The sequence below is a fragment of the Lampris incognitus genome, chromosome 8, assembly GCF_029633865.1.
Source record: "Lampris incognitus isolate fLamInc1 chromosome 8, fLamInc1.hap2, whole genome shotgun sequence".
Taxonomy (NCBI): Eukaryota; Metazoa; Chordata; class Actinopteri; order Lampriformes; family Lampridae; genus Lampris; species Lampris incognitus.
In genome coordinates this window covers 8,320,678-8,464,856 of record NC_079218.1, presented here as the reverse complement: position 1 = coordinate 8,464,856, position 144,179 = coordinate 8,320,678, and the positions used below count along the sequence as shown (strand labels likewise).

At 45.2% G+C, this 144,179-nt stretch overlaps 4 protein-coding genes across 11 annotated transcripts; 3 read left to right on the top strand and 1 right to left on the bottom strand.

Annotated features, from left to right (window-relative positions):
- Nucleotides 1-11,841: 11,841 nt before the first annotated feature.
- On the top strand, nucleotides 11,842-42,524 carry slc8a2a (solute carrier family 8 member 2a). Of its 8 annotated transcripts, XM_056284484.1 has the most exons (14): nucleotides 12,043-12,192; nucleotides 15,790-15,927; nucleotides 17,791-18,018; nucleotides 18,192-18,470; nucleotides 20,381-20,824; nucleotides 26,916-27,280; nucleotides 30,987-31,090; nucleotides 32,044-32,061; nucleotides 32,336-32,348; nucleotides 32,393-32,495; nucleotides 38,346-38,445; nucleotides 40,771-40,776; nucleotides 41,041-41,310; nucleotides 42,148-42,524. In XM_056284484.1, the coding sequence occupies exons 1-14, from the start codon at nucleotides 12,058-12,060 to the stop codon at nucleotides 42,522-42,524; spliced, it is 2,580 nt and encodes an 859-aa protein (XP_056140459.1). In that variant the 5' UTR covers nucleotides 12,043-12,057. The 8 variants fall into 8 exon arrangements, with proteins under 8 accessions (XP_056140452.1, XP_056140459.1, XP_056140458.1 ...); XM_056284483.1 differs by lacking the exon at nucleotides 32,044-32,061 and having other exon boundaries at nucleotides 30,987-31,094; nucleotides 32,331-32,348; XM_056284477.1 differs by lacking the exons at nucleotides 32,336-32,348; nucleotides 40,771-40,776 and having other exon boundaries at nucleotides 11,842-12,192; nucleotides 32,383-32,495.
- Nucleotides 42,525-48,353: 5,829 nt separating this feature from the next.
- Nucleotides 48,354-62,326, top strand: hnrnpl (heterogeneous nuclear ribonucleoprotein L). The gene is made up of 14 exons (XM_056284630.1): nucleotides 48,354-48,476; nucleotides 51,283-51,401; nucleotides 52,031-52,268; nucleotides 53,878-53,963; nucleotides 54,180-54,276; nucleotides 54,400-54,472; nucleotides 58,990-59,025; nucleotides 59,305-59,373; nucleotides 59,465-59,715; nucleotides 59,841-59,962; nucleotides 60,055-60,256; nucleotides 60,357-60,414; nucleotides 61,623-61,718; nucleotides 62,067-62,326. The coding sequence occupies exons 1-14, from the start codon at nucleotides 48,393-48,395 to the stop codon at nucleotides 62,123-62,125; spliced, it is 1,590 nt and encodes a 529-aa protein (XP_056140605.1). The 5' UTR covers nucleotides 48,354-48,392; the 3' UTR covers nucleotides 62,126-62,326.
- An 11,799-nt stretch (nucleotides 62,327-74,125) lies between these two features.
- Nucleotides 74,126-79,333, top strand: LOC130116826 (interferon regulatory factor 2-binding protein 1-like). The gene is made up of 2 exons (XM_056284892.1): nucleotides 74,126-76,177; nucleotides 78,318-79,333. Exon 1 carries the CDS (start codon nucleotides 74,371-74,373, stop codon nucleotides 76,153-76,155), a length of 1,785 nt encoding a protein of 594 aa, XP_056140867.1. The 5' UTR covers nucleotides 74,126-74,370; the 3' UTR covers nucleotides 76,156-76,177; nucleotides 78,318-79,333.
- A 163-nt stretch (nucleotides 79,334-79,496) lies between these two features.
- On the bottom strand, nucleotides 79,497-88,654 carry micu2 (mitochondrial calcium uptake 2). The gene is made up of 12 exons (XM_056284893.1): nucleotides 88,411-88,654; nucleotides 86,699-86,828; nucleotides 85,907-85,938; nucleotides 85,717-85,792; nucleotides 85,242-85,289; nucleotides 84,735-84,817; nucleotides 82,728-82,781; nucleotides 82,412-82,509; nucleotides 81,498-81,669; nucleotides 80,773-80,881; nucleotides 80,496-80,653; nucleotides 79,497-80,047 (listed from the first exon to the last, which is right to left on the bottom strand). The coding sequence occupies exons 1-12, from the start codon at nucleotides 88,600-88,602 to the stop codon at nucleotides 79,946-79,948; spliced, it is 1,254 nt and encodes a 417-aa protein (XP_056140868.1). The 5' UTR covers nucleotides 88,603-88,654; the 3' UTR covers nucleotides 79,497-79,945.
- Between the last annotated feature and the right edge of the window lie 55,525 nt (nucleotides 88,655-144,179).

Genomic DNA, 144,179 nt, shown 5'->3' with positions numbered 1-144,179 from the left:
CCACCAAATCCAAACAAAGTCTAACTAATTATGAACCCACTGTGTCCTCTGATCGTGCTTACTTGCCAGTAAGCTTATTTTTCTTGGGCAATCATTCGCTCATTCTACACATGCTTGTTATCTGCTTGAGAGCTGGAAAATCCCTCAGCCGATGAGTTCACACAACTGCCTCTCAGTGTGAGCCCGGGAAAGTGAATCCTTGCGTCCATTCTTACTGTTTTACTGTTTTCGTATCTGATAGTTTGGCCCAGCGTCATATTATTTGTATATTTATTTGACCCCCCCCCTCTCTTTCTCCCCAATTGTATCTGGCCAATTACCCCACTCTTCCGATCCATCCCGGTCGCTGCTCCACCCCCTCTGCCAATTCGGGGAGGGCTGCAGACCTACCACCTGCCTCCTCCGATACATGTGGAGTTGCCAGCCGCTTCTTTTCCCCTGACAGTGAGGAGTTTCGCCAGGGGCACATAGGGCATGGGAGGATCATGCTATTCCCCCCAGTTCCCCCGACCAACCAGAGGAGGCGTTAGTGCAGCGACCAGGACACATACCCATATCTGGCTTCCCACCTGCAGACACAGCCAATTATGTCTCTAGGGACGCCCGACTAAGTCGGAGGTAACACGGGGATTCAAACCAGTGATCCCCGTGTTCGTAGGCAACGGAATAGACCGCTATGCTACCCGGGTGCCCCGGCCCAACGTCATATTAGGATGGGCTTGAATCAAATGGTGTTTAGTAACGATGACATTGCCATTATTGAGCAAGGCAATGAAAGACCTAGTAACTTGCTGTAAATCACTTCAACTCAAACTGAATAACTCTGTATACCCAGAGAGCTACTGGAACCAGGTTTTTACATGTGAATTTGGGGTTTTGTCAGATGATTAAGATTAATTTCAAGAGATGGGCAGCAGTAAAAAAAAAAGAATAAATTAAAGACGTGTAATTTTTTAAGAGCTGGTAATTCTTCTGCATCGTTGTGCAGAATTGACTTTAAAAAGACAGAAATCTGAGAATTAGATTTATGCACACCCTGTCAGTGGCTCTACAACACCTTACAATCACAGCACTTTATATATTAGGCGAGAGAACTTTTTATGCATGTGACAAAAGTAAATAGATATATAAAATGATTGCAAATGAGTACAAATGTAGGTAAACTCTAGTTATATCTTGGCTACAGTGTAGGGTCTGTCTAAAAATGCACCCTAAAATCAGCCCAAGGAGTCTAAATAGTGGCCAATAACAGACAAGACAAGACAAGACAAGACAAGAATTGATGCATGCATAGCAGGTTATAACCCTCACACACATGGATGCACGTTAAAGTCATCATGAAATTTGCTGTAAGTGGAAAAAAAATTGTTTTATATACGTATATTCTCATAGAGCTCCAGCATATTTCCAAACATTCATACCACAAATACTATGGAGTAATTATTATTTTTCTGTGGCTATTCCATACATTCTGTAAACAAGTGTGCAGTATCTACATGCAACCAAATATCATATCATGATAATGGCTTTTTTGCAAACTGTAAATTAAGTCGTAGTTAAGATGAATCGGTTTATAGTTCCAAATACCCTTCACTGTCCTCATCTCTGTTTCGGACTCTCACCTGAATGTTTTGATCATCACAACGATGTCTCTCACCTGAAGTTACCCCGCCGTCACAGCATGGGCAGGAAATATTAAACGGTAAAAGGTGCTAACTCCCATTTTACTATCGCTGCTATCGGTGTAAGTTAATCCCAGGCAATCACTTATCACTGGCGCTGACAGACAGGGGCCGTGTTGGAGGCGGTAAGGGGAGATGCTCAGTGTTCCTGGAGAGCGAAAGGCAACAGAGACCACAATCGTCTTAACACCCCACGACCCCCCCCCGCTGTTTTACAATGTCACTGTTAAGCATCCAGTCAGGACATGATTTAAGTGATATATAGTGTTGGCTAGTCAGTTGAAAATATGCAGTCAATACCAACCCTACTTCCAGTTGCAAACTTTAACGATCCTGCATCATTTTGAGCACAACAGTCATACAACAGTTGTGTTCTTGTTTCTCTCGCTTGATATTCACTGTCTGTTTCCCAAGGAAGGGGATTCCTGGAGTATGGTCAAAATGTTCCAGCAGATACACAGGGTCCATACAGGGTTAGTGGTTGTGTCGGGAAGGGCATCCGACGTAAAATTGTGCCAAATCAGTATGCGGATTGAGAAGACCATACTGGATCGGTCGAGGCTCCATACCGGATCGGTCAAGGCCCAGGTTAATATCGGCCGCCATTGGTGCTGTGCCCTCACAGGGTACCAATGGAAACTGTAAAATCCACTGTGGCGACCCCTGACAAACAGGGAATAAGCTGAAAGAAGAAAAGGTCAGCATATTTCAGCAGATATTATTTGTAAAGGGAAGAAGTGACGGGGATGGGAATTGACCAGGTGATCAAAATGTCTCCCAGTGTGAATTTATAGAAGCTTCTGGATTTCTCAACAGGAAGAAAATAATCTGTGCCGTGATCCCTTTATCAACTTAATCTACTAAATGATGTTTACACAGTTGCTTGTAGTGGACATGGAGGGAAGAGATGACCTACTATATTTAGAAGTGCACATTAATGAATAATGCATCCAGCTCTTCCAGCACTGGGCTGTCTCTTGATTAGCTGATGCTCCAATATTGCTGTGTGTTGCTTTACTGCAGAGCACAGGCCACAGGCCATCTTAGAGGAGTATGGACCACTTAACAAAGAGAGCAGAGCGTCTCCATTTGGGGCTTAGCCCTGTAATACCAAGCCACTTAGACTCCATAAAACAACCTTCCAGGAATGCTAATACAGGCAAATGGATTGGGTTTTTTTTCTTACAGCTTACTGCAGATACTATTTAAGCGCCTGTGTAGAAATGCTTTTTGTATTTGGTTATTCCCTTCGTTTCATGCATGGGAGTAGTTTGTTTCTCTGTGTGTTATTTTAACCTGTTGTTTGTCTGCACGTTTCACTCAATTACCAGGGCAGAGTTCTCATCCAAATCCGAATAGTGAAATAGTTATTTTTGGTATGCCCCCACACCCCATCCCCTCAACCCCCCACTGGTGTAAGGTGGCCCTCTGTCTGAGATCGAGGTAACCATAGCAGGCCTTGGAAAGTGAAATGTGATGCAGTGGCCCTCTGGGCTGTGTTTCTGAATCGCAACCCCATAATGAGCTAGCGGAGAACAGGCAGCATCAAAGATGCAGCACCCCAGTATCTGTTACAATTCACAATGCGCAATAATGTGGTCTCACCTGAGCAAGGGGGACTGGAAGGGGTAGGCTGGCTGACGACTCGGACAGAGAATGCACTGCCGCTCTCTGCTATACACACACACATTTACAGACACGCTCGTAAACCCCGAAACGAACCTGCGACATCTGCTTATTGCAACTCCCATTTATTGCACTTCAAATGACCGACTAACTAGCTAACTCAGAACAAACCCTGGCTTGAATATATGCATGCAAACTGACCTTTCTTGTCTGCTATAAATATTTTTGTGCTGTTTTAGTCCATACTATTTATAACGTTTAAAACAAAAAAATGAACATATGTTTTTGCACAGATCACTCTTCCTTTCATTTATGATAGTCATTTTGGACTGGAGAAATATTCGTTTGAGGTGACTTGAGAAATATAATCATTTTAGATGATTCCGGAGAAAGCTACCGTTTAACATCAAATCAGTTCAGAAATGTGACCTTTGGACAGATGAGGGTTGTTGAGTAAAGAGCAGTGACAGGTGTAATAACATCATGACTAAATTATTACTTATAAGACTTAAATAGTCAATAAATAAGTTATGGAGTCACACTCAACACTTACCTGGTAACAGGTAGACAGGAACAGAGACGTAACAGGTAGGCAGGAGCAGAGCCGTAACAGAGTCGACTCTGTGCATAGCTTTAGGTTGCAATTAGACAGTCATAGGGCAGATTTTGATCTGCCCCATGTAAAAACAAACCTGCCTGAGCCGATACATAGCAAATCAATACTTAAAAGTATTTGAATACTGAATCTCTTAAAACCTTTGTTTTGGTCATTCAGGATCATCTCCTCCCTTTAATTCTATTAAGGGACACAGTTTATTTACAGATCATATGTGGCATTGTGCAGTCCATATTAGATGCCAGGAAACACCTGACAACAAAGACGGTTTGGCTTTTGAGTTGCGGGAAGTTGTGTCCTAATCAATAGAAAGCAACAAACTTTGCTTCTGTAATCTACCTCATTACAAAACTTTTCTTTTGGGCATCCGGGAAGCGTAGCGGTCTATTCCGCTGCCTACCAACACGGGGATCGCCAGTTCGAATCCCCATGTTACCTCCGGCGTGGTTGGGTGTCCCTACAGACACAATTGGCCATGTCTGTAGGTGGGGAGCCGGATGTGGGTATGTGTGAGAAAACATTAATTATGACTCTACAGGCATCCGGGTAACATAGCGATCTATTCCATTAACCTACCAACACGGGGCTCGCTGGTTCAAATCCCCGTGTTCCCTCTGGCTTGGTTGGGCGTCCCTACCGACACAATTGGCCGTGTCTGCGGGTGGGAAGCCGGATGTGGGTATCTGTCCTGGTCGCTGCACTAGCGCCTCCTCTGGTCGGTCATGGCACCTGTTCGGGGGGGAGGGGGACCTGGGGGGAATAGCGTGATCCTCCCATGCGCTACGTCCCCTGCGGTGAAACTCTTCACTGTCAGGTAAAAAGAGGTGACTGGTGACTGGTGACTCCACATTTATCGAAGGAGACGTGGTAGTCTGCAGCCCTCCCCGGATCAGCAAAGGGGGTGAAGCAGTGACCAGGATGGCTCGGAAGAGTGGAATAATTGGACGGGTACAATTGGGGAGAGAAAAGGGGGGTGTGAATAACTAAAACCTTTCTTTTATAATGTGAGAAGTTTTTCTTTTGCTCTTTTTAACTCGGTTTTCTTACAGCCATCATTTATTGTTTTACTTTGTCTGTTCTCTTCACCATCTTTCACCCTCTTATTTTGTTTGTTATCTTGTTTGGTCCTATGTTGGCCCAGTGCTGACCTACTATTTGCTATGTTAACGGTCTAGACAGATGAGACAGACTGGGCTAATGCACACTCATGTATATTACTCTGACCCATTTACATTTAACCAGGTCAATGAGGCATATGGTGGAATGCAATTTAATTTTCTTAATTCCCAGCAGTCAGGAGACACATTAATGGATTTCATGCAAGATAATACTCACCAGTGCCTTCCGTGTTTTATACCCTTTTGCCACTATACCAACTTCTAACCACTATAATTAGCACCAATGAATGACTACCACAGGGGCTCCATGACTAAACACTCGCTTAAGTTTCCCTTGGGGTCATTTTGACATGTAATTAAGATCAGTTTACCAATAAAAACCTTTTGTGTCTGGCAATGGCAAGGGGAAAACACAAAGACACAGTGTTATTGGATGCGAAGCACAATTATTGTGTGACTTTGTTTTGTTTTGTCGCAATAACGGGCTATCGGCCAAATGGGCGTTCGGTCCAATAGGAAAATTTTCCGGACTATCAGGGTTTCGGAATGATGGGCCTTCCCCTTTTCAATTGAGCAGCTACCGTCACGTATTATTTACATCATATCCTGATCATGTCCCAATTGCACGTTACAATGCGTTATTCGATATTCAAATAAATGTTTAGCATATTGCACATAATTTGACAAGACAACGTCTAGATCAGTCCCAACAAGCTTCAAGGTAAAAGTGTCCACAAAGGCTTGCATAGCACATGATCACAGCTCATCCATTGGTTCATCCACTTCAGTATGTGCTCTGTACTGACCATTGCGGAAGGATATTTGGCTCTTATGCGATGTATGACATGGGAAGGCAAGAAGATGCAGTTCCCTTTGCCAAGTTTCTCCCCTTGCAGCATCCTCTTCTTTCAGCTTGTTCCCTGTTTCTCAGGGGTCGCCACAGTGGATTTTTGCCCTCCATAGCTTTCTGTCTGACACATCCCTCTCCCGCAGTCCAACCCTCCTCGTGTCCTCTGGGCTCTCCATCTTTTCCTTGGTCTTGCTCTTTTTCTTTTGCCAGGTTTTTCCATGTCCAGTACCTTCTCTCCCATATAGTCTATCTATGCCTCCTCTCTGTACATGTCCAATCCAAACCATCTCACTCTTGCCTCTCTCAATTTCCCATCCATCCCTCAGCTCTTAAAGGTAGCTCTCAATTCATTTCTCTTGCAGTCTTTTCTAGTCACTCCCAAGGGCCAACACAGCATGTTCATCTGCTACCTGTGATGGCGATTCTAGCCATCACATCTGTTGTTGTTACTGCTGCCATCCCATAGAGCATGGCAGACATGACCATTGATTTGTATACAATTATTATGTAGCACCTATGAGGGACTGATTGTTAATACTACAATATGAGATGGACCAGTGAGGTTCGGCTACTGGAGCACAGTGGAATGCTTAAATGAGACTCGGAGATGTACAGTTAAATATAACGTTTTGTAGCAGAGTTCATTCTGCGTTGTGTATTGTTAAATTAAGACGCTACGATGACCGGGTAGCTGACAGCATATTTATTGTCGCCAGCCTGTAGTAGAATAGTAAAAAGATGGAAGATGGTGGCGCGAATTCATGTTTGCAGCGGCCTCACCCTGTACCAGTGTGTGGAAAATGGCGGTGCGAATTCACGTTTGCGGCGGCCTCACCCACTACTGTCCATGCAGTGTCTTTGTCCACATCTGCATCTAAGTTTTGTCTTTGTTTGATGGCTGGCAGAGCTGGCGCTGGATTGGCTGGGAGAGCTTGATCTGCTGCATCGCGTGGGCCCAGGGACCATGGCCCTGCCTGGAGCTGCGTCCGTGAAGGTAACACTGAGGGCGGTATGACAGGATGCTGAAGTGGGGCAGGCTAAGCTAACTGCTAGCCCATGCAAACCGGCAGTTCTCATAACTCCCAGGGCGGCCTCACCTGGTGTTGACCGTGGTGTTTTTGGTGTCATCGTGTGATGTGCGGGGAGGTGTGTTGAGGGTGTCTGGCTGGGAGAGCTGGTGTTTGATCCAACTGGGGGAGCCTGGTCTGTTGCGTCCAGTGGGCCCAGGGACTGCGGCCCCTGTCCGGGGCTGCACACGAGGAGGAAACATCGAGGGCAGTCTGGCAGGGCGTGGGGGCGGGGCATGCTAAGCTAACTGCTAGCCCATGCAGACCAGCAGTTCCAACAGTCATCCTGGCTGGTGTTCATTCCCTTGGACGGTGATTTGTTTTTTTTTGTTTGACTATATGTGTTAATTTAGATATATGTGTTAGTTTGGTATGTGTGTTCTTGTAGTTCTTGGATATGTTTTACCTGCTCAGGGAGCTAATGGCCATTACCATCGCTGCTTTATACATCCCCCCACATGCTGATGCCAAGGTAGCACTTAAGCAGCTTCAATGTGCCATCAGCAGACAACAGACCAAACACCCGGACAATGCCTTCATCATAGGTGGTGATTTTAACCAGGCTAGCCTCAGGGCTGTATTGCCCAAGTTCCATCAGCATGTTTCCTGCCCCACTAGGGGACAAAACACCCTGGACCATCTCTATACAAACATTAAGGACTCATACAAAGCTACTCCCTGCCCCCACATGGGGCATTCTGACCACCTCTGCCTGTTCGTGGTCCCAGCTTACAAACCCCTAATAATACGGGTCAAGCCAGCAGTAAAGACAATCACTGTCTGGTCAGAAGGCACAGTCTCTGAACTCCAGGGCTGTTCTGACAACACAAACTGGAGTATTTTTGCACATTCAGCTACCCATGGCTCCCATATAGACATTAATGAACGGGCATCTGCCATACTAGCCTACATTAACTTTTGCACTGAGAGTGTCGCAACAAAAAAATCAATCTGCGCCTTTCAAACCAGAAACCCTGGATGACCAGTGAGGTCCAGCAGCTGCTGAAAGTCTGGGATGCAGCATTCAACTCAGGTAACTGTGAGGCCTACAGCGCAGCCAGATCCAACCTCAGAAAGGCCATCGGAACAGCCAAACATAAATATTCTCTACAAATAGAGGACCACTTTTCACAATAACTCCGATCCCCGGCGAATGTGGCAAGGCATTCAGTCTATCACTGACTACAAAAGCTCCAATAGCGGCCCCACTGTCCATGATGCTTCCCTGCCAGACGAGCTAAATCATTTCTATGCCCGCTTCAACGAGGACAATATTGACCCAGCCACAAAAATCCCCAGCCACCCGGAAAACCAGGTGCTCACTCTATCGATCACAGAGGTCAGAGAATCACTGCGCAGAGTAAACACATGGAAGGCTGCCGGACCGGACGGCATACAAGGTTGGATCCTCCGGGAATGTGCCAACCAGCTGGCTGAGGTCTTCACAACTATATTTAACCTCTCTCTGTCCTAATCCATAGTCCCGGCATGCTTTTAAGACCACCTCTATCATTCCTATCTCCAAGAAACCAACATCCACATGTCTGAATGACTACCGACCTGTAGCACTCACCCCCATTGCCATGAATTGCTTTGAGAGACTGGTTCTGGCTCACATCAAAAACATTATCCCCCCACATTCGACCCACATCAGTTCGCCTACCATCCCAAAAGGTCTACTGAGGATGTCATTGCCACTGCCCTGCACTTTGCTCTGACCCACCTTGAACTTAACAACACATACATCCAGATGCTGTTTATAGATTATAGCTCTGCCTTCAACACTATCATCCCCGCCAAACTAACCACCAAACTCCTCTCCCTTGGCCTCAACCCCTCCCTCTGTAACTGGACCTTGGACTTACTGACCAACAGACCTCAGTCTGTTAGGTTAGGTGACCACACCTCCTCCACCCTGACCCTCAGCACAGGTGCCCCTCAAGACTGTGTTCTGAGCCCCCTCCTTTTCTCCCTCTTCACCCACGACTGCCTGCCAACTCACCCTTCAAATGTTATAGTTAAGTTTGCAGATGACACCATAGTCATTGGCCGTATCACCGACAGTGATGAGATGGCCTACAGGGACGAGATTCAGCACCTCACATCATGGTGTACTACCAACAACCTTGTCCTCAATGTGCAGAAGACGAAGGAGCTGATTGTGGACTTCAGGAGGTCTAGAAGCTGCAGCCACTCCCCCATACACATAAATGGGGTAGAAGTTGAGCATGTTTCCAGCTTTAAATTCCTTGGAGTCCACATCAGCGAGGAACTTTCCTGGACATCAAACACCCAGGCCCTTGTGAAAAAGGCCCAACAATGCCTGAATTTCATGAGGAGGCTGAGGAGCGCCCATCTGTCCCCCAAAATTTTCACCAACTTCTACCACTGCACCATAGAGAGCATCCTGACCAGCTGCATCTCAGTGTGGTACGGCAACTGCACCTAAGTAGACCAGAAAGCTCTGCAGCAGGTCACCAAGGCGGCCCAGCATATCACTGGTACCCAGCTCCCAGCCATAAAAGACATTTATCACAAATGCTGCCTTCGAACGGGTCTCAGCATCAGCAGAGATCCCACCCACCCCAACCATGAACTGTTTTCCCCCCGCGCTCTGGGAGGGGCTACAGGAGCCTCAGAGCCTGTACTACCAGGCTCAAAAACAGCTTCTTTCCACAAGCTGTTGCCCACCTGAACCTGGCCACCCACTGAATGTCTGTAGATATTTTTGAATATTTTGTACTCTTGCTCTTTTTTAACTTATTTTTAGCTTTTGGTCTTCATGTTTGTATATCTTATATTGTGTTTGCTGTGTTTGTCTGTGTCTGTCTTGCACTGTTTGGTGAAGCCACAGCCCTCATTTCACTTTTAGCATGTGCCTGCACAATGTTTTTAATGACAATAAATTAAATTGAATTGAATTGAATTGAATATCCAAACTAAAAAAAAATCACTGTCCAAGGGAACAAACGCCAGCCAGGATGACTGTCGGAACTGCCGGTCTGCATGGGCTACCAGTTAGCTAAGCCTTCCCCACTTCCGCGTCCTGTCAGGCTGCCCTCAGTGTTTCCTCTTCGGGCGCAGCTCCAGGCCGGGGCTGCGGTCCTTGGGCCCACTGGACGCAACAGACCATGCTCCCCCAGCCGATCCAACGCCAGCTCTCCCAGTCAGACACCGTCGACACACGTCCTCGCACTCCACACGATGACACCAAAAATATCACAGTCAACACCAGGTGAGGCCACCGCCAGACCGCCCTCGGTGTTATCGGAACTGCCAGTCTGCATGGGCTAGCAGTTAGCTTAGCCTGCCCTGCTTCCGCGTCCTGTCAGACTGCCCTCAGTGTTTCCTCCTCGGTCGCAACTCCAGGCAGGGCCGTGGTCCCTTGGCCCACAAGACACAGCAGACCAAGCTCTCCCAGCCGATCCAGCGCCACCTCTCCCAGCCATCAAACGAAGAATATATCAGAGATGCTGAAATAGATGTTAGCAGGTTGCTTACATACATCCCCGAGGTAGATGGACATGACATCGTACCAGTATATGTACAATGTACATTACAGTATAGTATATACAAAATGGTTGGATTTATTTAACAGTGTTAAGTGTTCATTTGAATGACAGCCCATGGAAAGAAACGTTTTATATCTGATTGTTTTGGGGGTGCAGTGCTCTGTAGCACCTGCCAGAGGGGAGGAATTGGAACTGTTTGTGACCAGGGTGTGATGGGTCTGCAGTGATGTTGCCTACGCCTTTCCTGAGTCTGGAGATGTGTAAGTCCTGAATGGAGGGCAGGTTGGCACCAATGATTTTCTGTGTAGACTTAACTGTCCATTGTAGTCTGTCCCTGTCCTGTCTGGTGGCCGAACCAAACCAGACAGTGATGGATGTGCAGAGGACAGACTGGATTATTGCAGTGTAGAACTGAATCAGCAGTTCCTGAGGCAGGTTGAATTTCTCTACATGAACATCATCGCAGAGGGAATAATTTACAGACGCCTCAGCACACATCCTGCAACCATAAAGGTTTCTGTGTGCTTGAGTAAGATGGTTTTAAGTACTGTAGGTCTTCCTCAAATGAAGATGCAAACACACACACACATGCACACACACATTTTGAGCCGCCCCTCTTTAGACTGCCTGTTTCATGTTCGCAGTAGGGATTTTGAGTCTTTCCTTCACTTTGACACGAGCTAATTGAAAGCCTGGACTTCCTCCTCTTCCCATGTGTTCGTTGCTCTAATGAGACCATGGGCTCTGAATGTTTATGCCTCTCAACCATTGCGCGTAAATACTGTGAAAGTGACGTTTTTCGGGACAACTACTCTGATATTGACATTTCACCCATGGATGAAAACAAAACAAATAATACTTCAAAAAATGTTGAAACGATGTCTGCCTGTTTTGCACTTTTTGCTTGTAAGAGATAACTTAACATCTTAGAAAGCATTCATAATGTGGTCACCTTCATCACAGGCTCTTGATCCTCCAAGGCCTTTACTTGAAAAGAAAAGTTATCACGATATCATCATCAGTTAAACCAAAAGTAATAAGAGTATTACATGAAGAATGTTGGAAAATGATGACGCAGAATAAAGGAGGACACATGTACCCATTCCATCCAATCCAACCCCAAACCTCCGTCCATCCTATCTCAATCCAATTTACACTGTACAGTACTCAAAGACAGATAGGGGCAAGAATTTTATTATCAATAGTCATTGAAACTTTGACTGCATCATCATCCTTCCCTCACCCCCTCCCCCTTCTTCCACTTGCCCTTATTGCTTTCTCTGTTACCCCAGGAGAGTCCTCTGACCCAGCTGCTCCCCGCCCCCCTCCCCTACCTGGTGACCCCAGGCACCACTTGACTCAGGGATAACATGGGACCCATCCCCTGTTACTACTCCCCCGTCCTCTTCCTCCTCCTCTCCCTCCTCTTCCTCTCCCAGCCCTGCAATTCTTCATCAAGGCCCCAGGTTGTGCAGCGGGCGTCGGGGACTCAGCAGCCCCAGGCATCGGGTAATACCACGGGGTCCAGCAAGCGGGCATGCACGAGCCCGGTGGTGTGCAAACCGGGTATCCTGCTGCCAGTGTGGATGCCAATCAACCCTCCCATTGGGGAGCAGACGGGGAGGGCAGTGGTGTACTTCATTTGCCTCATGTACATGTTCCTGGGGGTGTCCATCATCGCAGATCGCTTCATGGCCTCCATAGAGGTCATCACCTCTCAGGTATCATTAAGTTGTTTCTATTTCCAGCTAAAAGTAATACGTTTTATTTGTATTGCACATGGCATTCAACCAGCTCAAGGCAACCTTTTGGGTTTCAGCAATGTCTTTTATGTCAGCAGTCACAGAGACAACCTTGGGGCTTCTTTTTTTTAAATCTTCGAGTAGCACATTTATTTAAAAACCGTAGTTCACGAGGGTCCGCAGTGGTGTAGCGGTCTAAGCATCGGCTTTGTGTCGATGCAGTTGCCCACTGGGGACTGGGGTTCGCGCCTCGGTCTCATCAGATCCGACTATGGCCGGACTCGACGAAGCAGCGATCATTGGCAACGCTGTCTTCAGGAGGGGGGTGGAGTCGGCTTGTGTTCGTCACATGAATGTGTCTCTGTGTGTGTTGGAAAAAGCAGTGGTTCGGCCTGGATTCGCCTTGTCACGGAAGTGGGGAGGCGTCTCCTTCGAGACTGCCGACCGGAGAGATGCGGTTGGCGAACGCATGCAGTACAAGGGTGGGTGTTTGAATTAAAATAGGGAGCGATTGGCCACTAAATTGGGAGAAAATCAGAAATAAATTAAAAAAAAAAAACGCAGTTCAGAAAACTATCCCAGAAGTCCACAGACAAGGTAAAGTAAAATTACTATACTTACATGTGTGTTATAAAGCAAGGCCTATACACAAATGAGCCAAAACATTATGACCACCTGTCTAATATATTGTTGGTCCTCCAAGTGCTGCCATAATAGTGCCGACCTGCCGAGGCATGGACTCTACAAGACCCCTATCTGGCACCAAAACATTAGCAGCTGATCCTTCAAGTCCTTTAAGTAAAGTAAGTGAGGTGGAGCTGCAGTGAATCAGATTTGTCCAGCACATCCCACAGATGCTCAATCAGATTGAGATCTGGAGAATTTGGAGGCCAAGACAACACCTTGAACTCTTCATCATGTTCCTCAACCCATTCCTGAACAATGTGTGAGTGTGGCAGGGCCATTATCCTGCTGAAAGAGGCCGCTGCCATCAGGGAATACCATTGCCATGAAGGGGTGTACCTGGTCTGCAACAATGTTTAGGTAGGTGGCATGTGTCAAATTGAAATCCACATGAATGGCCAGACCCAGGGTTTCCCAGCTGAAAATTTCCTTCTTCCCACAGTGGATCCTGGTGCCATCACTTCCCCAGGTAAACAGCACACACGTACACAGCCATCCACGTGATCTAAAAGAGAATGGGACTCATCAGACCAGGATACCTTCTTCCACTACTCCAAGGTCCAGTTCTGACACTCGCATGCCCATTGTAGGCGCTTTTGACAGTGGACAGGAGTCATCATGGGTACTCTGACTAGTCTGCAGCTATGCAGACCCATATGCAGCAGGGTGCGATACACTGTGTGTTGTCACACATTCCTCCTGTAACCATCATTAAAATGTTCTGTGACTTGTGCCACAGTTGACCTTCTGTCGGGTCGAACCGGACAGGATAGCCCTTGTTGTCCTCACATATTGATGAGCCTTGGGCGCCCAACACCCTGTCGCTGGTTTGTTGCTTGTCCCTCCTCGGACCACTGTCGGTAGCTGCTCACCACTGCTGACTAGGAGCACCCCACAAGCCTTGCCGTTTCAGAGATGCTCTGACCTAGTTGTCTGGCCATAATAATTTAGCCCTTGTCAAAGTCGCGCGGGTCTTTACTATTGTCCATTTCTCCTGCATCCAACATGTTGACTACAAGAGCTGATTGTTCACTTACCATCTGATCTACCCAGACCTTGACATGTGCCCTTGTTTGGAGATTATCAACATGATTCGGTTCACCTGTGAGTGGTCATAATATTTTGGCTCATCGGTATATATTTCCCAGGAGGTTTTGTGCTGTGGCAGACTAAGTGTAAAGTGAAAACAAGTCAAGTCAGGTCAGAGTTCATTTAAAGTGCATTATCACACCGAGATGTCCCAACACACTGCAACAAAAACAGCATCAATACGAGAATCAACATACTTTACAGTAAAAACGTAAACAGGCTTCAGTGGAAAGGATCTGGACGCTGACTGTGTCATTCTCTCATAGCCTTCATACTATATGACCGGAGATGAATTTGATAATGATATGTTAAAGTTAAAAAGTTACCTGATGTAACTTAGAAACAAATCTCAAAGTGCTAACCTTTCCTTTTCAACAAGTTGTGTTTTTTTTTTTTTTCATCTTGCTGGCCAAAATAATGTAATTTTCTCCTATCGCCCTTAGACGTATACTACTGCACTGGATGTATACATAGCCCTTACCTACCAGTTCTTGGCTAAGGGATGTAATGGGTTTTCTCCAACTACCAAAAAATTAGATATAATCTTTGAGGCTCTTCTGGTAACTTCTGTTATAAACTATGAACTCGATTCTTTCCTATGTTAACTCTCTCCCCTCTGTGGATGTGGACTGGATTGTTTTTGGTTTTTTTCTGTCACGGACCAAATCACAGGAATATCTCCATGTCATGTCTCTCTTGTTTATAGCCCCCAGTTTTGGGTGTGGGAGGGCGGGCTTGCGATATGGGGTAGTTTGATAGTATTTGTTCTCGGGGCCCTGTTTACCTTTTATAATGTAAATACAGGATTTGTACTGTCTTATTCACCGTTATTTTAATTTTGTATGCTTTGCATGAAGGGCGGCACGGTGGCGCAGTGGTTAGCGCGGTCGCCTCACATTAAGAAGGTCCTGGGTTCGAGCCCCGGGGTAGTCCAACCTTGGGGGTCGTCCCGGGTCATCCTCTGTGTGGAGTTTGCATGTTCTCCCCGTGTCTGCGTGGGTTTCCTCCCATAGTCCAAAAACATGTAAGTCAGGTGAATTGGCCACACCGAATTGTCGCTAGGTGTGTGTTGGCCCTGTGATGGACTGGCGGCCTGTCCAGGGTGTCTCCTGACCTGCCGCTCAATGACTGCTGGGATAGGCTCCAGCCTCCCATGATCCCGGTTGAGATAAGGGGCTTGGATAATGGATGGATGGATAGATACAGTGCTACTTGTTTTTCTAACCGTTTTGTAAGGTGTCCTTGAGTGCTCTGAAAGGTGCCCATAAATAAAATGCATTATTATTATTATTATTATTATTATTATTATTATTATCATTTTGACATTGACTGATTTGTTAACTCCAGTAAATGATGCATCGGATTGAATGAAAATTCTTCCGATAGTTGATTTGATGTAAGCATTTTTTATATAATAGATTATATTTTCAAGATAAATATGATCGCCATTATTTATGAAATTATTTATATCAAAAGTAATACAACCTGGGCATCTGGGTAGCGTGGCGGTCTATTCCGTTGCCTACCAACACAGGGATCGCCGGATCGAATCTCCGTGTTACCTCCGACTTGGTCAGGCGTCCCTACAGACACAATTGGCCGTGTCTGCAGGTGGGAAGCCGGATGTGGGTATGTGTCCTGGTCACTACACTAGTGCCTCCTCTGGTCGGTCAGGGTGCCTGTTCAGGGGGGAGGGGGAACTGGGGGGAATAGCGGGATCCTCCCATGCGCTACGTACTCCTGGTGAAACTCTTCACTAGTACAACCTATAAAAAGTGTGTCCTAACCTTTCTGTCTGCCTAGGAAAAAGAAGTTACCATCTCCAACCCAAACGGAGAGACAACAGTAACTACTGTGCGAATCTGGAATGAGACCGTGTCCAACCTGACTTTAATGGCCCTGGGCTCTTCAGCACCGGAGATCCTGCTCTCCGTCATCGAGGTACGCCCAAGCCTTCAAATCCTCTTTCACACAAAGGAGGGAAGTGGAGAGCGTTGTTTTAACGTCAATAACGCGTCTTATACAAAGTCGTCTAATAATTCCCTTGTTGGTTCCTGTCTTATTTAAAGCGTGTCACCTTTATAGCATCCCAGAATGACCAAGTCTGTAATGAAAATGTGTGTTGAATTAGTTATGCTAAGATAGGCTATAATCCATTGAATTGAATTTCTGCTACCAAATTACAGTGAATTAATTAACCGGGGGGGAAACCTGGTAGTAGACTCATGCTCCAGTCCAGCTGGCTAGACTGGTTTCTACTGGAAGTTGATTTTAGCAGTCAAGTTGTATTTCACTTAGAATTCAAAATGAATGATGAGTTTAGTTCAGAAATATAACTTTTAGTGCCTACTTTAACTAGTGTCTTTATTCATGCTCAATAATCCAAGTAAGAAAATCAAAGACAGTTGAATCAGTTCATCTGGACACAACCTCTCCCCCCATCCCTTTTCTCCCCAATTGTACTTGGCCAATTACCCCACTCTTCCGAGCCATCCTGGTCGCTGCTCCACCCCCTCTGCCGGTCCAGGGAGGGCTGCAGGCTACCACATGCCTCCTCTGATACATGTGGAGTCACCAGCTGCTTCTTTTCACCTGACAGTGAGGAGTTTCACCAGTGGGATGTAGCGTGTGGGAGGATCACGCTGGCTGGACATAATTGGGGAGAAAAAAAGGGGGGTGGGAAATCCCCCAAAAAAGAAAGAGAGCTTTTAGTTCCCATGTGGCGGCTTTGTTGATTAATTAAATTCACTTATTTATATAGGTCAGCTCATAGGTCAACTGTGATTGACCTATTGTTCACATTTACTTTCTTTTGTTACGTTTTATCTTGCCAACAGCTTGCTCATACTTTATTGTTATATAAATAATAAGTGATATTTGTAAATGTTGATTATTTCTGTATTTTTCACATGACTGTAATGCAGTGTTTTAAATTTTGTGTATTTTGCCTGAAGCAGTGGTTAGCGCTGTTGACTCACAGCAAGAAGGTCCTGGGTTTGTACCCAAGTTGTCCAACCTTGGGGGTCGTCCCAGGTCGTCCTCTGTGTGGAGTTTGCATGTTCTCCCCGTGTCTGCGTGGGCTTCCTCCGGGTGCTCCGGTTTCCTCCCACAGCCCAAAGACATGTAGGTCAGGTAAATTGGCCCTAAGTGTGAAAGTGTGTGTGTGTGTGAAAGTGTGTGTGTGTGTGTGTGTGTGTGTGTGTCTGTGTGTCAGCCCTGTGATGGCCTGGCAGCCTGCCGCCCAGTGACTGCTGGGATAGGCTCCAGCATCCCGCAACCCTGATTAGGATAAGTGGCTTGGAAAATATCCATCCATTTTTCATCCATTTTCCAAGCCACCCATCCAAATCGGGGTCGTGGGATGCTGGAGCCTATCCCAGCAGTCATTTGGCGGCAGGCGGGGAGACACCCTGGACAGGCCGCCAGGCCATCACAGCGCCAACACATACGCACACTTTCACACCTAGGGACAATTTAGTACGGCCGATTCACCTGACCTACATGTCTTAGGACTGTGAGAGGAAACCCACGCAGACACGGGGAGAACATGCAAACTCCACACAGAGGATGGCCCCCAAGGTTGGGCAACCCCGGGGTTTGAACCCAGGACCTTCTTGCTGTGAGGCGACCACGCTAACTCTGGCGCCACTGTGCCGCCTATCATAATTTCATGCTTTTTTTTAAGTATGTTATGTGTGTATGCATGTGAACAGGTCTCCCTTGCAAAAGAGGTTCTGATCTCAGCAGGACTTGGTACTCAATGGGGATAAAAAAAAAACTTTCCCTTTGGTGTCTCCATGTCAGGTGTGTGGGCATAACTTTGATGCCGGGGAGCTCGGTCCGGGCACCATCGTGGGCAGCGCGGCCTTCAACATGTTCGTGATCATCGGCGTGTGCGTTTGGGTGATCCCTGTCGGAGAGTCTCGCAAGATCAAACACCTGCGGGTGTTCTTCATCACGGCTTTCTGGAGCATCTTCGCCTACATCTGGCTCTACCTCATACTGGCTGTCATCTCACCTGGAATTGTAGAAGTGTGTGTGCGTGTGTGTGGTGTGTGAGTGTTCTTATGTCAGCGTCATTGTCTGTGTGTGAGTTCAGACCACTTTGTTGTGTAATGTGATGTGTTTCATCTGACGCACATTTTCATCCGAGCAGGTGTGTGTCACAATTGCCTGCTTACACATGCCTTGGTGTTTATTACCAGGTGTGGGAAGCCTTGGTGACCCTGCTCTACTTCCCTGTGTGTGTTGTCCTGGCTTGGATCGCCGACCGCCGTCTGCTCTTCTATAAATACATGCACAAGCGGTACCGTGCGGACAAGAGGCACGGCATCGTGGTGGAAATGGAAGGTGACCTGGCCCCCAAGGGAATTGATGTGATCCTGGACGGAAAGCACTCCGACGCCAACGCGTGTCCTGGAAACTCGTCCACCGTGACCGTCTCTGTGCAGACAGGCAACGAGCTCGACCAGAACAGAGACGAGGTGAAGTGTGGCGGTGTAGCCTCTTGTCGCTAAAGATCTGCCTGCGTGATATCATGGATCATAACACTGATTTTTTTTTTTTCCCCATGTCACTCGGTGTTTCTCTTTTCAGTTTTTGCTCATTCAGAATTCTTTTTTTTTTTGTGGCCAATTTTATTTTTTATTGAGACGTTTGCAAAAATGAAAGAGAGCTATGCCAAGCACACACCAAATGATGTTCAAAATCTGAGCAACAGAGAGCATCACACAAGTTTTTGTCCATCCTTGTGCCCAAAATATATGATGGGGAAGGACTACATGTGTCACAGCCGTGCAGTCTATGGTCATTGCATACCACACTATAAAAGCCAAGAAAGGGTCGGGCCGAAAATAGTAATCACATTTAACCTTTCATGTCTAAAATTGCGCTGACACTATATATTAAACCATTCAGCAGCACTTTGTGATTTTTATACCTTTGTCCATAACTATTTCTAATTGTCTCAAGAACTGTGAGGGAGTGGTCTAGTCCTCGTTTATGTTCATGACATTAATATGATATTAATATTCATATTCTTTGAGTGGCAGCACGGTGGCGCAGTGGTTAGCGCAGTCGCCTCACAGCAAGAAGGTCCTGGGTTCGAACCCCGGGGTTGTCCAACCTTGGGGGTCATCCCAGGTCGTCCTCTGTGTGGAGTTTGTATGTTCTCCCCGTGTCTGTGGGTTTCCTCCTACAGTCCAAAGACATGTAGGTCAGGTGAATCGGCCATGCTAAATTGTCCCTAGGCGTGAATGTGTCGGCCCTGTGTGATGGCCTGGTAGCCTGTCCAGGGTGTCTCCCTGCCTGCCAGCCAATGAGTGCTGGGGTAGGCTCCAGCATCCCGTGGCTGATTTGACTGGCTGCATATAAATGACTTTGTCTGTCGACATGATCAAAATAAAGATCAGCTGAGATGAGCTGAACAGGGGGAGCTCTTAAAAAGAGAAAAGTAGGGGCGTCCAGGTAGCGTAGCGGTCTATTCCGTTGCCTACCAACACGGGGATCGCCGATTCGAATCCCCATGTTACCTCCGGCTTGGTCGGGCGTCCCTACAGAGACAATTGGTCGTGTTTGCGGGTGGGAAGCCGGATGTGGGTATGTGTCCTGGTCGGTGCACTAGTGCTTCCTCTGGTTGCTGGGGGGAATAGTGTGATCCTCCTATGTGCTACGTCCCCCTGGTGAAGCTCCTCACTGTCAGGTGAAAAGAAGCGGCTGGCAACTCCACATGTATCGGAGGAGGCATGTGGTAGTCTGCAGCCCTCCCCGGATTGGCAGAGGGGGTGGAGCAGCAACCGGGACAGCTCGGGAAGAGTGGGGTAATTGGACGGGTACAACTGGGGAGAAAAGGGGGGGGGAATCCCCTCCCCCCAAAAAAAGAAAACTAGGAAAGCTAAATTCTACCTTTTACATTTTTTTTCAGTTGAAAGAGACGGTACAAAATACATGACAAAATAATTATTACTGTTTATTTAATGTACTGCAGTTTTGGTCAGACATTAAGATAAAACCAATCTGATACTCTTGCTGTAGTCCCATACTAGTTTGAGTGGATTGTCGGTGATGGGTGCATGCAGATTTCCTTATGACCTGGAAAATTCATCTTGGACTTGGAAAAAACTAGCTGAAATGCTTGATGTGTGTGCCTGGCATTAGGGCTGAGGAGACAAGCTCGTGCAGGACTCAAACATGCCATTCAAGGGCAACTGTGCCTAACTAATGCCAAGTACACAATAAAAGATTTGCAAAATCCTAGAAATGGAGAGCATCACATATTTTACCGCTTCTTTTGTTAAAAAAAAAAAGAGTCAGGGATTGAACTGCTACACCATCTCTAGGCAAGTGGTATCAACTCAAAACCGATGGGTTTCCATTGTTTTTGTTTCTCGGTCAGGTGGTTCGCATCCTGAAAGACCTGAAGGAGAAGCACCCTGACAAAGACCTGGAGCAGCTGATTGAGATGGCCAACTACTCGGCGCTAGTTCAGCAGAGGAAGAGCCGCGCCTTCTACCGCATCCAGGCAACGCGCTTGATGATCGGCGCCGGCAACGTGTTGAAGAAACACGCCGCTGAGCACGCACGGCGCTCTACCACCAACGGGGCCCAAGAGGATGACAGCGCCACCTGTTCCCACATTTCCTTTGAATGTGCCCAGTACCAGTGCACAGAGAACTGTGGCACTCTGAGTCTGGGGGTGATCTGTGAGGGGGGCACGGGCCAGAACACATTCTACGTGGACTACCAAACAGAAAACGGGTCTGCTAATGCTGGCGCTGACTATGAATTTGCTGAGGGAACCCTGGTGTTTAAACCTGGGGAGAACCGCAAGGAGATAAAGGTGAGAGGAGGAAGAGGGAAAGGGAAATCCTGGAGTCGTTTTTAAATTCACTGCAAAAATGCCATGTCAAAACTGAGCATATTCAGTAAGAAAATCCACAAAACAGGCAAAATAATCTTCCAGTCAAGTAAAATATTCAAATTAGGTCAATATTCTCAAATCATGATTAAAAAAAGAAAGAAGCATCTTACATAGTTCTATGAGTAAAAATAATCTTGAAACAAGATGTTTGATCTTTAAATTGTAAGATTTGTTCAGATTTACCATTTTTACAGTTTTTAGCATCATTTAAGGACTATGATAATAATAATGATGTTATTTGTATATCACCTTTCACTGTCGGAGACAATGTCAAAGTGCTTCACTGCAGTAAAACACAACCAGACAGGGAAAACACTACATGGTTAAATGAAAAGCTTCTGAATAAAAGCGTCTTAAGGCCTTGAAGATGAGAGATCCTGCACTGTTGTTTTCAAAGCATTTTCTCTGCAAACTTTAAATAAGGACAGTCTGAATCAGATTTACCAGAATGATGTCTACAAATAATTTGAATAAAGTCATTAAGGAAATAGAAGTTAAAAAGAACCTCAGATAAAAGGGGCTGAATTAAGTAGGGGAAAAAAGCAATTGATGCGAATGAGTAGGGATTTTTATTTTGTCATTTTGTGCATTTACACAAGTTCCGAGAATTAGCTGCATGCTAATGACATGCTTCATATAACATTTTATACATTGGTCTACAGATAAATGCTTTAACAGCAGTGTTGAATCACACTGGGCTTAAATTTAGGAAAGAAAATTACTGTGCCTGTAACTTAATGTTATTGCACTTATGGAGATTATGAATTAGCGTTAACAGACTGTAAACATGAGGTTGGGCTGTAACGACGGGTGCAAACACTGGCAAAAGAGACTCAATTGCACAACTTGGAGACAGAATCTTAATCAAAACAGTCTACTTGCAAAAAGGGTCAGTACATAGGTAGTCAATCAGAACAGTACAATAAATACCGGTGTAACAGCCCGGGGCGGGGGGGGGGGTAATCTGGACTAGAGGGGTATAGTCTGCCATAGCCCAAAATATAAACCAGCCTGGGGTATATTTTAGGCTAGGCCAGACTTATACCCTGGTAGAGTTTGGCGGGGGGTTAATCTGGCCTGCTACACCGGCAAGGAGAAGACAAAGGCACGGTCCATGTTAAACAAAGCAGAAAAAAATTTTCAAAAACAAACAAATAAGACACTAACAAAAAAAGGCTGGATCGCTTGACACTGGGTAAAAAGACAAACTGGCTCAGAGAGGAGAACATACTGACTAAATACACTAGAGAGTAAATGAGGGAATGGGGAACAGATGTGGAATATACTGGGTTGGCAGATGGCAAGAACTGAAATGACAAGACAGGCAAGTACTTCAAAATAAAACAAGAAACAATGAATGAATAACATGAAACAACAAGAAACACAACCTAGGGAGCAGGGCAGGGTGTTGCAGTACCTCCCCCTCTAGGGATGTACCTGATGTGCCAGGCTGGTCATTTGCGCTTCTGGTGTGGGTAGATGGCAGCGCGAATTCACGTTTGCAGCGGCCTCACCCAGTACCGTCCATGCTGTGTCTTTGTCCAGGTCTGCATCTAAGTTTGTGTCTTCGTTTGTTGGCTGGGAAGCTGGCACTGGATCGGCTGGGAGAGCTTGGTCTGCTGCATCCTGTGGGCCCAGGGACCATGGCCCTGCCTGGAGCTGCGCCCGAAGAGGCAACACCGAGGGCAGTCTGACAGGACGCGGAAGCAGGGCAGGCTAAGCTAACTGCTAGCCCATGCAGACCGGCAGTTCCGATAACACCGAGGGCGGTCTGGCAGCGGCCTTGCCTCGCTTTACTGTATTTTTAGTGTCGTCGTGTGGAGTGCGGGGAGGTGTGTTGAAGGTGTTTGGCTGGGAGAGCTAGTGTTGGATCGGTTGAGGTAGCCTGGTCTGCTGCGCCCGAAGAGGAAACACTAGGGCGGTCTGACAGGACACGGAAGCAGGGCAAGCTAAGCTAACTGCTAGCCCATGCAGACTGGTAGTTCTGACAGTTATCCTGGCTGATGTTTGTTTTCTTGGACAGTGATTTTTTTTATTTTATTTTTTTAGTTTTGATATATGTTAGTTTGGATATATGTGTTCTTGTAGTTTTTGGATATGTATTTTTGTCTTTGTGTTGCACTTCTGTGGGCTGGCGGAAACGATATTTCATAATGACAAAAAAAATGTTACTGATTCCTGGTCACGATGGCGGTGGTGGAAGTCCCGACTCCCAGATGAGGTTTGGATCCACAATATTGCTGGTGGACACCCATGATCTCTCCTCAGGACCATACCCCTCGCAATCCCAACAGGTACTGACGTCCAAGACAAGGAACCGCCAAGAGGTGCTTGATGGTATAGACTGGTCCTCCATTGATGAACCAGAGGGGATGGTGGGACCCTGGAGGTAGGGACCAAGGGATTCTCCTTCACAGGTTTGATTTGGGCCACATAGAATAGGGGGTGAATCCTCATGGATCTGGGGAGTCTTGAGTCACACAGCCACTGGATTGACCACTTTGGAAACAGGAAAGAGACCCACAAACTTGGGCGCCAGCTTGCGGTATTCCAGATTCAGGGGAAGGTCTCTCAGGCAGACAGCTATACTCTCTGCCCAAGCCGGGGCAGAGGTTTGCTGGTGGCCAGTCATCCTCTTGTAACGGGCCAAGTTTCTAAGAAGTACCTGGCAGGCCTGTCTGATGACCATATGGACATTGAAAGGGATGGAGACCAACAGCAGAGATAGGCAAAGTGTTGTGTGTGTAGTCTACCCAGATAAGGTGTTTGCGCCAGATGGCCACATTTTGGGAGAAGAGACAGTGCAGACCGGTCGGTGTCCAGCTCTTGGTTAAGCCACTTGGTCTGATCGTTAGACTGGGGGTGGTACGCGGAGGAGAGGCTGACGATGACAATGAAAAGAGAACAGAAAGCCCTCCAGAACTGAGAGATAAACTGTGGCCCCCAGTCTGACCCCACATCCCTAGGGAATCCATGCAAATGGAAAACATAGGGACAATACTACCTTTGCTGTCTCCTTGGCGGAAGGCAACTTAGGCAGAGGAATGAAGTGAACCATTTTGGAGAATCTGTCCACCACTTTTAGAATGGTGGTGTTACCTTCAGAGGGGTGTAACCCTGTGACAAAGTCCAAGGAGATGTCAGACCAGGGGCGATGGGGCACAGGCAGTGGGCACAGGAGACCAGGAGGTGAGCGTCGGGAGACCTTGTTCCGGGAGCAAATAGGACAGTTGGCTAAATATTCCTCAACCTCTCTCTCCATGGGCGGCCACCACACATGTTGTTTAATGAACAAGAGAGTCCGCTATACTCTGGGGTAACGGGAGAGAATGGAGGTGTGAGCCCAATGCATAACCTGGGAATGATGATAGGCAGGAACAAACAACAGGTTTGGGAGACAGCCATCTGGTACTTGGGCATTAGCATTTGCCGATCTGACCCTTTCCTCAATGCCCCAAGTGACTTCCCCGACCACACAGGGAGAGGGCAGGATGTTGGTGGAAGGCTTTAGAGCTGAGTTAGGGTCAAACTGGCGAGACAGGGCATTGGGTTTAGTGTTCTTTAGTGGTCTCCCTATTAAAGGTTTTTTTTTTTAGTTTTTTTTTTTTTAGGGAGTTGTTCCTTATCCGATGAGAGGGTTTAAGGACAGGATGTTGTGTTGCTGTTAAGCCCACTGAGGCTAATTTGTGATATTGGGCTATACAAATAAAATTGATTTGATTTGATTTTTGATTTCTTGGACCCGGGACGGTAAGACAGGGAGAAATTAAATCTATTAAAGAAAAGTGACCAGCTGGCTTGTCTGGCGTTAAGCCATTTGGTGGACCGGATGTACTTATGGTCAGCCCATACCAGGAAAAGATGCTCTGCTCCCTCCAATCAGTGGTAGCACCCTTCCAGTGCCACCTTGATGGCAAGCAGCTCCCTGTTCTCCATGTCATCATTTATTTTTGTGGGAGAGAGTTTCTGGGAAGGAATGCGCAAGGATGAATTTTATCCCCTTGTGACCGCTGGGAAAGAACTGCCCCGATGCCCACATCTGAGGCATCGACTCCCACAGTAAAGTGTTGATGGGAAGCTCTCCCTCAACCTTGGGAAAGCCTGTTCAAAAACACCAGGAAAACCAGACACTAGAAAAACAGGTTGGATCGCTTGGCACTGAGAAAGGGGAACACACAGACTAAATACACTATGGAGTAAATGAGGGAATGGGGAACAGGTGTGGACTATACAGGGTTGGTTGATGGCAAAACCAGGGGCAGGAACTGAAATGACAAGACAGGTGAGTACTTCAAAGTAAAACAGGAAACACAAATGCCAATGAGACAGGGGAGTACTTCATCATAAACGAGGAAACAGTGAATGAATAACATGAAACGATGAAAGACAATGTAGGGAGCAGGGTGGGATGTCACATAGGCTTAGATTATTATCCCCCCCTTTTCTCCCCAATTGTACCCAGCTAATTACTCCACTCTTCCAAGCCACCCTGGTTGCTGCTCCGGAGACCCCCTCTGCCGATCCGGGGAAGGCTGCAGACTACCCCGTCTCTTGCGATACATGTGGAATTGCCAGCTGCTTCTTTTCACCAGACAGTGAGCCGTTTCACCAGGGGACATAGCACGTGGGAAGACCATGCTATTCCCCCCAGTTCCCCCTCCCCCCCTGAACAGGTGCCCCGACCGACCAGAGGAGGCGCTAGTGCAGCGATCAGGACACATACCCAGGACACATTAACAACCATTAACACCTTGGTCATCATTAAAAAAGGCCCAACAGCGGCTCCATCCCCTCCGGAGACTTACAAGGGCAAGCCTCCCCATTCCAGCCCTTGCCACCTTCTACAGGGGCACCATTGAAGGCATTCTAACCTATGGTCTCACTTCCTGGTTCGGTAACTGCAAAGCGACCAAAAAACACCAGTTGAACAGGAAGTGAAGACAGCTAGCCAGATCATTTGTGCCCCTCTCCCCTTCCTGTTGGCGATTTACCATCACCGCTGTGTTCACAGAGCCTCCAGCATCATTAAGGATCTCCACCATCCTTCTCACAACCGGTTTTCCCTCCTGTCGTCCGGGAAGAGGTACAGGAGCATCTGTGCTAAATCCAGCAGAATGCTAAATAGCTTCTACCCACAGGCAGTCAGGATTATTAATGAACTTTGCCCCCCCCCCGGTCATGCCCATCCACCTACCCTCTAATCCCCCTCCCCTCCATCACTGCTGGTCACTCGTTAACAGACAATGGCTGTCAACATTTAAACTGAAATGGCACTTTAATGGACTGTATTGGACTTGAATGGACTGTGTTGTTAATTGTGCTTTTTTGTTTTGATCCCTCCATTTTTATGTTTTTAGTGGTATCATTTTTAGGGAACTTTTGGATGTGTATTTTTGTCTTCTCCGTTGCACTGCTGTGGGCTGGGAGAAACGGCATTTCGTTTTTATTTAATTGCGCAGGTACATAGTGAAAATTACAATAACTAAATCTTGAATCTTGAATACCCACATCCGGCTTCCCTCCCGCAGACACGGCCAATTGTGTCTGTAGAGATGCCTGACCAAGCTGGAGGTAACATGGGGATTCGAACCGGAGATCCCTGTGTTGGTAGGCAATGGAATAGACCGCTACACTACTCGGCCGCCTATAGGCTTGGATTATTGAAATAGTTTAATAATTTGCTGACAATGGCAGCTGAATCTGTCTAACTGTATAGCCACAAGCAATCAAACTATTAGCTTGCAAGGAAATGAAGCCACAAAACTGATTATTCTTGTTTATGAGGTGACTCAACCATCAATGAAGGTTCTCTCAAAACAATAAAGTAGCAGTACTGAACCAGCACGGGATGTTTTACAGTTGATTGTGTCAGGCATCAGTTCATCTCAGTTGCTCCTATACATCAGAAAATGTGGTCTGGCTTCAAGCATCAACCACTTTCAAGTGGGTTTAATTGCAGGTTTCTGCAATCCTGCAAAAACAAAATGACCTACTGCTCTTTGCTAACTAGGTGGGCATCTTGGACGATGACATCTTTGAGGAGGACGAGCACTTCTTTGTGCGCCTTCAGAACCTGAGGTTGGAGGAAGGCAGCGGTGAGATCGGGACAGGAACACCGCCCAAGGGCCGGCTGGTGGAGCCAGTGGTTGCCATGGTGACTATTTTTGACGATGACCATGCTGGCATCTTCACATTTGGCCAAAAGGTGCTCCGGGTGAGTGAGAGCTCCGGCACAGTGGTGGTGACGGTGGTGAGGAATTCAGGTTCCAGGGGAGTGGTCGCTGTGCCTTACCATACAGAAGATGGCAGTGCCCGTGCAGGGGTGGACTATGAGGAGACTAGAGGAGAGCTGGAATTCACCAACGAACAGACCAGGTGAGGCAACACCAAGGGAAAGATCAGAGAATTAGTCTTTTATCAGCTGCAAATTTAAAGCTGCTATGGAGAGTTTTTCACTGATTATTTATCAGTCTCAAGTTAACTTTTATGCCTCTATATGAAGGACAAAATCAAATCTGACCATCAGTGAGAACATTAGATATCGCTATGTAATGATTCCAAATACTTGTCTTTGGGTCGGATTGCCCTTGAAATCCTGATGAAACGATTTACGGCACAGATTGGACACATAGCCTCTATTAGAGTTATATCACCACATCTCTTAGTCTTCCGTTGAAAACAAATACCAGAGGGTGAATGTAGATCTTTATGGCACGAGTCAATGCTTTTGAAAAATGAAGTTCATCCACAAAACATTAAACTTGACAAGTTTATTTGTATAGGCCAAAATCACAAGGTGGTCCCAAAGGGTTTTACAGTCAGTACAATATACGACATACAACAACCTCTATCTATCCTTGGGCTCTAAACCTGGATGAGGAAAACCTCCACAAAAAAACATGGGAGGAACCTCAGGAAGAGCAATAGAGAACTATGATCATTGAAGCACCCAGAGAGGCAAGTTTTGAAAAACTACTAAAAAAAAACAATAACGATAACCCTAACATTTATCATCTTGACCCGGACATCCATGATGGGGATGTAATTTAGATTTTTAGATTTTTACTTGACTGTTACATGTCTTATATGTTTTGTTGTGTGTGGACCCCAGGAAGAGTAGCTGCTACCTTAGTGGAAGCTAGTGGGGATCCAAATAAAAGAATAAAGAGGTGGGATCTCTCTTCCAGTACGTACAGACATGCAATAGGTGTCAAATACATAAAATACACAAAAATAACAGAATTATAATATAACATCATAGATAACACAGAGCAAGGTAGTAAAATACATAAAATTAATACATAAAATTCAGCAAATTTAAATGTGCTGGGTAAGGAAATTGTAAAGAGAGTGCAAGGCAAAATTAGTGACTGTGACCATCCAAGACAATGACGGGAAGCCCACAGATGCAGTCAGGAGCCGGCAGCAGGACCCTGCACCACAAAACCAGCTCTGCTCAGTGGAACTCTGCAGAGAGACCAGACTTCACATGCACACAAGAGGCGAGGTAGACTTCACCACAGCATTCACGCACACAGAGAAAGAATAGAAGTGATGAGGGTGATGCAGAAGTTGTCACAGCTAACACAAATAGTATAAAAAAAATTTTTACAAGTACAACGCAAACAATAGCAGAAATCTCCAGAAGGGTGGGACTGTGACCAAGGGAAAACCGGAAGCATCAAAGACAGGCTCTGAAGTCATCAGGCAATCGAAAGAGAGAGAGAGAGAGAGAGAGACGATCCATAAAGTAAGAAAATTTGTCCTGGAAGCGAGAAGGAGAGAGGGGGACAGGCAGACAACATTGGGCACACATGCTCAGAGATACAAACAACATTAAGAAAGTATAGGAACATTCTCGTTGGCAAGACAAAACCAGGAGATTACTACTAAGACCTACACTTATGAATACATTGAGACCCTCCCAAAAGAGGATAGTTGTGACAAAGCTCAGAAGGAAGTCAAACCATCAAAGAAGTAGGCTGTCCGGGTGGCGTAGCGGTCTATTCCATTGCCTACCAACACGGGGATCACCAGTTCGACTCCCCGTGTTACCTCCGGCTTGGTCGGGTGTCCCTACAAACACAATTGGCCGTGTCTGTGGGTGGGAAGCCGGATGTGGGTATGTGTTCTGGTCGCTGCACTAGTGCCTCCTCTGGTCAGTCAGGGCCCCTTTTCGGGGGGAGGAGGGAGAACTGGGGGGGAATAGCGTGATCCTCCCATGTGCTACGTCCCCCTGGTGAAACTCCTCAGTCGGGTGAAAAGAAGTGGCTGGCGACTCCACGTGTATCGGAGGAGACGTAGTCTGCAGCCCTCCCCGGATCGGCAGAGGGGGTGGAGCAGCGACCGGGACAGCTCAGAACAGTGGGGTAATTGGCTAAGTACAACTGGGGGGGAAAAACTACCAAAGAAATAAAACAACTAGTTGAAAGCTAATTAGAAGAGATGGGTTTTCAGTTTAGAAATGAAGGAAAGAGTCTACAGGAGGGGCGAGGTAAATTGTCGCCCCTCCCTCAGAGTCTACACAGTCAGATTCTCTGATGGTGGCTGGGAGACTATTCCAGAGTCAACAAATACCCAGAACTCCTGTAGCAGCTTAATTCAAAGGAGACCATGTCTTGGTAGTGCTGGATGATATGGAAAACATTATCATGATAATCACAGGGAATTTTACTTTATCGACAAACATCACGATATTTGCTCACATATACGCAAAAACACCGTGTTTAAGGATTCAGCTGATGTTTAACACATTGAACTGTTTGGTAATGTTCAATATAATATCAACCCGAGACTAGTTTTCTAGTAATACTCTCAGATATTTCTGACCTCCTTTTGTGAGAAATTGTAAGGCAATGGATTCTTGTTACCATTAATTTAGACAGCAAAATTGTTTATCCTGATAAACTCCTGATGACGATATCTGAATTTCCTTCCAATACGAAACCATTGAAAGATGGTAAAGGATAACATTGACTTAATTCTCAGTCCTACCCTTACTGATCACCAGAGAAGAGACGGTGTCACCCATGGGTCCGTTTGTCCTTTAACGTACCTTAATTGGGAAAAGCAGACAAGTTTTCAAGATTGAATTCAGCATAATACAAATGATCATCATCAGTATATACCACAGAATAGAGATAGTAGGATCTCTATTCTGTGGTATATACACGTATGTATACCTTATTGTTTCTGGCAGGAACAGGGCATCTCCAACTCTTTGCAAGGTTTTTATGGGCTGTCAGCTTTCAGCTCTATGTAGAGGACCACTCATTAGACAGAATTACCTGACGAGTGACACGAAATGATAATCCTTTCCCTGATCAGGTTTGGGAACCTCCCGTCACCCCATATTAGCTGACGGATCCTTTTCCCATTAAACTTTCAGGCTGGATAAGTTGTGTTGGCGCATTGGGCTAATGGCACACTTAGTGGCCAACGTTGTTGCGTAAACCGTATCCTACGACATATATTGTACAGTGATGATTGTTCGGGACCATTAGAAGATATACCACGGGGGAGATAAAGGAAGTGAGGGGTAATGCTGGAGACTCATGGTGTCCCCCCGGGCGTGACTCTTATTTACTCCGTACTCATTGTTTCACAAAGCTTTCAACTATAACAGCAAGTAAACAACCAACCCAACACATCACCTCACAGTATGTTACTTTATAAGACACTTTGATTAAGTAGGAAAATTATTTTTCAAGGAATTTGGTTTGTAATTTGCATGTCGTTAATTCAAGGTGTGCAATTGTAGTGTGTGTGTGCGCGCACAGTATGTTTTAAGCCTGAATTATTTAGCTGTCCGATGTGATGAATTATTTAGGTCACTTCAGCTTGCGATGTGATTTAAATTGCAGCGAGTATGTAAATATTTAAGGGGTGGAGGCGGGTGGGGGATCCACTCCAAGCGGGACGGATGTGTGCATATTCATGTATGTGTTCTGGGTTTTCAGCACTTTTATCTCAGGTTATGCCCTATTTTATCCCCCATTTGTTTGACGAGGAATTTTTTTTTTTTTAATTTCCATGTTTGTGCGTGTTGGCGTGTTCACGAGTCTTTGCGTTATCTCCACAGTCAGACGTTGTCGATACGCATTATCAACGTGGAGGAGTACGAGAAGCAGGAAACCTTCTTCATAGTGCTGGAGGAGCCGAGGTGGCTCAAGAGAGGAATCTCAGGTGTGTTGCCAGCATTTACGATTTACAGTAAAAGCAAAAACACGGCATCATCGCAGGGTAGTGGAGCTGTCATCGCTGCACACCAAACGTACCCCTGATCACCTGGCAAGCATCGGGTTTCAAAACAATAACAACACCGCCAAGGTGGGCGGGGGGGGCCGAACACCCCGCACCTGCGTCAGAGGCGGTAACCGAAGATTAAACGCTGCCATTCGGGGCTGTCTCCCTTTCAATGTGGGGCAGGTGCCGCAACCTATTATGAATTTAGTGTCAATTGCTTGTCCCTTGCAACCGCTATGTGCCAGAAGAGAGGTGCAGAAATTGGATATGCCCTTGTTAGCGGGGGTTAAAAGGGAATCAATTACAATGCAATTGGTTTGATGAGAGGGTATTAAAAAGAAGCAGATTGAGCCCACAGAGCTGTGACATCTTTGACATGTCTCATTCATTTTTTTTAACTATATCTTTCTTCATCCCTCTCTCTCAATTATTTGTAGTGTTGGGCATCCAGGTAGCGTAGCGGTCTATTCCGTTGCCTACCAACACAGGGATCCCTGTTCGAATCCCTGTGTTACCTCGGGCTTGGTCAGGCGTCCCTACAGACGCAATTGGCCGTGTCTGCGGGTGGGAAGCCTAGCGCCGCCTGTTCAGGAGGGAGGGGGAACTGGGGGGAATAGCGTGATCCTCCCATGCGCTACGTCCCCCTGGCGAAACTCCTCACTGTCAGGTGAAAAGAAGCGGCTGGTGACTCCACATGTATCAGGGGGGGCATGTGGTAGTCTGCAGCGCTTCCTGGATCGGCAGAGGGGAGTAATTGGCCGAGTACAATTGGAAGAAAAAAAGGGGAAAATGCTAAAAAAAAAAAAAAAAAAGTATATATATATATATATATATAGTTAGTGTTGCAGTCAGAGTATTTATGTATGACTACATTTTTCTGTATTTCTTTACAGCACTGCTGCTAAACCAGGGTAAGATAGATTCTAGATTTGAGTGTTAATATGCATGTATTCCTTTAGAGCAAAGAGCAGAGTGGCAATTTTCTTCCTTACCTAATGCTGTTTTTATATATATATATATACTATGCCACGAAGGATTAAGGCAGTTCTGAAGGCAAAAGGGGGTCCAACCCGGTACTAGCAAGGTGTACCTAATAAAGTGGCCAGTGAGTGTATATCTGTTGTTGAGTACTTGCATGCATGCTTTTGGTGAAGTGCATGCCCTCTATGGTTGATTGCAGACAAGACAAAAAAAAAAAGTCACCTAGTGATGTAATCTGTTCACCTTGACAGGCAACCCCAGCCCTGAGGAGGAGGAGGCCAGGCGGGTTGCTGAGATGGGTAAACCCATACTGGGCGAGTACAGCAAGCTGGAGGTCATCATAGAAGAGTCCTGTGAGTTTAAGGTGAGAGTTGAAGGTGCTCTCTGATTGTTCTGTAATTTTAGGGTTAGCAGTTGGGTGTTTTGCCAGTGTGGCATTTGCATTAAAATAACTATTGTTGATGCACAGAGAAAAAAAACTACTATATAAATATTTGCGTAATCAGCAGTTATATGCAAAACATTGTCTTAGCTTTATGTAAATCACATAACACATTTTTGACCTAATCATACTGCAGATATGCATAACTCAAAATGTTGTCTTCATAAATAAATGAAGATGTGTTTTGTGTGAATGAGCTGGTGCTTCCTGTCATTTTAATTTGAGTGGTATGTGCACAGTTGTTATACAAAGTTTCCATTAGACAGATCCATGTGGAATCTGTTTTGAAATTAAATAAATGCAGAGAAACAACAATTATTGTATCATGTTCTCTGCATCTAATTATAATTAGATGCAGAGAACATGATTTATGCATGTCCCTTGTGTCTCACAAACAACCATGGTAAACGACAAATGTCTTTTCCCAGACAAACAAATATCAGTTTGAATCTGAAGAAATTAAATCCACAGATATTTTAAAAAAACTGAATTGGTGCAAAAAGTGGTACAAAGTGGAGCAAGGGAAGTGGTGCAAAAAGTGTCTTTACATTGTATTTAAATTTCTGAATCTGCATTTGCAAATAGCAGATCATCTCCAATCCACAAATGCATTTTTTTCAAGGAACATTGATTCCAACCAATCACATCACAGTTTGCACTGCATCATCAGTTACCCTATTGTTCACTAAGATTCAAATAAGGGTGAGATAGTAACGGTAACTAAGGGTGGGCGGACCTTAGGATCAGTCAATCACTGTCGAGTGACAGCTGGCAGAGCTATTGTGGACCTTATTGTAAGTTAACATTAGCTTGCTGATAGAATTGTTACTTATATTTTCCCTAATTGGCAGATATTTGTATTGGTAAAAATACTCACTGAACTGTCCTAGGATGAGAGAATGGCATGCAGTGTTTCCCACACAGAATTTACTTGGGCAGGCTGCCCAGGTATATTAACGGCTGCCAAAGTATATTTGGTGACCCATTTTAGCATTTTTATTTTTATTTCTCCAAGAGAACGACGCCATCCGCGATCGAGTAACTAGTGAATAATCTCCCCTCGCTCTGCCCCTCCTTTACGTGTTCGTTCCACTATCTCAAGAAGGGTCTACTGGCAATTGCACATGCTCTGCAGAGAAACGGAGAGAGAGAGAGATGTTCTCTCGTATTACATCGTTAGAGGAGGCGGACACGGATATTTTACAAGCACAGACAGGTAAAGCCTCTGGGGTTTCCTCCCACAGTCCAAAGACATGTAAGTCAGGTGAATCTGCCGTACTAAATTGTCCCTAGGTATGTATGTGTGTGTGTGTGTGTGTGTGTGTGTGTGTGTGTGTGTGTGTGTGTTGGCCCTGTGATGGCCTGGTGGCCTGTCCAGGGTGTCTCCCCGCCTGCCGCCCAATGACTGCTGGGATAGGCTCCAGCATCCCCGCGACCCTGAGAGCAGGATAAGCGGTTCGGATAATGGATGGATGGACAGGTAAAGCAACTCTTTTTCTCCTTTTTGTGTAATTGTTCTCTGACTTTGGTTGTAGCTTCGAATTCTATGAAAGAGAGCGGCAGCTATGCTGCGTTGTTAGCTAGCTACAAGACTCAAGCGTGTATTCAGCACACGTAACTTGACCATTGTGCAACATGCAGCAAAGTTGTCCTGGCTATGGTTATACCAGTGATCCGTGGTTTCAGTTACCCGCGGTCAACCACGGTCTGAAAATATTAATGGAAAATTCCAGAAATAAACTATTCTTAAGTTTTAAATTGCACGCTGTTCTGAGTAGCATGATGAAATCTCACGCCGTCCCGCCTGCGACGTGAATCATCCCTTTGTCCAGCGTATCCAAGCTGTATACACTACCCGCCCGTTAGTCACTTAGTACTATATACACTATATAGACAAAAGTATTGGGTCACCTGGCCATTACGCCTACAGGAGCTTTTATGACATCCCATTTTAAATCCATAAGCATTAATATGGAGTTGGTCCCCCCTTTGCAGCTATTACAGCTTCCACTCTTCTGGGAAGACTTTCCACAAGATTTTAGAGTGTGTCTGGGAATTTTTGCCCATTCATCCAGAAGAGCATTTGTGAGGTCAGGCACTGATGTTGGACGAGAAGACCTGGCTCGCAATCTCCGTTCTGGTTCATCCCAAAGGTGCACAATGGGGTTGAGGTCAGGGCTTTGTGTGGGCCAGTCAAGTTCTTCCACACCAAACTCACCCAACCATGTCTTAATGGACCTTGCTTTGTGCACTGGGGCACAGTCTTGCTAGAACAAACTGGTCCCACAAAATTAGAAGCATAGAATTGTCCAAAATGTCTTGGTATGCTGAAGCATTAAGGTTTCCCTTCACTAGAACTAAGGGGCCTAGCCCAACCCCTGAAAAACAACCCCATACCATTATCCCTCCTCCACCAAACTTTATAGCTGGCACAATGCAGTCAGGCAGGTAACGTTCTCCTGGCATCCGCCAAACCCAGACTCGTCCATCAGACTGCCAGACAGAGAAGCGTGATTCATCACTCCACAGAACATGTTTCCACTGCTCCAGAGTCCAGTGGCAGTGTGCTTTACACCACTCCATCCGACGCTTGGCATTTTGCTTGGTGATGTAAGGCTTGCATGCAGCTGCTCGGCCATGGAAACCCATTCCATGAAGCTCCTGGCACACAGTTTTTGTGCTGTTGTTAATGCCAGAGGAAGTTTGGAACTCTGCAGTTATTGAGTCAACAGAGCGTTGAGGCTTTTACGCACTATACGCCTCAGCCCTTGTTGACCCTGCTGTGTGACTTTACATGGTCTGCCACTTCGTGGCTGAGTTGCTGTTGTTCCTAAATGCTTCCACTTACAGTTGACCGTGGACTATCTAGCAGGGAAGAAATTTCACGAACTGACTTATTGCAAAGGTGGCATCCTATGACAGTACCACGCTTGAATTCACTGAGCTCTTCGGAACAACCCATTCTTTCACAAATGTTTGTAAATGCAGACTGCATGGCTAGCTGCTTGATTTTATACACCTGTGGTAACGGGTCTGAATGAAACACTTAATTCAATGATTAAGAGGTGTGTCCCAATACTTTTGTCTATATAGTGTATATAGGGTTCGGTACTATCCGCGGTTTCAGCCATGCGCTGGGGGTCTTGGAACATATCCCCCGCGGATAAGGGGGGACTACTGTTTTCTTTTCGGATTAACTTTAGCCAAGGTTAGACTACTAATTTTTCATGCATTTACTCGGCAGATGTGAGTATTGAGATAAATCAAAATATTGGGTTAAAGGTCACACGTATTTGTTGTTTATCACATTTAGTAGACCATTTTTGCCAGCCCTTTACGCCGGCTACCACCACAACTATATTTCAGACCTGTGGGAAACACTGAGCATGTGGGACTTCTTGAGTTGAAAGGTATTCCCCTTTAATCCACTAATTTTATGCTGTCATAAAAAGTTTGCAGGAACCATGGTGTTTGCACATACAGCAATATTGGTCAACAGTTTGGTTTGCCAAACATCTATATTATCTAATTCAAGGGAGTTTGTTGATTGCACAGAGATGTGATTTTAAGTGTTTAAGATGGGAGTATGAGTGTTTTTTATAGCTCATTAACAGCTTGGTACTTTGGCATCCCCTCACCCATCAGAATGGACAGGGATTGACTTCCAATGGAATACTAGACCCGGTATGGTTTCCACCAGCATGCTGCGTGCTGTGGGATTGATTAGATTTAGTCTCTTTACATCTCTTTAAGGCTTATGTCCAAATATAAACCCTTGTTTTCTATTTCTTGGCATCTTCATTCTCTCATTGTCAAGGCAGCGTTGTTTGTGGTTATTGTGACTCGTGTATTTCATGCACTTAATTTTGAGGTGCACTGAAAGACTGCATGCATTATGTTCTATGTTGTATATATTTTCTTTATTCAATCACCTTTTGAAAACGCAATGCAACGACCTGCTAGCTCATGCAAGAACTTTTGCACTAAGCAACGTTTACATCATACCCGGTCACATAACGGTTGTAAGCAGTTAGGTTCCTTGATCAAAACTCACGTACAGTAAACCTGTGTTCCACCTCCAAAGCTGAGCTGTGTCAGAACATGTAAACCGCCCCCCCAAGGCACCCGGGTAGCGTCGCGGTCTATTCCATTGCCTATCAACATGGAGATCTCCAGTTTGAATCCCCGCGTTACCTTTGGCTTGGTTGGGCGTCCCTACAGACACAATAGGCCATTTCTGCAGGTGGGAAGCTGGATGTGGGTGTGTGTCCTAGTCACTGCACTAGCGCCCCCTCTAGTCAATCGGGGCGCCTGTTCGGGGGGGATAGCGTCATCCTCCCACGTGCTACATCCCCCTGGTGAAACTCCTCACTGTCAGGTGAAAAGAAGTGGCAGGTGACTCCACAGGTATCAGAGGAGGCATGAGGTAGTCTGCAGCCCTCCCCGGATTGGCAGAGGGGGTGAGGCAGCGACCAGGACAGCTCAGAAGAGTGGGGTAATTGGCCCGATGCAATTGGGCACAAAAAAAGAGGGAAAACCCCATATCAGACGGGTGGCAGACCCAGGTCAGATGACCTGTGTTGACCCATTCACACCAACTTCAAACATGAGTTTTTCTCAGGTTGTTGTTTTGGTGTGAAAGGGGTCTAACGCACTTTTTTTATGTGTCATCATAATATTCAGTCCACAGGCTGTCTGCTGCACGGAGAAAGACATAAGTAAGATAGAGGTTCCCAAAGTTTTTCACGCCATGACTCTACTGTGGAGTTACTTTTTTTGGTCTGGGACCCACAAAATGTATTGTGCAGTAAAATAAGCAATAAATTTCTTATTTTCTGTCAAAAGCGAGATGTTTAACAATCCTATGTTTATCATTCATCAGTGTGGTATTCCACTTGTCAGTCTTCAGTCATGGCCTACGAACAGGCTAATCAAATGAAACAGACAAAAGCATGTCGACGGTAATCAATGAGTTTATTGTGGACATCCCATTACCCAACCTGGCCCCCTTCTGCAACCCACAGATTGAAAGTAACACTCAGCTCTCCCCACACTTATCACATATATATATTATATGAACCATTGCAAAGAAGAATTTTCTTATTACTACAACATCTGCAGTAATGTGGACATTGTACAGGGCCGTTGTGGTGAAGAGGGAGCTGAGTTGGAAGGCAAAATTCTCAATTTACCAGTCAATCTTCGCTCCAACCCTCACCTATGGTCATGAGCTTCGGGTAGTGACCGAAAGGGTGAGATCGTGGATACAAGCGGCTGAAATGAGTTTCCTCCATAGGGTGTCTGGGCTCAGCCTTAGAGACAGGGCGAGGAGCTCAGACATCCAGAGGGAGCTCAGAAAGGAGCCGCTGCTCCTTAGCATTGAAAGCAGCCAGTTGAGGTGGTTCGGGCATCTGATTAGGATGCCTCCTGGGCGCCTTCCTTTGGAGGTTTACCAGGCACGGCCAACTGGGTGGAGACCCCGGGGTAGACCCAGAACTCGCTGGAGGGACTACATGTCCAATCTGGCCTGGGAACACCTTGGGATCCCCCAGGAGGAGCTGGAGGTGTTGCTGGGGGGAGGGACGTCTGGAGTGCCTTACTTTAGCTTGCTGCCACCGCGACCCGACCCCGGAAAACCGGCTGATGGTGAATGAATATTAAGTTTTGAAGAAGATAACTAAGTGGGTTGAAGTGAGTTGACCCTAGCCCTGGACTATGTGCAAACAGTGTTTACCTTGTCTCTTCACTAACTTATTGTGTTTGCTTTAAAAGAGTACAGTGGACAAGCTGCTGAAGGACACTAATCTGGCTGCTGTGATTGGTACTCATTCCTGGAGGGAGCAGTTCATCGCAGCAGTGACAGTCAGCGCAGGTCATTATTTACATCTTTCCTCTTCGCAGATTATAGTTTTGGTGTGCTGGCTAGTTGTTTTTTCCAGTTTTTCATTACAAAGCATCATAAGAAATGAGGAAAACAGTGTTTTGCACCATAGCAGAATTCGTAGAATTTGAATATATATATATATAACTTTGTTAAATGAAACCTTCAATGGGTGGGAAAGTGCTCAACAAACATGGAGCAAAAAATAATCCAGTGATTCAAGTAATTCTTTGCTTATCTTTCCAATTTCCGGTTTGGTGGGGTTGACCTCGGACCTAAAGTTAGACAATCGCATTGATGTCACTGCCCAGAACCAAGCCTTTATCACCCTGAAGGACCACAAACTGAACTTTTTAAACAAGCCAACATGCAGACTGATCAACCCCACCAAGCCAGAAACTGGAAAGTAAAAAAAATCATTGAAAACATGAACGATCAAATCTTGAAAAAAGTCCCGTTATACCAATGAAAAAACACAGACCAAATATTAGAATGGTTTAGGGAACATAGATGACAAGAAGAACTGCACATTTCTGTTTTGATATCTGCGAGTTCTAGCCCTCCATAACCAAAGATTTACTATCCAAAGCCATCAATTTTGGTGCTAAACACAGTGATATCCGAGCAAGACAGAGACATTATATACCAGGCGAAGGAATCACTTTTGTACCACAATGGAAACCCATGGCAGAAAAAAGGTAGTAGCAAATATGATGTAACCATGGGCAGTTTCAACAGGGCGGAAACTTGTGAACTAATTGGAATATATTTATTATTTCAACTACAAGACCTAGACATCAATGTTGGACTCTATAGGGATGATGGGTTAGCAATGTGTAATAAAACACCAAGAGAGGTCGAGCAAATTAAGAAATCAATCTGCAAAATATTCTCAAACAATGGGCTAAAAAAGAAGCAGACAAAAAAACAAATTGACTTTCTGGACATCTCGATGGACCTTAGGAATGGCACATACAAGCCATACATTAAGCCCAACAACACACTGCAGTATGTCCATAGAGAAAGCAACAACCCACCCTCCATCTTGAAGAACTTCCCAGAAAGCATTAATAGAAGACTCTCAAAATGATCATCTAATGATTCCAGCTTCAATGAAGCTACACCCCCATACCAACAAGCATTACAACAGAGCAGCTACAATTTTCAGCTCAAGTACAACCCACCATTACATACTGACTACCAGCAAATCAACAAACGTAGCAGAAGACGAAACATCACCTGGTACAACCCACCGTACAGTGACACCTTGGCCGCAAACATCGGTAAGCAGGTTTTTTAACTTTTGGCTAAGATATTCAATAGGAACGCTGTCAAAATCAGTTACAGCTGCATGCCTAACATTCAACAAATAATATCCCACAACACAAGAATCATGAACAAACCAAAGACACCTTCATCACAACCGGACACCCCCAACTGCAACTGCCGTGTGAATGAGTCATGCCCCCTCGAAAGAAAATGCCAGACGAAAGGAGTTACATACCAAGCTACAGTGACAAGAAATGACAACAGCAAAATAGAGACAGGTTTTATGTACAGGTGTGTAGCTTCAGAAATAACCGTCTAAGGAATGTAACATCTTTAAGCCGTTATATGTGGTCACTGGCGGACAGAAACATTAATTATTCAACCACCTGGAAAATCCTCTCAAAAAACAAAGCATATTCAACCAGTAGCAAAACGTGCCACCTATGTCTAACTGAAAAATATGTAATCATTTGCAAACCAGAAATGGCCACATTGAATAACAGGAATGAATTGGCCGGCAGATGCAGACACAGATATAAGCACCTATTTTGTAATTATAAATAGATAATGCCAATAGACAAATGCCATTAACTTTGTATACAACCTCCCCCTCCTACTGGATGGTTAGCAGGCACATGTATTTAAATGTAGGCACCTCCCCCTTCCCCATTGGACGTTGTGCACGTGATGTGCATGGCACGACCGTTACACATGTTATGTTCTTTGCCGTTTAGCTCAGTGACGTTAGCTTAGTGACAGCGGATGACTGCATATAGCATGAAACAGGCTTTACTGTCTATTAAAGAATTACTTGAATCGCTGGATTATTTTGCTCCTTGTTTATGTGTGTGTGTGTATATATATATATACACTATACACACACACACACATACAATGTTAAATTTCCGACTTTTAGGGCGTCCCGGGTAGCGTAGCGGTCTATTCCGTTGCCTACGAACATGGGGATCCTGGTTCGAATCCCCATGTTACCTCCGGCTTGGTCGGGCGTCCCAAGAGACACAATTGGTCGTGTCTGCAGGTGGGAAGCCGGATGTAGGTATGTGTCCTGGTCGCTGCACTAGCGCCTCCTCAGGTTTGTTCGGGCACCTGTTTGGGAGGGGGGGGGGGGCAAACTGAGGGGAATAGCGTGATCCTCCCTCACGTGACGTCTCCCTGGGGAAATTCCTCACTGCCAGGTGAAAAGCAGCAGCTGGCGACTCCAAATACAAATGGGGAGAAAAAGGGGGGGGGGATCCAAAAAAAAAAATTTTTTTTTCAGACTTTTTATTTGCCTTCACTTTGTCTCATTTTTGACAGGCGATGAAGAAGAGGAGGGACAAGAGCAGCGGGTGCCGAATTGCTTTGACTATTTCATGCACATAGTGTCAGTATTCTGGAAGCTTCTGTTTGCCTTTGTCCCACCCACTGGCTACTGGAATGGCTGGGCTTGTTTCATCGTGTCGATCCTTGTGATTGGCTTTCTAACGGCTATCATTGGGGACCTAGCGTCCCACTTTGGCTGTACTGTAGGTCTGAGGGACACTGTCACTGCTGTGGTGTTTGTCGCTCTGGGAACTTCCATCCCAGGTAAGTGTGTGTGTGTGTGTGTGTGGAGGACGGAGAGTTTTGTATTTCCCCTTTCGTATACTTTTCTAAACAAACAGTTGTCCTTTAAAGCAACTACAACCCAACGCTACATCACCGGATTTCACTCCTCTCATGTCTTATCTGGATATGATTTACATCTGTTTAACACCCTGCACTAGCAACTCCCAAAACATATCTCCTTGGGCGTCGGTGGCGTAGCGATCTATTCCATTGCCTACCAACACGGGGCTCGCTGGTTCGAATCCCCGTGTTGCCTCCGGCTTGGTCGGGCGTCCCTACAGACACAATTGGCCATGTCTGCAGGTGGGAAACCGGATGTGGGTGTGTCCTGGTCGGTTGGGGCGCCTGTTCAGGGGGGAGGGGGAACTGGGGGGAATAGCGTGATCCTCCCACGCGCTACGTCCCCCTGGTGAAACTCCTCACTGTCAGGTGAAAAGAAGTGGCTGGTGACTCCACATGTATCAGAGGAGGCATGTGGTAGTCTGCAGCCCTCCCCGGATCGGCAGAGGGGGTGGAGCAGCGACAGGGATGGCTCAGAAGAGTGGGGTAATTGGCCGGGTATAACTGGGGAGAAAAGACCCCCCCCCTCCCCTAATCACAGCCTATGTGAAAAGTCTGCAGCCCTCCCCGGCTAGGCAGAGGAGGTGGAGCAGTGACCGGGACGGCTCGAAAAATAGGGTTATTGGGCAAGTACAATTGGGGAGAAAAGGGGGGCAAAATCTAAAAAAAATCCTGCGTTCCCATGGCTGACCTTGACCATGGCACATAATTGAGTACCACTGTTGTAACTTATTTCCCCCATTTATTTTCCAATAGACACCTTTGCTAGTAAGGTTGCTGCCCTGCAGGACCAGCATGCCGATGCATCTGTGGGCAACGTGACAGGAAGCAACGCAGTCAACGTTTTCCTGGGCATTGGGGTGGCCTGGTCCGTGGCAGCGATATATTGGAAGGTCAAAGGTCAAGAGTTCCACGTGGAGCCTGGCTCCTTGGCCTTCTCTGTCACACTCTTTACCATCTTCGCCTTCATCAGCATGGGGTTGCTGATGCTACGCCGGAGGCCATCCATAGGTGGCGAACTAGGAGGCCCGTGGATCACCAAACTGCTGACAACGCTCACTTTATTTGGTCTCTGGTTCCTCTACATCCTCTTCTCGAGCTTGGAAGCCTACTGCCATATACAGGGCTTCTGAAACCCCCCAACCCCCCACCTCGGGTGGCCACAGAAATGACTGAGGGACATATTCACCTGGACATTACTCATCATTACCACTGAGAAGACATATTGTTGTCAACTTCCAAACTGGAATGCTGTGATGGCAAACACCACTTTGGTTCATGAAGAACAGTTGACCCAATAGCACACACACACACATGTACATCACATCCACTTTGGAACAATTACTGTCAGCAGAGTCGATTGTGACAATACCAATCATGTCCTCTCAAGGAGCGGATGATGGACACTGGCAATCTTTGATAAAATGGATCACAATGGTCAGAAGTAATAATTTACTGGCTTATTGACACAGGTTTGATGTCTGATGGTCTTTAGCCTAAATTTAAAGTTTGGTTTTGATTCCTCGTCCCAAAAGAGGCTTTTATACCTCAGGTTGAAGGACCGGTCATGAGCGAAGGCTGTCTACACTCCACATAAAATACATACTTAAAGAAAACAATTGATAGCAGCTTTTAACAAATGAGTTACAGTCGCAGGTAAAGGAAATAAACTTCTGATGTAGTATTATGGCTCACAATGGAAAATTGTACACCTCGTTTTTTGACACAAAGCATTGTATATTCAAGTGTATCCCACCTACTTAACTGTTGAAATCACTATTAGTTTTGATAAAAGTATTTATGATCAAATGCACTAAGTGGGCCTGATGGTGAAAGCAACTGACAGAATAACACAGGTAAATAAGTCTTAATCAGCTGTGGCCTGTAAAAAGCAGCTACTACCTGCAAGGTCAAGTGACTGAAAAGAGATCCACTGCATAGGTCTTATTCATTTATTCATCAACTGTGTTAATTGTCTTTGTAATTCAATGTACGTGAGCTGATGTTGACCAAAAAAAAAAATGTGTTGTAATTTATATCACGGCGTCGTAATTGAAATTTTACCCAGGTAAACTTGCGCTTGATCGGTGATCCATGCAGGTCAGATATGGCAACACACAGCACTTTTCCTTTGTGACTGGTTGGTGCACGGTGGGATCTGGGAATGTTCCCTGTGAAGGAAATGCTTTCTAATTAGTATTTAAATGGCGGGAAGAGCCTTTTTACAGTTTTTTTTTCTTTTTAAACATGTCCTTTTTTAAAAGCCTTGCAAGATGCAATCAGCTTTCCAATCAGAGGGCCACAGAAATGTAAAAAAAAAAAATTAAAAGGTCCCAGAGATTGTGAATAATGAGCAGAAGTGTTTAACTTCAGTTTGTGTCTCTCTGCCTCATCGGACATTGAGTAGTGGGAATATTATCCGCGTGTACGGACACAGCAGGGCGGCAGCTGCCCACCGTTACTGGTGAATTTGTCTCGTTACATACGGCAGAGAAAGAAGGCAGCATAAGAAAGATAAACAGCAACTCAGGTCAACAGTAAAGTGGAGAGCAGGGGTGCTGCCTGGCGGGGTTTTTTTTAATCTTACACAGATAGCCGAGTGCAAAAAGTGCAGCAGCTGGATGATGGAGAACTACTCAGAGCAGTAACACTTAATGGATCTCCATCAGCATCATGGATGATATGTCAGGGGGTTGATGGGCGATTGTGACTACTGATAATGGTAAAACCTCACTCAAAACACAGTCTAAGGGGCGTCTGGGTAGCGTAGCGGTCTATTCCATTGCCTACCAACACGGGGCTCGCCAGTTCGAATCCCCCTGTTACCTCCGGCTTGGTTAGGCATCCCTACAAACACAATTGGCTGTGTCTGCGGGTGGGAAGCCGGATGTGGGTGTGTGTCCTGGTTGCTGCTCTAGCGTCTCCTGTGGTTGGTCAGGGCGCCTGTTCAGGGGGGGAACTGGGGGTAATAGTGTGAAACTCCTCACTGTCAGTAGAAAAGAAGTGGCTGGCGACTCCACGTGTATCGGAGGATGGCATGTGGTAGTCTGCAGCCCTCCCCAGATCAACAGAGGGGGTGGAGCAGCGACCGGGATGGCTCGGAAGAATGGGGGTAATTGGACGGGTACAATTGGGGAGAAAAAAAAAGGGGGGGGGTAAAAAAAAAAAAGTGCAATACATTCATAACTATTGAACAAGAACTTCGTAAGAATTGCACTGCATGTTAATGACTGCACAGCTGCTGTTATGTAATCATACAACAGGTTATGACCAACTGTACCTTTTCCCCTTGAAAACGTCATCCCTTTTTGTTTTTTTATCTATACCAACTTATACATACCATAATTGACATTTGACCCAGACTGTAGACAGGCTGAGTTTTCACACCATTGTCGAGTCATAAACCAGATCTGTGGCTCCGTGCATTACTACTCTATGCAGTGACTGTATACTGAATATCTGTTTGTCTAAGACCACACAGACGTCTTGACTGCAGGAGCATCACACAATATTTTTAACATTCACACAACCTCAAAATGGAACTTTATTCACGTGCTGCAACCCTGAGCAGTGACTCAATTCTTGCCTCAGCAATGGTAAAGGGCTCATGCAATACTTGTCATTGAGGAAAACACTACACTATCAATTGGTTCTTACTGCAACGTTTTGTCCGGGTTTACATGATGTTGAGACACGAGTACGATACTTCTCAGCCATAGGGATGTTACTGTAGACACTAATGACCACTTACAGCTTCAACCAGATTGTAAATCCCACTGCTTACACGCACACACACTACTGTGGACCATTGACTGTTGAATGTCTATGTTCAGCGCTATGTGAAGTGCAATGTCTTACATCGTCACTTTAAACTGAATATAATTTATTTTTTTTGCTGACAGTCCTTTGGGCAGCATGAATACCAGTGTTTTGTTTTGTTTTTTTAATCAAAACATGAACACAACGGCTTTAGAAAGTAGGAAAGTGATCATTTAATAAGCCTTATCTGCTTGATGAATATACAGTATACTGTATGCACATTTAGTTCATTCTGCATTTCACTGTATTCTCTACACAGTGTAAAAGCTTACTCTAGATCATTTATTTATTTCTTGAATAGCTGCAATGCAGATGAAAATAGGAATGTATCTCAGGGTTTGGATTAGATTTGAGTTAATTTTAAAAGTTTATTGGGACAATACAACCGACAAAAAAAAAATTATTCAAGCACGCTTGTAGTATGAACAAGCTCAGAAATGTTTGATGCATGCAAATTGGGCTTGCAGTAGAAAAGAAACGGCATGGTTTTACAACGACTCCTTCTGTGGTGTCTCCAGTAGTTCATTAGAAATAACATGAGAGACAGAGTAAACTGGTTTAACACAGTTTCTGTCATGTTGAAAGAGAATATTCAGATTATGCAAGATTAAAGAACGGAAGATCTGAGTGCTTTGCTCCACCGAATATTTTCAACTGTCTGACATATTTTCACAAATAATGTGTGTAAAGTGAAGATTTAACATGTTCAAGTTCATTTTCAGCTCAGTCGAGATATGCTGGGGTCAATATAGTATATGCTCAAAAGTATCGATGTCTTATTGGTGTTGGATTCAGATTGGTTTTATTTTATTGGTATTAGATTCAGATTGGTATGAATGTAAGGTTCATCTCAGTGCCTGCTAATGAGGGGGGTGGAGCTGCTTAAGGTGTAGCAATTCAGCAAAGTAAAACATACAGAAACGCAATATGGTGAATGAAGAAGCAGAAACGTCAAGACGGCACTTAGCCAGGCAGCGAGACATGTTATTATAACCGGGGTTATTTTGTTGCCCGGTGCGGGATTCGATACGAGGTGTACAGCACCACAAGGCGACGTCACTAACCGCTCGAAGGCGACGTCACTAACCGCTCGGCTAAAGGGTCAGACCCATTAGCTGGGGGCTAACGTGTCTTATTAGTCTACTACTACTACTTTCGGCTGCTCCCGTTAGGGGTCGCCACAGCGGATCATCCGTTTCCATTTCTTCCTGTCTTCTGCATCTTCCTCTGTCACACCAGCCACCTGCATGTCTTCCCTCACCACATCCATAAACCTCCTCTTTGGCCTTCCTCTTCTCCTCTGCCCTGGCAGCTCCATATTCAGCATCCTTCTCCCAATATACTCAGCATCTCTCCTCCACACATGTCCAAGCCATCTCAATCTTGCCTCTCTTGCTTTGTCTCCAAACCGTCCAACCTGAGCGGTCCCTCTAATATAATCGCTCCTAATCCTGTCCTTCTTCGTTACTCCCAGTGAAAATCTTAGCATCTTCAACTCTGCCACCTCCAGCTCCACCTCCTGTCTTTTCGTCAGTGCCACTGTCTCCAAACCATATAACATAGCTGGTCTCACAACCATCTTGTAAACTTTCCCTTTAACTCTTGCTGATACCCTTCTGTCGCAAATCACTCCTGACACACTTCTCCACCCACTCCAACGTGCCTGCACTCTCTTTTTCACCTCTCTACTGCACTCCCCGTTACTTTGGACAGTTGACCCCAAGTATTTAAACTCAAATGCCTTTGTCACCTCCACTCCTTGCATCCTGACCATTCCACTGTCCTCTCTCTCATTCACGCATAGGTATTCTGTCTTGCTCCTACTGACTTTCATTCCTCTTCTCTCCAGTGCATACCTCCACCTCTCCAGGCTCTCCTCAACCTGCACCCTACTCTCGCTACAGATCACGTCATCCGCGAACATCATCGTCCATGGAGACTCCTGCCTGATCTTGTCCGTCAACCTGTCCATCACCACTGCAAGCAAGAAAGGGCTCAGAGCCGATCCTTGATGTAATTCCACCTCCACCTTGAACCCATCTGTCATTCCAACCACACACCTCACCACCATCACACTTCCCTCATACATATCCTGCACCACTCCTACATACTTCTCTGCAACTCCTGACTTCCTCATACAATACCACACCTCCTCTCTCGGCACCCTGTCATATGCTTTCTCTAAATCTACAAAGACACAATGCAACTCCTTCTGACCTTCCCTATACTTCTCCATCAACACTCTCAAAGCAAACATCACATCTGTGGTGCTCTTTCCTGGCATGAAACCATACTGCTGCTGCTGATCATCACCTCACCTCTTAACCTAGCTTCTATTACTCTTTCCCATATCTTTATGCTGTGGCTGATCAACTTTATACCTCTGTAGTTGTTACAGTTCTGCACATCGCCCTTGTTCTTGAAAATCGGTACCAGTATGCTTCTTCTCCACTCCTCAGGCATCCTCTCACTTTCCAGGATTGTGTTAAACAATCTAGTTAAAAACTCCACTGCCATCTCTCCTAAACATCTCCATGCCTCCACAGGTATGTCATCAGGACCAACTGCCTTTCCACTCTTCATCCTCTTCATAGCTGCCCTCACTTCCTCCTTGCTAATCCGCTGAACTTCCTGATTCACTATCCCCACATCATCCAACCTTCTCTCTCTCTCATTTTCTTCATTCATCAGCCCCTCAAAGTACTCCTTCCACCTTCTTAGCACACTCTCCTCGCTTGTCAGCACATTTCCATCTCTATCCTTGATCGCCCTAACTTGCTGCACATCCTTTGTAACGTGTCTTATTAGTAGTTTACATTAAATATTACTTTACGACAAGATTTATGCTGGAGGTTCTAATTTGTTAATGAATCCAAGAAGTAAAATGACGCAAGACGCTGACGAAAGTAGATTCAAGTGGTTGCAAAGGAATTTACACCGACAGGATTTGATTATTTTGACTGTTTTGATTTCCCGACTGTCCGTGTACCTTTTCCCCTCCGCCGCTGCGGGGCGACAATGCGCCCCTTGTGGGATGCGGTCACACGCGTACATACAGGACGAAGAAGAAAACAAAACTGATTGACGGGTACGGGGACCAATAACAGCGTCCGCTCACACCCATTTGTCGCGCTCTTGCGGCATTTCAGGATTCTTCGGCCGTGCGTCGGGGACGGGACAACATGGCTGCTGCTGCAGGTCGGTATTACGGAGAAGGCGGCAGAGCGACGAAAAGACAGAAAACCGAGGACGGAGGGATGACGACGGTGAGTCCGGTCTTGCGGTCTTCGCTGAGCGCGTCACGGCCGTGAGCAAAGCGGTCTCTCGGCCCCTTAGGGGGGGGGGGGGGGAACTCGGCGAGCGTACAATGTGAAGGACCGTACGTCAAGCTAGCCAGTAGCGCCGCCATGACTAATTGATGCGCGCCTCCCGCCTTCGCGTCGGCGTTCTCGTGCCGCCTTGTCGATAAAACGCGGCCGTAACGCGACGCGGTGGCGGTCTGACCCCTGACCTCGCCAAACCGCTAAGCAGCGCCTTTCGATAGGCAGCGCACATCGGCAGAAAACCCGGGGAGATCATTCGTTAATTCAATCAGCCAATCATCCGTTCATCCATCATTCCTCCCACCATTATATACTCTCCCTCCCCCCCCTGTTCTTTATTGAGCACATTTTCATATACAACGGTGCAAGGAAAGACATAGACAATAGAAAACAAAAGTAAAGACAAAAATTACATTTTACAATGCCAGAGTTTGTGTTATATGCAGCATATTAAATTCGCCTGGTAACTTATAAATCTTAATAGCTCCCCCCCCCCCAACATTAAACAACATCGCACCATAAATTCATTAATGAAGTGCAGGAAATTAGGCTTGGTTCCTGGCCATTTTTCTTATGAATATGGAATTTTCCAAAAAAATATACAGCATGTTATTTCCAATATTATCTTTACTAAAATATAGCACTACATCAAACAAATCTAATTCAATGTTCATCTTTAAGTCTCTTTTTTAGAACGTTGGCTACATCAGTCCAGAACATTCCTGTATACACTGGAAGAATAGAGGGGTAATACTCTTTTTCTAGTCCACAAAAATCACACTTAGAAAGATTCAAACTAGATACTGATTATAACATAAGCTTTACCGGATAAATTCTATGCAATATCTCGAAAGACACACCATTAGCTATCTACTCCTACTTAATCCAACTTGGGGTCATGGGGTGCTGAGTTTATCCCGTCAGGCATTGGGTGGAAGGTAGGGAGACACCCAGGAAAAGTTGGAAGTCCATCACAGGGCCCACATATGGTCTCCAATGCCATTCAAACCTAAGGGCAGTTCACTCAAAGTGTTTGTCTTTGGACTTTGGTAGGAAACCGGATTATCTGAAAGAACCCCACGTAAACACTGGTAGAACATGCGAATTCCACACAGATGAGCTGGAATCCAATCCAGGGGCCTCGTATATGAAATGCTCTTGTTCAGAAATTTGTTATGATACACACATTTGGAATGTTTTAGCCCTCAAGTTTGTCTCATAGAGATGATGTAGAGCTTGGGAAACCCCTGAATTTAGACACCAATTGGCTAACGTTGCCTTTGCAAGCCTTTGTGATTGCTGGTTGCAACGGTTCGACAATAGCTCCCGTCAGGGGAAAGGAGTGACAAAAAAAAAAAGTCAGACTTTGTGTTTGTCTGTTAGACAAACTTGAGGACTAAGAAATTTCTTTAGCATCAAGAACAAATTTTTGTGTAAACATTTATATAAATGGAGCCCAAGGACCCTCTTGCTTTGAGGTGATGGAGCTAACAACTAAGCCACTGTGCTGTAATTCAATCACTCGAACTTTATATATATATCTAGCACAGATACAAAGGTGGTCATTTCTTGATGCATGCTCAATAATCCAGATAAAGAAATTCCAGAAAGTTGGATCAAAGAAAGAAAGTTGAATCACTTCATCTTGACACGTTTATTGAGAGAGAAACGTTTCATCACTCATCTAAGGGACCTCCTTCAGTCTCAACTGACTGCAGATATCCCCACCCTTACAAACAATACAGTGGCGTAACGAACAAAAACAATTGGTTTCATATGAAAATTGCCATGAGCATTAACTAGAGTTTCAATGGCAATGTGAACTATTCACAGGGGATTGGTTGCAATCACAGCATTGTAATGCTGTGGCACAGCACAGAAGACCTAATGCATCAGGCCAGGACTCTGCAGTCTACAGGCCAGCAGCCACTCTTTCAAGGATGAGGATGTGTACAGCCTTGATAGGGAGGGACGCTGGTTTGAATGGGGAGTCAAAGAGGCCATCTATGTGTAGAGGCAACTAACGTCCCTGAACCGAGGGGGGTGGGGCTAAGAGTACATCTGTCGCCATCTTACAATGCTGTGATTGCAGCCATTCTCAAGTCCTCTGTGAATAGTACACATGGCCATTGAAACTCTAGTTAATGCTCATGGCAATTTGTATATGAAACCAATCGTTTTCGGCCATATTGTTCGAGAGAAATGTTTCATCACACATCTATGTGACCTCTTCAGTCTCAACTGACTGCAGGTATCCCCACCTACATTCAGTTGATACTAAAGACAATCACTAAGATAAGTGATGAAATGCTTATCTCAATAAAATTTGTGTCCAGATGAACTGATTCAACTATCTGTCTTTGAATGGGAAATGTGGTTACTCTTCTGTGGCTGTACAGAGAAATGGTTAACGATCATCAGCTCATCAACAAGTAATGGGTAGTGTCAGGGAGCTTTAACCAACATTGGCTTGTCAGGCTAATGTCCACTAGCTTGTCGATGTCTGTCTAGCTCTAACCAATTAACTGTTACCAAGCTGTTTAGCTCGTCTTGGCAAGAGACTAATATTCACCAGCTTGAGTTGCTGTCTTGCGAACTCTAACCAACAACTAGTTACGTTAACTAACATCGAGCTAACACACGTTCAGTTATGCAACTATAGGTGGTCTCGTCTCTGGTTCTCTGCAACTGTTGTATAGTCTTGACAGAAGTCAGACTGGTCAGTTGTTAATTTCTATTTCATTTTCAGGAGGGCTACGATGACCCCCATAAAACACTCCCCTCCGCGGTGGTGCACATCAGGGGCCTCGTCGATGGCATCATGGAGGCCGACCTGGTGGAGGCGCTACAGGAGTTTGGGGCCATCAGGTAATGCATACTCTGCTTCATGTGTTTTAACAAACTGCACGATATTTGACATCTTATTGTGCCTCACCAAGCAATGGCCATACTGATTTTTCACCCACCTCCTACTGCTCAAGGTATGCTAATGTACAGTTTCATAAAGAATCCTTTAGAATAAACTGCTGAGGTGACTTACAAGTAGCAAACTTGTACAAGTTCTCCTTCGTCTTTCTTCTTCTCCTTTCTTCTTTTTCTTCATCAGGGATTTTAGGTCAGACTGGTCAGAAGTAGGTTACATAAAGCCAAAGTTGTTGGGAAAAAGGCTTACTTAAACCTTTAACTGGTTCTCAACTCAGGTCCTCAAGACCCATCAGTACTGTAGGCTAAGTATCAAGCCATCTAACAACAGAGTTGTTAATGTTAGCACAAAAACGAATGAACGTAATTAACTAACAAAGTGGAATAGAAAACTTGTCAAAACTGAGGACTCATGTTGTGAAACAATGCTTTAAACCGTTAAATGGTTCATACTTTTTCATTAACCGAGCACAGCTGGGTAAACCAACTATCTAGATTTGACTTTTGGATCACAAAAAAATCCTTTGAAAGAAACGAGGGGAAAAATTTGACAGCATTTTTCCTCCCTCCTACAGCTATGTGGTTATGATGCCCAAGAAGCGCCAGGCTCTGGTGGAGTATGAAGATATGAATGGCTCCTGCAATGCAGTAACTTATGCAGCAGAGAACCAGGTTTACATTGCAGGTCACCCTGCTTTCATCAATTACTCCACCAGCCAGAAGATCTCCCGACCAGGAGACCCAGATGACACCCGCAGCGTCAACAATGTGTTGTTACTCACCATCATGAACCCCATCTATCCAATCACCACGGTAACATAACTTAAACAAGACCTTTGTACAAAATGAAGTTATAAACTGAGCAAATAGCCACAAGATGGTAGACCATCTAATACATTGTGATACATTTAATTTTTCCCCCGAAGCTTACATGGGCAATAAGTCCATTGAAAAGATCATATTACATCAATAAACCCTTACTGAAAGGATCATGTAACTACCCAAATGTTATCAAACCTTGCCCGCATGTCTTGCTACTGCCAGCGTTACTAAAGTACGTAACAACCCACTGTCTTTATGCATGCGCAATAATCCAGGTAAGAAAAGAGGAATCAGTTCATCTAGACACAATGTTAATTGAGAGAGAAACATTTCATCACTCATCTTAAGTGACCTCCTCAGTCTCAACTGACTGGAAGGACCCCGCAGTCTACACCCACCTACAGGCCAGTGGCCACTCTTTCAAGGATGAGGATTAATAAGCGAGTACAAGGGTAAAAACAAGGACAAGATTTTCACTTGCAAAAGATGTGGTGAAAGACACAAACCAAGACAATGTCCCACTTATGGGAAAAGGTGTGCAAAGTGTAAGGGACAAAACCATTATGCAAAAATGTGTCTCTCCAAAGATAGAAAAAAGGGACATAAGGTGCACACAGTGGAAGGAACAGATGATGATTTGAGTGAAACATTTTTCATCAGGGTGGTGTCACATGATGAAGATGACCGCACACAGGACACTGGTCAGACTGCAAGTACTGTGAGAGGGGACAAATGGATTGCACAACTGCTAATCAATGGAACAATTGTGCTATTTATAATAGACACTGGGGCTAAAGCTAATTTAATTGAGAATGATCTCACGGCACTTAGAGAGAAGCCTAAAAGAATATCAGGAGGAAAAAAAAACACACCACTGAAGGCATACAATGGACAGTCAATCGAAACAAAAGGGCAATGCCAACTCAAGGTGACGGTGAAAGGCATGCAGTACATCCTGTTTGTCATTGTGCCTAATGGGCATGAATCACTCCCGGGAGAATAAAGCAGCTAGCCGAGCTAGCAAGAAGTTCCAAACGCTGTGTCGCTGTTGATATAAAAATAAGAGCATAACATGGTTAAGCACATAAGGAGGAACGCTGGTTTGAACGGGGAGTCAAAGAGGCCATCTGGTTGATGAGGGAACGACCATCCCTGAACCGAGGGAGGGGCCTAAGAGTACATCTGTCGCCATCTTACAATGCAGTGATAGCAACTATTCCCCAATCCTCTGAATAGTACACGTGGCCATTGTAACTCTAGTTAATGGTCACCGCAATTCGCATATGAAACTGTTTTCAGTCATTATGCGACTGTATTGTTTATAAGGGTGGGGATACCTGCAGTCAAGTTGAGACTGAAGAGGTCACTTAGATGAGTGATGAAACGTTTCTCAATAAACGTGTCCAGATAAACTGATTCAACTTATCTTTGAGTAACAACCCACTTATTTTCTTTTCCTTGCCTTTTTTTTTTTTTTACACATTTCCCTGAGCAACAGGACTTTAGGTGAAGAGGACAAGTGAGCCATTTGTACTAGATTTATGTTAATATTCAGTTACCATATATAGATTTTCTGAGGTCTGCGATTGTTCCTCAACAGGATGTACTTTATACCATCTGCAACAACTGTGGTCCCGTACAGAGGATCGTCATCTTCAGGAAGAACGGAGTCCAGGCCATGGTGGAATATCCTTTTACCAAAACAAACTTATTTTGCTCAGTAAAGGGACTTTTTTCTGTTTCATTGCATATTCGTCCATTTGGGTATGTTTTGGCTTTAAAGGTAGACTCTAACGATGTGGAACATTTTTTGCTAATAAAGTACATAAATAATTTGATGATAGCTTTGAATTGTCGGTTTTGGCCATGAAATAAGACCTCTCCTTGACCCATACCTGCCACGTTTGACTCAGTCCAAAGTGCCCAGAGGGCCAAAGCCTCTCTGAATGGGGCAGACATCTACTCTGGCTGTTGCACTCTTAAGATTGAATATGCTAAGGTGAGTATGTGGCACTCTTTGACAAGACACCCCCCCCCCCCCCCCGAAACATGTATATGTACATACACACACGTTGGTGAAGAAACTGTTCTTCTGATTTGTGGGATATGTCCCTCTCTGCAGCCAGCACGCCTCAATGTGTTTAAGAATGACCAAGACACGTGGGACTACACAAACCCCAACCTGAGTGGCCAAGGTAACACGCAGCCCCTACCCCTCTCTTCCCCTCTTTTTCTTCCTCTTCTCTCATGCCACTGTATGGGATGGGGTAGGGTCCTCTGCCTCCTGGGGTATTGCCTCTGACCACAGCGGAGTGGCTTCTTTTGGCCGTTTGCTACACCACTCATCTTGGCGGTCAGAGGCAGCACTCCTGCGGTGCTATCACAGTCGTCATGCATTTTCTCACCACAAAGCAGGCACAACGTAAGGGCACGAGGAGCAACCTCAAGGGCAGCAAACTTCAGTTACCAGTTCATGCATGTTAAGTCGCCAACTTGTGAATGCACTTGTCACAGTGACCATTCTCACAATTCCTCACGTAGGTTCACGCTCCCTGTAGAGCATGCCACAACTGTGCAACCTCACATTCCTGCGTGTTGCGGTTCTGCTTACAACCCAGAGCAGTATCGCACCGTCTTGGCATCTTTTTTTCAGATGTCTTTGCACAACATATTGGAGATTTTATAATTTTCAATCAGGAACTACACCAACGTTTTAAGTGATTGAGTGGTGAGCCAATTAAGCAGGCCTCTGGGGAGGTGGTGACCACACACACACACACACACACACACACGAAGGCAAGACTGAAAACACAAAAATACTTGACTTGTTAAGTATAATGTCTACATTGTATAGCAGTCTATACTATATTCTCTAGTGACAGCTATTTTTATTTTGTGATATGTTGGTTGTTTGGAAAAGAGCTTAATATAGTTATGAATTGCCTATGATTTGGTTTTACTTTTCCTATTAAAGGGGTTTTTGAGTTTTATGTCACTAGTTACTGAATAGTTACTTTGATTATATGCAATTAATGGGGCAGTGTGTTTACATTAAGCTCAATTGTTGATTCTGTAGAAACTCAAGTGATTGTTTAGGAATGAGTAATACAAATAAGCCTAGGGGATAAAATCCATTTTTACATAAGTGCATGTTAACAGCCCCACTTCACCAGCCATTTGTCACATTTGGTCCTGTCACAAAAAAAATCCTCTGTCAGTACTTCAGTTGACGGCAGAGTGGGTTAAACTAGATGCTAGATGTATTAACTCATGCCCTCTTTTTTTTTTTTTGTTGATTGGCCAAAGAAGAATTTTTTATCCACTTTAATACATGATGTGCCAGGAGCCTGGTGAAACTCAAGATTAACATTCAACGTAATGGATCACAAGAAACCCTATGGCTTAGGGTTTAACTAGGTAAACTTTGCAGTTTCTCTGATGTTTTTGCCCAATTGTTCTATTAGAGCAGGGGTGGCTAACCATGTGCCACGGAGAGCCATGTGTATGCAGGTTTTCATTACAGCCCGAACTCCACACCAGGTGATTTCACTGATGAGCAACCCTTCAACCAAGGAGGAAAAATGTATCAGTGAAGTCACCTGGTGTGGAGTCGGGTTAGAATGAAAACCTGCATACACATGGCTCTCCATGGCACACGGTTAGCCACCCCTGTACTAGACTAAGCTGCATTACAATAGACTGGAAGTAGTCATTTTTATTTTCAGTTCAAAGCATTGTGTTTTGGATTTTTTTATTTTTAATGTCACTCTGATAAGCCAGGGCCACAACAGTTTCGGTGCAAGTTTTACACAGGCGTAAAGTGTTTCCTCTTCAAAAGATTCCTTGGTATTCTTTAGTTTCTGCTGCCTTTATGAACGAGAGGTACTCCTTGTGTCCTCACTGTGCATACTCATGCAGGCTCACGTCAACTGCCAAGCAGACACATGCTGCTTCTACAGCTAGAACAAGCACCCACAGCCACAACTAATGTATCTCCGTTCCCTGGCATACATCGGACACAGTGGGGCAACAGACACTGGAATCACACAACCTCAACTCCCAGTACCTCCTTATCCCAAGTCCACCATCACCCCTACCTCCACCACCGACATGGGAATCCATTTTACTCTCGGTGGTGAACAGTAGCAACCACGTTTGGTCACGGTGAGGGACAGAAATTACTCCAAGGCCATGCGAACAGACACTCCAAGCATACTCCACCACAGACTGATCTTGATAGAATGATAACCATCTATCATCCTCTTTTTACAAGTACAGCACATCTCATCTCCTGAGTCCTGAAGGAATCACCTTTTTTTTTTGACACAACACATTATGTGTGATGAGGGCGGGAGAGTCAGGTGTGTGTGGTCATTACGGCCACTCCTCCCAGCCCGAGTCCCAGGGATCTGACTGCCATACACAACCACAGGGAGCAGCAGAGAGGAGTTTTCAGACACACTCAGCCTGACAAGGGGACAGATGACACCACACACTGGGGCCAGTAAACAATCTCTGTCTGAAGCTATACCGCTCATCTCTTGACCTGGGTGTGTTGGCTTCTTTGCTATCATTCTCCCTTCCTGTGCCGAACACAACATGGCAACACACAGAGCAGAACTGCCACGACAGCACATCACCACGCAGATATTCCAGATGAATACTGTCAAGCACTAGATGCCTTTTCACTTTGCCAGTGGCTGACAGCTATTGTAGAAACAAACAAAACAAGCATCATGTATACGACCATGTTTACTCAGAAGAACAACCACAGGGGGGCCTATGAAGACACAAGCATCAAACACCCATCAAGCATACAAGCACAGAGGCAAACAGATAAGAATCGTTTTCCAAAGCGCTCTACATTTATGGACCCTGGTGCTCTTGTTTTTCCCCCCTCTACCTTTCCCTCATTCCCCCTCTCCCATCTCTCTGTGCTGTTCTTGTATTGTTTCTGCGTTTTCATTTTTCCCTTTTTTTTTTTTTTTTTTCAATGAACTGGCCCATAGTGATGCCTTTAACGCCTCCCGTGTGATGCAGGTTTGACACAAGTATGTCTGTGGACAGACACCCCACTCTCAAACGATGCAAATGTCCTGCTTTGCGGTCAGAACACGGTAAGCTGGAAATGAGCCTCTAATAGCAACTTTAAAAACAAAGCAACTTCAACTCAAAACCCAGAACGGATACGTGGATTTGCTTTCTCTGATGGTGGGGAAAAGGAAGGAGTGAAGGAAGGAAGGATGGAAGAGAGAGGGAAGGATGAGTTGAGGCTGGAGTCACAGGGTTGGCGGGTAGCGTCCTTGCAGAAGAGTGCCCCCTACCTGCCCACTGTGTCCTGTGCTCCATGTGTGGTGCTGTAAGTACATGTCGAGACATGAATGAATAATCTGAGATGACAGTTGAGATTCTTAGCATATGACTGGTTGTTTAAATGTTGTTAAATTGTCAAATATGTCTAATATATTTATGAAATAAACCAATATTAAATCAGGTCTGGAATTTCCAAACGGTTAAAGGGTTTACAAAAAGGCTCCTTTGTCGTTCGCAGTTGCAAACGTCTTCAAACTTCGTCCCGAGTATCCAAGCGGATAATATTTAAGAAGAAATTATACTCTTAATTTTTCAACTTTAAGTCACAACAGATTTTCCAGACCTGATGTATGTATTTATAACTACTGTGCTGTTTTTTGTTTTTTTGTTTTTGTTTTTTTGTATTTTGGTTTGTTTGCCCTTTGGAAATGGTTCCGTTTCTCGAGCGGGCGGGAGCATATGACAAGGAAATAGTTTTGTGGAGTTTCTTACGAAGGTTTCGTGTATGTTCATTTGAAGGTAAAATCAACCCAAGACTGCTGCTCTGAGACACGTGCATATTCTAATCCTAGCAATTATACATTTTACAGAAGTGGCGTGTTTCCAAATAGCAACTCTATGTAGATGGGGTGTAAAGGGGCAAATTACAGTTTGCATACTCTCAGGACTATAGGCATTTTATACTTGTTCATAATGATACTTGAATTTGTGGATTTGGCCCTACGGGGTTATTGTGTTCTATTCTTCTGTAATCAACTGTTGCTGACTTCATTGTACTTGTTCTCTCTGTGCTCTCATGTAGACGCACAGTCGAGACTGATGCAAGAGCAATAACACTAAGGCTGAACACTATCGAGTAGATCCTGTTGGCTACAGTGATATAAGACTACTGAAGTTTTACTTTAGCATGTAAAGTACTCATTGAACAATACTGTTTTGAATACATACAGACAGTGGATGGGCCTGTGCTATTAGAGGGTCTTAACTTTTTCCACTCACAGTGGAATCACTGGGCCGTCTGTATGAGTGATGGTGCTGTTACACAAATCTATATTTGGGTCAGTTCGTCTGAATTCTGGAATTACAAAAACGATTTGGGTTGATTTTTCCTTTGTCAACTGTAGTTTAAAGATTTTTCTCTTTTCACTTGTGATGTTATCCTTTAGACTACTCTGGTTGGTAAAAACTGTCTAGTTCTCAATAAAACATGCTTAGACTTTGCTCAGGTTCGATGTAGCGTTGATGCTTTTTTACTTTTAAACAAAACCCACTGTAGTTTTTATTCTCACAAATACTTGCTTAGAATGTTATAGAATGTGTTCATACGTGTTCTGGCCAAATTCTGTACGTTTTTAACTGTTGATTTGGACTTGACGTGTATATATGTGTACCTGCACAGATGCTGATGGTGAAGGCAATTGGAGCAATTCACAAGGTGTGTGTGCGTGTGTGTGTGTGTGTGTGTTTGCATCAGAATGAGATGGGTGGTTAAAATGTTAGTTTTAAACTATATCATTGTAAGAAAAAAATCTCCATTATGTTAACATTTCTTAGGTGAGAGCTCCTGCAAAACTTAAAACCCAACATCAGACCCCCTTGCATGTCAATCACAACCTTTTCCCATAGCTTAGTAACCCATGTACTCTTAGTGGTATCTGTGAGGTACCGGTCGGGGGGGGCAGTTTAATCGGCAACTTGTTTCTTATGGTTTTAGATCCCAATGCCAATCCCAACAAGCGTCAGAGGCAGCCTGCGCTTTTGGGAGACCACCCACCAGATTATGGTAAATATCTGTAAAACAATTTGGTGTGAAATTTGGAGCAAATCGATCAGATTCCAGCATGCGCTTACCCTCGATGCCTCGCTTCCATAAGGTGGTCCCCAAGGAGGCTACCACAGTTACAATGACGAGAGCTATGGACCACCTCCTCCCCACCGCATGGGGCCTCCTATAGGTGGGCGTGGGCGGGGCAGCCAGCGCTATGGCCCTGGATATGGGCCACCTCCTCCTGAATACGGCCCCCATGCGGACTCACCCGTTGTCATGGTGTACGGCCTTGAACCCTCCAAGATCAATGCTGACAAGGTCTTCAATGTCTTCTGCCTTTATGGCAATGTAGAGAGGGTGAGTTGGGGGGGGGGGTCTGGTTATCCTGTCAAAAACAAGATGATTTTGGCAGATTTTTGTGCCTTGGTTTGCAAGACGACTAGATGGTTCAGTTTCAATGCCTTCTTCAATGCATCTTCCAGGTCAAGTTCATGAAGAGTAAGCCTGGGGCAGCCATGGTTGAGATGGGAGACTGTTACTCTGTGGATAGAGCGATCACTCACCTCAACAACAACTTCCTTTTTGGACAGAAACTCAATGTTTGGTAAGAACTGCTCACGAGGAGCTGCAAAACTATAAATGCCTTTTAAATTGTTGAACATTTCGATGTAGGATTATCTTTTTGTGTCATTTTAGTGTGTCCAAGCAGCAGGCAATTATGCCAGGACAGTGCTATGAGTTGGAGGACGGCACCAGCAGTTTTAAGGATTTCCATGGTTCCCGCAACAACCGCTTCACATCCCCAGAGCAAGCAGCCAAGAACCGCATCCAGCACCCCAGTAATGTCCTACACTTCTTTAATGGGCAGCCTGACATCTCTGCAGAGATCTTTAACCAGGTACCAAGGGTGAAGGAAACTCTGAATTTTTTTTTTTTTTTTTTGGTCTTCCAGTGTTTTGAGTGTGGATGTCCATAATTAAATTGTTCTCTCCTGTCAGGTCTGTGATGAATTGGGAATTAAGAGCCCCTCCAATGTAAAACACTTCACTGGAAAGAGTAAGTAATATGAAAGTCACCTTGGCAACTACAGACAAATTGTGTTCCACTGTAATCCCAGGGGTTTAATGGCCAATTTTATTTATATACTGTGTATTTATTTGTGGGGATGATCGAATCCTAGATTGTGGTTAGGGCAGTCAGACGTGCAGACCTGAATTTTAATGAACATACAAGCAGTCCATTTTTTGCAAACAAATATTTGTAGTGTTATTTTTAAGTCTGGATGATTGGAAAAATGCCTTTCATCCATGACTAATTCTTGATGTAAGACAGCCTATAGATATGCCCTGTGGTTGACTTTTTCATTTATCATCTGCTCATTTTCATTTGTCCATTGCAACGCAGTGCTGCACACAGCTTGACACTGAGCCAGATAATGGACCATTAAAAACGGTTTTTAAAAGAAGAATTATTTCCAAATAAAATATTTCCAAACAGACCATGTTGAAGTCTATGGTGTTGTCGAAGTGACAGGGAAATGTAAAGAACTGACTCATCAGTGGAAATTCATCTCAATCATCCTAGTACTAAGATTTCATACAAAAAAAAATAATTTATGTTCGTCAAACCCACGCATGGGTTTCCTCCGGGTGCTCCGGTTTCCTCCCACAGTCCAAAGACATGTAGGTCAAGTGAAGCGGCCGTACTAAATTGTCCCTAGGTGTGTATGTCGGCCCTGTGACGGACTGGTGACCTGCCCAGGGTGTCTCCGCCTGCTGCCCAGTGACTGCTGGGATAGGCTCCAGCATCCCCGTGACCCTGAGAGCAGGATAAGCGGTTTGGATAATGGGTGGATGGATGTTCGTCAAATCGAACAATCCAGAAAGAATTCAATATGATTGGCTTTTACCCCATCTGACGAATGGGGGAAATTCTGTGACTGTCCCTGACTGCCATGCTTTCCATACAAAATTATGGTTTGCAAGAGAGGTTCTGTACTTTACTGCATGTAAAACCTGTTGCAAGTCAGTCAAGATTGTCAGTTGTCGATCATTCTGGTAAATTATCTAGAGGTCGGCATTTCTAATGCTGTATGCATGCGATGTGGGTGAAGCAGGTGGCAGTCATTCAGTGGAAAAATGCTGCAGCCTGCAGAGACCTCTACTTAAATACCAAAGTGTTGCTTTGTAATTTAAAGTCTAGTCTTTTATGATTAGTGTGACTACAGTGAATCTGAACGCGTTCTGTCCTTTTGTGTGCAACAGGTGAGCGCAGTTCATCAGGCCTGCTGGAATGGGAGTCCATCAATGATGCTATGGAGGCCTTGGCCATGATGAACCACTATCAGATGAAAAACCCTAGTAAGTCACGTAAATGTGGTTTCATGAAACAGATTGTTTTAGGACTTTAAGTCAGTTTATTTTTAAAAGCAGGACTATCCCCAAATGTGGGTTCAAGCAGTGGCACACAAAAAAACTTGTTGCCTATTGGTTGCTTGGGTACAGTGTGATTATCAAATGTATATCAGGTTTGAAAGCAACATTTTTTTTCCAATACTGAGGGCAAAAGCTAAAACTATATACCCCCCCCACACACACACAAATTATTTTATCTTTGAATGCAGTTCAAATTTACCCACATGAACAGTCTAAAAATCATTAGAAATATTGTATTTTTTCCTCATTTGTCGTCTTTTCCCCCCCTTTTAGATGGGCCTTACCCATACACGCTGAAGCTGTGCTTTTCAACTGCGCACCATGCCAACTAAAACCACACCTCCCTCCTGTTTGTAAAGTTGTGTTTCTTGCATAGTGTATATTGCAGTTGTCACTTCCCTATAATACATTCAATTGGTATTAACATAAATGTAGGATTGATGTGTTAGTCCGTTTTGCATTAACTTAAATAATTTTTATATTATTTTTATCTTTTTTCAATTTAATCCAATAAATTTGCCGAGTACATTGTAGATTACAAGAATCCCTATTTGTCAAATAAATTCATACTACACCACTGTAATACATTTTATTTATAATTTATCTTTCATGATAGAACTGATGATTGAATTTAAGCTGTAACAAAGAACTAAATAACCATGAACAAAATTATATTTCTGTGTTCCACCACTTTATTTTAACAAACAGTCTCGAGTCAGAAAAAAAAAACCCAACAAAATTTGAAAAATTGTTTTTAAAATGGTGGACTATTTCTTAAATTTGTTGTCTGCTTAGTGGTTGCGTGGCACTTGAAACTGCTTTTCTCAGTGGGTTTGAAGATTTTTGATGCCTGGACCACAGCAACTGTACACTGCTGAGACACAGCCTGCGGTGGTGCCAATTATTGGGAATGTTTGAATGAATATCTATTAAAAATGGATATCATTCAAAAGCTCACGGTGTCATTCTTTTACTACACAATAATAACAATACAGCCTTTGCATGCGATTACTCAAACTTGGCAGGTGATATGGCCACATAACCATGGTAAAGGTGTCTCCTTTGAGCAAGTGTAAATCCATGTATGCAAATGTACTCTTGATCTACACCCCTACAGAGACATTGCACTGTTCTAGCTGGTGCATCGCTATACTGGGCTCATAACTTAATGTCATGATGCCCATCAGAGCATTGACCTAAAGGTTCTTGGATGAGTTGTAATGGGATTCCATTGATCTTGGAAAAATATAGATCTGAGAACCATTTTGTGATCAGTTTTAACCAGGGAATATAAAACGGTTATTACACTCGCATCTCAATTTTGAGTTTCCACAGGTTGGTCAGTCAGGGCATCTATCGTGGACTAAATTTAACAGTTTAAATGCTGCACTTTGACGCCCCCAGATAGAGAGGCCAGAGAATGGTCCAAGTTACGGGTTGATGTTGTTGGGTCAATTCACACTGCCCATCCCTTATTCCTCCAATTCCTCTCCCAAATATAAAGCTAAGAATGGGGGAGACTTCGGCTGGACCTATATCCAATTCAGAAACACAAAGAAGACAAACATGGGTGAAATAAAAATGGGATGTCTGGGGGGGCGGGGTCACGTGCTGCAGCGAAGCTAGATAGCCGATAGCCCAGTGGCTCTCCAAACAAAATTCTTTTTAAAACCTTTATAAACACCCAAACCCACTTTCAATTTGGTCAGACAGCTGCAGTCTGCCCTTGAGACCCAGGAACAAAACAACTCAAGCCAGCTGGTCAGCAAATTCCAACATTTGCAGAGAAAACTTACCGGGACTGGCCACCAAGAAGCTCGCATAATGAAAACACTCGCCTAAAACAGTTGAGCAGAGGAGACTAACTTATTCTTCAGGAGATAAGAAATGGTAATCAAGCCCTCTCCAGTAACCTCGACTAAAACCGCAGAAATTTATCAGTCTCTCTGTACTGAAAACTATGCTTGATTAGCTGAGCTCCCGCATAGCCGAGGCAAAGGACCAGTTGGTGGGGCTGAACTCTTGTTATCAAGTTCACCCATCCATAATCCAAACTGCTTATCCTGCTCTCAGGGTCACGGGGGTGCTGAAGCCTATCCCAGCAGTCATTGGCCAGCAAACGGGGAGACACCCTGGACGGGTTGTCAGACCATCACAGGGCTGACACACAACGTTCATACCTAGGGATAATTTAGTATGGCTGACTCACCTGACCTACGTGTCTGGGCTGTGGGAGAAAACTGGAGCACCTAGAGGAAACCCACGCAGATACAGGGAGAACATGCAAACTCCACACAGAGCCCGACCCCCCAAGGTTAGACTACCCTGGGGCTCGAACCCAGGACCTTCTTGCTGTGAGGCGACTGCGCTAACCACTGTGCACCCTGTCATATGCCTTCCCTAAAGCCACAAAAACACAACGTAACTCCTGACCTTCTCTATACTTCATCAACATTCTCAAAGCAAACATCACATCTGTGGTGCTCTTTCATGGCATGAAACCATACTGCTGCTCGCTGATCATCACCGCTCCTCTTGACCTAGCATCTGTTACTCTTTACCATAGCTTCATGCTGTGGCTGATCAACTTATCAAGTTGATTAAGGAAAATTTCTTTTTAATGGAGAAAGTTGACCAACTGGAAAACTACAGCCGACGCAACAATACATGTGCCGTTAATCCTCGGGAAGGCTGCGAGGGAAACGACCCTGGAATAATAATTTTGTAGCACTTTTTTTTTAACCGTTACAAAGTGCTTCACAAAAAAAAAACAAAAAAAAAACAGACCAGGCAAAAATAAGAGCAAGACCAAATAAACCTTTTTGCTAGCTGGATCCCAGCCACTGTGGGACAAGAGCATTTCACTGAGCCCAACAGTGGAGCAGGCACGTTGGGCTTCTGCACTCCATCCACTGGCAGACCCGAGGCCTGTCCCGATACGCCTACTCAAATATCAAAATTGAGAATAAGGGTCCCGTCGTGTACAATAAGCCTGTGCCTTTTCCCCCCTGACCTGAGCACCAGCTTAATTTGCAAAGTCTTGATAAGTGGGCTTCCCACACATTCCTGTTAAGGGTCACAAGAAATGGTCCTGGAGAGTCCTGGCAGAAGAACAGAACAAAGGGAGACCTGACCCATGATCCCTTTGAACAATATACAAGTTCTGTCACCCATTAGGATAACAATCCATCAAGATAGCCATCTCCCCCAAAACAGGATGAGCGAGAGACTCTGGGTACACAACACTGTGGTTGAAGCTACTTCCATATTATGAGGGAGGAACTCTTGAGTACACATCATGATCGAAACAACGGGCATGGTTCTGCTGCACGGTATAGAGAGTGTGCTCTGAGATTGGGTAAGGCATTCACGCATCTGGGCTTGTGCATCATGTTCATTGAACATTAAAATTGTGTGACAATACTATAAGATTTTTGTCTCACTCATTTAATATAAGGGGAATTAAATAATTGCCACGACAGTAGCAGGAGTGTTTTCAGGAGATTTGGGGCTTAGCCCGGACTTCTGTAGGGTGGTCCAGGTGGATCCTCCCCCGGAATTTTTTTTTCTTGATGCTTTTTTTATGCACTCCGTTACCTTATTTACATTCAAAGTTTTGTCTTCGTTTGATGGCTGGGAGAGCTGTGCCAGATTGGCTGGGAGAGCTTGGTCTGCTGCGTCTTGTGGGCCCAGGGACCAATGACTTCGAAGCTGTTTAATTAAGGTAAATTAAGCTAAATAAAACTGCGTTGGGCCTCTTTAATCAGAACTCTCCCAGGTGAGGCATACGGCTTAGAACTGCCTCTGAGGCTCTCTCAAAACCAAACTGTCACTTTAACACATCCTGTGCCGAACTTGTACTTATTCAAGATTAAAGTCCTTTCACATTTTCCAGTTAAAACTTCACATTACCAGTATTTTTTGTTGAGTTTCAAGAGGAGTTGGTTTTCGAAGTTCTTAGAACCAAGCCTGCCTCTTTTGGGGGTAAAAATCTGCCCTGCTGTGTTGAAAAGTCTCACAGGCAGCAGAGGCAGCTAAAGGCATATTTACCTTAAGCGACAATCTGTAGATTGCAGGCACTGATTTTAGAACATTCATTGAGGTAGCTGTGCTGGCCAGGTAAACATCCAGCTGCTTGGATGTCTCCTGGACGTTGTCTTTCATCATGTCAAAGTAGTTGTCGTACTCCTCCTCCTCCATCTGCTCTGACTGCTTAGACTGTATTGGCTCCCGCTCCAACTGAGTTTTGATGTAGTTCATGCCTACACAGAAATGTCCATTACACCAAATAAGGGAAAGAATACTTTATGCGTCTCCATAACCAGATATGGCCGGGAGACTGTAAGCTAGGTCATTTTGCTCCTTAGTAACCATACAGTTTTATGCAAAAGTTTGGGCAACCTCAATAATCGGTGGGCGAAGGAGAAGGTCTGCACACTGTATGCTCCAGTAAATATACTTTAATTAACTCTAAAAAGTAGCAACGTTTCGATCACACAGGATCTTCCTCAGTTAATTAAAGTATATTTACTGGAGCATACAGTGTGCAGACCTTTTCCTTCAGACTTTCTTTTGTCTGGCACCTGAAAAATATTTTCTGGATGTGCGCACCACCTCTACAAAACAACCTCAATAATCCACATTTGTCAGCCATCAAACCTGACTGACCTGGAGATATTTTGTGAGGGGAGACGGTTTAAAATACCCGCAGTCAGACTTGGGTGTGGTTAGCTGAATAATCTACAGGCTGTTATTTCACTAAAAAAAAGGGGCTCTACTAAATACTGATGATGTGTTTATTCCATTAGGACACCTAAGCTTTTGCACCTGTCTGTTGTTGTCTGATGCACATTACATTGTTAATGTTGATTCAATAAATGTTATTTTGGAACTGAAATGTCATTAATTACATAAGGTGTATAATGTGTTAAAGGATGAGCAGCAGATGATAAACTGAAATCCAGGCGCCCAAACCTTTGCATAAAACTGTAACAATAGATTTTGTATTTTTGGATCTGCTGTTAGGAGCTGCTCTTTGCAAGGCTTAATAAAAGAACCTCTTCCACTACCTTTCCATCTTGCGATTTAAAGAGCTAATGACTTACCCAGTTTCAGCAAGTCTTCATCACTTGTCCAGGATGTGCGAAACTTGGGAAGTAAAATTGCAGCAGCAATGAGTTCAGGGTCGGAAAGCATGGGTCCAAACCGCTTCTGTATTCCTTCTTGAAGAGCAAAGATCAGTGGCTGGCAGAACTTGGACGAGGTTAGGAGGCGGTCAAGCTTCACAGTTAGGAGGGTTATAGTGGGCACCAGCCATCCCATATGGACATCCACCTCTGTCTGCATTATGTTCAGTGCCTTGGCGATTGGGGTCATAGTTGCAGCATATTCAGCCAAGAAGGAAAGTTCTGCAGGGCTGAACCTGCTACACAGTGACAGAAAATTAAGCAAAATGTCATATGGCAATGCAATATGTAACATACACAGACGGCTATTGTTACTAAATATAACATTAGGTAACATTACATACTCCTATTATGATGGAGGTTACTGTCCAAAATGTATTACAATACCAGTGGCAAAAAAAAATATTCATAAACTGTTCATGAGTTTTAGGCTAATATTGAAAATGTGGATAATTTAGAAACTGCACCTCTGACTAAAGCCCCCCAAAATATTATTAAATAATATGGCTCTTATTTCATTGCAAGCTTTCACAGCAGCTATGCACACTTTATTACACAGTATCTGCGCCCCTCTATCTTCATCCATCTCCCGCAAGTATCTGCCTATCCGTTGTGTGCTTTAGATCTACAATTACATGCACGCAAAAAAGCCCTGCAAAGAGTGACAAGGGTCAATTCGCTGTAAAATTCGGTTAGCATCATGATCACACTTGACTTTGCAAATCACTGCGCTTAACTCTGCCATTCATCAAGCATTGGTATATATTCTGTCCTCGGCACAGAAAAGCACAACGTGAACACATTAAAATAAGAATATTAACCAATTGTGACCTCAATTAACATGTTTCTTTTACAGGTACCCTCACCAGGATCAACATTCACAAAGGTAAGTACAATCCAAATTTCAACATAGCAAACTTTTCCTATGTAACAATAAACTATAGCTCTATTAATAGAGAACTTCCTTCCCGTTTCAATTAATGCTGGGTAAGTATGTGGTAGGTAAACTACAGAGCACACTAAACAGAACAATGAATGTGATGCACAGCTATCAGCAAGTGACGTCAGGCTACCATGCACGAGGCTAGCCTAACGGTATATAGCTAACACACACACACACACACACACACACACACAACAACCGACGTAACGTTAAACACTCATAGAACCCCATGACTTAACTTTTCCCATAACACACATTCATTTCTAACTTAAACACGAAATAGCACCCTACTTACTGATAGATCTACTCTACGGGACACAAAAACAACTGTAGAGCACATCCAGTAACGTTAGTTTTCTGTTTTCAGGCGAACTTATACTGACAGGAAACGCCGTTATGACGACATGGGCTGGCACCGCATCACTTCCTTGCAGGAGCAATAACCCTTCCGCCAGTAGGTGGCACTATAGTTTCAAAACACTAATAACAGAAATGACAGGAGTCAGCTGCTCTGGGATAGCCCACCTAAGAAAATAGGATCCATTCCACGTGCTATAATGTATGAATCCACTTCACTCGATCAAAATATGACAGGCGGGAGCCTGTTCCACGACCACTGCAGATACCACGATGTTGCTAGCAAGCAGCCTACTAATCTGCTAGCTTTATCTTCCCGCCATTTAGTTCTACGCTGGATTTATAACAGCCATAAACGTGTTCTTTTGTTGATATTGCCATATGTCAGACACGTTTTGCTAGATTGCAGCATAAATACCACGTTACTCACCAAAATAAATAGCACTACAACAACATGCAAAAGCAGGGACATTGACTAGCGTAGTACCAGAACCAGCTAGCTAGCTAGCATACAAGTTTGCTTACCTCAACATGCTTCTTCAAATTTGAAGGGAGAGTTCTTGAACGCCAGCAGCTCATTTTTTCGTGGCAGGCATAGTTTACACTGGAATCTCCACGAGTCGTTTTTTGATCCTTTTATTTCAAATAATTCCTGTAAATAGGGCCACGGGTGGTTCATTGATTCAGATGTGGCTTCAGACACGCCTGCTAGTACTAGCCTGTGAGCGCGAGTGCGCGAGTTGTTGCCGCTTGAACTAGCCTATAGGCGCCCGATGCTGCTGTTGGAAGGCTCAAACCCGATTGGTTCAGAGCGGGATGGTCCTGCTTAGTGCTAGAGAGATCCACCAACTTGCGGGTGAAACAAACGTGCGCCGGTCAGACAGCATTTTGGCGAAGAAAAAAAACGGATCATAAAATGTAACGGAACGTATTGTAGAAATGTAGTAGAGTAGAAAGTAGAAATAACTGCTGCAAAATGTAACTAAGTAAAAGTCGAAAGTATGCATTATTGATTCTACTTAAGTACAGATACGTAAAAAATGTACTTAAGTACAGTAACGAAGTACAAATACTTCGTTACGCTAGGGGACAATACAGACACGCCGCTAGGGGACAATACAGACACGTTGCTAGGGGACAATACAGACACGCCGCTAGGGGACAATACAGACACGTTGCTAGGGGACAATACAGACACGTTGCTAGGGGACAATACAGACACGTTGCTAGGGGACAATACAGACACGTTGCTAGAGGACAATACAGACACGCCGCTAGAGGACAATACAGACACGCCGCTAGGGGACAATACAGACACGCCGCTAGGGGACAATACAGACACGTTGCTAAGGGACAATACAGACACGCCGCTAGAGGACAATACAGACACGTTGCTAGAGGACAATACAGACACGTTGCTAGAGGACAATACAGACACGTTGCTAGAGGACAATACAGACACGTTGCTAGGGGACAATACAGACACGCTGCTAGAGGACAATACAGACACGTTGCTAGGGGACAATACAGACACGTTGCTAGGGGACAATACAGACACGTTGCTAAGGGACAATACAGACACGTTGCTAGGGGACAATACAGACACGTTGCTAGGGGACAATACAGACACGCTGCTAGAGGACAATACAGACACGTTGCTAGGGGACAATACAGACACGCTGCTAGGGGACAATACAGACACGCTGCTAGGGGACAATACAGACACGCTGCTAGAGGACAATACAGACACGCTGTAGGAGAAGACCAGTATGGCCCGCTAGCCACACGTGCCGAATCCAATCCATATCATAAACCAACAGGCAATTTCTACCATTACTGAAACGTTACCACAGAAGCTAAATTCTTACCCTCCCCCTCTTTTTGGAAAAATCCGAAAAGATTCAGTTGTTATTTTCCAGCACGCGCCGCCATTTCGCCTCCGCGCGCCTCTCCTCGCGTTAACGTGTCACGTGACTGAGTGCTGCCCCATCAGGCGCCGCCCACACGTGCGGCGTTAGTTCAGAGACCCGCATTTCTTTTCTCTTTTTTTTAAATAAATGTATTTCTAGTTTTCCCCTTTATCCCACCCGGTTAACCCAGTGGCATATGGCCGGAACTCTTGTGGAATAACTCCCCTGGCTCACGTTTCCACAGGAAGGAGATAGTCGTAACACCAGCTTCCTTCAAACTCGTGTCGGCTGCTCCCGCTACTTTACACGCTGAAGCCTCCTCGCATGGATCGCATCACCTTCCGGCCGCGAAGGAGGCGTAGGGAGAACGCTTCCGGTTGCTTGGCTGCAGGCGCCCGGATGGGCCAGAGGGGTCGCTGGAGAACGACGAGTCCCCGCACGCTACACCGATCTACACCCACCATCCCTCGGGTAAGGGTGGCCTAATGAACGGCTGACCCCGTGGACGCTCTGGCCGGGACCGGTTACGGCGAGTCTGGGATACGAACCTCCCAGCCACGTGACGAGCGGGTCGCCAGAACGGCGGGTTATTCCGCTCGGCCACCAGAGCGGCCCACGACCCGCATTTGTTCTGACAGGCTGTGATGTTGCCAAGACTACCGGACAGTCACACACGTTACGTCTCTCTGTCGGGCTTCACGGGCTTACATGCGAGATTACACCCGGGGCTGCACTCACCACGTCCGGGCTTAAGCCCCGGCAAAATGCCCTGGCGACGCCGATGGCCAGCAGACTGAACTGAGCAGGCACCCCGGTGCCCCTCCCTCCCCCCCGGTCTGCCGAGGTGCCGTGTGGCAAGACAGGGTTCAGAGGAGGAGAGCTGATGAGATGCAGGTGGTGGACCTCCGCTCTGCAGGCACCCCGGTGCCCCCCCCCCGGTGCCCCCCCCTCCGCTCTGCCTGCCGCACACCTGCCTCCAACCCGGAAGCAGATACAAGGGTGATTCTTCAATTAAGGACGTTTTTCTGTCCCCTCGTTAGATTTTCAAGCAAAAAAACACAAAAACAGTTATTGTATGTTGTTAGTTAGGTTGTGTTAGCTATGAATAAAAGATTTGTGTCTCAATTATGGCATTTTAATACTTTTACAGTGCGTTGAAAATTCAAATGTGGCAGAATTTCAGTGTTCTGGGCTGGTCCCCAACCCAGACTTTTTAGCTTCCCCTCCATAATAAAGTAATGAAAATGGTTGAATTCATCAAAGCTTTACTTCACATTTTCTCATAATAATTTAAAAAGACATGTTTCAAATGCACATGGTTTATATATATGTGCAGTTTGCACATATTTATAGTTAGATATGTCTGTCCCTCATACATCCGTCATTACGTCCCACCCAACATTTTCCAGCGACGAGGTGGTTGCCATGGAAACGAGCAGTGCCAGAGGCGCGCGATGATGGCAGAAACGTGGCTTTTTCACGTCCACAAATGTGAGTAATTTGCAGGTTTATTCGTCCTGATCTGAGAGTATGTTTATTAGGCGTCATTACCGCAGCAGCTACTGACTGAGTATTTCCGTTCAGAAATAAGACGGTTAGGGAGACTGGGGGTTAAGAGGGGGAGTCCCGGGGAGGCCGAGAGAAAACTGGAGTCAGTAAAATAAAACTCAGCTGACTTTACCAAATAAAACTCACATGGAGGTACAGCTCGAGAAAACCTACTTACATAGCATCTACGTCCAGGCCCAGGTCCAGGTCCAGGCCCAGGTCCGGGCCCAGGTCCAGGCCCAGGCCCAGGTCCAGGTCGGTGCCTTCCTCAAATGCACGCTCCTCTCAGAAGAATCTCCAAGTTCGTCGCCAAACGATCTCATCTGGTTGTTGTGATGGCGACTCTCTCTCTCTTCTTCTTCAGCCGCTTCAGCAGCAAGCTAAGCAGGCCACTCCACACACACCCCCCTCCCCCCAGCTCCTCCTGGGGGATCCCAAGGCGTTCCCAGGCCAGATTGGACATGTAGTCCCCCCAGCGAGTTCTGGGTCTACCCCGGGAACCTCCTCCCAGTTGGCCCTCCTGGATCAGTCTGCGATGCCGGAAGTCGGCACGCTCTGGTCCCCGCCTTTGCCAACCGTCCGGCCTGCGTTGCACCCTGCAAAATGAAACTTCTGCTAACGAACACAGACTTGCGCCCAACTACCCCGTGTCTGATTGCTAATCAAGGGACAGTTTACGACTGCGCACAAACTCTGCTGGTAGGACTCGATCATCTGGTTCAGGGATGGGCAACATGATCCAGAGAGGGCCGGTGTGGGTGCAGGTCTTTGTTCCAACCAAGCAGATACACACCTGAGTCTACAAATCAGGGTCCTTCGCAAAGACTACTGGTTGACTAATGAAATCAGGTGCGTAACTGCTTGATTGGAACCTGCACCCACACCGGACCTTTCTGGATCGCGTTGCCCATCCCTGATTCTGGTTGGCTGTCATTCACTACTACTTTCGGCCGCTCCCGTTAGGGGGCGCCACAGCGGATCATCCGTTCCCATCTCTTCCTGTCCTCTGCATCTTCCTCTGTCACACCAGCCACCTGCATGTCCTCCCTCACCACATCCATAAACCTCCTCTTCTCCTCTCCCCTGGCAGCTCCATATTCAGCATCCTTCTCCCAGTATACCCAGCATCTCTCCTCCACACATGTCCAAACCATCTCAACCCTGTCTCTCTTGCTTTGTCTCCAAACCGTCCAACCTGAGCTGTCCCTCTGGTATACTCATTCCTAATCTTCATCACTCCCAGTGGAAACCTTAGCATCCTTCAACTATTAGGGGGGGAAATCATTTAGATAAGACAAATCTATCGTATTTAATGCAGCTTTTCTGTTGTCAGACTATGGTGCATCTATAAAAAGACATGTGCCTTGGTCAGCCAGCCAGCCGGCATTTTGTGCCGGTTTTGGCCCGACAACAACAAAGGAAAGCTGTGTCAGTGACACCGCCTGCACTGTGTAATATATTGACACGGAGAAGCCAACACACAGGTTTGCTTTGTAGCTTTGCAACTGACGCCCTGCGGGAGCGGCCTCCATGTTTGTGAACAGCGCCGTGAGTTAACGCATAAACGGTGAAAGCCAAAGTCGGTACTGCGCATGTGCAACTCTCACTCGTCCCAACCTGAGCCGTCTTAAACGCGGGCATCGGCTCTGCGATCCCTTTGTTAGCGAACAGCGACGCCTGTCGAAATGCAGCGCGCATTACACATTTCCCAGGGACGCGCACGACGCCCGGACGAACCCGTCGTCTCATTCGAAAGCTCCGCGGCTCCGCAATGGCGAGGAAGTCGAACGGGGCCGATATCTCAGCCGCTCCCTGTCACAAAGCCGCTACACACACACACACACATACGCTAAACGTCAGCGGCGACGCGTCACGGTTTCTCAACCCAGTCCTCAAGGACCCCCTATCCTGCAGATTTTCATAGAAAATCTGCAGGATAGGGGGTCCTTGAGGACTGGGTTGAGAAACACTGCTAGTCACCATATTCTGGTTTATTTCATGGCTACTGGTACTCTGCTACTCCCGGTTGCCACAGCAACGTAGCTGTTAGCAAGTGATGCGGCACGGCAAAATATTTTGTATAAACGTCGTAATAAATAAACGTTTCCCCAAATGTATCATGTCTTTGCTTATACTTTTGCAACCCCCATATCGTTTCTTATTTCACTCTGTTTTAGATTATTATTATTATCGTGTCCTTAACTCCTTTAAGAGCCTGTCAGGAGAGAGAAGGGGGGGGGGAGAGCAGCTGGAGGCGGGCGTTACACTACATCTCCCACAATGCCACGGAAGCGGGCGCGTAGGTGTTTCCGGTGTGTCGCGGCGTCGCACACAATCACTTCCGGCCAGACGGACCGACACGAGCGAGCCTCCCCCCCCCCCCTGAAAGAAGACGTCGCTAACTTTTAAATGCTATCGGCGACGTTCGCGATTCGCTCTCCGCTCCGCCGCGCTCCTCGTTGCGAATTGCGCGTAATGTGGTAAGTCGCGTCAAAGGATCGAGCTTTTCTTTTTCCTTTTTTTCCCGCCCCCGCCGAGAGAGAGAGAAGAGAAGAAGAAGAAGAAGAAAAAAACCCCAAGACTGTGACGGTCGAGGCCTCCGAAGAAAGTTTGCGCGAGGGCCTGTAAACAACATGTCCTCCGCCTCGCAGGCATCGTCCCGGCGGCAATGGTGCTACCTCTGCGACCTGCCCAAGATGCCCTGGGCCATGCTCTGGGAGTTCAGCGAGGCCGTGTGCCGGGGCTGCGTCAACTACGACGGGGCGGACAGGATCGAGCTGCTCATTGAAACCGCCCGGCAGCTGAAGAGCACCCACGGCGTGCTGGACGGCAGGTCTCCCGGTCCGCAGCAAAGCAAACCCGGTTCCGGCGGGCCCATGGAAGGCGGGCGGCAGCACGCGGAACGTTTAGACAGGGGCCGGGCCGAGTACGGCGTCTCCTCCCGCCTCCCCAACGGGCTGCACAGAGCCGAGGACGTGGCCGTGTCGGAGGGCAGCCGGCAGAGCCCGAACACTCGCCGGGCCATGGCGGGGGCCGTTCCCACTCTGCACGGCGCCATACCTCACGCCCTGCTGGCGCAGGGTTTGGTTGGAGCGCCGCACGGCCTTTTGACCCCGCTGTCGGGCTCCAGAGCCGGAGCCCCACCTCTTGCTTGTTCGGCTGGCCCCATTATAAGCGACGCGGGGAGGAGACAGGCGGTGTCTCTGGGTGTAGGAGCGAGCACCTCTACCTTGGTGGGTCTGGATGCGGGAGTCTGGAGGAACGGCGAGGTGATGGCTGAGCTGGCGGAGAGCGCCCGCAGCAGGTCGGATGGTTGGCCGAACCGGCCCAAAGCGGTGCGGGATGTGCTGGTGACCCTCAGCGGCTGCGTCCCGTTTAACGTGCGCTTCAGGAAAGACCACAACTTGATGGGGCGCATCTTGGCTTTTGACGTGAGCACAACTCCTGAGGTGGAGCTGAAGGTGTTTGTGGAGTATCCCATCGGCTCTGGCATGGTCTACTCGGGAATCCCTGACTTGGTCCGGCAGATGTTCCGTGACTCGGCCAAAGACGCGGGTAAAGCCGTGAACTCGGGGCTGCGCTACATGGAGTACGAGAAGAGGCAGGGCACGGGGGACTGGCGTGGGCTCACCGAGCTGTTGAATGACGGCGTGCGACTGTTCAAGGAGCCTCCCATCCCAGAGGTGCTGCCACAGCCGTATCCAGATGCCGGGATGCCCATGGCGACGGCTGGCCGCCCCGTGCCTCCAAAAAGCACAACCCGGCGACGCAAGGCTTCTCCAGGGTCCGAGAACGGAGAGAGCGAAGGGAGATCCGACCACCCACCTCGAGAGCCCTGGCCCCGGGGTGCCTACCCAGGTATGGAGCCCCTCCCCGGCATCCCTGCCCCCCAAGAAGGCCCGCCGCGTCTACACAGCCAGCCCTCGCCCATCTCCGCTCTCATGGGGGTTGCTGACAGCCTGAGCTCCAGCCAGATGGCCCGAGATAGTCCTAGCATGTCCGCAGCCCACTCTTCTGCCACCGGGCGGCCAACAAGTGGCAGTCCCTCCACGGCCTCGGCCTCCGTTTCCCAGGCAGCCATTGGGCCGGGTGTGAGTGCGGGAGGGCCGAGCAACCCCAGTGCTGGGGAGTCGGGAAGCAGCAGTCAGGGGACACTGCTCTGCTGCACCCTTTGCCGGGAGCGTTTGGAGGACACTCACTTTGTCCAGTGTCCCTCCATTCCCCATCACAAGTTCTGCTTCCCCTGTACCCGAGCCTCCATCCGTAGCCAAGGCCCAGGAGGGGAAGTCTACTGCCCCAGTGGAGAGCGCTGTCCCCTGTCTGGATCCACTGTGCCTTGGGCCTTTATGCAGGGTGAGATCTCCACCATCTTGGCTGGAGATGGAGATGTTACAGTGAAGAAGGAGAATGACCCCTGACCTCTTAACTTTGCGGTGAATGGTAAGATTCCAAGGAACCGTGCATTCTCTATCTAAATACAATGGTTTGGGGGATGCCGCTGACCTAACCCACAGGCAATTTTTAAAATGCTAATTGACATTAATTGTGAAGTTAAAGTGTGGATTGTCATGTTAATTTGTCACCTTTAGGTCTGTTTTTGTGACGTTTCCCCTCTGTCAGGATATCAAAGTTATTCTTGGAGATTATAACTATACAGTTTAGCCATTACTATATATAACCATTACTGAGTGGCAGTCACAAAATCCCAATGTGTAACGACCACAAACACTACAATCTATCAACTTTACCAGATTTGTGTGGAATACATGGCTGGATACTAAAGAAGGATCTGAAAAACTAGTCCGACTCAAAATCATCTCATGTCTACTGCAGAGTGTAAAATGTTTGCATGAAAGCTTTGAGGTTTTTCCCCCCCCCTTAACTTTAGACTAAATGGGGAGCAAACAATCATATCTTGAGCCCCACTTGCAAGAACAAAATCATCTAAAGTTTTGATCATACAGAGCTTCACTGTCATACGCCATGCTGAGTAAATGTTAAGTAAAATTTAACTGAACCTTAAAGAGATGCACTTAAATGAGGAAAAAAAACAAACTAAAAAGAACCTGACAATATGATAACTAGAGTACAATGAATGGTAATTGGTTTTAAAGGGTGGTGGGTGGAGATTTTCACACTCACACAATGCAGGAGGCATGGAAGTTGACAGAACTGATTTGCCATGCCATTTTATATTGGTCATAAATAACTCATGTGTTGTGGGATTTTTAAAAAAAATCTAATCCACACTTCTTAGGATAATTAAAAAAAAACATTGATTGACTTATTAATATAAAAGTCTTTCCAAAGGCAAAATGCACTTGCTGATTAAGTATGAATTGGACCTTATTTGTGTATATAGGAAGAGATGGTCCTTCTGAATTTAGTGTCTGTTTTCCACGTGCTGCAACAAAGAGCAGCTTCATGGTTACTTGATAACGTTGCAGAACACAGGTTCGATATTGAATTCTAGCTCAAGGAGGGAACTGTTAAAACTCACAAGCATTGCTTGGACGACACGTGACTTTAGTGGGGAAGACGTGAATTCTGTTCTAGGGTGAATCTTCCTCTCAGTCCGGTGATACTTGTGAAAAATGTGACGCAAACAAAGCTTTCAGAGTGAAACGGCTTGGATAAAACACGAGGTATTTGGGGAAGTGTTGCTGTAAAATCAAATGCGGAGGAAAAGAGCGAACAAGTGGAAAGAAAATGAGAGGGTGGAATAATGTAAATAAAAGTATGCCAAAATGTTGACCTCGGCAGCCAGTCCAAATAGAAAGACAGACTCGTGTATAAAACGGTATCGTCGAGAGCAAAGTGGATAACCGCTTCATGCAAGATCCTGGGAATTAAATATGTCCCTGGAAATTGCCGGCTTAGTGACGTCTCCAGCCATAAGAGAAGCCAGTGAGCTGATGCTTAACGGCATAAGTTTGAGATGACATCTGTTGTTATTAGTTGCCGCTGTAAGATATGCGGCCGGCATCGTCACCAGCTCGGCGTCGGCTCCCACTATTCAAGCTTGAAGGACACCTGCTTATGTTCCTTTTTCATCAGCGCGACACACCATAAGACCCTTCTTTTCCTGGCACCGGCTCAGGAAGGCTAATAAAAGCAACAATATCTCTGTACTATCCAGTGCGCCCATTTACTGTCAGGGTTGATTTTATAGAAGTGCAGGTCATCATTATCCTTGCTACACAATGTGCCGTAAGAATGTACGGTCACTGTATTTGCAGAGACCACGCCACAGTGTGGTTTACCAACAGACGTGAGAGGGCACAAGTACTGAACGCAGCACATGAAGCAATTCTGAATATTACTCAATGAGGCACTCGTGAAGCTTTGTGTCCACTCTCTACCTTGAATTCAAAACATGGTGCTTTATGAGGGTCCTAGAGACGCTCTAGGGTTTAGATATCCGACACCTTTCCGTTACCTGCAGAGGGTGTCGTTTAGATTTGATGGCAGTTTGCCATCTAGATGTGATCAACGCTAAGATTTAAAAAGATGTTTAGTCTTTAGATATTTCATACTTTTGGATTGTGAATTCAAAATGTTATGTTCTTCTTTCTTCCAGTGGATCAAGCAACTTTTTGAAAGCACTTCAGTTTCTCACCCAGAGGTCCACTAGGCTGCAGCTCATTACACGTGCCTCCTGAGCTGCACACGACAAACCAGAATAACCATCAAACCCCAGAAGGACGGCTACGGCAACCGTTCCGGAAAAAATCTCAACAGGATCCCCTTTTTGAGGAGAGGGATACGTGCCTGTTTGACAGGGCTTGGCTCACTTTCAAGGGTCGCCACTACGTTAAGGCCTACTCTACAGTAAGTGCAACAGATACCCTTCCCTTCGTCCAACGCAACAGAGGCTTTCATGAAGTCTTGTTTTAAAAGCCTGGGAATGAAAGCACAGGTGTGTTAAGAATGACAATCTGTTTTTTCATTTGTGTTTTTTATGTAAGTTGCAGTCTATGTTCTATGAATGAATGACACCGATATTGATAGTACATGGTGTTGCAGCATCATGCAATTATTTAAACTCAAAAAAACAAATGAATGTCCTGAATACGGCAAAACCATTAGATCCTTAAAGCCAAGGTTTGAAAAATGTAATCACACGTCTCCTAGGTATTCTCCTTTATTACATATATTGTATGTCAAAAATGTGAATTTACTTTCAATGGCTATGTAATTTCTATTTTTGATACAATACAAATTTATATGTATTTGTTTATAGTAAGTGATAAGAAGACCAAAGATGGCTTCGTGCTCTGTAATTTTATTGTATTGTAGTTCTGTATGCTGTATTCACGGATAACCTTGGCATCAGTCACTAATTTCTTCATCTATGACAGACGTAAGCTTGTTTTTGTCCATTTACTTTTTGAATTTTATATATACATATATAATATATATATATACACACATATTATATATACATATATATTAACATATATATTATATATAATATATACATATATACACACACACAGACACGTGTTTGTGTATTTATATATTATATAAATAAAAACTAGCACCATAATCGTCAATGGTTAATGCACATACTCATGTGATCTTAAGAGGTCAACTCTATAATAAATTACAGAATAGTAATTGTCTGTTGTGCTGACGTGAACACTTAATTTTTGACTCCCAACAACACATCACAAACCGGATGTTTGTACTATGGCAATTTTCCAAACTTTATTTGATTTTTTTTTTCTTGCCTAAAAATGTGGAACCCCATCCCCCCCCCCCCAAGACAATTTGCAGCCATGGTGTTTGTTTTCACATTTCTCCACAAATCTCTCCCATTTTACCACAGTTAAACCAGTTTTGTAAACACACTGCAAGCAATGTTTAGAAAGTGAATAAAGTGCAAGATGAAGCACAAAGTGGTAACCCATTAGTAGAAAATGCCTGATTTGAATAAACATTTCGCCCCATCGTTCTAAAACGTGTCCCAATATAAAGTAATTGTAAACGCGACACCATTCCCATAGACCTTTTGCTTACACCCTGGCGTAATATACCAACCACATATTAACAGACATGCTGGTGTGTGAATGCGTACATAGAATGTGCTGTAAATCCTTTGCTCGCCATTTGTTACTTAAGACCAGGTGTCTTTACAGCTAAATACAGCCAGGTCATCGGTCACACAATGGCTGGTGGTCTTTGAAAAACACAACACGCGGCCCTTCAGAAAGGGCTTCCTGTGTGCTGCAGTGCTTCTTTGGCTCCCTTCAGAGTCTCCCGCTTCACACACTTCCAGTAGCCAGAGATGCCGTGCTGGGGCTGCACCTGAAAGACACAGCAACCTTCTGAGTGTTTATCACACGCAAATCTGCTCCAGAATTAACTTTGAATAAGATTTAATCAGCCAAGAGTCTATCAGGGCTCAGAAAAGCAGCACAGTTATGGATTTCTGAGTGTCACCCCTTCCGAGTCTATTAAAAATATGCACAAGAAAATCAATAAAAGCACTAACAGAGCTAATCTGATAAAGCCAAAACTCATGTAAGTCAAAGCTGACAAGTCACCACGTACGCTTCAGTGACTGTAATATTTCATATCCTACATTAGCAAAGATTACAGAGAAAAAAATATTAAAACCAAATCCTGTCCCAGCCCAAATATTTGTAGACCTCAGTATATTTTCCTCACATTGTATAGGAAGCCATGTTATTTCAAGTTATGTTACAGAAACAAGCACACTGTAAATGTCTTCTGAGAAAGACCAAGACTTAACCTTGAGGCCCCGCAGCACTCTGTCCTCCATCACAGCGATGAACTCCTTATGACTAAGGCAGTTGTCTCCATCCATATCAAATATCTTAAATACTGTGTCCAGCACGTTGTCAGACAGATCGTGGCCTGTGGCGATCCTCACAGCTCGCTTAAACTGGGCTGCATTGAGCAGGGGAAAAAAAAACAAAAACAGTGAGCGTTCATAATGGTGTTGACCAGAAAATGATCCGATCTCTCCATCTCTTTCCAAAATGAAAGAAGGGAAAAAGAAGCATTACCTATTCCAATAGGACGATTGGCTTGACTGATCATTTTCATGGAGAAAGCAAAATCCTCCAGATTGTTTGTGAAGAGGTAGAAGACTTTGAACTCATCAAACGTGATGCTCTGTGAAAGAAAGAACATTTTAATTTCACTTTTCAGGATTCCCACTCTGAGAAATCATTTTCCAGACTTTTCAAGGATGTTTTCCATGACTTTTGCTCGGATATAAATGGCAGCCGTTCCTCACGGAAGGTTATATTATCCAGTATGAACTATCAGGGGAAGTCTCAACAGTCTGTAAATGGACTGTGTAACTTTCAGCTGTTCATTGAACATGCCGCCCAAACTTTAAGCACTGTCGTAACATCTCAGCAGCCGTAATATGGCTAAAAATACGCCATCTCAGCAGGTAGAAATATAATTGTACAGCCTTACTTAATTTTCCATTAACTCTAATATTTCCAGGACACTTAAACAGTTTTATCATTTTCCAGGGCTGGAAAACTAGTCCAGGTTTTTAGATTTTCCAGAACCCTGCCTTTGACTTGTGCTGAAAGGGAATGACATGAATCTGTATTTTATGCCTCTGTGCCTCAGGTGGGGAAAAGTTTATGGCGTGAGGTGGGGGACATTGTACATTGACTGAAATATGGATTCTAACTGACACTGCTGTTATTAGTATATGCCCTTACTTGCCGAGCCATCCATACATACAAAACTGACACTCCTGTCCTCATACCTGGCCTGCGGGGATCCTCTTCCTCATGTTTTCCCAGTAGGCCTCATTGTCTTCCTCGTTGGTGTAGTGCAGCAGCCACTCGGCAAAGTCCTCCCGCCGCATGGTGTCCATGCCCCTCGAGAACTGCAGGAACTCCATCTCCTGCACCTCGGACTGCAGATTCTCCATGAACCTAGAGGACAAACGACACACGGGAAATGTAATGATTATTTACGCGGGAACATAACGGCATAGTTCAGTTTGATTAACACACGTTACGAGTCCATCCTGCCATTACCAACATTCATCATATCCCATCGCACAAACATCAGTACATGTGCACGGGGTTCATTTGAACCCTTTTAGAGTAGCACTAGTAAAGCCAGAAAATGTTTCCATTGGCTCTTTTCTCAATGACCATCTTTATTCAAGAGGCAGGTTACGATTATTAAAACACACTTACTGGTAGGTCTTATTTCACACCTCGTGATCAGTTTGACTGGCCTCTCAGTCCATCATTTTCTCATGGGGCTTTCGTAATTTGTAAAAACTACAGAAAGTCACTTCAGAAATCAAGGAAAGTTGAACCAGTTCATCTGGACACAACGTTTATTGACAGAAATGTTTCATCAAAGTGACCTCGTCAGTCTCAACTGACTGCAGGTACCCCCACCCTTATATACCTGCAGTCACTTAGAGGAGTGATGAAACATTTCTGTCAATAAACGTGTCCAGGTGAACTGATTCAACCTCCTTTGATTTTCTTACCTGGACTATTGAGCATGCATAAAGACTCACTGAGAAATGTTCGCTAAAATGGACAAATATATACAAACTGCAATTTCTTATCAATTCAAAACTTTGTGCACGAGGAAGCCTTTAGTCATTAGGAGGGATGAATATGAGATGAGGCTCAAGGAAAACCGTTCCGATACCTGCGGAAATCCTGATATTGCAGCTTGTCTTCTCCGTTCTTCCCGAAGAAATAGGCCTGTAGTGTAGTGTTCACGCCGTCCACCTCATTCACTGGTCTCTGGAAAGGACTTGGAGTTAGACACCTCCTGCCTCTGTCGTCCAGTGCTCTCATCATGCACAAAAATATGAAACCAAACTATCCAAACTTTTCACAGTAAAAGCCGCTACTTGGGTTGCTGACTGTCGGGCGGCATTTCATAAGATCATCTAGTTTAGAACTTGCTTTTTTGGCTAGAAAACATTTTATATTCATACAATGGTACCGCGTGTACGCACATCTGTGTTGTCCTCTAAAAGCTTCTTTTTCCTGTTTCCAATGATTTTCTTGAGCTTTGGTGAAAAGAAAAGACAAATTAGCGGTGAAAAGGGATAGCAGCAATTTCCACCTAAAAGTAAATACAAGATTTTTCCGACTGTGGCTTTTTAAAATGCTGAAGTTTACTCATTAAATGAAACCTCATATGTAGGAAAAATACAGACCTTTTATTTTGTCAGTTACAGGAAAAATATCACTGAGACCAGAGGTGGGAAGTAATGAATTACAGTTACTCTCATTACAGTACTTGAGTATTTTTTTTCCTTGAGTTGATTTGTATTAAGCTATACTACTTTGCATATTTTATTTCAATAATCATTACAGAGTTAAAAAAAAAAAGGAAAAAAAAAGGTAAATGAGGAATATGTTTGACTAAGTCTTCAGTGTTTCTGTGTGTTTCTGGAGATCTATCTGCACATTGGCAAAATAAATTTGGTTTGCTCACACAGTGTGTTTGTCCAGGTTGTTTCTGGTGATATAAGCTTTGTCAAATAATTCCCTAATTTTAGGGCTACAGCTGTGTTGGCTGGTAGTCATGAGACGAACAAAAGTAAATCACAAAGTAATTACTCAAGTCGTTTTTCCACCAAGAAACTAATTTACTCTGTGACTTTCAATACTCAACCAATACTTGTACACGTCAGTTATCGCTTAAGCAGCAGCAGCACCTTTCCATAAGCCTCCTACAGACTGTGCGATTTTAGCAATCCTATAAGTTTACTGCAAGCCACACGGTGCGATATGGATCTCATAAACTTGGGGACGAGATCAAGTTTGATGTGTGCAGACTGTACGATAACGCCGACTGAATCGCAGGCTACCGCGCAAGGCCATAAAAACGTCATCAGCGTGCGTCCAGCATCAGCACGCGTAATCTACGCCGCTGGTAGAGCAAGATGACGCCAAGCAGGAATCGGAGTCCTTTCAATAGTCGCCGCAGCTCGTTTTGTCGCTCATTTTGTTAGATGTTTTAGCTCATTTTGTTGACTCCATCGCATTTGGGTCACCGATGCTAACAGTCTGTTTGTGTTTACCGCCAGCAGAGATTCTGCGTCGCGTTGATCAGTGCGTCATTTCGTGCTGCATTTCTACTGGTTGGTTAGTAGACGTAGGTCGTAGCGGCAGTCACATTGTGAGATGGTCGTCCAAAATGTCTGACACTGTCAGACTTTCGTCGCAGGTTGTCTTCGGTCGCAAGACCGTAATGTCGACCGTCTTTGAACCTGTGTCATGGTGCGACGTAGGACCACCGTTTTGGAGCCACGACCAAAGATATCGCCACGTTTAGTCATCTTTCGTCTGAGACGGCCCAAATCGCGCAGTCTGTAGGAGGCTTTAGGAAGGAGTTTTCAGTCATCTTTCCACCTCTGACTGAAACCCAATGGAATAAAGCTGGCACAAGTAGTATTTCATGCAGTTGCATGCCCCAGATACTCTATGGCAATACTACAAATGGTGCAGAACATGCTGACATGCAGTCCATTCAACAAACTAGGCCTCACCTAAAGCTAGAATTCATCTAAACAGAAGTGGACAGACATCATAGTCAACCATGAGGACCAGTATTGTAGGAAATAACGCACAACTCTCCCGACAAGTTTAATTAGATATACTAAACTTGTTTCCCATTTGAGGCTACACAGATTCAAACACATGGCCAGTGAAAAACAGACTTACAAAATTACAGGTACAACTTTGCCTCACCTTTCAGGGGGTGCTGGCACCGAGGATCCATACTTACAATTGTGGTTGCATCAGTACTTGAGGCAGCATTAAAAGTGGCAATATTTTCAAATTTAGGTGTGCACAAAAAAATCTGAAGAAAATGCTTTGTGTTTGTTTTTCAGTTTTGTGCGAGACAATTGTCCCCATGTCTGCAGGACTTCAATATCGAAATACACAAATAATGACATCCGTCATTTAAAAGTCATATTAAAACCCCCAAATAAAATCTTGAGAATCCTTACCTTGAGAAACTCCTTTTTGTCGACATGCTCATTGCCATCAATATCAAGCATTTTGAAAGCTATGTGAAATCCTGTGCGAGGTTCTGGAATAGCAATGCATTGTCATTATCTGGGTGCTGTCAATTTCACAATCATAAATACGCCTCTTTAATTAGAGCAGCATTTCTCAAGACTGACCGGAAAACAATACAATCAATCAATCCATCAACAGAAGAAAACCAGTAGGAATTCATGCATGAGGTAGTCCGGGTAAGACGGAGAGACCTGCATCTCTGAGAGGGGTGATGCCATCACCGATGCAACCCGTAAAAAAAACCCGTTCAAAAACTTTTGTTTTGGGAAAACACCAACCGTAAATAGAAATCAAACGAAGCACAGACAAACGAACTTTAAAAAGAAACCATAGCATCATTTACTCTGAGAGGAGCATTCTGTTAAGGAGGGCAAAAGCCACGGGAGGGGCAACTGCACAGTAGTACATGCAAATTTTGGGAACGTAAAACTTACTGGTCAGGATGGTTAGCAGGAACAAGTATTCTGTGTAGGATATCAAACCTGCAAGGCAAACATAAATTCATACTAAGCAACTCCAAGTATGTCAGGGGCAACTTAATACATGGCTGGAAATGAGCACTCACCCCAGACAAGGGTTTGTATATACAGACACACACACACACACACACACACACACACACACACACACACACACACACACACACACACACACACACACACATTCTTTGTACACTTTCTTACTCTTATAATCTTTTGTTTTTTCTGTTTATGTATATTTATTATTCTATGTATCAGTTGTAATGTATTTTGACCTGTGTAAAGTGCATTGCCTATATATTTATATATATATATAGATGGATGGATGGATGGATGGATAAAATAAATTGATTCAACGATTGAATAACACCTTGACTGAGAGTCTTTACAGCCGGCACTAATCTGATCATTTGACAGACTGATGACTTACCACAATCTCCCAGGTTTCTGAACAGGTCGTTGCCTGCCTTTGCGTTCGAGGCTGCGGTTAACATTTTCTCAAGCTCCTACAGGTACGACCGAAAGAAACATGCAGAGCACTTTCATTTCCTGTTCAGAAATACTACTCCACGTGCTCCATGTGAATTTCAGTCCTGGAAAACTATGATCTGAGCACCTACCCTTTTAGTCAAAACCCTCTCCTGCAGCTTTCCTACACGAGAGAGGAAAACAGAAACAATTCGATTACAAGATATTTTTCTTCACCATGAGTTGGAAAGGATACAGTAGTTGGTTTTTGAGCTAGAGTGCAATTCAAATTGCTGTGTGTGTGTGTGTGTGTGTGTACATGAATACTTCAGCTACACCTTTCTGGCTGCAATTTCAAATTAAGCACCTAAGCCCTGTTGTACAAGGCTTCTTATACAACAACACCTTTATACCTCCACCCAACATCCTAGTCCGTGCCCTGGGTTACTGCTAGGCACCTCGGCCAGACTCTCGCTTCCTTTCGGTGACGTTCGTCTAGACTTAAAAAAATCCACAAAAAATCAAAAAATTGATTTGCTTAAGAAAAATGTCACTCTCCTGTTTCTTCTGCTCCTTGCTGAACTTGTACCCAATCTTGCTTCTCTCTTGTATACCTATCTGTCTGTCACTAATTCATTGTCATAGTATGCATTTATTATACTTGACTAATGTAGGGGCAAATTCTGTTATCCAGGCACTAAGCCTTATTGATCCAGACCCACATTTAGGAAAGGTCCACAAGTATAAGAATTTATATAGCTGTCAACTTTCTTTGAATGCCATGCTACATAATTTACACTCTGTGAAAGAGGTAGGTCTACTCTAGAAGCCTCTGTACACTGATGACTATATCACACACTGTGGTGTGGTCTGAGGTAGAGGTCTAGCTCTACATATTGGAACCAGTGCCCCCCCAAAGGGTGTCCATCATCGCTGTTACATACGGTCAACATTCTCCAGCATCACAGAGAAAAGGAAGTCCCTTGGGGTCATGTAAGGCTCATCTTCATAGATCACCGAGGCGAACTGGATGAAACGCATTCGTCTGGCAGGCAGGTGGGGTGCTGCACTCTCCTGAAACAGCACAAGGAACATATCTGCATAACTCTGACCCACATTTAACACATGGGACCAATTCAATTCAACTGCATTCATTAAAATGTTGCCAAAGCAAGGGACAGCGAAAAATGTCAAGAGTACCAAAAAAAAAAGGAAAGGAATCGGTAGAACTGGCAGAAACACAGAACAGCACTTGAACAGCAACCGACAGTAATTGGAACAGTAGTTGGAACAGTAATTGACAGTGTTTTGGTCACTCACTGACCCCTAGGCTATGGCATTCTGACACATATTGTGCCGCAAGGTGTGCACTTTGGCCCTCTCCTAAAGCAAGTGGCTGTTGCTCTTTCTCATCCGTGAGTAGAAAATCTGGAATCTGGTTTTCAAATTTCTCCTGGTATTTTTCTCTTATGCTTTGGAATGTCTCACAATTTAGCAGGAAGTGCATCTCTGTCTCAACCTCACCTGCCATACAGTGACCACATACTCTTTGCTCTTTTGGTAGCCAAGATTTTGTGTGTCTGCCCTTTTCAATGGCTAGACTGTGGTCACTGAGCCTGTACTTGGTAAGGGTGTGTCTCTGCCTATTGTCTCTGACAGTGGAGAGATAGTCAGCCAATTTGTATTCTCCTTTTAGGGCCCAGTAACATTCTAATTTGTGTTGTAATTTGGTTCCTGTGCCCCGATCTTCCAAATATGAGTTTTTGCATTGACCATCTGTAGATACCGTAGGATGGATGGATGTACTGACGGATGGCATTTGTATTAATCATGCTTATTCGTTGGCTTTCCACACCCACTTTGTAACCTTTGTTGTCGGCGTGTGTGTTTGAGATAGAGATTTGGGGACACATTTTGATCAGTCCTACATGGCTTATCTGACATAGCACATCTGTAATTCACTCTAAAGGTACCTCATGATTTGCACTTTCTAGCAACACATCTTGATTTGAAATCTGACAGAAGAACAGTACAACAGTGGTCAACCCTGGCTCTTTTCAGTCTGTTAGAGCAAACACTGCATGCCTCATACCTCATCAGTTTACACACACACACACACAAATATGTAAGCAACTACACACATATGCACATTTATGAAGGCTGGGCCTACACACACACACACAGCACCCTACATACACCACACACTATTTTATCGTTACTACTTCCTTTTTGTTGTCTTGTTGTTATTTTATTGCTATTGTTGCTGCAGCGTTGAGGAGCCGAAACCGAAGAATCTTGCTCTCTTGTACTTTTATAATGAGACGTAACAAATGAATCTTGAATGCACCGAAGCAAATATCTCAAGCACGCCGCCATGAAGCGTTTTGATGACCCCCTCAACAGAAACACAATTTGAATACAAAAAGAGGTGCCCTTCATTGTGTTGATGTCCATCGTGATTAAGTCCTGCAGCTGCTTGAGCGAGCGTCCATCGTCATGGCCAGGGGACCCTTTACACCCTTTACACCCTTTATACTCTTTACACCCTTTACACTCTTTACACCCTTTACACCCTTCACGCGGTTTAAACGGACGGCACCAAAAACAGCAGAACATTCGCAGCCCAGTGACGTCAGCCACCGACGAGTTTACTCACTTTCTGCTCAGCGTACACGGTGGACGGAATGGCCCTACTACCCGCGTAATGGTAACCCGCTCCGAGTCCGACGAGAGATCCCAAAACGGCGGAGCCGGATCCGACGGCACGTCGCAGCCTCGAAACTCCGAGACACCGAGGCCTGTTCAGAAACCCCCTCAGCCCGACAGCGACCCGACCCCAGACCGACATTTTCAGGAAGCAGAAGCCAACGGGCGGCTGCGGGTCTCTAAGCTACGGGGAGCGTCTCCGCAGACGTTTTCTCAAAAACCACGTGACACGCGTCTCCGCCGACGTTCTCTCGGAAACCACGTGGTAGCCGATGACTGCCGAATCGCATTTTCGATCACGAATAGCGCGACTTGAAGGCATCGTTAATGTATGCGCAGACGTTGATTTTTCGAGCAGTAGTGGTGGAAAGGCAGATACGGTTAGACCCGGTTTTCAGTCTTAGGGGTTAAGGTTAGGTCGTGGGAGGCAAAAGCTAACAAGTGACTGCGGGTCTCTGATCTACGGGGAGTCTCCGCAGACATTCCCTGAGAAACCACGTGGTAGCCGAAGACTGCCGAATCGCATTTTCCCGCGACCCTGAGAGCGGGATAAGCGGTCCGGATAATGGCTGGATGGATAACGCGACTTGGGGGCATCGTTAATATATACGCAAACGTTGATTTGCCGAGCAGTAGTGGTGGAAAGGCAGATAGGGTTAGACCCGGTTTTAAGTCTAGGGTTAAGGTTAGGTCGTGGGAGGCAAAAGCCAACAAGTGACCACGGGTCTCTGATCTGCGGGGAGCGTCTCCGCAGACATTCCCTCAGAAACCACGTGGTTACCGAAGACTGCCGAATCACAATTTCTATCGCAAATAGCGCGACTTGGACTTCCGCGCAGCAGTGGTGGAAACTGCAGATGAAGTTAGACACGGCTTTCAGTTCAGGGTAAAGGTCAGGTCGTCAATAGCGACTCTGCCGTACAACGGCTCGGTTATCTTCGGCTAATTTACGACACAACGTGTACGGAGGCCCTGTTGTCGTTTTTTTCCCCCTCTCAAAACTTTATTGATAACATCCCGACAACAGTAACATGCGCACAAGTTTAAAGAACAAAAAGTACAAAAAGGGAAACGGGTTGCCAGTGAGCTCATTATATAAAAATCAAAAGGGATTGTGCAAGAAGCTTTTTACAATCAATAGAAGCAAGCTAAATTAAATGAAGGTGCACAGATTAATAGTTCAGTAGCCTTAGTCGATCAATTTACATGTTTCAAATATTGTTCGGGTCTTTGCTGCTTTTCCATTTGTCAGCTTGACTAGAGAATTGTAATAGAGGTTAATATCAATTAAAAATAAGGTAAACTTTGGTTTTCTGTTGGTCCATTTCATTTAATGCTTATGGAATTTGCCACACATTATGAACAGTTGGATTAAAAAGCTAACAATTTAGTTCATGGAGTTATTTTAAAAATAAATTAAAATATCACTACCATAACATATGGCCATCTGGAGGCCCTTATATCTGTAGGCGGGAGTGCGTTTTTGCGCGAGAAGTTGAAATTTGACAACATACGACTGTTTCTGTAACTCTACAGTGGTAAAATTAGATGGGTCCATTGGGAACATGCCCCCCCCCGTCTCCACCAGGTGGGTTTACAAGTATAAATGTAAATTCTCATCGACATGGTTGTTTTGGTGCTGGTCAATTTTTTTTTTAGCGCACCAGAACCTCACAATTAAGGCGATGCAGGGACGTCAAACACAAAACATCTGGTTCCAGAAGATTTATGTCATTTATTTTGGTCTTGTCCCCACGTTTGTACGTTTTGGCAAGGTGTCGGTACATTTATTTCCCAATATATTGATACCGAATTTTCCCTTTCCTATGAAAATGTATTGTTTGGCTTCTTTACTTATAATTGTAGCTAAGCAAATCAATATTTTATCATCAGTTTGAGGGGCAGGGGAGTTTGACCAGCCAGTCTACATGTGTTTTGTGGACTTACGACCGTGTACCCCGGGGCACTCTGCGACTGTGAGGTACAGCGGGAGTATGGGGTACCGGGGCAGTTACTACAAACCATCCCGTCTTTGTATAACCAAAGTGAGAGCTGTGTCCGCATTCTCGGCACAAAGTCAAACATGTTTTTGGTGGGTGTCGGACTCCGCCAAGGTTGTCCCTTGTCTCCGATTCTGTTTGTGATATTCATGGACAGGATCTCAAGGCGCAGCCAAGGGGAGGAGTGTGTCCGTTTTGGGAACCCCAGAATTGCATCTCTGCTCTTCGCAGATGATGTGGTTTTGTTGGCTTCCTGAGAACGCGACCTCCAGCACGCACTGGGGTGGTTTGCAGCTGAGTGTGAAATGGCTGGGATGAGAGTCAGCACCTCCAAGTCTGAGGCCATGGTTCTCTACCGGAAAATGGTGGATTGCTCCCTCCGGATTGGGGATGAGTTGTTGCCTCAAGTGAAGGAGTTCAAGTATCTCGGGGTCTTGTTCACGAGTGAGGGTAGGATGGAGCGGGAGATTGACAGGCGGATTGGTGCAGCATCAGCAGAAATGTGGACGTTGTACCGGATCATTGTAGTGAAGATGGAGCGGTTGCTGGTGAGCCCATGGGGCCCAGTTGGGCCCAGCTGGAAAAAAACAACATGAAGTCACCACTCCGTGGACCAGCCACACATGGGGATGAGCATTGGGGTAGGGTACAATGCAGGCCGGGTGGCAGGCAAAGGCAGGGACCGGGGCATGCCGACTTCCAGCATCGCAGATTGGTCCTCGGGACATGGAATATCACCTCTCTGGCAGGGAAGGAGCCTGAGCTGGTGCGGGAGGTGGTGCAATACCAACTAGACATAGTTGGGCTCACCTCCACATATAGCATGGGCTCTGGTACCAAACTCCTGGAGAGGGGCTGGTCTCATTACTTTTCCAGAGCTGGTCAAGGTGACAGGCGCTGGGCAGGTGTGGGGATACTCACAAGTCCCTGGTTGAGTGCCGCTGTGTTGGAGTTCTCCCCGGAGAATGAGAGGGTCGCCTCTATATGACTGCGAGTCGCTGGGGGGAAGGCTCTGACTGTTGTGTGTGCTTACTCACTGAATACCAGTTTGGAGTATCCGGCCTTCTTGGAGTCTCTGGGTGGTGTCCTGGATAAGGCTCCACCTCGGGACTCTATAGTTCTGCTGGGGGACTTCAACACTCACGTGGGCAACGAAGGAGAAACCTGGAGGGGCGTGATTGGGAGGAACGGCCTCCCCGATCTGAACCCAAACGGTGCATTGTTATTGGACTTCTGTGCGAGTCATGGATTGGCCATAACAAAAACCATGTTCGAACATAAGGTAGTTCATAAGTGTACTTGGTACCAGAGCACCTTGGGCCGAAGATTGATGATAGACTTTGTGGTCGTATCATCAGATCTGCGGCCATATGTTTTGGACACTCAGGTGACGAGAGGAGCAGAGCTGTCAACTGATCACCACCTGGTGGTGAGTTGGATCAGATGGCGGGGAAGGCTGCCGGACAGACCTGGCAAACCCAAACGTGTAGTGAGGGTGAAATGGGAACGTATGGTGGAGCCCTTGTCCATGAGGTCTTCAACTCCCACCTCTGGAAGAAGTTCTCGTGTATCCCGAGGGAGGCTGGGGACGTGGAGTCTGAGTGGGCCATGTTCAAAGCCTCTATTGCAGATGCAGCAGGCAGGAGCTGTGGTCATAAGGTCATTGGTGCCTGTCGAGGCGGCAACCTAAGAACATGCTGGTGGACACCGGCAGTGAGGGCAGCTGTCAGGCTGACAAAGGAGGCCTTTCAGACTTGGTTGGCCCAGGGGTCTCCTGAAGCAGCAGACAGGTACCGGGAGGCCAGAAGGGCTGCTGCTTCGGCGGTCACAAAAGCAAAAACTCAGGTGTGGGAGCAGTTCGGTGAGGCTATGGAGGAGGACTTTCGGTTGGCCTCAAGGAAGTCCTGGCAAACCATCCGGCGACTCAGGAAAGGGAAGCAGGGCTGGACTCAGGCTGTGTTCAGCCGGGGAGGGGAACTGTTGACCCGGGCTGGGGATGTTGTCAAGCAGTGGAAAGAACACTTTGAGGAGCTCCTGAACTCGGCCAACATGTCCTCAGTGGAGAAGGTAGAGTCGGAAGACTCAGGGGAAGCCCCACCCATATCCCTGGCAGAGGTCTCTGAGATAGTTAAAAAGCTCCTCGGTGACAAGGCGCCGGGTGTCGATGAGATTCGCCCTGAGAGGCTGAAGGCTCTGGACATTGTTGGGCTGTCTTGGTTGACACGCCTATTCAGTGTGGCGTGGAGGCCGGGGACAGTACCTGTGGAGTGGCAGACTGGGGTGGTGGTTCCCATATTCAAAAAGTCTACTCTAGGGTGCTCGAAAGGAGACTCCGACCGATTGTTGAACCTCAGATCCAGGAGTAACAATGCGGATTCCATCCTGGACATGGAACAACGGACCAACTCTTTACCTTTGCGGAAGTGCTGAGGGGGCATGGGAGTTTGACCAGCCAGTCTATATGTGTTTTGTGGCCTTGGAGAAGGCTTATGACTGTGTACCCCGCGGCAGTCTGTGGGGGGTACTGCGGGAGTATGGGGTGCTGGGGTAGTTGCTAAAAGCCATCCAGTCTTTGTATAACCAAAGTGAGAGCTGTGTCCGCATTCTCGGCACAAAGTCAAACACGTTTTTGGTGGGTGTTGGACTCCGCCAAGGTTGTCCATGGTCTCCAATTCTATTTGTGATATTCATGGACAGGATCTCAAGGCGCAGCCAAGGTGAGGAGTGTGTCCGTTTTGGGAACCTCAGAATTGCATCTCTGCTCTTCGCAGATGGTGTGATTTTGTTGGCTTCATCAGAACGCGACCTCCAGCGCACACTGAGGCGGTTTGCAGCTGAGTGTGAAATGGCTGGGTTGAGAGTCAGCACCTCCAACTCTGAGGCCATGGTTCTCCACTTGAAAATGGTGGATTGCTCCCTCCGGGTTGGGGATAAGTTGTTGCCTCAAGTGAAGGAGTTCAAGTATCTCGGGGTCTTGTTCGCGAGTGAGGGGAGGATGAAGTGGGAGATTGACAGGCGGATTGGTGCAGCATCAGCAGTAATGCGGACGTTGTACCGGACTGTTGTGGTAGAGAGGGAGCTGAGCCGGGAGGCAAAGCTCTCGATTTACCAGTCAATCCTCGTTCCAACCCTCACCTATGGTCATCAGCTTCGGTAGTGACCGAAAGGGTGAGATCATGGATACAAGCGGCTGAAATTAGTTTCCCCCGTAGGGTGTCTGGGCTCAGCCTTAGAGATAAGGTGAGGAGCTTGGACATCCGGAGGAAGCTCGGAGAAGAGCCACTGCTCCTTCACATCGAAAGGAGCCAGTTGAGGTGGTTCGGGCATCTGATTAGGATGCCTCCTGGGCGCCTTCCTTTAGAGGTTTACCGGGCACAGCCAACTGGGAGGAGACCCCGGGGTAGACCCAGAACTCGCTGGAGGGACTACATGTCCAATCTGGCCTGGGAACGCCTTGGGATCCCACAGGAGGAGCTTGAGGGCGTTGCTGGGGAGACGGGCGTCTGGAGTGCCCTACTTACGTTTGATGCCACCGCGACCCGACTCCAGAGAAGCGGCTGATGATGAATGAATGAATGAATGAATAAAATCAGTGGACTGCCAAATTTTTTCGGTTTGTTTTCAAAATGACCTTGCGTTTAGGCTCATTGTTGTTTGACTAAACACAGATAAGAGTGAGTTAATTGTAGATGAAATATAAGTTGTCAAACATCCTCACCTGCTGTCCACTTCAAGTCCCTGCACAAACGCTTGATGCCCTGGGGATTTGCACTGCCTCTCTCCACCACAATATGTATGGCGCTAAATTGCTTTCAGTTTAGTTCTCAGCAAAAGTCTGTATTATACTTGTATTTTGCTCTTTGTAACTGTATATTAACATTTGCAAATGTGTAAAAAACCCAAATGGTAGTTGTATGTTACCATCTGGAAATATGTTAAAAAAAAGATTTGTACTTGAACACACAACTCAATAATACTTGAAACTTGATGTGCACATCCTATATGTATCTTTAACATCTACACAATGATTTGGGGTACGCAAAATGAACCTGGGTTTGCACTACATCCTCTAGAAAAAGGATCAATTTACCTATTCAATATTCATTCAAGTACGACAAAAAGAAGACTACATCAAATATAGGTGTATTTTAGGAAATTAATAGGTGTGAGTTTCCTAATAGTGTGCAAGCCTACGGCCAATACATTTGCTGGGACAGCTCAGTGTTTCTTGCAGAACATTCCCTGTGGCATCTTTCATATCATCCATAAACACGTGGGAAGGTATAATTCCCCCAATTATCAGTACTACGCTCCAACTTGGTAGCTAGAGTAGCAAAGTCTTTCTCTTTTTCTTCACCTTGAAGGCGATATTCTGAGAGGAAAATGTTCATTTGGACAAAAATAAACTTCCCAGCACCTCCTGTACACAGGATTGTATTTTAGAAGATTCACAGACGTTAATTAACTGGAGGCATCTTAAAATATCTTCTGCAGACTTCAATTTTCTGTCCAAACAACTGAAGGGAATTTACCCGTTGGAGAGGGTTAAGCATGTTATTTTTAGCTCAACAGAGAAGGAGGGTAAAACAAAAGGAAAATAAAAAGGACAATGGCAAAATTAAGGGATGAACAGAGTTTATGAGACAATACCATATTTCATATTTCCACAGACAGATATCGGCAGATGTTACTCAGCCAATTCAATAAACAAATCAGAATTAAAATGTACATTCTTAAAACATACATTGAGTTGTGCAGACTTTGTGCAATACTGTATACATGTATGTTTTTTTTTCTCCTTTTTTTCAATAGAGTAGACCCTGCATCACCACTAATGTTTTACACTGTACATGGCGGTACTCGAATGCAAAACAGAAGTTGCATGGAATTTTTCTTTTTCATGTCATTAATTATCCACATTTCCACTCACATTTTATTGAAAACCGCATGTAGCGCCGATGAGCTTCAGCATTTCATTGATTGCTATAAGAAAGCCATAAATACAGCATAAAAATGTTTGTTTTGTAGCAAGTACTGTATGTACAGACGCAAATATCTCAAGCATACTGATCCGAAGCATTTGTATAACCCCTCGACAGAAGCAGTTTGGAAAAGACCAGCCCTTCGGTTGATATCCACCATGATGAAGTCCTGCAGTTGCAAGACCTGCAGTATGTAGACCCGTTCACCTTTATTTCCACGGGGTATTCAACACTTTAAGATGTGGTTTAAGCGGACAAGTTCTCCTCAGGTTACCAAAAAAAAAAGAACAAAAAAACAAAAAACAAAAGAGGAAACGTAAATTTAAACAGAAAACATTTTGACCACTACTTCATTGGAGTGTGTTTACATTACAATGCCATATTACCTACATGTCGCTATTACACCTGACGTATGACCCACAACATTTATCAAACAGGAAGCGCGGAGGCTTGAGCGTAGTGTATGGAGCGGACCACGTGGAGGTCTCTGTCACTGCTAACCAATGATGCCGCCGGATGACAGTGTTGGTGTTTAGTGAGGCGCGAGCGTCCCAAGTGAGATCTTCAACTTCCAGATTTCGCGGGTGCTCGGCGAGCGATGGGAAATATTTGAAATCGATTATCAGTTTGTCGAGTCAAAGCCGAGTTCAGAATCGCCCCCGTTGGTTGACACAACTATCAAAATCTTCCGCCTTTCGTGACATCGCAGTTTTCAAACGCTGACTTTATCACGAGGAATAGGTTCTTTTCATAAAAGTGTACGGCTGTATATGAGCTAAGCCAATGTGGGCAGGCGGGGTGGGGTGGGGGGATAAATGGGGTCCACATCAAGTCCACATCAAGTTTTGCATCAGCAAGATCTGAGATTTATTTCATGTCATAGCAGCAAGTTGTAACGTTGGGTAACAAAGACATACACATCGTCAGTAGAGGAGGGGAACAAGGTTTGGGAAGTCATCGTTCCTTCGGTCAGATTCACGTCGCTCCGCTGGTGCTGAGCACAACTCACGACATACGGCGGCACCACCCGTTGTGCCTCGCGTAACACTGACAGGATGAAGACACTCAAAACATGGATGCTGATGCCAGATAGACAAGAACAATGAGGTCAGAACCATTACAACCGCACAAAAATACTACGCAATGGCAGGCTCACCGCCAGACAACTGTTAAGTAAAATAAATAGTTATCTATTCATTTGTAATTAATAATTTTTCTCTACTAAATTATTCTTTTTGACAGCATTGCATGACATGGCACTTTATGTGTTGACAGTTGAAAACAATATGTAAATTGACAAAAAAAAAAAAAAAAAAAAACCACATGGCATGTACTTCTTGGACGTAGCGTATCAATTCTGGCGCGCTCTTGGTTTGCAGGATGCAGTCATGCCAACACGTACACGCCACACCGCAGCCCCGAAGCTGACTCAGATACACCTGATGTACGGCCACTGAGAATCACCCCCATCGCTGGGGTCAAACAGGACTTCTTTTCAGAATAAGGGATACGATAAGGATGTCTGTTTACTGGTGATAATTTGGCAGACCTGAAAATGCAGGCAAACTTGTGTGATAACCAAAGGGACGTAGCGCAAAATGTCAACGGCTGCCCGTGGTCAATAGATACTGGTTGTGTGATTCCCTCATCTTCAACGTGGAAGCAATGTGGCCGAGTGCTGTCAGCATCAAGTAGTTAATTGCCACGCGTGACAGAAACAAAACAACAAAAACATGAATTAATTTCTCCAGGTTGTTGTATCTGGGCCTTTGAATCAGTTATAAATATAATTTTCACTGACACGCCGTCTACTCAGTCAGCTGTTTTGACAGGATCTTATAGGAGTGTGTGTGTGTGTGTGTGCGGGGGGGGGGGGCATCCTGAATTGAAAGCAATCCAATATGAATATACGGCCGGCATATAAAAATACAACAGTCATACCTAGAGTATGTCCAGCTCTTCCCCGGTACAACAGTTTAATGCAACTAGATATTGCCGTACTTATATACACTATAATATTTATGAGTAACTCCTAATTTGCATATTTTTCATTTAAATGGAATAAACATGAATAATATAGTTGATTTGATTCTTTTTATTTCACTTATGTAATTAATACACACGTTTTGATTTTTACCCATTTTTAGTTCTGTTGTGTTAGAGCACATATTTAGTTGGTATACACACAAATGTAGGTATATACAATTTATGAGTCGTGTCATGACGGTTTTAGATTAAATTCTCCTTCGGCTGAGAGATTCCAATCAGTTTTTGCTGAGAGACACTGGGCAGAAAATAATTACTTCTCAGGCGAACTATATTTATTTGTTTGTTTTTTGGGGGGGGGGGGGTCGAACCAGTTTGGGCTGCATAAATTCGACAAGGACACGTGTCACTGCTGAAACTGCTGCAGGCTCCTGAAAGTATATTGCTCCGATACGACACAAACAGCAGCGAGGTCACACTGCTTCCTGGCTCACCTCGTTCTCTCGTGAAATGCACCTCTGGATCTGAAGAAGCGGTCTGTGATGGCAACTGACGTTTCTCCCAGTCGCATTAAAGCATCGCAGTTCCGGCTGTTCCGGCTCATTTTGAGGACGTGAAATAAAGGCGTAAACAGGCGCACTATTTCATGCAACGTTCCAACTTTTAAGACGAGGGGTGTGCACAAATGCAACGCATCGCTTTGTGTTGCTATTCGCATTGTCTCTTTGACACGCCTGGGGTAAAAACTCATGTAAAAAAACTAAAGATTAAATTAAACCTTTTTTTTCCCCCCTCTAAATGGGTCAAGTGAAGTAAAAACAATAATATTAATAACAATGATGATAAATAAAACGTCAAAGGTGAAACGTACATTGGTTAACACCTCTGACCCGGGTGGATAACACCAGCATTCCATGTAATTAACACGACTCAGAGATTGCCACGTGATGGGATTAAATGCCACTATGATTAGTATACAGATGTGCTACGTGTTTAAGGTGCAGAACGGCCAGGAATAAGCTAAAGTGGATGTGACGAACCGTAGAGTTCATACTTGCAACTAGTTCTGGTTTCATTTTCCCTTTTCTTTCTCTAACAAAGAGAAGAAATAAAAAAGTATATTGCTTCAAAAAAACCTTTTTTTTTTAAGTATTGTGAAACATTTCATTCATCACTTGGGTTGTCTAGATAGACAGAGCATTACATTATCAGTCAAAGATAGATAGAGAAAGATGCTGTGAATCCAAGAGATTAATGATCGATGATGGGACGTGACAGTGACTAATTCCTGGGACCTCTTGGTGGAGTCTGTCTGTCTGTCTGTCTCGGCCAACCTCCTATCTACCAGCAGAGGGCACAATGCAAGCATTGATGTATTGCCTGGGTGAAAGGGAGGGGCTTAAAGGTCAGTCTGTCACAGTAACAATAGAGTCCAAGGACCACGGCCTCAGTATGTTCTGGGTCCGCAGCAGAGAGAGACAGAGGATGTGTACCTGGCTGCACACGCTCTCCATCTGTCCCCTCCGCTCGTCACCTCCTGCTGTCATTGGGTAAAGTTAAAATGGAGTGTGTGGGTGGGTGGGTGGCTGGGGGTGGGGTTGGCGGGCTCTCATTTGCTCTTGCCAGACGTGCTGGAGCCCCCCGCCCCTCCCTCCGCCCTGTCAGCGATCTCTGACGTGTCTAGCTTCTCTGACCCGTCCCCTTTCTCTGACCTCTCCTTCTCAGACCTCTCCTCGCCCTCCACCAGCTCGGATCTCTCTGACCTGGCATCTGCGTCGCCCTCGGACTTCTCCTTCCTCTCGGAGCGGTCGGGTTCTGTGGAGGAGGCACCCGGCTTGTCCCACTTAGCCATCTCTTCATGCTCAGCTATACAGGTGGCGATGTTCGAGGTCCAAGCCCTGAGGTCCTCCTACAAAACGTTGAGGTACAGAAGACTTGTCAGACGATGCTGTGTAGTCTTTAGGGCTTTTTGTACAATATTTTCCACTGAAATTTGCAAAAATGTTCTTTATCTTGATAACAAAGATGAAACCATGTCCCTGTAATGTATTCTGAAGTAGTTCTAGGGTGTGAGTAAGGTGAGGTAGACTGTCGAGGACTCAAACACAGTATGAAACAGGTGATTCCTGTGTCCTTCACATGTGTCATGCAAAAAAGGTTCAACCAAAAGTGCGTCGACTCGGGTTTTACACATCAAGCCCCGTAACTTATTTGTTTCAGTCTTTCAGGGGGTGGACTTAAACACCAACCACAATGAAAACTACGCCTTCTTAACTATGGTACATGTGTGACCCCCACTAAGCAATAAGGTACCTTCGTTTCCAGATGACCAGCAGATGTGGATCACTGGTCTAAAACATCAGTAAGGTGTATTTCTTTCTTCAAAATGCAGAAGAGCAACATGTCTGACTGGAAACCATTTCTAATCCTGGACTACAATCTGAAGATAACATCCAAGCAAAGTTGTTTGTTTTTTTATAATCATTTCAGAAGTAAAACGTTTGTGTTATTTCAGTACTGTACTTTTAAAAGCTTGAAATTCTCTCTCTATTACACTGAATAGATTTAGATGCAGCTGTCTGGAGAAAACATGGAAAAGAGCAGCGGAGTGACAGATAATGGAGGACCACGGACTGAGAATGGTGTCTGGGTTTCCAAAAGGCCAAAGGATGGACAAGATCGGCAGTCTTCCACGGTACTTACTTGACACATAACACTTTGAACACCGTCAGGTTGTAATGTTTTGCAATAATGTTATTTAGTTATGAATATTTAAATTTTGGTAGAAATATTAGAATCTACTGCTATTTTTGGCTGCTCCCATTAGGGGTCGCCACAGCGGGTCATTCGTTTCCATCTCTTCCTGTCCTCTGCATCTTCCTCTGTCACACCAGCCACCTGCATGTCCTCCCTCACCACATCCATAAACCTCCTCTTTGGCCCTCCTCTTTTCCTCTTCCCTGGCAGCTCCATATTCAGCATCCTTCTCCCAATATACCCAGCATCTCTCCTCCACACATGTCCAAACCATCTCAATCTTGTCTCTCTTGCTTTGTCTCCAAACCGTCCAGCCTGAGCTGTCCCTCTAATATACTCATTCCTAATCCTGTCCTTCATCATCACTCCCAATGAAAATCTTAGCATCTTCAACTCTGCCACCTCCAGCTCCACCTCCTGTATTTTCGTCAGTGCCACTGTCTCCAAACCATATAACATAGCTGGTCTCACAACCATCTTGTAAACCTTCCCTTTAACTCTTGCTGGTACCCTTCTGTCATAAATCACTCCTGACATGCTTCTCCACCCACTCCACCCTGCCTACACTCTCTTCTTCACCTCTCTTCTGCACTCCCCATTACTTTGTACAGTTGAGCCCAAGTATTTAAACTCATACGTCTTCATCACCTCTACTCCTTGCATCCTGACCATTCCACTGTCCTCCCTCTCATTCACACATATGAACTCCGTCTTGCTCCTACACACTTTCATTCCTCTTCTCTCCAGTGCATACCTCCACCTCTCCAGGCTCTCCTCAACCTGCACCCTACTCTCACTGCAGGTCACAATGTCATCCGCGAACATCATAGTCCACGGAGACTCCTGCCTGATCTTGTCCGTCAACCTGTCCATCACCAGCTCTTCATTTTTAATTTTGGTAGAAATATAAGAATAATAAAGTAAAAATATAATTAAAACTTTGGTCATTAACTCATCCAAATATCAAATTTAAGTTCTCTCTCTCTCTCTTTTTTTAACTCTCTTCCAGCCCCATTAACACATTCTGCTTTCATTACGATTATTATTTCAGCTGACGTGGGCACACACCAAGCTATCTCAGACATGAAACGACCCACACATCTTAGCAAGAGGACTGACACTGAAACACAGGAGTCTAAAGTAACACAGTAATGTCTGCCATCCCACAAACAATATTGTGTTTCTGTGTGGTCTGATGTATTAACGGATACACAACATACTTAATCATTACTAAAAAAAAAGGTTTTCTTACCTCGTCTTTTGCGTGGAACACAAAGTTGCTTCCATCGTTTACTCTGTTGTAAATGACAGTGAGACATCATCATTCATTCCTCGCTGCAGCTCAGTGTAGAAACTAATGAAGATTCTGGTGCCGCACTCACATGTCTGATCTTGTGCTTGCAGGTTGCTATGTGAATTTTCTCTAGTTTGATGTTTCTGTTTCAACTACGTATGAGTTAAAACTTGTCTAGTTATGCCACATCTGAGTGAATATATAACATTTGACACTTTAATTGCAAGGAAATATACATTTAAGATATATTATCAAATATGACTCGCCTAAGAAATTAACCAGAAATTAGACATGGGTTTTTCTTACTTCACAACGAAGACATTTTTCTTTTTCTTGTATCCCACTGAAGCATCAAATGAGCAGTGAATTAAGTCAAGAGGAGGCTCTCCATTGTAAGTTGTGGCGTGGTTCCTGGCGTCCTTATAGAAGGTCATCTTTCCCTCTGCCAGCACACAGTACACGTTAACCCAGGACTTGCTGTAACACAGACATAATGAAGAGATGTGGGAGTTAATTCCATACTGGTGATGACCACAGGGTATGAACTATACCACGGCTTTCAGGGGAAGCTCACTTTTGACATTGGCGGGGCTAGTCTCTGACAAACTTACAATGAGTCATTGGTAATACAGCATCAATGTTACAAGCACACTGCACTACATCATCAGACGTGTGCCTCAGAAACAAACAGGACAAACGTCACCTATGATACAATATGGCCAAACAGAATACAGCAAATTAATTTGCCGGCAAATAAGAAATGGATAGTCAAAAGCCGTGGGGCAATAAGAAAATTCTTCCCTTATGGTCAGTTTGCTTTTGCGCCACCATGTTTGGATGGTGATGGTAGGAATAGCACAGCTGAGAGAGAGAGCCCACCATTGAATTTGCATCTTTGAAGTACAGATTTACAGATTCTGGGTGCCTTTCCACACCATACAAAGCTAGAAATATCTTGATCAATTGTTCTAAAAAACGTTTTGGCAGGAATAGGTGGTGACATTGGAACAGAAACAGAAATTTGGGCAAAATGTCCATTTTAACTGTTTATTCTTCCAATCAGAGACAGAGGTAAACTTCCCCATCTTTGGTGGTCAGAATTAATTTTAGACATTAAAGAGGAGAAATTGGCAGAGAAGAGGGAGGTTAATGTTCTGGTTACATTGACCCCCAGGTATTTAAAGCCAGAGGTGTTCAATTTAAAAGGCATATCCGACTGTTTAAGTTGTAATGCTGACGCATTGTTAAGAAAGCATTTGGTCTTGGAGATATTTACTTTACAGCCTGAGTATGAGCAAAATCTCTGAAGGATGGATAGAATAGCTGGTATAAAATGGTTTGGATCTGAGACATACAACAGTAAATCATCAACGTAAAGTGATAGCCTGAATTCCACGCCCAATCATGATATCTCAGTAAAACTGGGAGAGGACCCTAGAAAGATTGACAAGGGCTCTATTGCTAGTGCAAACAACAGGGGTGGGGGTGGGATAAGGGACAATCCTGATGGGTGCCATGAAACAAAGTGAAAAAACTGGATTGAATGCCATTGGTGGAGATACTAGCTTATGGGGATGTATAAAGTAGACGTATCCAGGAAATAAATACATTTCCCAGTCCAAATTTACTTAGTACAGTACACAAGTAATCCAATTCAAGCCTGTCGAACGCATTTTCAGCATCAACTGAGATCACTACTTTGGGGGTCGTTGTGGTAGTTGTAGAATAAATAATATTTAAGAAGGTACAAACATTATAGAACAGCTGGTGCCCCTTTATAAATCTGGTTTGTTCATCTGAAATAATAGTTGATAGGATATTTCCCAAGTGATGGGCCAGAGCTTTAGCTAAGATATTAGCATTCACATTTATTAAGGAGAGAGGTCTGTAAGAGCTGCAGAGATTTGGGTCTTTGTCTTTTTTAGAAGAAGACTTATGGAGGCTTGTCTGATATACACAGAATGCAAAAATGGGGCCAGTTTAGCCAGAAATCTTTCAAAAAAAAATTCAACTGGAAATCCGAGCTTTATTGTTTTGCATGCTTTTCATAGCGAGGGCAATTTCCTCTACAGTTATGGTGAATCAAGTTCTTTAGCAACCTCAGGGTTTATAACAGGGAAATTGAGACTATTCAAGAAAGAATTGATTTCAGTGTTGTCAGATGGAGATTCAGACTTATAAACTTAGCACAAAAAGTAAGTAAATGTGTGTTTGGTAGATTATTTCTTTGTTGTAACAATGCTTCTTGGCAATAAATCTTATATCAGGCACCTGATTGTCAGCACCTGGGGTACCAGAAGCTCAAAACAAGAGTCAATAGCAACAGCAAAATGAGCTGTTTGGCATTGGCAGAGAAGATTTGGCAATTTTTTCATGGGCGCAACCCACATACTCAGCTCTGCTGCTCATCCCACAAATGCATTTTCCTTACAAATGTGGCACCATTTAAAAGGGAAATAAACAGGCTTTCCAACGGTATAAGATTTATTGCCAAGAAGCATTGTTACAACAAAGAAATAATCTACCAAACACACATTTCCTTACTTTTTGTGCTAAGTATATAAAGAAGAATAAAACAAGCAAAAGACAGGGTTGATGGTGGTAGGGTCAATATGCGATGTGCCTAATGAATCTTTTATCTGAGGGATCATACGAGAGTTGGTGAGCCAGGAGCAGGCTTGCCTTATCGTCATACTTGTAATATGTGGAGCGTGAATGCAAAAGAAGGCATTCTGCTTCAGTGGTTGTGATGAGATCAAATTCAGGCTGTAAAGCAACACAACGTTTGAGTAAACTGGGAGAGGGGCAAGTAGCAAGTTGTTGAGCCAATTTACTGATATTAATAGAGAGCGCTTGCAGTTTGGCTTTACGGGTTTTATTCAAATGTGCAGAGTAGGAGATAATTTGACCCCATAGGTATGCTTTCAGCGATTCCCACCACAGTGAGCAAGAGACATGTTCTGTCTCGTCCTGATTTATAGCAATAAACTCATCAATTGAGGCTGTGATAAATTTATTGTATTTCTCTTCTGACAAAAGCAAAGTATTGAACCTCCATAATGCTGAGTACCAGGGTTGTGGGGAAAACTGAATATCCAAAGAAAAAGGGGCATGGTCAGAGATAATAATAGGATGGTATTTAACAGTCAACACATTGGAAATTAGTTTGGCATCAATGACATAATAATTAATCTGTCAGAAAGACTGATGCACGCATGAAAAGAAGGAATATTCCTTGATATGGGGGTTATAGAATTTCCAAGGATCAATGCAACCATTCTTACACATGAAATCAGAAACTGATCTCGACATTAATGATGGGGTCAGGGTTCGGGGATTAGGGCAGTCTAGATTGGGATCAATAATGCAATATGTCCTCTCTAAACATAAGGAGGTTATTGGGTCATCAAAATTGGGGGCATAAATATGAACTAATAAAATGGGAACATGAGACAGTGTACCTGAGACAATTAAATATCTATCGTTTTGATGCGATATAACTTTGGAGGCTGAAAACTGGGTTGACTTGCTAATAAAATAGCAACCCCTCCGGCTTTAGAGTTGAAATTTGAGTGAAACACCTTAGATACCCATGGTCATTTTAGTCTAACCTAGTCCTTCGTACACATATGGGTCTCCTGAAGAAACACTAGGTTAGCTTAAGTCATTTCACATGAGCAAATACCCATGATCTCTTAATAGGGCTCCCCATACCTTTAATATTCCAGCTCACAAACCTCACAGGAGAGCCAATATATGGGATTCTTGAATTGCTAGTATAAGTGGCCATTTATTAAGTATTTAGCAAGAAAGTGAGCCTGAAGCCCACCCCTATCCCTTGGAAAAGGAGAAAAGATGAAAAAAAAAGCAACACAAACCGCTATTGGCCAGAACAGTTCAAATACCAAACAGCCCGTCCCCCACCCCCCATAGCACTTACAATGACCCCATCCCCAAACCATGGAGAACCCAGTGCTAACTCCACAAGGAGTCAAATCCTTAACAAACATGCTTATGGCTTTTGACCTAATAGTAGCAGTTAGACTTTGGTTTGGGTCCTGCAAATTCAATGATAAACAAAAGGCACAAATAAACAAATTCACTTCAACATCATGTAACTTGGTTTGTGGAGTAAAGAATTGGTCAATTGTCCATACTAATTGAGAGGTATATCATGAAGATTATATGACTTTTCTCAGTTCTCTTACTTGTCCAGTGTTTTAATGAAGAATGCCTTGGCATCTTCTGGTAATTTAAACTCCTGGAGGCATGCTGGGTATAGCAAACCAAATTGTATGCCCGGTATCTCACAGAGCTGGTGCCAGGTGTCACTGAAGGCGGCTTGGGCACGGGCTGTCTTCACGGTGTAGTCGGGAAAGACAGAGATGACCATGTCTCAAATCTTGATCCATTGTTGGGCTTTGGCTCACCGTAGAATATCAACACAGTCCATATGATAACGTAGTCAAGTGATTATTGGGCAAGGTCACTCACTGGATTTTGGCTTCGGCTGGAGAGTGCGATGAACGCAGTCCAAGAGGGGCTCTTTCTCAAGCCCAAAAGCCTCCTTTAGCAGAGTGGAGATAGCTGTTGCAGTGGAGGAATGGTTGAGTCTTTGGGAATACCCACTATCCTTATATTGTTGTGCTGTGATCTTACCTCAAGATCCTCACATTTATTTTCCAATCTTACCAGTTCGGCTGACAGTTGTTCCACTTTTACCTGGAGTGTCTTGATGCATGCTCAATACTTCTGGTAAGAAAATCAAAGAAGGTTGAATCAGTTCATCTGGATACAACGTCTCAGTTGCTTTCAAACCCTAAAAGACGCTGTGCCAGAAGTTGTTTCACCCCAAAGATCAGGTCCCCCGGCACAAACAGAGCAATATAGTTTATGCTGTTAAGTGCCAGGAGGATTACCGTGACCTGTACATTGGGGAAACTAAACAGACGCTGGCCGAGAGGATGGCACAACACAGGAGAGCTAACATTTTAGGCTAGGACTCCGCAGTCTACACCATCTACAGGCCAGGGACCACTCTTTCAAGGATGAGGATGTGCACATCCTTGATAAGGAGGAACGCTGGTTTGAACGGGGAGTCAAAGAGGCTATCTCTGTGAAGAAGGAACGACCATCCCTAAACCGGGGGGGGGGGGTTGTTTCAGAATGCATCTATCGCCATCTTACAGTGCTGTGATTGCAAACATTCCCAAATCCTCTGATTAGTACACATGGCCTTTAAAACTCTAGTTAATGGTCACAACCATATTTGCATATGAAACTGGTCATTGGTTTCAGTCATTATGCAACTGTATTGTTTATAAGGGGTGGGGATACCTGCAGTCAGTTTAGACTGAAAAGGTCCCTTAGATGAGTGATGAAACGTATTTGTCAATAAATGTTGTATCCAGTTGAACTGTTTCAACCTTCTTTGGTTTAGCCTGAAGTGTGGCAACGTCATCGGTGCACGTGAAAAGTGAGGTTTCCATTTCACCAACGGCATCCTTCAGAGTGCTCATATCAGATTGGATGTTTGTAAGACTGGCAAATGATTCTGATTTTACTGCCTGTAGCTCCGTCTTGATGGATGATAAGTTCTTGCTCAAGACCACCTGGAGCTTGGTCTTGAAAATAACTGCCATCTCATTGCGAAGGGAAGAGAGCAGCTTCACCTTGAGATCAGAGGGGGCAGTAACATCTGTTGGCATGGCAGCTCCGCCCAGGCGGGGAGTGGAGTCACAATAAGGTGAGAACGTGGCATGCAGTCGGCTGCAGTGGTTGTGCAGTTGATGTGCCCCCAGTTTTGACTTTTTGAGGCATTTTGGTCAGCAAGAGGTCTAAGTTAAAGTATTGGGTAAAACTTACTCCAAAAAAGTACAATAGGTGTGACTTGGGTAGGATTTTTCCAGAGGAGATATGATGGGTATATTAGGAGAAGGATTCTGAAGATGGAGCTGCCAGGCAAGAGGAAAAGAGGAAGACCAAAGAGGAGGTTTGTAGGTGTGGTGAGGGAGAACATGCAAGTGGCTGGCATGACAGAGGAAGATGCAGAGGACAGGAAGAGATGGAAACGGATGATCCGCTGTGGCAACTCCTAATGGGAGCAGCTGAAAGTAGTAGTGTTATTTGTTTGTCACCGCGATGAGGACCATCTAGTCATCCTATGATGGATGACAGATGACTTGCGCGATGATTCAAGTGAGGAAGAGTTGCGCATCATCAACTCCACTCTCTTGTCTGAGACCACCTACTACCAGTTGCAAGACTAGCGAGACTATTGATTCAGAATGGGAGGCGGTGAGTCTTGGACCAGATGTCCTACTTGCCAAAAGGAATGTGAAGCAGTGTGGTGGCCTCTCCCTTCCTGGTGTAGTGATTGCCACGGGTCCATCAGGATCTTAGCACATGGCCGCTCCTACGCAAATGTGTCCGCAGCAGCACCTTCTCGTGGTACCTCCTGTTTTTACAAAGTCTGCTGCAGGGGTGACCGGGTTCTCGGCGGTATAACCGGGTGGGTCGATTGGACTCGTTAGCCTTAGTTGGCAGCCAATCTAGGAGAAGGACAACTCTGATTTCAAACCCGGGTAGATGAAGCTTGTTAGCCTTATCAGCCAGTTCATCTAGGAGAAGGAAAAGTCGGATTTAAAACCTCAGCTGCCTTGCAGGTATACTCGTATACGGGAAAGGCTTCGGGAAGAAACCCTGAGGAAAAATCTGCACCCAAAAGTAGTAGTAGTAGACTGCAGGAGCCCCGAAAGTCGTGTCCTACTTCATTGATCGCTACGCCGGAAGTCAAATTGCAATTTTGATAAAATGGGATTATGGATGTGAGTTAAGAACAGAGCTTCATTACCAGTTAATTTCTCTTATGGATAAAATGGCAAAGCATATCTAATAAAGATGTCTGTGAATATTCTCATTCATCCAGGTCATGGTTATCAAAAGGAATTGAATCGAGTGCAACTGGTATATCTGTTAAGACGTTTCGCCTCTCATCCAAGAGGCTTCATCAGTTCGTGTCTTTCTGACTAGACCAAGCTATTTATCCTCTTTGGAGTCGTTATCAGACCTATTGATGTCCATGGCTCTTTGTGTTGCGATGTTTAGCTACGCTCGTCGTTATCAGAGGTATTGACATGCGTGGCTCTTTTGTGTTCCGATATTTAGCCACGCTCGTCGTTATCAGAGCTATTGATGTGCATGGCTCTTTGTGATCCAATGTTAAGCAGCGACGGTCGTTGGGGGTGTTAGTTTCGACTTGGTTAGTGCGCCATTCAGTGGTCATGAGTCGTTGGAGCCGTTAGTGACCGACTGTTGTTCTTGGAGGCTAGGCTTCTTGAGTCTCCTGGGTAGAGATGAAAGGACAGCATTGTAAGTGGGAGATAGGTGGTGTCGCAGACCTCCTCCTCTGTTGAGGGATGGTTTTACCAGTTTCGCATAGATGGCTTCCTTCACCCCTCTTTCAAACCATCTATCTTCCCTGTCCAAAGAACAACAGTCGGTCACTAACGGCTCCAACGACTCATGACCACTGAATGGAGCACTAACGAAGTCGAAACTAACACCCCCAACAACCGTCGCTGCTTAACATCGGATCACAAAGAGCCATGCACATTTATAGCTCTGATAACGACGGGTGTTGCTTAACATCGGATCACAAAGAGCCACACATATCAATACCTCTGATAACGACAGGCGTTGCTACACATCGGAACACAAAGAGCCATGGACATCATTCGCTCTGATAACGACTCCAAAGAGGATAAATATCTGAGTTTCATCACCAGCCAGTTAGACTAGCTTGGTCTAGTCAGAAAGGCACGAACTGAGGAAGCCTCTTGGATGAGAGGCAAAACGTCTTCACGGATATATACCAAGTCCAGTTGCACCCGATTCAATTCCTTTGGATAACCATGACCTGGATGAATGAGAACATTCACAGACATGTTGCGGAACAATTCGGGTCTGACACCCTTAAAATGGTGAGGGAATATGAAAGGATGGCTCGGAAGATTGCAGACTACAGAAACCACTTGCGATTCAATCCGAGATGCAGACAACACAGGCTCATACCCACTAGCCTGCACCTGTGTACCACAATGAAAGGACATAGAGCAGACAGAACCATAGAGAAGGCACAGAATCAACTCCTGATGAAAGAGTGAGACAGGTCCATTTCACTATTAAGGGCTGAAGGAGAAATCTGACCAACTACTCCAGCAACTAACATCCCTCTTGCCTGGTGCAGTCTTGGAGAGGATCACTGATTTCACCAAGAAAGCCCAACTATCTCAACACCACAAAACCAAAGAAAGGCAGACAAGGAAGTTTCAAAACTTACAGCAACGAACCAACAACACTAGCCAAGCAGATATACTTACCTGGAGACAAAAGACAGAACATCCCACAGAAAACGGAACGCAGAACAGATGGATCAAGAATCTGTCGGACAAGGTACTTACCCAATCAGAGAAGGAGGTCTTAGCCAAAGGACTGAACTTCACCATGACACCCAAACAACTACCTAGTTCACCTCACCACATCCACAGAATCAGCCATAAGGAAAAACAATCTAACGGAAACCGAGGCAGAACAGCTTAAGTTAAAGGTATCAGCAGCTCTGTCCAATGCGAAACTCCCTCCTTCCAACCTAACCATGGAGGAAAGGAAAGCTGTGACAGCCCTGAGCATGGATGAAAACATCACTATCCTTCCAGCAGATAAGGGGAGATGCACGGTTATCCTCAACACAACAGACTACCATGCCAAGATCACGTCATTACTCAGCGACACTGACACCTATGAACCTCTGAGATGCGATCCAACTAGTGGTTACAAGAGGAGAATAATAGAATACCTACAGAAACTACAGAAAGGAGGAACCATTGATCGGATACAATACCACCGTCTCTTCCACAAGATAACATTTCATGCATATATGGACTCCCTAAGATCCATAAAGATGGAACCCCCCTCAGGCCCATCGTCAGCAGCATAAACTCGGTCACGTACAACATTGCCAAACATATAGCCAACAACTTGACCTCTTTAGTGGGTGGAACACCTCACCATATCCAAAACTCCACTGACTTTGTGAACAAGGTCCAAGGCGTAAAACTGGAACCGAATGAAACCTTGGTATCCTACAACGTGACCTCGTTATTCACCTGCATCCCAGCCATGGAGGCTTTGGAAACTGTGAGGCAACGTTTGCTACGGAACACACCCTCCACGATAGGACCAACCTCAGCCCAGACCAGATTTGCCAACTACTGGACCTTTGCCTGAACACTACATATTTCCAATTCAGGGGCCAGTTTTACAGACAGAAACACGGCTGTGCAATGGGCTCACTGGTATCTCCCATTGTGGCCAACTTATATATGGAAGAGGTAGAACACAGGGCCCTGAACTCCTTCAGAGGAACACCTCCGAGCCACTGATTCAGATATGTGAACGACACATGGGTCAAAATCCAAACACAAGAGGTGCAAGCGTTTACCAAACACATCAACTCAGTGGACAAGAACATTAAGTTCACAAGGGAAGACGTAAAGAACAACAGTTTGCCCTTCTTGGACTGTGATGTCCACATTGGGGAAGACAGGAGCCTCAACATTGGGGTTTACAGGAAACCTACACACACAGACCAATATCTACTTTTCGACTCACACCACCCTCTGGAACACAAACTGGGCATCATCAGAACTCTGCAACACAGCTGACAATGTGCCCAGCAGCACTCAGGCCCAACGGGAAGAACACAAACACCTGAAGGGAGCTTTAAAAACCTGCGGCTACCCCAGTTAGACCTTTGTGAAAACTGCAACACGTTCCAAAAAGACCAACCGGGTGAGCGATGAGGAGGGAAGGAACAGAAGGAATAACATAGTCATCCCGTATGTTTCTGGGGTCTCCGAGAAACTCAGGAGAATTTTTAACAAACACCGCATCCCGGTATATTTCAAACCCAGCAACACACTCCGACAAAGACTGGTTCAGAAATCTGGTGTATGCTGTACAATGCAATGAGGATTGCACTGACCTATACATAGAAGAAACCAAACAACCACTACAGAAACGGATGGCCCAACACAGAAGGCCATACTCCTCAGGACAAGACTCAGCAGTCTATCTACACCTAAAGGAGAAGACGCGTTCCTTCAAGGACAGCAACGTACACATTTTGGACAGGGAAGATTATGATTTGAAAGAGGGGTGAAGGAAGCCATCTATGCAAAACTGGAAAAATCATCCCTCAACAGAGGAGGAGGTCTGCGACATCACCTATCTCCCACTTACAATGCCGTCCTTTCATCTCTACCCAGGAGACTCAAGAAGCTTAGCCTCCAAGAACAACAGTCGGTCACTAACGGCTCCAACGACTCATGACCACTGAACGGAGCACTAACGAAGTCGAAACTAACACCCCCAACGACCGTCGCTGCTTAACATTGGATCACAAAGAGCCATGCACATCAATAGCTCTGATAACGACGAGCGTGGCTAAACATCGGAACACAAAAGAGCCACGCATGTCAATACCTCTGATAACGACGAGCGTAGCTAAACATCGCAACACAAAGAGCCATGGACATCAATAGGTCTGATAACGACTCCAAAGAGGATAAATATCTGAGTTTCATCACCAGCCAGTCAGACTAGCTTGGTCTAGTCAGAAAGGCACAAACTGATGAAGCCTCTTGGATGAGAGGCGAAACGTCTTCACGGATATATACCAAGTCCAGTTGCACTCGATTCAATTCCTTTGGACATATCTAATAAAGATAGAACTAACAAAGACAGTTTGATTTACAAATTGATTTTGTAAAGGCAAAATATCTTTCACTCTTGAGATAAGGTAGAGTGGAGATTTTCCAGACATGTTTGTATATTGAGTTATAATTTCATTCTCTGATATGCCCGTTGTACCCTCTGGTTCTTGTGCGATTCATCAGTGATGGTCATACCTATTGGGGCTCCTCTGTTGGGCCTCTAGGTCAGAGGTGGTTGCCTTTTTGCGGTAGAGGAAGCCTTCATTATGGGCAGTGTGTGACGGCGGCTGGGGGGTTGTTGGGGCACCAGTTGCCGGTGCAGAGCGAGAGCGCCGTGTCTCCTCAGGTTCTTTAGGACGGGGCCTTCGCCTTGGTTTGGGGCGGTCTCGAGCACGAGGACGTCCATCGAAGCGAGTCACAGGTGCTGAGAGACTGCTGGGAGGCCGGTATGGCTCTCCACGTGCCTGAAACAACAAGGACAGAAAAGAACAGGCCTGGATTTGTCAGAGTCTGAACAGCTAATCAGGTGCTACGGCTACGTCAAAAAGTATTGTAAAAAGGATCTAACAAGTCAAAATCAAAATCTCGCTGTCAGAAATGACATAAAGGTATAAAATCATCATCAGAATGTTTTTTTTTTCTTTGCTTTTTGGGGCATGTTAATAGTTTCACAAGGCTCAGTTACATGAGAGCGCATTCTGTGGGAGTTTTGTCTTTATTAGATAAGTTTGATTCACCCCTATTCCTCCTACTTGCAGTTGAATTAATAGTAGATATATATGCAACTGATTTTTTGAGAACTGACTAAAAGTGTAAGAAATATGATCCAGAATGGGGTCTTATTGGCATCAATTCCTCTGAGTTGCCAATAGTATTTTTTGCCATAATTTATAGCTAGCTAGCTAGACAGAGAGACAGACAGACAGATAGATATAATGTCAATAATAAATACACAGGTTAAATTTATTTCAGAATACAATATATTCTAAAACAATCAGAACATGATTATACAGATATGTGTAGGCCAGTTACATTTATATTCATTTAGGCCTAAATGCATTTTCTATATTCCCCAATATTAAAACTAGCATTGATGTATTGCCTTGTAAATGAATAAATCATTAGTTTACCTTGTCTTTCCCCGAGGTAAACTAATGGTTTATGGACTTCTCCTTCTTCAAAAGATGTGGTTGACCAGCTGGATTATTGTGTATTATTGTGTGCACTTCATCTGCACCACTCTTAAATTAGATTTGTTAAATAGTTTGTATACACACTTTATGAACAGATCTGTGTGTACAGACAGTGAATGCATGAGGCCCAGTATCACTCACCGAGAACTACATTTAATGACTTTAGAAGATGCTTATGTGATTGACAATGTTGGCCAACTCACGTTTGCTGCTTCTCTCTCCTGGACCTGCTCTACAATCTCTGCCATAGTAGATCTCTTCTCCCTGTAGTGACGACAGACATGAGTTAACCGAAAACCACGAACCAAATCAATACGTAGCCTTAAAAATCGATGCATTTGGATCACTTTAGACAGTGCTGAGGAGGCAACTGCAACTTTCAATTTTGTTAAGAGCATCTGAATTTGCTATCACCAACATGACTCGTCTGCTTACCCTGAACGCTTGTCGGAGCCCTCCTTCACAGATCCCTCCAGGTCACTTGAGTCTTGTCTCTGGAGCCTCTGCTTGCCATTCCCCCCCTCCTGTTCACTGGAAGACTGCCTCTCCAGGCGCCTCCGGTAGCGCTCCTGACGCACTATCAGTGGCAGCTCGTTGAGCCGAGCCTGGATCTCCTGTTCGCTGGAGGTCTGTCGGCCCAGCTTGTATTCCCTCTCTCGCCTCAGGTGGTCCATCTGAGGGTCGGAACGACTGCCACGGGGATCTCTCTGGAGCCTGCCATGGAGGAGCTCAAGCCCTGACTCTGGCCCTATCATGTCCGCCATAGGGATGTCCCCAAATTGTTCCCGTTGCACTCTGCTGGCCTCCAGGAGGGGGTTTACCGCTTTATGGATGTGGTTGATCCTTGGTTGCATGAAGTCGGCTTTCAAGTGCTGCCAGGCATATGCCATTTTAGGGTCCATGATTCCACCACTCTGAGCCAAGTAACCAGAACTGCCCAGACTCCCACTGCCGTAATGATTCTGTGCCAGATAGCCTGAACTACCCAGACCTCCGCTGCCCTGATAATTCTGCGCAAGGTAGCCCGAACTCCCCATATTTGGCTGTTGTGCCAGATATCCCAAACTCCCTAAATTAGACTGCTGTGCCAGATATCCACAACTCCCCATATTTTGTTGTTGTGCCAAATATCCAGAACTGCCCATATTCTGCTGCTGTGGCAGGTAGCTCGAGCCTCCAACTCCCCCACTGCTTTGCTGTTGAGTTAGTAAGTTACTTGAACTTTCCATCCCTCCACTGCCTTGATGGTTTTGCATCAGGTGGCTAGAACCGCCCAAACACCCAGTATTCAGTCCAAGGTAACCAGAACTTTCTACAGCCCCAACATTCTGATGATTCATCCCAAGGTAACTACAAGTGTCTCCTCCGGTGCTCTGGGGGTTCAACCCCAGGTAGCTGGGGCCATCGCCAATTCCAACCACCTGGTGATTCATTCCAAGGTAGGTGGAGCAGTCCAACTTACCACTGCCCTGTTGATCCAGTCCATGGTAGCCTGATCCATTTATGATTGGGCCGATGGTTGAGGCCAATCTATGGGATGATGAGGTGGCACCTAGCTCCAGACTTGTCTGTGTGGGCTTGGGTTCAATATGCGCCTGGACCTTCTGCCTCAGGAAAGATGAGGTAGCACTAGCCACTGGGCCAGTGGGAGTCAGACAAGACAACGGGAACATCCTTCGACTGGAAAGAGGGGTGGCTTTTTTCTCCTCTTCTTGTTTCGTCTCAGCCTGGAAGTTAAGAGTTAAACACATCAGCATATGGTATAAACCCAGTGATAAACTAAACATTAAGCTGAGATTTAAAGATTTAAGGACATGACAGATGAAATTCAGGTCATTTTTTTGTTGCTCTTTTTAAAACAGTATATACGTGTGGGCAGTTTATGTCTGTTTTATTAGACAAATATAAAATGGCGCTACATTATGTGATTTATGATGTTTGATTTTCTTTCCCTTTTGTATGTGTTTAAGTGGGAGAGTACTGCTGGCATCTTTTGTGGTTGCCACTTCTCCCTCTCGTAGCCCCCTTTCCCATCCACCCCTGTATATCTGTGTTATGTTTATCTGTCGTCTTGTTTCACCCTGTTTATTGTAAAGCGACTTTGAGTGTTAGAAAAGTGCTATATAAGATTGATTTATTATTATTATTATTATTACATTGCAGCAAACACATTGCATGCACCCCTGCCTGCAAAGCCAACAGAAAGCCCCAAAGTCAGTTTTTGTCCCTCCTCTGTGGTGGTGCTAAATTGTGACTCCAACATATTGATGAAACATTTATTTACAGCCAGGCTTACTGCAGAAAGCTGGCGTAGTGAGCTGAAGCGTTCTTTCCATGTAACGGCAGCCTTGCGGAAGGCCTCGTGACGGAGGATGAGCTGCTCGACTTCATCTGTCTGGGCCTGTGCCGCTCCTCCCTCTGGCTCCTTGGAGGTGATAAGCGGCTCCTTAGCCTTCAGCCAGGCCTCTGCCTTCACCGTCTCCTGGGCAAACTGGAACATCTCCTGCTCTGGAGGGACAGAAGACACAACACCCCAACCACCACCACCACCACCACAGCACATTTTAACACACACTCCAGTTTAAAATTCACCTGTTTTCATGTATGTTATTGTGATGTTTAATGCGCAGGTTGGTAGTGTGGATGAACATTTTATGATATAAAGTCATTTTATCAATGAGTGTGTTGTGCTAGCCCAAACAAGTAGAGTGGCCTTGTTCATGCATAATTCATGCGTGATACATTAACTACACAGTAACAGTGGAACATGGAAGACTCATTTTGTGTTTGAACCCATTCAACCTTTAACATTATGCAGTATTAAGAGCTTTTCTTTGCCCCCCTGTAACTGTCCGGTGAGTTACTCACTGCGTTGGAGCTTCTCTTGCTGTTTGTCCCATTTTTCAACAAGATCCTTCTGCTTAGCTAGAAGGCTGTCCAACTTCTCTTTTATCTGTGGTGATAGGCAGATTGCATCCATGATCAAAATAACATATTGCTGTAACGTCAACTTCTCGACAGAGGGAACGTGTGAAGTTCGTGTTCTTTTGAGGCATCTGTTTTTATGTAATTACTGTGTGCCTGACCTCCTCGGCTGCAGGATTGCCTGCAGCCAGCAGGATCTTCCCCAGATCTGCACACTGCTGTATGGTCTTGCTGCGTCCTTCCATCTTAGCCTTCAGCTCCTGGTGTTGTTTCATCATCACTTCCAAAGCAGCCAAATCCCTGAGACAGGACAGGATAGCATAGGAAACAGAAAAAAAAAATCAACACTGACCACGAGGAACTACTCAGATCTACAGAGAGTAGTGTGTAATAGAGTGTTTGGTGTATACCTTGTATAATGCATATGAAATATAGCAGTTAGATTATCAATGAATGAACCAATCAATCAATCAATCAATCAATCAATCAATCAATCAATCAATCAATCAATCAACTATTTAAAATTGATTTACCAGGGTTTGAGAAATAGGACTCGCACACATTACTGAATGCTCCACACCACATCCAGCACAGTCAGCGTTTCAACTACTTGTTAATCTATCGCACCAGGGTTTCCACACTTGTTATGAAAACACTTTTCAGGACTTTTCAAGGACATTTTCTATGACTTCTACTTGGCTATATATGACAGCAGTTGCTCATAGTGGGTCATATTATTCAGTATCAGTGGAAGTCTCAACAGTCTCTAAATGGACTGTGCAATTTTTAGCTGCTGACTGGACATACTGCCAAAATTTCAAACACTGATGTGACATCTCAGCAGCTAAAAATATATGATTTTTGCTAAAATATTACGCTAAAAATATGCCATCTCAGCAGGTAAAAATACCATTTTATAACTTAACTTTAAAATTCTCTACAACCTCAATAATATAGCCAAGATCAATTTTATAATTTTCCAGATATTTTCCATGACTGGAAAACTACAGTAGTCCATAAATTTCCAGATTTTCCAGGATGTGTGGGAACCATGGCAGCAAATTTCTGATGCAGTATGTTTTACATAAGAACAACAACAAAAAGACAATTATTTTACATAGAATAAGACAGCAAGGGTGTGTGTAAAGGGTCGATGTGAAGCTTGGTGAAGGTAATGCATTTATGTCTGTGTGTGTATTAGTGTGCTGATCGGGGGTGTTGGGGCAGGATGCAATCCCTGGCCAGGATAAGAAGAGGGGGTATGAGTTGAGTGGTATTGGACTCAGTAGACTCTGAATTGAAGTAAGGGCCTCCTGGTTCAACAGCGTTGACAGCCCTACAGCTGAAAATGTCTGTAAGTCAACAGCTGCATGAGATTTTGAATGTAAAAGAATCGAAATGCTGGGTGCACATTGCACTGCAGGACAGGTTAAGGGGGAGAAATGTAATAAGATGACAGTGATTAAAGTATAATATATAGCCTGTGATTATGCCATATGAAATTAAACTGAACAACAGAATTAAAATGGAAATACCACAGGAGGTGATTCCAAAACTAGATCATGTATATTGTTGGTTTCCCGTTTGTCTCAATGCAGAAGACCACATAACAGACACTGATCAAATAATAAAGGTTATAGCGGATGAAGTCTTACCTGGGTTCTGTCCAGCCGATCTGGCCCATGATGCCTTCCATCCACATTAGGTTTTCACGCACCACTGAGAAAAACTGCACCTTGTCTGTCACTGAGGTGACCTGGACACGACTGGCTTCACAGGAACTCAGCAGCTCCTTCCACGCCTCCATCACTTCCTGCTCCTTCACCATGATGGCCTCCGCTTTCTCCCCAGCGTAGATGGTCCTCAGCTGGGCAGCATTCTCCTGCAGCTGCCTTACCTGCACAAAGACAGGGTGACAGGATTTGTTGGCTTCAGCTAGTATTCAGTATATTTCAGTATATTCAAGCATATAGTCTGGAGAAAAGCAAGAAGTAATAATAAGGGGTTCTGGGATTACAATCATACAAACCTTGACAACGTGTCTATACGCATGCTCAATAATCCAGGTAAGGAATTTACTAAGTTGAATCAGTTCATCTGGACACAACATTTATTGAGAGAAATTTTGTCACTCATCCAAGTGACCACTTCGTTCTCAACTGACTGTGTACCCCCCAACCTTATAAACAGCACAGTTGTATAATGACCGAAGTACATCTAAGAGTACATCTGTCACCATTTTACAATGCTGTGATTGTAACTATTCCCCAATCCTCTGTGAATAGTACACATGACCATTGTAACTCTAGCTAATGGTCATGCCAATTTGCACATGAAACCAGTCGCTGGTTTCGGTCGTTACGCAACTGTGCTGCTTATAAGGTTGGGGGATACACACAGCCAGTTGAGACTGAAGCGGTCACTTGGATGAGTGACGAAACGTTTCTCTCAATAAACGTGTCCAGCTTGAACTGATTCAACTTTCTGAGATTATGGGAGGAAGATATAGGGGAGGAAATATCTTTAGAAGACTGGAGTGAGGCATGTAAGGAAGCACAGAGGCAGACAATCAGCAGTAGCTTAAAACTTATCCAGTATAAATGGCTGATGCGGACATACATAACTCCTGTTAAATTACACAAGTTTAATGATAACATTGCTGATATGTGTATCAAGTGTAAGGAGACAAGAGGAACACTATATCATTGTATATGGGAATGTGTGAAAGTGAAAACCTTTTGGCAAGATGTTATTAATATGACTTAACAAATGTTTTCAAAGAAATTACCATTGGATCCCAAGCTTTTTATTCTTGGTATATATCCTACCAACCCCATTTACAAAGCAGAGAGTTCAGCTTCAGAGACATGTGTATACTACAAGCTAAACGTATAATTGCTCTTAATTGGAAAAATGTTGATGGACCAAGAATTGGAATGTGGATCAAAGAAATGGCGTCAAACATGTCAATGGAAAAGACAACGTATATTGTTAGACATAAACAGAATGTTTTTGATGATATCTGGAGACCCTTTATGTACTTCTTAAGGCATAATGTTAATGTTGGCAACTTGCTTCAGCAAGAACAAGCTCTGGGGGAGTAGGGTAGCTTTATATGATCCTGTACATTGACCAGAAAAACACCCTTTAAATCTTCTTTCTTTTTAGTGTTTTTTTTCTTTTTCTTTCTTTTTTTGTTCTCGTTACTTTTATTTATTTTATATAACTTTCTTTTTTGTACTTAAGTTGTTAGAGATTGGGTTATGGGAGGGAGAACAGGGCTAAAAATGTTTGCTGTGTTTTGTACTGTTGATGTACAATTTGATGTGATTTGCAAACTGAAATAAAAAAAAAACTTCCTGTGAAAACCTCGAAAACCTTTTACCAGATTTTCTCTCTGACCTTTTTGCAAATGTAAAGCAAAAAAGCTGGAAAGGATATTGAAAAATGTTAACAATTCTTTGGTATGCACTTCTCGAAGCAACATAATTATACAGTTCATGTCTAGAAAATGAACATGGCAGAATTTACTCATCCTCATACATGTGTCCTTTCAACTTGCTGGATGGGCTTAGTGAAGCTACTGAGTGTGTACCTGTGAGACAAGCAGTTGAAGGGCATGCTCAAAGGAGTGCATGAGTCTCTGCAGGGTGGCAGGATTGGCGATGCTGGCTTGGCATGCCCTCACCTCTGGCAGCTGCCTCATCTTCCCTGCAATCTGAGCCAAGACCTACAACACAGGACAGCGTGATCATCACGAGGACTTTAAAAATAGATGCCGCATCTAATGGCCAGACCGTCTACCTTTAGAGTGATGACGGTGAACAAAGCAGGATCAAATCATGGTTTGATATTAGTTTTGACTCTACCTCTTTGCAGTCGGTGAAGAACTTGTGGAGCTGGTGTGATGCCGCCAGCATCTGCCTGCGAGTCTCCATCAACTCCAGGAGGTCAGCCCAGGACTCGTTCAATCCGTCCTTCCACTCGGCAATGGTGGCTGCATCAGCGTGGCCGCAGTCAATCATCTCGTTCACCATTTTATTCACCTGCTCCAACCGCTGCTGTCCCACGCTGTTGGTTTCTGAGGAAAACTTGGTGAACTTCTCCTGAAGCACCTGCAATAACAAATAAAACCACACAGGCAGAAACGAATATCATAACATGCAACCACGTATATTTCACTGTAAGGGTCCTTGGAGATAGGGTTAGTGGTTGTGTCAGGAAGGGCATCCAACGTAAAATTTTGCCAAATCATTATGCGGATTGACAAGACCGCCATCGGTGCTGTGCCCTCACAGGGCACCAATGGAAACTATCAAATTCGCTGTGGCGACCCCTGGGAAACAGGGAACAAGCCGAAAGAAGAAGAAGAAGAAGAGCAGACGTACTGATATATCACCAACAGATCATTTTTACCCTTTTGGTATTCTTATGTTTACTTTGTTTAAATTAAGCTTAATTGGTCCTGAACTCTACTTTTATTAAAATGGTGTGATCATATTTTTCGGCCAAAACATTTCAAATATCAACACTATTGGGGCGTCAAATCCCCGTGTTACCTCCGGCTTGGTCGGGCACCCCTACAGACCCAATTGGCCAGTTGATACATACCCACATCCATGTCTGGATGTGGGTATGTGTCCTGGTCACTGCACTAGCACCTCCTCTGGTCGGTCGGGGCGGCTGTTCGGGGAGGGGGGCACTGGGGAGAATGGCGTGATCCTCCCACGTGCTACGACCCCTGGTGAAACTCCTCACTGTCAGGTGAAAAGAAGCGGCTGGCAACTCCACATGTATCGGAGGAGGCATGTGGCAGTCTGCAGCCCTCCCCGAATTGGCAGAGGGGGTGGAGCAGCGACTGGGACGGCTCAGAAAAGTGGGGTAATTGACCGGATGCAATTGGAGAGAAAACGGGGAGAAATTCTAAAAAAAAAAAAAAGAAAGAAAGAAAGAAAGAAAGAAAGAAAGAAAAAAAAAGAAAGAAAAGAAAACAAATGACTGCCTGTACAGGGATGACAATGGACTATTTAATCACCACCAGGTCTTTAAGTGTAACCGGACTTCATAACGACATAATCATAACCAAACAGAACAGCTACCACAGTGGTATCACATCTCTTATAAATAAAGTTTTGATTGATTGATTGCTTAATTGACAGATTTAGTTGCACCAGCTTCCACAGCGCCCTCTTTCTCTCTGTGGACTGACCGTGACTTCCTCGAGGTCTTGGCCCAAGTCAGTGGAGGTGGCCACTGTCTCGTGCTCGGTGATCCACTTCTCTAACGCTTCCACCTCCTTGTTGAGCTGATAGAGCCAGTACTGCTGTTCCAGCTTGGTCTTCCTATGCTCCACCATGTCCTTCAGAGACACATACAGCCGGTCTATGTGGGACTGCTGCTTTGTGATCTGCTCACTGCATCAGATAGAGGGAAACAGCGTGGGAAGAAAAATGAAAAAACAAAACAAAGATACAATTACAAAACAACACAGTATTGCTTTCATAATACGACATCTATGTTAAAACTCCACTCTCAGTGTCTAACTCATATAAACCTGATGAACCCTTAAAGGGAATCAATTACAATTTCAACATTATCTCTATGCATATTGTCCATAACACTCCATCAGCAGCCATAATACTGAGCAGTCTCATGTCTCTGAAACGCCACCGAAATTGCCTCCGCTGGAGAAATCACTAGCAGTCAATCCATGAATGTGAAAACTTCCTGGTTTGCTGATTGGCTCCGTTGTATTAGAAAATGTGAATAACAATGCATCATACATCTGTTACCTTTTAATATGAAGTGGTATGAGACCTTGTTGGTGATAGTGCACTTCAAAAAAAAGTTGATTAATATGTGTGTGTGCAGGCTATACCTTTCTGGGTGTCCCAGTTCCAGTAGGCGCTGGCATTGCTGGGATAGCATGCCAACTGTCTCTGCGTATGTCTCCACGGTCTGCTCCAGGGCCAGGTGGCCCTTCAGCAACTGCAGAGTGCTTGCCTCGTCCTGGAAATAAAGAGGAATCATATCAGCGTATCAGTCTCAGAAGTCCGTGTCCCATTTATGTGCCAGTGTTCGTGTTATAGTCAGAGTTCTCCGTACCGTGCCTTTCTCCTCATTGACAAGCTGCAGCTTCTCACCGGACAGCCAAGACTCCACCTTGGCTGCCTCGCTGTAGTACTGTTGAGCCTGTAGCACGGCGTCCAGCATCACAGACCGCCGCTCCGTTTCCAGCCGCAGCACCTCCCACAGCTGACGCACGTGCCCCGCCCCTTCCCGTACAAACTCCACCTCAGGGGTTCGCAGTGAAGCAATGATCCCCGCCCGGTCCAGGACCTCCTCCACACGTGCCCGCCTCCCGGTAAGCTCCCTCTGGAGCGTCTAGAGTGATCAATCAGAGGTGGGGTCAGAGGTTGTGCGAGCTGAGGTCACATTTCAGCTGAGCAAAAAATAAATACTTCATGTTTATATTGTACTGGTGGTGAGGTTTCACACCTGCGCCGCCCTCTGATACTCACCTGGTTCCTTTTCATGTGCTGCTGCACACTTTGTAGGTTGTTCCCATATTCCTTGGAGGAGGCTAGGGGAAGCCTCTCCTGAATCCACAGCTGTAGAAGACATCAAGGTCAGACAATAATAATTTCCACAGTCAGCATCAACCTACAATGTTAATTGTATTTGTTAGATGTTTTCTTCAAGAGTAGTCCTAAAAAAGCACACCTTGATAGATTTATTATCATTTTCGATCAAGTAATAAAAAGAGTTTCAGCCTAACATGACTGATGGGCCTAACTTGGCTTACATTGTATCCTTTGCAATGTCTATTGCACGTGTCTATTCAGATGTCGATTCTGAAATTATGTAATGTTATTTTTTTAATTTAAAAATATTTGCATCAATAAGAAAAACTTTTTTTTGTTGTTGGATCCCCCCTCTTTTTCTTCCAATTGTACTTGGCCAATTACCCCACTCTTCTGAGCCGTCCCGGTGTTGCTCCGCACCCTCTGCTGATCCGGGGAGGGCTGCAGACTACCACATGCCTCCTCCGATACATGTGGAGTCGCCAGTCGCTTCTTTTCACCTGACAGTGAGGAGTTTCTCCAGGGGGACGTAGCGCGTGGGAGGATCACACTATCCCCCTCCTCCCCCTAACAGGTGCCCTGACCGACCAGAGGAGGCGCTAGTGCGGTGACCAGGACACATACCCACATCCGGCTTCCCACCCGCAGACATGGCTAACTGTGTCTGTAGGGACGCCGGACCAAGCTGGAGGTAAGATGGGGATTCGAACCGGTGATACCAGTATTGGTAGGCAACGGAATAGACCGTCATGCCACCCGGGCGCCCCTCAATAAGAAAAACTCGACATACACGTTTACTGTGAGATGATAACACTGACTGATACACTAAAAAGAGTTACAAAGAGAAAGTAGATGATTTAGGGGCTTGGAGAAATGGAGCGTGTCACTCACGATCTCATCCTCCAGGTCCTGGGCAACTTGATGCATCTCTTTGGAAGCCAGCAGGATGCGGCGCCTCTCCTTCAGTGGCTCTATGAGGCGGATGATGCGGGTCTCCACGACGCCTGATTGCTCGCCGGCTCCTTTGTCGCCACCTTCTTTGTCCCCTGCCATCAGCCCTCGCTGGGGTAGGCAGACCCCCTGCAAGCTCCCCAGCTCTCCAACATCCTTATAAAAGTCCCCTATCTGAGACTCCATGGTCTGTGGCGAAGGGAAGAGGAAGGTCAAGTTACAGGCAGCTGAGGGATGGCTGAACACACTCCTCTCCTCGCCAGCTATTTTCTTATTTGAGCATTTCAATGTGATGTAACAGGTTGCCTCGCTTCTAGAGCCAAGCGTATGGTACGTTCTTTAACGCCAGTGAATGTGATGCATGAAGACACGCTGCATCGAGGGGTTGTATAGACACACCACCGGCTTAACAAATATCACAAATTGTGATAAATTCAAGTGAATACGTTTTTAAATACATGGACTATACACTCCTAAAGCATGACTTGAATGTCATATTCAAATAAGGGGTTCTGGATCCAACCCTGTGTCAGTCAAGTGTAAAAATGAACAGGGATGTAAAATAATTGCCTTTAATCATGTCCTATGCTAACATTCTCTTTTCACTTTTGAGGATTGCTCTTTTTTTTCCTTTTGTTTTGTTTTGTTTTGTTTTTTTGGGGGGGGGGGGGCGGGGGTTTCCTCCATTTTCTCCCCAATTGTATCTGGACAATTACCCCACTCTTCCAAGCCATCCCAATCCAGGGAGGGCCGCAGACTACCACATGCCTCCTCCGATACACGTGGATTCGCCAGCTGCTTCTTTTCACCTGACAGTGATGAGTTTCACCAGGGGGACGTAGGGCGTGGGAGGATCCCGCTACCCCCCCCCCCCCGCCCCAACCGACCACAGGAGGCACTGGTACAGCGACCAGGACACATACCCACATCCGGCTTCCCACCTGGAGACACGGCCAATTGTGTCTGTAGGGACGCCCGACCAAGCCGAAGGTAACACGGGGATTCAAACTGGCGATCCCCGTGTCGGTAGGCAATGGGATAGACTGCTACACTACCCGGACGCTCGAGGATTGCTCTCTTATGCGTTTCTTCATTGGCTGAGGTGGACTTTGATCAGTTTTGAAGCTGCATTAGGAAATCGCTTGTAATTGTTAGTTTATTATAAGCTTCATTTATTCCTAACGTCTACTAGCGGATCAGGTTCTCATAGCCCGATGACACAACATACATCCGCGTCAGCAAAATAATTATTAAAAGTTCACTAACATGTTAATTCTCTCATGTGTAATTTCTACTTATATTACTTATCTACTTATATTATATTATGAAAGCAGAATGATTGGCAAACTGGACCCAAATGCTCTATTCATTTTTGCCAGAGGTGAAAAATAAATGGATCTGGAAGTAGTCCGAGTGCTCTGTAATGACAACAACGACTAAGAGGTCAGTAAGCAATGTAATAAGAATGGTATGTGTTTCAGCTGTGCTTCATTCATATAAGGCCAGTGCAAAAATCATCCTAATAGACATCCGCCAAAGACAAGCCCAGGTCTCCAGATAAGACATCTAAGAGCTCTTGAGATTACCTGGAATTTCTGCAGCTGTTCATTGAAGGTGGGCAGATGATGTGCCTGTTCCAGCTGGGGGGGCTGTCGCTCCAGGTGGGACAGTTGGTTGTCCAAGTCCGTGTAGCTCTTCACAGCTGGCTCGGGCTTGTTGTTTTCAAAGAGCTGGCGGGCCTTGGCCTTGGTGGTGCTCTCCAGGTCGGACCAGCACTCCCGGATCTCCTCAAGCTTCTGCTGCACGACTGACCGCAACTCTGGTTTCTCCTGGATCAGCTCCTGACCCTCCTGGTGAAAATAAAACAAAACAAAACAGTTCAAGGGGCTCAATTTCCCACTAAGGAAGATTTCTAGATGGCAATACTTGATACGTTTGTTATTTATGTGTCATAAAAAGAGAGCTCAGGTACGCTCTCTCCTTATCTAAAGCTACTATTGTTGTGCTTTTGCTTGTAGAAAAAACCTACTCTGTTTAAAGTACATCAAGTGTTCGGACCATAATTATTCTTGGCTGAATGACTTTGTCATTCTTACACTCATACATTAATTTGTTTAATGCCAGCTTTTGCTTCAAGGGGTGTTTTATATAGGCTAGGATGATTTTTGCTTCACTTCGTAACATGAATACCACAAATCTGTGAATTATACGGTCACTGTAAAGAACTACCCCTACTGTGAGACGCATCATCACAAGTCACCATTTTACATGTGAAACAGTGAAAAAATGTCTACTCTGATGTTTATTACAATGATTTTAGCATTTTACATGTGTTTCATGTAAAACAGACTTAAGAAGCTAGTATCCCAAAGCACGGCACTTGGAAGTCAACACGAGCAACAGTAACACATTACCACGTCCTTGGTCACTGACCATTTTTCTGCAAACAAAAAAAATGGGATAGCAGATGTAAAGCAAAGGATCTCATGTCATAACATTTCAGCAGAGGATGGCAACCATTATGTGAGTGTTAGTTATGTCGATAAATTCTGAGTTTTGTCCTACACGTAGTTGTCATCTATGGACAAGACAGCCCAGGGCCAAGGCTACAGACCCCCACTTGCAAAGAGGCAGGTGCATGGAGCAAAGTGTTGCCTAAGGCTAAGCTAATGCACGCATGGAAAATCTAATATGACCCTGTTCTATCCATTGCCTGTGCCTCCCCCCCTAAACCTTGGGCTTTGTTCATGTCATGAGCTGGATGAGAAGATGTGGAGCGATCAAAGCACGTGGCATTTCCCTTTGTGTCGACCAAGCTCTCAGTAGCTCCTCTCCAACTCCGTTAAATAGAGCTTTCCCAATTTCCTCCCGTGTTTTAAGAGTTTGCGGAATACAAACCGTGCTCCTAATGAGAACAGCCATCACGGTGAACCTCCCTTCATGTCGTTCACTAGGGACCGTTTAATGATAACCGTGGATATACAATGTTGATCTTCGTGACAAGTAAAATAGCCATTGACTCATGTTTTCAAGGAAACAAGCATTTTATGTAGCACATCCCACAACTGTATAAGATAATAAACGACATGTTCATTTACGACAGCTTGTACTGGGGCAACAATCGCAGATACAACAGATTTTATCTTCCAAATCCTGCTTCTTCCCCTTTATCTTTCACAGAGAGCTGAACCTTATCCTGTGGCTCTCATAATGCAGTGCTGCATCCCTCCTCTTGGCACCGACTCTCTGCTTAACTGCTGCTAGCGCTCACTCTCGCATCCCTCTCTCACTTCTGTCTTCCTTAGCCTCTCTCTGCCTCTCATAATGCAGAGCCAGCAAAAAACAGGTCTCTCTCTCTCTCTCTCTCTCTCTCTCTCTCTCTCTCTCTCTCTCTCTCTCTCTCTCTCTCTCTCTCTCTCTCTCTCTCTCTCTCTCTCATCTCTCTCTTGGCTTTACTGACACACAGGGAAAAGAAATCAGAGAGGGGGTGGAGAGAGGAGGAGAAAGGCAGAGTGAAGAGAGAAGGGTAGAAAAAGGGAGGGGGGGAAAAGAGGAATAAAAGGTTTATGGAACAGAAATTAGGCTGCGGTTGTGCGGGGCTGTGCTCGAGCATAGGCACAGTTGGATCCGAAGGGCATCTTGTGAGCGGAATATTTCAGGTAGCCGCCACTGACACGGCGAGATGTTTCTATGGCCACTACAGAGAAACATGCTATTGTGGTCGCATTGTGTCACCAAATTCTGCAGGCTTGCTCGCACTGCTGATACAGCAGAGGGAAACGCTGGGTGGCGTTTGAATGGCTTGATTTATGCCGTGGACACAAACAGGAAATCATTCACAGTCATGCCCAGAAGTAGCAGCATGTAACATGCTACCACAATCTATAACTTTCCACCCAGAGAACAATATTTGTAAGGTCAGACATCCGAAACTGACTGGCTGACCAAAAAAAGAGTTATGCTCACAAATACTGTACCAGTGGGCCAAGATAGCAGCTTCATATTTCACGTCATTTGGTCTCATCCCACAGTGCAGTGCTAAGGTTATAACGTAACGCTACAATGACGTTAACTCTGAGTGTGTGCACCATGTTTTGCAAATTATGGATTTTCTTTTTCTTGATACGTGCAATTAACTGCTAACCATGAAAAAGGCGGGACTTTTCATATGCATTTCGAATAAGATCATTATCAGCTATTATCAATTGTCTAAATAAGGTTCTATATAATAGGCAATGGCCAGTGCTATTTGCAGATGCATACTTATATACTTATTTACTTATCTATTTATCTTATTATTTATGAAACGTATTTATTATTACTTATTTATTACTTATATATTCATTTACTTATCTATTTATCTTATTGATTTTATTATTTATTATTTAACATATTTACTATTTATTACTTATTTATTTATTTATAGATGCATTTAGCACATAAAGAATAATTTCAACATGCAGAAAACATACAGATAAATGGTATAACCACATGAGTGGGTAGGAAGCACAAGGAAATTGAGATTAAAATTGTGAGAAAACGCTACAAAAATTACACTTAACGAGGACAAGGGAACTTGAAGGGTGCATGTACAGTATCATCAACAACAACAAAAAAAGACAGAAAGAAAGAAGGACATGGAGAGGAAGAATACGTACATAATATTTCAGGGAAATAGCTAAAGCAGCTTGATTCATCAGAAAAGGTCATAACTCTGGGCTACGTTGAGAGATGTCGATTGACTGGCTGGCTGTGTGAATGTGACTCTTTCACATTCAGAATCAAATCCATTTAATGGAGAGCTGACAGAGCGTGCTCTGAAACCTGGGAGGATACCAGTTATGGGTGTGTGTGTGTGTGTGTGTGTGTGTGTGTGTGTGTGGTGTTTAATATATCAGCTCGAGAATTCAGATATAAGTATGAGGTGCAAGGCACTGAAATGGATACTTGCTTATCATAAATATACATGTTGAAAGACCTTTTTTTTAAGGTTCTCATTTTTTTTTTTAGGTTTTAATTGTTTTGTTTTTTTAAGCCCCCCCCCCCCCGTTTTTTCAGGTTCTCACTCACATAGAGCATCCAGCTCTGGCCTCAGAAATACTGCAGTAGGTGAAAAACAGACAAAACTATGACCCTGTGTTAACATATCCGATGAGCCAAGATGCTGGTATGGCAAATTATGCTAATATACTGCGATTCTGCAATCGCAAATAGCTTCTTTAAGACATTTTGAAATTTTTATTTATTTTGGTTAGACAACATGTGCGTCAACCGCAAGTGCTTAACGCTGTGCTTCCTGACACCAACATTATACAAAATGCCAATAGCACCAGCAATAGTATTAATAATGCTGACATTAGCAATACTGATCTTGCTAATAACTTTAACAATCATTTTATCTCCATAGGTGAAAATCTTTCCAACAAAATTAGCCAACCACAGGGTGCCACTTTCAGCCAATATCTACAAAACAAAACAAAAAATCATTTGAATTCATTTTTCTTGAAGCCAACTGACAAAAATGAAGTTTCGAAAATCATCACGATTAGAAAAGTACACATACAGCTAGTGCAGATGAAACCTCTAGCAAAATTCTTAAAGCCACTGTAAACGGAATTGTGGAGCCACTTGTCTACTCTATTAACCTCTTTCATTACTTTGTGGAGTTGTGCCTAATATGGCAAATATTGATAGAATTGTTCCAGTCTTTAAATCTGTTGATGATATGCACAACTACCATCCAATATCTATATTGCCCACAATATCCAAAGTACTAGAGAGAGTTGTGTATAGCAGTTTAAGTGATTACCTAGAAAAATCTAATATTCTTGTTCTGTCTCAGTATGGCTTCTGGAAAACGAGCACCACATGCATAGCGATTCTAGAACTTACTGAAAAAAATCAATGATGCTATTGATAAAGGAGACTGCGGCACTGGCATTTTTCTGGATTTGTCAAAGGCATTTGACACTATTGATTTTGAGATTCTTTTAAATGAATTGTATCATTATGGGGTCAGAGGTGCTTAACTGGTGTAGAAGCTATATCTACGCGAGAAAGCAATATGTACTTATAAATGGCCACAAATCTTTATGTAAATACATCAAGTATGGGGTCCCCCAGGGTTCCATTTTTTGGCCACTCCCCTTTATCCTGTATATAAATGACTTTGTAAATTCCTCTTACATTTTACATAAAATATTGTTCACTGATGATACAAATTTGTTCCTGTCACATAAGAGTGTAAATGATCTTCGAAATATTCTAAACGAGGAGCTGGTGAAGGTGGACACTTGGTTCGGATGTAATAAATTATCCCTAATATCAGCAAGACAAATGACAGTGTTTTGTTCCAACAAAAATCAAAACAATGCTGAGCATATTTGTCTCAAAATTAATGATCAGGATATTGAAAGAGTAAAGTCCACAAAATTCCCAGGGATCCATATTGATGAATCCTTAAATCTTAAGGGCCATATTGATGCTTTAACAAAAAGATTATCTAAATATGTTGGTGTGTTTTTTAAGATAAGACATTTTCTCCTACGGGAAGCACTTCTTACTTTGTACAAGTCTTTTTTTATTTTTTTAAAAATTTTATTTCTAGTTTTTCCCCTTATCCCACCTGATTAACCCAATGGCATATGGCCAGAACTCTTGTCGAATAACTCCCCTGGCTCACGTTTCCACAGGAAGGAGATAGTGCTCCCATGAACCCTCTTTTCTGCAATTATGGTCTTTTAAGGCTTGCTGAATGTAGTATTTTTCATAATGCTTGTTTGATGTACCATACCATGTTATCTATGGGATCAATGACAGACTGTGTGACCTCATTCAAATTTGCCTACCTCCGCATGCATTTAGCACCAGGAATAAGAACCTTACAGTGGGCAAGCGGCGCAGGCTTAGATGCACGAGCCTTGGTGTGGCATGTAAAGGCCCTCAAGTGTTGAATGAGTTAAGTGACGATTTGAAAATGTCATCATCCATACGTGTCTTTAACTGAAATTGAAACATAAATTAATTCAGAAATATACTGCTGACTGATAATACTAAAAACTTGCTAATTATAGGGCTAGGACTTTAGATTTATTTCTAATTTTTTAGTGTAGGTTTTATTTTCTTTCCTTTTACGTCTTTTACTCTATATGTAAATTACTTTGCTTAAAGTATGGGCCCCCGTCCATAAGCTCGGCTGAGCTTCCTTGGGGTGTCCCTTTTCACACCATTTTGTGTATTATAAATGCATAAATTGTATTTTTCATATTTGTGTGAAATAAAGTTGATTGATTGATTGACTCATTGACTGATTGATTGAAGTGAAGAAAAGTAAATGATATGTTACAAGACCGAGTTGGTACAATCGGTGCAAAAAACAGCCAGCCTTGATTGGGGTGCAGCAACTGGGTCACTGATGTAGAGCAAGGGAAAAAAAAAACACAAAACACAGGGAAGCACTGCAGGTTACTGTTGCCCTATCCAGTGTCCACTTACAATGTAAAGTGTGTTAAGAAACGTAAGTGAGGCGCCAACTGCATGTTTCTCCATGATGGAGCCACCAGAATGGCTCCATGTGATTTTAGTGTTAATAATAACCTTTTCTTATGGTTTCTTTCATTGCTTCACTGGCACAACCTTGATTTTCAAAGTGCACTTTACAATCAATGGTTAGAAATGATAATAAAATCCATAGCAGCTGTCCTAGAAACATTTTGAATTTCTAGCTGTGCATTCTTTTCCAGAATGAAACCCGTGTATAAAGTGGCATCAATAAGTACCCCTGATCACCACGGCTAATCTTGTCCAACATTTAATTAAATGTGCGCTTAAAACAAAGCTAAATCACTGCAAATGCATTGTGCGATACCGGAAATGTGTGGTGAAATCAAACCAATTTTAAAAATTCCACGGGGGGTTTTCAGAGATAAAGGGATTTTCTACGGGATCAACAAAATGTAATTCTCGGCAGCGCAGAGATAATGTTGGGTGATGTTACTCTTCAAAGTAATTCATTAAAATCCAACTGTGAGATGAAATATAGGAAGAGGATTTGGACATTATTTGACATCGCTTAAATTGCCGTAATTAAAAGGGGCTCTGAAAACGGTCATCCTGTTGTGTTTTTTTACTGGACAGTGAAAACATACAGTGCGAGGCACGTTGCATTAAGATGAAACGGAGGCCAAGTATTACTTCAAAATCTCAGCATCACACTGGTCGAAGTGCTCCAGCAGTCTGAGATAGACAAGCTATAATATGAACATAGATACAATCTACTGGGATAGTATGGCTCAGGAGGTAGAGTGGGTCGTCTAGTAATCTCAAGGTTGCCATTTTTTTGTTTTTATTTACCCCCCCCCCTTTTTTTCTCCCCAATTGTATCTGGCCAATCACCCCACTCTTCCAAACCATCCCGGTCACTGCTCCACCCCCTCTGCCGATCCGGGGAGGGCTGCAGACTCACTACATGCCTCCTCCGATACATGTGGAGTTGCCAGCCGCTTCTTTTCACCTGACAGTGAGGAGTTTCACCAGGGGGACGCAGCGCATGGGAGGATCACGCTATTCCCCCCAGTCCCCCCGCCGAACAGGCGCACCGACCGACCAGAGGAGGCGCTAGTGCAGCGACCAGGCCACATACCCACATCCAGCTTCCCACCTGCAGACACGGCCAATTGTGTCCGTAGGGATGCCCGACCAAGCCGGAGGTAACACGGGGATTCGAACCAGGATCCCCGTGTTGGTAGGCAACAGAATAGACTGCTACGCTACCTGGATGCCCCCCAGATAGCAGACACATTTGGGACTAATCTGGGGCACCTTTGGTACTTACAGCTCAGCTACAGCACTGGCAATTGTTATGTGGGCAAGATGTGGCCCAAATATCATAAGCCGGGCCTGACTTGAGGTACAGCAAGTGTTGTGCGGGCCAGAAATGGCCCAAATGTAATGAACCGGGCTTGACTTGGGTTACAGCACATACTATGTGGGCCAGATGTGGCACAAATGTGGCCCAATCGTGGCCGAGTTGAGGCAGCCACACTCACCCTGAGTCAACACCGTCATTCAAGGCCAAATGTGGCCCGTAAGATAACTGCAGATGTGGGCCATATTTGGGCCAAAGATTCTTTGCTAAGGTCGCTGGTTTGATGCCCGGCTCTTCCAGAGAGCATGTTGAAGTGCCCTTGAGCAAGAAACCCAACCCCTAACTGTTCCTGGTGAGCCGGTTGGTGCCTTGCATGGCAGCCTCCACTATCAGTGTATGAATGTAAGGCATCCACTGTAAAGCACTTTGAGTGGTCTGCAGACTAGAATCAGAACCAGAATCATGTTAATTGGCCATGTAGGTTTGCACCTACATGGAATTGGACTCCGTTTTCACGGCTCTCTCAGTGTATTTAACATAGAATAACAACATGACAACACACCAACACACCAACACTACAACACAGCAATGAATAGAATAGTGCTACACATACTATATCCAATTTATTTACCATTTACGATCCTTGAAAAACAAGTGGATAACCTTAACTGAAGATTAATGTAAATGTTATTGACTGAGCCATTGCATACTTGGTAATTGTTGCATGCATATTTAATAACCAGAAATGTCGAAGTCGCTACATGGAAAAACGTCCATCACTTGATATGCAAACCGAGAAAACTCAAGATGCAAATGTTGGTTTGAGCTCCATTTGTTAGATTTGCAGTAGCAATAAGACGGCGACAGCTGATACACAACCAGTTTCAAAACAGGTCAAGTTGGACGTTATGTAGCCGGGCCACTCTTGACATTTAAACAACACAAATGGTTTTACCCAAACGATCTGTGTAAATGCACAGATGTACTTGAACTGCACAAATCAGATATTGGTAGAAATGCAACACGGGGATCACCGGTTCGAATCCCCGTGTTACCTTCGGCTTGGTCGGGCGTCCCTACAGACACAATTGGCCGTGTCTGCGGATGGGAAGCCGGCTGTGGGTATGTGCCCTGGTTGCTGCACTAGCGCCTCCTCTGGTCGGTCGGGGCGTCTGTTCAGGGGGGAGGGGAGACTTGGGGGAACAGCATGAGCCTCCCACGCACTATGGCCCCCTGGTGAAACTCCTCACTGTCAGGTGAAAAGAAGCGGCTTGCAACTCCACATGTATCGGAGGAGGCATGGGGTAGTCTGCAGCCCTCCCCGGATCGGCAGAGGGGGTGGAGCAGCGACCGGGACGGCTCGGAAGAGTGGGGTAATTGGCCGGGTACAATGGAGGAGAAAAAGGGGAGTTGCCAGCCGCTTCTTTTCACCTGACAGTGAGGAGTTTCGCCAGGGGGATGTAGCGCGTGGGAGGATCACGCTATTCCCCCCAGTTCCCCCTCCCCCCCGAACAGGCGCCCCGAACGACCAGAGGAGGTGCTAGTGCAGCGACCAGGACACACACCCACATCCGGCTTGCCACCCGCAGACACGGCCAATTGTGTCTGTAGGGACGCCCGACCAAGCTGGAGGTAACACGGGGACTCGAACCTCCGATCCCCGTTTCGTTAGGCAACGGAATAGACCGCTATGCTACCCGCACAAATTTCATTTGACGCCTTCTGCTGCTGGTGTACTTAAGATAATAGCAAATCCACAAATATCCAAATCATTGTTGTGTCTTGTTTTAGCGGTTATGGTGTGGTAGGACATTTGCATCTTCACCGTGGGAGCCAAACACAGTAAAACAAGAAACGTGGCTGCAAGTGTGAAGAAGAAACAAAGTTGTCGTGTCTAACAAGCAGATATGATGGAACAAGCTTATAGCAGACCTTTACCAACAGATAGAACGAACGAAATGAAAACCACTTCATTTGTCACTGTATTCTTCCAGTGAATGTGTTCTCTGCATGTAACCCATCCTATTGTAAAGGAGCAGTGGGCAGCTGCAGCGCCCGGGGACCTACTCCAGTCCTTCTTTCCATTGCCTTGCTTAGGGGCACAGGCAGGAGTATTAACTCTAACGCGCATGTCTTTTATTTGTCGATTTTCTCCCCAATTGCACTTGGCCAATTACCCCAATCCCAGTCGCTGCTCCACCCCCTCTGCCAATCCGGGAGGGCTGCAGACTACCATGTCTCCTCCGATACATGTGGAGTCGCCAGTCGGCTTCCCACCTGCACCCACCTGGCCGCTGCACTAGCGCCTCCTCTGATAGGTCGGGGCGCCTGTTCGGGGGGGAGGGGGGACTGTGGAGAATAGTGTGATCCTCCCATGCGCTACATCCCCCTGGCGAAACTCTTCACTGTCAGGTGAAAAGAAGCGGCTGGCGACTCCACATGTATCGGAGGAGGCATGTGGTAGTCTGCAGCCCTCCCTGGATCGGCAGAGGGGGTGGAGCAGTGACAGGGATGGCTCAGAAGAGTGGGGTAATTGGCTGGATGCAGTTGGGGAGAAAAGGCGGGGGGGACCAAAAAAAAAAATTTACAAAGTAATCACTTTGCAGATGCAAGTAGTACTTACGAGTAAATACAGTAGTACCCACAGGGGCCAAGGTGATGCACTGATATCATGGCTGTATATAACAACACGTGTGGGGCCATTAGCCAAAACCTGGTCTACAGTAAGTGCTCCACTAAGGCGGCCTATAGTATATTTGTGTTGTTCACAAAGGCCTTCTCTGTATCTGACAAATGACCCCTGAGCCGCTGGTGAAGCTTGGCACAAGGTCAGCTGTGAGTCCTCTCCCTGTAACAGAGAAGCATCCACAGATCCTCCACAGACACCAGCCCGGCATGGAGCTTCGTGTTCAGCCCCATGTGCTGAGTAAGTACAGAGGGAGAGGAGAGCGGGGGTAGGGGGCTGAGGTGGGAACCCTTCCAAAAGGACGCAGAGTTCTCCGATCGCAGCAGGACACGGCGTCATTTTTTCTCTCCCCGTCTCTCAGGTAACGACGGAGAGGAGGGTGGGGGCAGGTTAAGTGATGCTAGTGTGGCTGGTCTCTCCGTGACGGTCTGTTCAGGGCTACAGAGACACGGGAACTTTAAGAAGTCACGCCAGCCAGCACAGTAGGAACACCCTCGATGGATGCAGCGGCCATCTTTTGCACTCACTGTCAATCCTTTCTCTTTCTGTATCTGGCACTCGGTGTGAGAGGTTATACAAAACGCGCTGATGATTCAGAAGCAAGGCAGTATCCTCTTTCGGCCTCTTTCAGTCCGATTCCATTTTTTGAGCTGAGATTTCATTTTAAGGGTGAGGGCCTCTCTCTATGTCACCCTCATCGGCATAGATGCACATAATATGCAGAACATGGACGAATTTTCAAATGGTGGAGACACAAAAAGCCATGAACTTCCCCACAATTCTTTTTGTCTACAGCTCCCCAGAATAAACTAAATTATCATTAAAACTTAGCGGTGGGTTCCAGGAGGGTCCATCTGGGACACGGATGTAAAAACACCATAAAACAACAGGTTTGCAAGAGGCGGGCTGTTTCCATATCCAATGACAGACTAGTTTTGAACAAGCTAGACAGATGATAATATATTATTTTCAACCAGATATTTATTTAACTACTGTGTCAACGTGCTGTTTAAAATTTGCGGAAAGACAGAATTCTGCACGTTGCAGTCAAACCCAATCAGTATGAAATAAATTCATTAAATAATACATTTCAGCAGTAAATGTTGGATAGTGGACGAAGTTAAAACATGATTGTATTTTTTTTAGTTTTTTTGCATACCGTTAACCATGCCATCAAATTAAATCCTACACGTTAAACTCATCAGGTATTTTTCATTATTTTTCATTATTTTCCCCCCATCTGACTGACGCTATCATCCCGTTATGGGTGGTGACTGACTTCACAGTATAACAGAGTGCAAGACATGTCGACTTAAAACACTTTGTCTTTCAGCTTATTCCGTTTCTCAGGGGTCGCCACAGTGGATTTTATACTTTCTATCGGTACCACGTGAGGGCACAGCACCAATGGCGGCCGTTGTCAACCTGGGCCTTGACCGATCCGGTATGGAGCCTCGACCGATCCGGTATGGTCTTGTCAATCTGCATAATGATTTGGCTAAGTTTTATGTCGGATGCCCTTCCTGACACAAACACTAACCCGATGGATGGGGGCACAGGTGAAGCACTGGACGCCATCCCAGTATTCATGGACTGGCACCCATGCCTGTCGCTGCTCAACCTAAAACACTACAAATGTAAATATTATTATTATTTTTTGGACCTTTCCCCCCTTTTCTCCCCAATAGTATCCGGACAATTGCCCCACTTGTCTAAGCTGTCCCGGTCGCTGCTCCACCCCCTCTGCCGATCCGGGGAGGGCTCCAGACTACCACATGCCTCCTCCGATACATGTGGCGTCGCCAACCGCTTCTTTTCACCTGACAGTGAGTAGTTTCACCAGGTGGGTGTAGCGCATGGGAGTATCACGCTATCCCCCCCCCAGTTCTCCCTCTCCCCTGAACAGGCGCCCCGACCGACCAGAGGAGGCGCTAGTGCAGCGACCAGGACACATACCCACATCCAGGTTGCCCCCTGCACACATGGCCAATTGTGTCTGTAGGGACGCCTGACCAAGCCGGAGTGTAACACAGGGATTCGAACCAGCGATCCCCATGTTGATAGGCAACAGAATAAACCACCACACCACCCGGATGACCATGTAAATATTTCTTAGTATACCAATAGATCGAAGACAGCCATTTTATTGTGTACAACAGACCTGGGTCACATAACTGCCAAGTATCATCAGGTAAAACATGCAGCTTTCCACTCTCCATCCAATTCCTTCTAAATGATCAGTCCGTTCCCCGCCGAATTGAGTTTCCAAGTAATTCAATTTCATTTGGCCAGCATCAGGCCCGATGAGGGGAACATGACTGGTTGTCAACAACAAGCCTTCCGATGTTTAGTTTGTGTGAACACACGCACACAAAAAGCAATTGTCCTCTCCCACTTGACCTCTACCATCTGTCATATCTGGCAACCAGTTACCACCAATATCTACGGATGCCACCATAATACATTTTTCGGCATATTTCATTCATTCTATGAACGATGACGATTTGTCATTGTCAAACGAGACACGTAGCATCCACAAAGGGAGGTACACAGGCCAAGCTGACTCAGCTGACAAAATTAAATAATGAACTGTTAAGTCACATGATAAACTGCAACGCTGGCCCATATCAGGTTTTTCAGCTATCATGAAACTTGGTTATTAGTGGGCAGCCATACATGTACAGATATTTTTACATCAGACTGACAGAGAAGACCACAAATCCAATGGCATTTGGTGCAATTAATCGGCTAAATATGAGAAAACACATGAATTTCTACCGTCGCTCGTCACTGAATGGTTTGCAATTGAGGGCGAATTTGCACAGTCACTTTTAAGGCATCCATGTCAGGACCTATATTTCACACACCCCGGATTTCATGCAGAATCACCTAAGGGAGGCCAAACAGCAGCACTGTGACTGGGAAGATGATCACACATGATAACAAAGGGAACAGTATAACATCTGTACAGCTGCAGCCATGCCATAATGCACATTGGTGCAAATTTGGTGCACATTGCACCAAATCTGTGTTCTTTGCATTGGAATACTATTTTTTTCCTACTTCAAGCTCGGCTTGAACTGTGGAATTGACATTCACAGCTGTATTTGACGAGAGACTTCATGATCTACGGTTTACTTCCTTCACTGCACCAGTTCTTTTTCGTGGGCCTCGAACAAAACCCAGCAGCGCGGTTTCCACCGTGAGAAGGTTAGGAAGGCCCTGTTATAGCTAACCTATATTCTAACTGATGTCACACCTACATTCTGGCCAGCCGTACCATCGCATGACGGTTGACGACGAAGATGAACATGGCTGCAACCAATCCAAATCAAAATTAAACCGGATAATCTGCAGAATGGTGGCGCAGCATTTCTAAGGAAGACAACTGAACAACTGAAACAGAGGCTTTCACAAAAACACACACCACAAATCTACTGTTTGCACACCTTGGTTGACGGGAAATACACCATAGACACAACAGAAGCTAGATTTTAAAGCTTCTGCACGGTCACCGTACTAAACACACACACTGAACTTAAGCTACACACACAATAATCTATGAATTTGTTAAAAACTTTGCTGTCAAATGGTCAAAGTTAGCCCACATAGAAAGCGGTATCTGAACTACAAGGTCATCATGCACTGACATTTGTTGCTGTGCAAGCGAGGCGTGTGAGCATTACCGTGACATGTGTGGAAGTATATACGTAAGTAATAACTGACTTCCGGAGATCTTAAAGCAATGAGAAATAGAGTCGTCGCAGAATTAAAAGAAAAAAAAAATCTGCCTGGCATTTTAGTAGCGTTCATAATAATGTTGGTAACTGAGGCTTGAAGTGGTCCTTTGTGTCACCACACAAGAGCCACAGCACCGCTTCCTGGTTTTCCCAAAGCACATGGTTTCTGATTTCAAAATGGCGCCCAGCAGGATAAGGTGTGATAAAACTTGATAGTTGGGGGGAAATTAAGTTCAGACAAAATGCTGGAGTAAAATAGCCATCCACCCACAGATGCTAAATCGATACGCAAAAAAAAAAAGGGTAAATGGACTGCATTTATATAGCGCTTTTCTGATCTACCCACCACCCGAAGTGCTTTACAGTGTACGCCTCACATTCACCCATTCACTGATGGCGGGGGCTGCCATGCAAGGCGCCAACCTGCTCATCAGGAGCAGTTATGGGTTTCAGTGTCTTGCTCAAGGACACGTCGACACGCTCTCTGAACGAGCCGGGGATCGAACCGGCGACCTTCAGATAACAAGGTGATCCGCTCTACCTCCTGAGCCATTGCCGCCCCGCAAATACCATTTGGGCACGATTCAGTAACAGGTTTCTATGTCTTTTACTTTGCTTTTAAAACGATAATTTGTGTGATTCTGAAGCCTCACACAAAAATTGTACGAGGTAAACACTAACGTTGTCTAAAAAATATTTAAAAAAAAAAAAAGCATTCAGATCCTGTGTTTCCTTTCACTGCTCGTTCATAGCTTGAATCATCATGGCACTGGGCGCTCAGTTTTTCTGGATGAGCTGCAATATGCTACGGACTGTAACAACCACACACTATGTGAAATTGACTGAAATGGAGGCTCATTAGCTGATTTACATCTGTGGAGCCCACCTGAGCTTCACCGAGGCACAGGGCATGGCAAACACGTTCTGCAGATGGGCCGGTGCTCTGTCAGGTCTGTGAGGCACCATGGGAGCACAGGAACAAAATGAATCCGAGAAGCATTTGCATGCAGTGAGTTCACTTTTCATCATTTTTGTGTTCCCAATACAGGTAGATAACATTAATGATGAGACACAAATTGCAGGGGGGGTGTGGGCGCTGTATGTTCGGCCTGCTCAGCACTGCAAAGGTTTATTTGCCCTTTATGTAATTCTTTTTGACACAATTCATAGCCGAGCAATGAATTCAAACTGTCTATCCTCGGTGTATGGAAAGCCTGTGCTAAAAGACTACGACAGATAGCATAAATCACATCGTCCGTGAGCCTGAAAGCGAAACAGACGCTTTAACAATCGTAACCTTGAGCTTGAAATCCAGGATGTCCCCAAGCTAAGTGATGAAATGAAAACTGAGTGATGACATCTCTCCCACATTCACCTACTTGATTTTACTGCCACCGCACCCAACCACCCTCACGGTTTCTCGGTCATGTGCTCTTTTTTGGCAGCGGTGCCCTCCCCCCTGACTCACTAGCTCTACCAACCTGACCTCCCCTCTCACCCCTCCCTCCTTCCATCCGTCCTCATGCCCTGGTCACCGCCACTCACCTGCTCGATCTTCGCCAGCCATTCTTTATTGCGGGCCAGTTCGGCCATAAAGGCCTGGTGCTTCAGCCACTTCCTGTGTAGCTTCTGAGCCTCATCCCGCGCCGTGTCTCGGGCCATAAGCATCTTCTCCTCCACCCGCTGTCCCCAATCACTCAGCTAGGGGAGACAAAAATAGCCACCATCAGGAGCCTCAAGCCTGAGCCAGCCCCTCTTCCCCTCTCCCACAGGACGTCCTGCCTGCCGCCTCTACGCAAGAGCCAACAGCTCGGCTTTGCAGGGGCCTGGCTACCTGTGCGGTCACAAACCACCCCAACCCCCACCAGACACCCTTTCTGGAGAGAGAGAGAGAGAGAGGGAGAAAAAAAAAATCAAGATAAGCACCTCAGCAGCAGCAGCAGTAGCAAGGAAAGCACTCAAGCCCTTCTACTGGGTCGCCCCTGGGTCCTCATGCCCCACCACTTCACGGGTCTTGCGGTCCTGATGCTGCAGTGCCTGTTAGCCAATCTTGGAGAACACAAAAACAACCGGCCAAATAGAGAAAATGCGCCAATGACAACACCGGTAAAAAGATTGACACACATCCAAGATTCCCTTAGGGCATGGGGGTGGGGGTGGGGGGGGTGGGGGTTGGTTCCGTCTCGAGCCTCGGTTAGAATCCAGAAGGTGTTAGATGTAGCATAGCGAGAGTCTTTACAGCCGGCGTAAACCTGACCATCCAGCGCTTGCCAGTCCCGGTCAATCTGTAGTCCTGCCTAATGATGCCGTAGACAAGAGGAGGAGGAGGAGGAGGAGGAGGAGGAGGAGGAAGAGCTGGAGTGGGAGGAGCAGGGTGAACGGGATGCAGAGGCAGTGCAGAGGAAGCTGGGGAATATGAGCTATCCGCTCTCGAAATGCACGGTTCCCACCGCTGCGGAGATGCACACACGGGTTTGTGGGGGATACTACACTACACGCTCTCTCGCTTCCACCCTTCCTCGTGTGCCACGACAGAGCCGACGAGCTTGGTGCATGCTGCTGCAGTCCTTCCCAGTCAGCCACACTCTACTGTGTGTGTGTGTGTGTGTGGTGTGTGTGTGTGTGTATGTGCACACGCTTGTATGCGTGTATGTATGTGCGTGTGTGTCTGTGCAATCACAATCAGCACTGCAGTGCCGGAGCAGAGTGAGAGAGAGAGAGAGAGAGTGTGTGTGAGAAAGAGAGAGAATCGTAGCAAGAAGGAAGGGAGCGAGGGGAGAGACAGCGGGGGCGGGGGGGGGTTGGAGGGTTGTGGGGGGGGTCGAAGAAAGGGGGAGCGTGTGAGCAAAAGAGAAGAGGAGAGCGAGAGAGAGAGAGAGAGAGAGAGAGAGAGCGAGAGAGAGAGAGAGAGAGAGAGAGAGAGAGAGAGAGAGAGAGAGAGAGAGAGAGAGAGAGAGAGAGAGAGAGAGAGAGAGAGAGAGAGAGAGAGAGAGAGAGAGAGAGCGAGAGTGTGTGTGTGTGAGAAAGAGAGAGAATCGTAGCAAGAAGGAAGGGAGCGAGGGGAGAGACAGCGGGGGTGGGGGGGTTGTGTGGGGGGGGGGATCGAAGAAAGGGGGAGCGTGTGAGCAAAAGAGAAGAGGAGAGCGAGTCATATGAGGGAAACGGGGGGATGGGGGGGGGGTGGAGTACGGGGGTGCAAGGCGGGATGGGGGTGGAGGGGGTGGGGGGGGTACGGAGAAAGGAAGAGAGCCTGCGTCATCCTTCAGTGTCACCAGGGACATTTCTCTGCACTAGAAATGACTGCAACTCGGAGCGGGAGCAGGATTTAGGAGGAGGTGATGGTGGTGGTGGGGGGGATCGGTGGTGGGGGGGGGGTCGTCTAAAACAGCTGAATGAGAGAGGAGGGGGAGGACGCATGAACACATGGCACACGGTGCAGCTGACTGATTTGGATCACCGTTTCACACTCCCGTTTTAAGGGGACCCGCGTGCAATTTTCCACGCTGCACATATACATAATTCGGCTATAAAGCCGATTTCAGAGGGCGTGACGAATTGAACCATACGGCTCGCTTAGCTCTCTCTATAGGTTATTTCAGGATGACGCACAATCGGTTCAGTCTGACACAGAACATTTGGTCAGGATTTAATTGTAATCCTCAGTCTAATTTTGCTCTCTAGCAACAAGAACAATTTTGCTGTTTTTTTGCTCTTCTATCGAACAAATACCACCTTTTTAATCACCGTCTATCATCTTTTCTATGGGGTGTAGTTAAAATTTCATGAGCGGAGGCTGAAGTGGAGTAAAACCCCCCAAAACCACATCGCTACAACGATCCACTACTACTTTCGGCTGCTCCCGTCAGGGGGTCACCACAGCGGGTCATCCGTCTCCATCTCTTCCTGTCCTCCGCATCTTCCTCTGTCACACCAGCCACCTGCATGTCCTCCCTCACCACATCCATAAACCTCCTCTTCTCCTCCCCCCTGGCAGCTCCATATTCAGCATCCTTCTCCCAATGTACCCAGCATCTCTCCTCCACACGTGTCCAAACCGTCTCAATCTTGCCTTGTCTCCAAACCGTCCAACCTGAGCGGTCCCTCTAACATAATCGCTCCTACTCCTGTCCTCCTTCATCACGCCCAATGAAAATCTCAGCATCTTCATCTCTGCCACCTCCAGCTCCACCTCCTGTCTCCATCAGTGCCGCTGTCTCCAGACCATACAACATAGCTGGTCTCACAACCATCTTGTAAACCTTCCCTTTAACTCTTGCTGGTACCCTTCTGTCGCAAACCACTCCTGACACTCTTCTCCACCCACTCCACCCTGCCTGCACTCTCTTCTTCACCTCTCTTCTGCACTCCCCGTTACTTTGGACAGTTGACCCCAAGTATTTAAACTCATACACCTTCATCACCTCCACTCCTTGCATCCTCACCATGCCACTGTCCTCCCTCTCATTCACGCATAGGTATTCCGTCTTGCTCCTACTGACTTTCATTCCTTTTCTCTCCAGTGCATACCTCCACCTCTCCAGGCTCTCCTCCACCTGCACCCTACTCTTGCTACAGATCACAATGTCATCCGCAAACATCATTGTCCACAGAGACTCCTGCCTGATCTCGTCCGTCAACCTGTGCATCACCGTTGCAAACAAGAAAGGGCTCAGAGCCGATCCTTGATGTAATCCCACCTCCACTACAATGATGTCCATCTGAATTCCCTTGCACGGTGCCAGATTTTTTTGGTTCATTCATTCATTCATTCATTCATTCATTCATCTTCAGCCACTTCTCCGGGGTAGGGTTGCAGTGGCATCAAGCTAAGTAGGGCACTCCAGACGTCCCTCTCCCCAGCAACGCCCTCCAGCTCCTCCTGGGGGATCCCAAGGTGTTCCCAGGCCAGATTGGACATGTAGTCCCTCCAGAGAGTTCTGGGTCTACCCCGGGGTCTCCTCCCATTTGGCTGTGCCTGGT

Bases quoted from the DNA above. Each gene is read 5' to 3' on its own strand.
- slc8a2a (XM_056284477.1), top strand. From the start codon at position 11,842: ATGGGACCCATCCCCTGTTACTACTCCCCCGTCCTCTTCCTCCTCCTC. The intron at 32,496-38,345 runs GTGAGAGTTGAA...TTGCTTTAAAAG, and splicing joins AAGAGTCCTGTGAGTTTAAG to AGTACAGTGGACAAGCTGCT. The intron at 38,446-41,040 runs GTCATTATTTAC...CATTTTTGACAG, and splicing joins AGCAGTGACAGTCAGCGCAG to GCGATGAAGAAGAGGAGGGA.
- hnrnpl (XM_056284630.1), top strand. From the start codon at position 48,393: ATGGCTGCTGCTGCAGGTCGGTATTACGGAGAAGGCGGCAGAGCGACG. The intron at 51,402-52,030 runs GTAATGCATACT...TCCCTCCTACAG, and splicing joins CAGGAGTTTGGGGCCATCAG to CTATGTGGTTATGATGCCCA. The intron at 59,963-60,054 runs GTAAGAACTGCT...GTGTCATTTTAG, and splicing joins GGACAGAAACTCAATGTTTG to TGTGTCCAAGCAGCAGGCAA.
- LOC130116826 (XM_056284892.1), top strand. From the start codon at position 74,371: ATGTCCTCCGCCTCGCAGGCATCGTCCCGGCGGCAATGGTGCTACCTC.
- micu2 (XM_056284893.1), bottom strand. From the start codon at position 88,602: ATGTCGGTCTGGGGTCGGGTCGCTGTCGGGCTGAGGGGGTTTCTGAAC. The intron at 85,793-85,906 runs GTAGGTGCTCAG...TCGTACCTGTAG, and splicing joins AGAGGGTTTTGACTAAAAGG to GAGCTTGAGAAAATGTTAAC. The intron at 81,670-82,411 runs GTATCGGAACGG...TTTGTCCTCTAG, and splicing joins CAATATCAGGATTTCCGCAG to GTTCATGGAGAATCTGCAGT.